Raw genomic sequence first — 144,179 nt, 5'->3', positions numbered from 1 at the left:
CTCCTCTCCCCTCTCTCTCCAAAAAAGGTTAAAATTATGTCTAAGCTCCTGCTCATCTAATATGATTCATGAATACATGTTTAAAATTGGCTCCAAATGAATTCACGTAGCGTGCGGGGGTCGGGGTGGGTAGTCTAATTTGGTTAACCAGGATTTGATTTAAAAAAAGAAAAAAAAAAAGGGGGCAGCACACAGAACTGAGGAGAATCCGATAGAGCAATGAGAGCATTTTCAATAGCTGACAAACCAATGCGCACTCCACCACAACACACCCACAGACAAGAAGAAGGAGAAGAGGAAGACAGCCCTCACCACTCCATCCAATGCTCAGATGGAAGGAGGAGGGGAGGAGGAGAGGGGGGGGGGATTCAATTGCTGTCGAATAACACAGCTTACAAATTGCCTCTCATTCGTTAGCAGATTAACGCTCTTTTCACACCAACACCAACACAATTTCTAATTATTTCAAAGCTAATAAGGGAATCGATTTCTTTTAAAATAAGCAGCAGCAGCAGCAGCACCCAGCCTCCCTCCCTCTCTCCCTCCTCTCTCCCATCCCCTACCTCCACCACCACCACCCCAGGAGAAATCCAACACAACTCCTCCCTGAGGTCCATTTAAGAAAGGAAAGCCAGGGGCAGGGTCCATTCAAATATGAGGGGGGGGGGGGGGAATTAACAAGCATGGAAGCAAATGTTTAATCTGCAGCCGTGCAGCCTCCCCGGACTATTTATCCAGGCGACAGTGAGTGTCAGCTCCGTGAATACCTGTAATTATGTATGCATGTATGGTGGTGGTGCTGCTGCTGCTGCTGCTGCTGGTGGTGACATTCCTCCTCCGAGGCAATGCAACAGCCACCCGGAGCTAGTCAGAGGAGCATGCTGGGAACTGGGAGCTTCTTCCCGACCAAGACTCCACATTATCACCGCAAAACGAAGCTCTTTCCCTCCGGTAGAGGAGAAAAAGTCTGTTCTCACTGCAGCTCAGCCACAAACTCACCTCACACTGCACCAAATCCCAGTTTAGTTGCAAAAAAAAAAAAAAAACAGCAAACACCAGGTGCCCAACTGGCAGTGATTATGAAAAACAAAAGGAAACCTCCATGTTTTTATAGTTAGGAAGCTTTAGGAGAGAAAAAAAAGCGCCAGATATGTCCGCAGTTTGAGTTTAGTGTGGGTGAATCCGGCTGGTTGGTCACACCGGGGCATGCATTCAACACAAGCCTCCGCCACACACACAAACACACACACCTAACCGACTGCTCCGCTTCACCTCCTCCATGCCTCCGTTTTTCCTTCGCCACCGGGTTTGGCTGGAGGCTGAAAGCTCCGAAAACTCGTGTGGGAAGCAAAGACGCCGTAAAGTGGAGTCGAGGAAAAAAAGAGACGGAAGGAGGGATACAAATAAAATAAAAAACACACATAGGCTACACTCAACGAGAAACTCACTACACGGAGCAACGGAAAGGAAAAACAATGTAACCAAAAATATTTCTCAGCCGGCTCCACCGAAAAGAAGCAGAAGAAAAAGAAAAGCCAACAATCTCGCTCCTTCCACGGGAGAGTAAAAAACAAAAAACAAAAAAAGAAAGCGGAGTTTTCTCGGTACTTACAGATTTTTCAAGTGATCCTGAGGCTCGATATCCTCGCCATGGTTTTAAATTCCAAAACTTGGGGACATTTCCACTCTGGTCACGGAGTGGAGGTGCTCTCTCTCCGGCAGCTCCCTGCGTGTGAATGGAGAGAAGAGGAATGCAGCTCCGGCTCTAGGAGGAGGGAGGAGGGAGGAGGAGGCGCTGCTGCTGCTGCTGCTGGACCACACCGAGCCCAGAGAGGGCGCCCAAGCGCTGATTCTTGGTGTCACAGCGACATGAGAAGTCTATGGAGGGAGCCTGTCTTTTTTTTTTTTTTTTTTTTTTTTTACATTACATTACATGTTACTAATACGTAACAAGAGGAATCACTATACTTCTCTATGCCTATATGGTAGGCTACATTCAAAATATTTTGATAATCATCATGAGAGAAATCAGAAAAATAACCAAATGAATGCACAAATAAAGAAAATATGCCAGGGATAGAGATAAATACATAGACTTAACCTATGTCATAGTTTTACTGTTTGTTTAAGTTCAACATTGGACTTTATTTATTATTATATTATTTATTTGTTAAAAACATTAAAGTGAGGTTATGTTTACTGAGGAATGTAAAACTTTACAAGCAATATGATGAGGTTGTTTAGAAAATATTCCCCCTTATGTTTTGTGTGGACCGTTAAAACACAACAATAACATTTTCTCACTCTCAAAGCTAGAGAGGGATCACTATACTTCTCTAGGCGGCAGCCCATATATAAGTAAAGGTAGTCTACATGAAAAATATATTGATAATCATCATCATGAGAGAAATCAGAAAAATAACCAAATGAATGCACAAATAAAGAAAATATGCCAGGGATAGAGATAAATACATGTGTCATAGTTATACTGTTTGTTTGTAAAAGTTCATTGATTCAACATTGGACTTTATTTCTTTGTTAAATACATTAAAGTGAAGTTATGTTTACTGAGGAATGTAAAACTTTACAAGCAATATGATGAGGTTGTTTAGAAAATATTCCCCCTTATGTTTTGTGTGGACCATTAAAACACAGCAATAACATTTTCTCACACTCAAAGCTACAAATTACTATTGTCCAGAACAAATCTACAGACATCTTGCTACAGTTTACACTGATTGAGCCTTTACATTGCAATCACATTTCGAGTAATCACATTGGCCACACTTTTTCATTCATTCAATCTTTATTTTACAAGAAGAGAAAAATACATATTTGTCAAACTAGGAGCAAACGTACCAGATCTCAGTCTGATAACTCTCATTAGCTGTGTCATATTTTATAATAATACTTGACAGGCGAGAGAGAGAGAGGAAAAATACAAGGTCAGGAAAAGTCATTTTGGTCATTGCATATACATAAACAATTTTTCTGCGGTGCCAAATTTTGACACAGACCACCTGATGCTGTTTAAAAGGCCTCCCGGGAGTCTCGCATTCGCTGTAAAAAATACTCCCAGAAGTGATCGTTTAATTTTACTTGGAAAATCTGTCACCAGAGTGTCAACAAACATTAGGGAAGCATAACAGAGTGCAAGTGCACAAGTACAGTTCGGTAAACAGACCGTTTCTTCTAATAGAGTATTCTTTGATGACTCCATTCTGCCTCAGGGCTAAAAGTCAAAAGTGTACACACGAAACAAAGTCAGAGGTCTTGTTAAAGTGTGTTACTACGCTTACAACAACAAGTTATCACAAAACTGATTTTGTTATTGTTATTAAATTACATCTCAAAGCGTTTTTTTTTTTACCCTGGACAGCAGACACGGTTATGTAAGAGGCAGACAACAGCAAAAGAAAAACACAGGCAGTATTGTGTGAAGACAACTAGGCGGTGGTGGTGGGAAAGGTCAAAGGGCAAACAGCAAATATTTTCAGGACAACTGAGTGACATTAATAGTAAGCAGACCGCCTATAGCCTGAACACCTGCAGGCTGCATGTATAGCAGAAAAAGTCCAGGCTAAATTTACAGTGAATTGTGTTTAAAATAGAAAATACCCTGAGAGACAGGTTTGGTTGTGAGCTCAACAAACATAGGCGGGCTCCTAATTAAATGAGGAGGCCCCTGGCCTGCCTGTCGCGTCCCATCAGCTGACACATTCACACCGACTAACTTACACTGACTGACACTCCGATGACAGATTTTGGATACAAGCTGCGCCCGCGAGGCTTTCCAGCCAATTTTAATTCTTACTCGTTTCTTATTATATGCAACCTCAGGACAACAAAAGTGACTTTGAAAGCTGAATTTCAATATTCATCGGCAACAGTCAGTGAATATCAAAGGCTTGTGCAAAGTGAGTTTTGGGCACTGTTCCATGATGTCTCTGCAGCGAGGAAGCTTTTGGGATAACTGAGTTATTCAAACAGGCAGCTCAGGTTACCAATTGCACTCAGGAGAGCAGAGAGCAAGATCTGGCACTAACCACACCACCTGGCCCCATGCGCTCTGTGTGTAAGAGGGAGTGTGTGTGTGTGTGTTTTTCATAAAGGTAGGGAGTTATAGTGTGTGTTTTTGATTGAGAAAGATAAAGACATTTGTGTGTGTGTGTGTTCTATGAATAAAAGAGCAGCTGAATTTCAGCGCTCGCCGGAAAATTTCCCCCGAGTCTATCACACCACCCAGCTTTCAATGGTTTGTAAAAGCCCACTGTCTGCCATTAGAAATGGTTGGTTTGGCCATAGTAATACTAAGAGATTAGCCTCACTTACCATGTGAAAGGCCTCTGGACAAAGCCATTCTCTATCTCACACTTAAACACTGGCACATTGATTAGCTCTGAGCTGGTGTCCAACCAGTTTCATTTCAGACCTTTTACTGTAAGTTCTCCTGGGAACATTTTCATGTCGTACGAAACACTTTAGACCAAACACCACAACCAAGCAAACCACAACCAGCAGCACACCACATACCTGCACAGTCTTGAACAACAATACAGTTGAAGTAAGGATACTGCACCGTATAGATGCTTAAACAAAAACACTTCTCTCTTTCTATACTCCTACCTGCAGTGTGCAGCGAACTGTTGTTTTGCATACAATGCTCAGTGATGTTTTTTTTTTAATGATCCAGATTAATCTTTGCTGTCATGATGTGACTAGACAGTGCACAGGGCCGAGCAGCTTGGGCTGAAAGCACAGAGAATATTAATAAATTTAGCACGGCTGTTTGGTGGTTTGCTGCTGTTTTGCTCTGTATTTGCTTTTTTTCTTTCTTTCTTTCTTTTTCTTTTTTTTTTAATTCATGCACTATTAATGGACCTGTGTTTGGCAAGAAGAACAAACATTTTAAGTGAGCAGAGAGATACGAGAACTGACTGATCATGGAGAGAAAAGAGTCCCAGTTGCCCTTGAAAAAACACACAGAAAGAATACACGAACCTGCATTCGTGCAGACTCACACACATACTGTACATACAGTTCTGTGCAAACACACCGAAACAACTCAGCAAGGATGTGTGCATTATTACTGCGCAAGGCAAACAGACCCACTCACAGATTCTGCAGCTTTTCTATCTACACTGTCTGGATGACTGTACTCACAGAGCTCAGTATAAATGATCACAAACATCTCTAATGTGTGAATCCAGACAAAATAAAACAAAAAAAAACAGCAACTAATACTAATGAGCTCTCAAAACAAACCAACAACGTGATGTTTTAATCCTCCAAAGCTGAAAGATGATCAGATCAGTGTTTGTTCCTCACCAGTAGTAAATAGTATCTCTGTCACAGCCCATGAAACTGTATCCTTCAAACTTAAAAGCAAAAAGGAAAAAAAAAACATCTGATCTGTGCCAATTAGGTGAAACTAATCAGATTTTGAGTCAGCGGGTGAAGTGCAGGCTCGGTGGCCTTGTAACCTGAGGTGGCTCAGCTCCGTCTAAACAGGTAATGAGCCATTAATTGGCTAACAACAAGATGGCTGACTGTTAGGTAGCACGGTCACAGGATATCATCTGGCTAAACCTGTCTGATCTGTTTGTACGGTCGCACCGATCTCATCTCAGCTCTCAGGATCCTCGGTCATTATGGAACCACGCCATCTGTGCACACCACCACCAGATAAAGAACAGACACAAACTTCTTCAAATACCCGTTTGAAACTGGAGCCCAGTCAAAAATACTCTCGCTTTTTTAAAGCGGAAACCGTGATAAGACATTTGAAGTGTTGGTGTGTGAAATAAATACAAGCTAATTTCTTGATTGCGATCTAAATGTGGCTGGGATGTGCACACAGCTATCTCTGCATGGGCTGAAAATGTAACGTGAATCCCATTGTTGTGTAGTAATCAAAACTTTCCCTTGATTCTTTGCTCCATTGGATTTTGAAAAATTTGGAGTATTGATTATCCAACCTAACTTCATGATCAAATGTGTTTCCGATAAAGGTATGATGGTGTTTTTCGTGTCTTAGGCCAGCACCACCTTATTTTAGATGTCAATGATGATATAATATGACATTATACATATATCAAATAGAATAGGTTACACTGTCAAAGAGGAACATAAGCAATGTATACACTACAGTATATGCATGCTCATAGCTCATTCTTGATAGAGGAAGACACATCTACACTCTTCCACTTGGTTAAATTATTCCTTTTTGCAATGACTGCACAGTATCATGCAACATCTGTCTGTTTTATTGGTGATTATATGTATAAATCTTCTTTACATCTGCATTTTATGACACATATTTGCATTAACATGATGATTTCTACCATCCAGTTCACATTGCACGCACTCAATACTCATTGTTGTGGTATTCTTGTGTCTTTCAATATGAACAAACAACTTCCCATGGTGTACGTTAAAAATTCAAAAGCTTCCATGAGCAGCCTGTACTGCAGGTTAAATATGTATGGCATAGGCTGGTGGCTCAGCGAATCGAATCAGACATCTATTTATGTGCAACATGTTGCAGAGAATTAGTGTTAACTATGTAGAAAACATTACATTTAAGTGAATCACAGAATGGTATCCCATCTCAACACATGGGCTCATTAGGAAAGGCACCGATCAAACAGTAACATAAGGAGAACTCAAGTCATTAGAGAATCGAGCAACCGGGAGTTGGCGGAGGTTAAAAACGTTTATGCACTTGAAAGTTATGCATACGTTACATGTTTGAAAGTGTAACGTCTTAAGGAAGGCAATATGAGTTCAGAATATTTCCACCTTAATTATTCATTCAGAGTGGATTTCAGTTGTGGGAAAAACCTTAAGAGACTCTGGAGACTTGTTCTTTAAATTGCTGCAACCTTATAGGCAGGCTCGTTGGCTATGATTTAATGTGCATCTTTTCATAGACCTCAATTATCAATTAACTGTAAGTGTACACCACTGGGAATATTCTCAGTCATGTCCGCCACATTAACATCCATTAGAAGTGAATCACCTGTCTGCACTGGAGCTCCTCAGCTGCTGAATGTTTTCCTCTGGGCTGCGATCTGTCACACTGGGAGGAAAACGACTGGTGAGATGACAATTTAGCAAATGCTTACAAATCTCCTCAAGGTGCTCACAAGCCTCAGGTTTAAAGGCTTTTGATCACCCTTAAATAGGTGAAAACTGATTTCTGTTCTATCTATATCCATCTATCCTCCAGACACATTCAATCGAGGTCTAGAGTAAGATTTTTAAAACGCCTCAGATCTTTGCAGTCTAAAAACTTTGTTGTATTAATTGCTGTGGAAATCAGAAGTTCACCGATCCATGCAGCTTTTCTGAGTCAATTAGCGACATATGTTCTGCGCTGTATATAATTGCTAGTATGACTTTGATATTGCACGAAGAGCACAATGTGATTAGACGCATGTTGTGTAGCCAGGAAGCACCTTGTGAGGCGTTGCACTTCAAAGGCAATGCTATTAATTTTCCAGGTGCACACATGTGTTGAGTCAGGCTAACAGGAAGCTACTTTTGTGCTAAGCTAGCTGGCAGCTTAGTTTTCCCTCCCCTTGTCCAACTTTTTTTTTAAGGAGCTTGAAAGAACCTAGCAAGGTATTTGTGGAAATTTTTTGAAGCCCCCTATCATAATTAAAATCTAGGTGAGGCGAACAGAACCTAATTAGTTACAAACAGCCTCTTTGTGTCGTCTCTCCGCCGCCATCAAACACTTAATGTGGCCTTTCTTTGCCGGCTCTGATGTGTGCGCCTTGGGGATGTGCATGGTGGGGAGACTGGCAAGCACCAGCCTTTTGATTGAACGTGACACATTTCATTATGATCAAAAATTACAGGAACTTGTGTCGTGACTTTCTTTTGATACGGGCAATTTTTTTCTCCCTTCGCTTCACGGACGTGAGATCTGGAGGACGACCAAAAGGGACGGGGAAAGAGAGGGGGGAAGAGCTTTGATGATCCTAACTGTACAACTCATTGGGGTTTTTGTAGATGTCCTTTAAGAGTTTAGCTCTATTTAAACAGAAACGCTGCCATTCTGCTCAGTGTGTGGGCTCGACACAATATTACAGCGCATGGCTTAAAACACGATCAGAGAGCAAGCCTCCTCCACATGTCACAATGTATTTATGCTGCAAAACGTTTCTGTTAATGGTGCAAGATGTCAGCTTGAAATGTTTATGTCCTGTTTTATTTTTAAGTTCCCAGTTTCCTGTGATTACCTCATGTGTCTCACCTGTGTTTGACTGCCCCACCTGTGTCTAGTTTCCCCCTCATATACCTCAGTGTTTTCCCAATGCCCTTCATTACTGCTCAGTGTTGCCTTTGTGTTCCCTGTGAATACATAATTTCCTTATTTCATCATACCTGTCGGTGTCTGCATTTGGGTCCAGTTCCTCCACCATTATAGCTGCCACAGCTGACAAGAATTAAGCAGCAGAATTGAAGACAATTTTTATGTTTTATGAGACAGCTCAACAACTGTTGGGAAGTTTTCTGTGGCTGTTCAGACAAGGCCCCCAGAGGATGAAACTTAACTGACTTCAGTGATCCCATGACTTTTCGTCAAACACCACTAGCGGGCAGACATTTTGGGTCTTAGTAAAGCCTCAGCCTCAGCCACAATTTGTGCTCAGCCCCAATAAGTAAATGTTAGTAGCCTATGATGGGGATGGAAATTTAAAGCTTCATCCATCCCCTTTTCAAGCCAGGTATTTTCTAACTGTGCTGTTACTGTATTGATATCTTAGTGTTTATTGTGTGTTTTGTCTGGTTGTTCTTGTTCTGTTGAATTGTGTCTATTGTGGTCTGGTTTTAAATAAACTAAACAAAAAAAAAATGTTTGCATGATAACATCCATGAATCAAAATGGAAAACATGACAAATGTGATGTGTAACATCAGTGAAGGCATTGTCTCTATGAGCGTTAGGATGCACATGTAAGCAAAAAGCGCTGTGTCATTGATAGTGAGCCCAACTCAGTGCTCCTGTGCTGTGTTTTTCTGAAGTATAATTTAAATATGAAAATTAACATAATTTGACAATTTTAGAGTAGGATATAATTGCCCTTGAATCCTGGCTTTGACCCCTTTCTTTGTGCCTTCAGGCACGTACGAACAATTTCATCATCAGTGCTGAGCTTAGATCAGCTCAGCCTCTTACGTCACCGAGACAGTTACGATACCGTCTCACCGATTTCCAAAATCAGCACTCACTACACTACAACAGACTTGATACATTTTGGTCCCGACTTTTTTCCTGGGTACCCGTGGGAGACAACGTGTCAAAACATCTACTTCTGACTGCCTACTTTGTCTAGCTCATTTTAAACCGGGGGCCTTATGCCAAGCCGGAGCCCATGCCAGGTTTTAGGTCTCGGTGACAGTAACAGTTTTAGTCATATCTTGGCAGGTATGCTTATGCCGAGGGTTTTACTTAGCAGGAAGTTTGGGGTTTTGGCTGGTGTTATATTAACAGGATCTGTCATCTCAGCTGGGCCCAGAGCTGAAATCAGATCTCACACAACTCTCTGCCTAACAGTGATGGATCATATTGCCCCTTGACCGCTGAGAAGTTGCAGAACAATGCCAAAACCCAAGACACACATTCCAGTTCATCGCTGAAATGCTGCACCTGTGTCTAACGAGTCATTTTTCAGATGCCATCGCCATTTTGGAGCTGCTTTTGCAATGATTAAGCACCGAGTTGAGTTCTTAGTGGAAAAAAACAAAAAACAGAGCCTGTTTTCACAATGATTTTCCTCCAAATTACCTGCAGTTTCATCATCTCCCCAGCAGCTGAAGCTTTTGTCATTGACAGTGTCACCGTACACTCTGTGTGTTTCTGGGTCTTCCAGCTTCCCTCCAGCGCGACAAAGCTCGGCCCCTTCTTGCCCCTGACAGAGGAGCTTGTCACCCTCACACAGTAATTATACCAGAGCTGATGTCTCCTCTTTCCATTGAATTATTGAGAAGGTGGAGGGGGGACAAAAGATCCCATGTAGAGAGAGACAGCGCTGTTCACATCCCTCTGGCCTCGGGGTAAAAACTCCGAAACAGGCCACCAAGAGATGATCCTGTTGAGACTTTCTTTTCCGGCAGCAGCAGCCAACACACCGTACACAGGTCACCTGCAGAGATATTAATCAGTGTTTAAACAGCTCAGTTTTGTATCTACAATAGATAGCATTTTCTGAAAACATGTTTTTTTCATGTTACATTTTAAATTACTCCACATCTGGCAGAGGGAAAGAAGAAAAAAAACATAAAACCTTGGAAACATGGACAGGAGATTTCAATTATGCACACAAGCCTCTTTGTATGTACGCAAGACTTCCAGGACAGAGTGCCAGCTTATGCAGGATGTGCTTTACACCCCTTTGGCAACTTACAACTACAGAGGCAAAAGTGATTTCTAATCTGTGTTGCCAAGAGAAATAGTGGGCCCCTTGAAAACAGCTCAACAACAGCTGTAACACAATAAATATCAGCCACGGTGAAACGAGATGAGCATAGGATTGATAATACGAATGTCAGCACGGCAGCCAGACCTCCTTTAAAACTGGAGTCATTACACAGGAAATCCTGGCTGCGCGTCTGTAAAAACACAGGCGGTGCATGTGCAGAGTCTGCAGCAAAAGCCGACAGTGCGTATGCATGTAATGCATTTAAAGAAATGCGCAGTAACCGACCACAGCTGCTCGTGAGGCAGCAAGCACTGATTGTCGTTTCACAGGAGGCTTGTTTCAGGATATAAATTAGACGTATTTCATTGTAAGAGAAGTCAGTGTGCTGGTTTTGTGAAAAGCTGATGTCCCATTTACTGCTGTGATTTCTTTCCTGTAGCTCTGGCATTTGGCTCTTGATGCATAAATCAGTCTCTCCTTTTTTTTTCAACCTCTCCATTGAACAGTCCAAGGTCAGAGAATTACTGTAGAAATGTGCTCCGTTGCTTATGGGTGGATTTTCCTCTCAGGTAACCTAAGCTGGCTTGGATTCCTGGGGAAAGGCTTAAAGGAAAAACAACAGTGATGTGAGTGAACTCCCCCAGCAAAGAACAGTTTCATATTAAATGTGCCCACAGAATAATGTTTCAATATCAGCTACAGACACAAAACAAACCGCCACCTTTTCACAACTCCACCTCTACGTGTCTTCGTTGCCATGGCATCGTGAAGGTTGTAGTTCACCCACAGGTCTCCTCCATCCTGCCTCGTCTCTTTCTATGTGGTTTATTTCTCATTTTAAGTGAGAGCTGCACTTGTGAATCTGCAGAGTGGAGAGAAATTAAATCACTCATAGATGCTCTGGACATATAAACAAGCGTTGATGCGCTCAGTGAGAGACCGCACGAGCATAACTTCTGTCTGACAAGAGCACAAGAGAAGTGACTTTTGAGTTAATGAATATAAAACACGATGAGCTTTTTGTGTCGTATTCAAAGCAATAAAAGAAAAACCGAAATGTCTGAAACAGTCGCTCATCATTTGTGCAGCTTTTTCTCACAGCCAGCTACTCAAGCTTTAAATGACACATTTTATGAAAACATTTTATGGTTGGGAGGATCTTGTTTTCCTTCGACTGAGGGGGGTCACACAGTGTCACACTCAATGTTTCTTATGTAATCCACACAAGGGAGCTTACATAATCATTTCAATGGTAAGACCTTGATGTGTCTGTAGGATTGTGCTCGAGGGCCTGATGTAACATGTTTACCTGAGGATTTTTCAGTATTTCTGTGGACACACACATAAGCATACATATAGGGTAAAAAAAAAATCCTACCTTTTTTTTTCTCCTTTTCAGTCCAAGCTGTCTTCCACACAGGGAACCTATTACAGAGAGAAAAGGTGACATGTAGGAGTAGTGCAGGATGGCTGGCCTCAGTTCAGTGCTTCAGTCTCCAGCCTCCTGACAGAGCAGCGAGTGGCCCTCACTCACAGCTGTCCTGGACTCAGTCAGCCAAGCACAGCTCAAACCTGGAAAACAACACGATATGCTAGGATGCTAAGACGCCGCCTGGCAGTGCAATTTTTATTTTTTTATTTTATTTTTTTTGCTCCTGGAGGAGGTGGAGGGACAGGGAGTTATTTAAATGCTAAACAATGCGACCTGTCGCTGTAAGGCCCAGACAGCTTCCTGATGACTTCCTGGTTGAATTGGTCGTACAGGATGTGATGCGTGAGGCCAGAATGATAAAAATGGGGGAAATCCTCTGAGGCTGATGGACTACACAGGGTCATCTTACTGATTTAGTGCATGTAACCAAACATAATTTATATACTACAAATTGGTCCGCAATAAAAAAAAGTTGCATTGAAAACAATGGACCAGGTGAGGAAGATACAAGCAAATAGAGTCAAAATGAAACACTGCAATATTGCTAAGACCAGTCTATATGTGACTGGTGTGGGATGTTTGATGTTAACTAATATAGAAGCAGTCGAGCTACATGAGCTATAACTTCGGCAGCGCGAGCAAGGTGATGATCATTAGATCTAACAGCCATTCTGCAATATAACACAGAGCACAATTAATGCTGTCTCTGCACAACTTCATCAAATATGACATACAGTACAGCTCGGTGCCATATGGAGGAGAGAGAAAAAAAAAAGATGTACATGCAGTAAAAATAGGAAGTTTAATCAAAGTTCATTAGCTGATGTGACAGCTAATGAAAGGAGAAGAATGTGTCTGTGGATGGATGACGACTCAGAGCACTTTCTGTCATTTGAGTTTTAAAGCTTTATCCTCTCTGACAGCTGCGTAACACCATGAATGTAATGTCTTAACACATATTTAGAGTATACCTACACGTAACTCCAATTACCATTTACATTTTACAAAACGGTATACTTTCTTATATTTTTTCTAAAATTCAAAACTTCATTAAAACGTTTTTACAGGAAAATGAATCACATGAAAGTGAATGAAGCCACAGAGAATCATCACACTTTTTGCATCTTTCAGCTCATTGTTTTGGTTTCAGAGCATGCAACTGTTTTGATTCAATCTCAAACTCATCTGCATTATTTACGGCAACAGACAGCAAAAGTTTCAGATAAACCCACACTACACCGCCAGTCCAGCATCATAATGCAGTCAGGGGAAGTTATCAACGAACATAACAAAGCATTTATCAGCTAAAAAGCCAAATATTTCCACAGGAAATGTTCAGAGACGACACTGTTCAAACTGACACTTCAGAGCTGACTGGAAATATTTACAGATGCTACATCAAAATCTTATTCTTTTCCATTTGCTCTCTGATTTTTTCCCTCCAAGTGTTACCATGACCATTTTATCCGGGGCCCTGCTCCGTATTTGCAGCCAACATGTCTCAGCTTGAGGCGATAGCCAGCAATAACTGCACCCATAATCCACCTTCACCTCCTTCTCCCCTACCAGTGGCCCTCCAGGTTTCATGTGACGAGTTTTACTTTGAGATACGAAATCTGATCAACTATCCGAAACTGGCAGCAGTGAAATTTGGAAAATTAAACCGGGAGGCTCCAGCCACCCTCCTGCAGCTCTGCCCTCCCCTCGTGGGCATATGCATGTAAGCACTTTATACATGCATGCAACATAAGCAATGCTGTAGTAGTCATGAGTCTTTGGTTACGGTTAGGAGAAGGTCAGACTGTTAACATCACCTGCCTTCATGACAACCAACCACTACTTAGATATTACAGAGACAGGAAGTTTATTTTCTAAAACACTTCACACGTATCCATCTGAGGGACGTGCAGCCAATAGGGACGCTCTGAAAAGAAAGTCTTTGATTGGCCAAAGTCGTCCGTCTCTTTCTAAACCATAAAATCAGACACGGTGCCAGGGGCGGGGCTTCAGGGGGGGACTGGGTGGGCGTTACTCCTCCGGCCCGAGGTCCACTGGGACCCGTTACTAGTCTGTGTCAAGGCCCAAATGCACTGATTCGGGCCGGCTTCAGGCACGAAGCCTGGACTATGCACGGAGCCCTGGCTTTTATGCCTTTATTTTGACAGGACAGCCGGAGAGAGAGACAGGAAATGGGGAGAGTCAGAGGGGGAATGACACGCTAGATGAAATCAAACCGGGTCCGATGCCTGTTAATGGGCTCTACCAAGTGAGCTATATAACTCGTTGCAAAGAGGACTGTTTGAGGAAGCCATCCCCACACTGATATCAAGCCAACCTGGCCCGAACCAGCATGACTCAAACTGGGTTAAATGGGCCGATGCACGCTGAAAGGTGATTTCTGAATTTTTACCCACTGACCCCCAAAGGATTTCTGCCTCTCTCAGCTTTAAATGGAGTAAAACATGAGGTTGAAAACTGATCAAATGAACAATGCATGAGGCTGGTATTATTTATGCATAAAGGATGTGTGGATTTTCCCCAAGACAAACATACGTAGAAATGAGCCCACCTGGAACATCTCCCAACCAAAGCAGCAGCATCCTCTCCCTCTTACGGTAAGAACACCAGAGCTCACAGAGCTCAGTTACAGAGCTGTTTTTCACCATCGCACGGTTGTTTTTCAATCTAAAACAGAAAATAAAAGACATCATTCTGTCATTCATTTTCTTGAGCAAGCGTCCTGTGACAGCCGAGAGAAGGGGAATGAAAAGCAGTGGGTGTGTTGAAAGGTGTGCGCACAAAGCCAATAGAGCTTTCTCTAACTGCATTTACTCACCGTGTGAAACAGAATGATGATGATGGCAAAATTGCTTTTCGATTCATTTCTCTAAACTGAATTCAACTGCAATGAGTGTGACAAGCTGCAAATTGTGCAATCCCAAATGTTATTAAGCAATGCAGACAGGTAATCAAGACGAAGGGGGCTACACTGAGCTCTATTGTTAAATGCTTCTATCTCATACTTCCCTTTGTCTTTGCACACACACCTGTACACACATTCAGACACATGTGCAGGAAGCTCCGGCGCTACGGACGTACTTATCTAATGACCTTGTACACGTAGTGAAGATATCCCCATTTGACACGGCTAATTGGTCGACATGTCAGAGGATGTTTAGCGGCTTAGGAAATCACATCTGCCCATTGATTTCTCCCCACTACACCTCCTCCATCAGACATTGTATTGCTTAATCCAGTCTACAACTCTATTGTTGTGAATCCTCAATGGATCCTCAGACAGAGGAGGAGACGGGGAGAGAGGGAGAGAAGCGAGAGGGAGGGAGAAGAAGAGAGAGAAAGCGAGAGAACGAGCGATTAAGAGGCACTTGGGATGCGGAAGGTAAATTAGAGACTGCAGGTTAGTGCGGTGAGAACGAGAATCAAACAACACAGTAGATGCAATCAGAGCAATCAGGATGCAGCAGAGAGGGCAGAATGGAGTTTACAGCCACGCTCCTCCTTAGTGCTGAAGCATATTTAATAGCAGCAGGTTGTCATGCGGCAGTGTGCCTTCACATGCTACTGTGTCATGCTACTTGTGTTTGTGCTGAGCTGCTGTGCCAGCTGAAGCGTGTGAGGTTGTGCCGTGGCATCTGCTCTCGGCTTTAAGCTTGTCTTCCCTCTGGTTAATCAGGAGGGTTTCTCTGTCTTTCTGTCTCTCTAGTGCATCCTCTGATGCTTTTAAACCCACTATAAAGGGGGTCACAGCACACACACACACACACACACACACACACACAAACATGCACACACACAGATGTAGCTACACACAAAAAAGATGAGATGATGATGAGAAGATGAGATTTTTTGTCTGTGCTTTTTGAAATGAGGTATAGAGCTGCTTCTTTGGTAATAATTTGATTCCAGCCGACATTAAATTACGTGTCAGAGTAAAAACACATTCGTTACACCAATGTTTTATCATTTCTGCTTTTATACGAGGTGTTTCTGTCAGCTATTACAGCCATCTCTTTAACTTTGATGGCAAAGTTATGCATTTAAACTTTGGTCACTTACTTGACATCAATGGAGCATCTGATCATTTCTCTTCTGTGACTTCTGCCTATGTTGAAAGTTTTGGTTTTGAAGCAAAAGCCCAGAAATGTTTCAAAACTTTACTCAAATCATTTTTCAATTTGAGTTTCAGCAGTGTCCTTCCATGTCCAAACAGCACTGCTAAAATGATCTTGTCAGTTTTTTTCTTTTGCTTACATTGTATAGAGTCACAGTACACCGCACACACACACTGTGCCTTTAAGCTGCCAGTGTGGTTGCTATGGAAACAAAATTTGGTCCAGTTCATATACAAATAAAGCCTAACATTTTGTGTGTGTGTGACTGTGTGTGTGTGTGTGACCTTGTCCTGGTGGTCAAACTTGTCAGTCTTCTTCACACTCACAGCCCCCCCGCCTCCTGCTGCTGCTTCCTGGTCTCCAGCAAACTGAGAACATGCAATCGATAAAACACACAAGAGATTTGTTATGTCATCATCATATATATCAAGATAAATGCTGTCCTATATTCATGTTTTTATGCAGCAATGTTTTTTTTAATAGAGTTGCAAATAAACACAAAATCAACTAATCTCATAAACTGCTGGGGAAACTCATATCTTCATTATATTAGTTAAAGAGATTGGGCAAATTGGCCCATTGCCATAAGTTCGTTACCTTTAATTGTTGGTGCAAGCTATTTTTAGAACGGCGGAGCGTAGCGGCGAGCTGCTCAGAGCTATGCTATGGAGGCTCATGGGATTTCTTGGTTTCTCTCATCAAACTCATAAAATACACAATTCAACAACTCCAAAACGCTCTGGTGGACAAGTTGTGACCTGCACATTCACCACGCTATGAGATAATAACGGAACGTTACCAGACAGAGTTGTTTTAGAGGCAAATTGATGCAAAACCTGATGCACGTTCCCGTTGCAAGCAGTCTCTGCATTTGCCTCGAAAACAATTTGGTCTCGTAACATTACGTCATTATTTCATAGCGTGGTGAATGTGCAGGTCACAACTTGTCCACCAGAGCGTTTTGGAGTTGTTGGATTGTGTATTTGATGAGTTTGATGAGGGAAACCAAGAATTCCCATGAGCCTCCATAGCGTAGCTCTGAGCAGCTCGCCGCTCTGCTCCACCGTTCTAAAAATAGCTTGCAATGACAATTAAAGGTAACAAACCTACTGCTATGACTATAGGGATTATGGCAATGGACCAATTTGCCAAAAATGTTGAACTATCCCTTTAATGAATACAGATTTAACCCCAACACAACTGGTTTCAGGATCTTACACTTTTTATGAATGTGAAGTCTGTTATAACATGATGACTACGTTTCATCATGAGGGGCAAGATTGGTGGAGGAAAATAGCAAGTTGTAAAATCATGTTGATCGTCTAACGAAGTGTTTTTGAAACTGATGCTGTGGCTGAATGACTGTTTACCCTGCGGCTGGATGACACGTTCGACTTCAAAGCGAGACACAATAATAAAATAAAATATTTCATGTGAAAATGCAGATTTTCACCAATGATTCACTGCCGCTCTACAGACAGAGGCCAGTAAAACTAACTACACAAAAGCATCCGAGCATTTTGTGATCTTTATCTGGAGAGGCTGTTATTTTTTTTCTCTTTCTCTCTCTCTATTAAATTTATGACCTGATAAACTGGTCCTGAAAAGTTGAGATCTTCATGACAGTTACAATGATCTCCAGTGATGACCTCGCTTCGTAGGAAAAGCATCAAAACATCCACTGAAACTTTTCAAATCACTCCTGCAGGAGAATTCACCTCCGCCTCGTCCATTCACATCCTCTGTATGTTTACAACCGTGTCATTGTCAAAACTCATCTATTCGCTGGATTGTAGTTATTGTAAGATCAAAGATCAAAGAGGAAACACAATATGTTTTAAACTAATGCCTGACATTTGCCCTGGATTACAGTGGTTAAAGATAAGATCAAGATCATTCCAGTGGTGTGTAAAAGCATGTTATAATTACCCCAGAGCGTGTATGTTATTTTCTTTTGAGTATCAAATTCCTTGTCCCCGAAAACCTTGACAGGCGATTCTAAATATTTGGCACTCGCTCTATGGTGAACAAAGCTGCTTAGCTCAGATTCATTAGAGCGAGAATGGTTTTAAATGGACGTAACGAAAACAAACTGAAGCTTTTAAAACCAGTATCTAACATTTAGCGAGCCGGCTAAAGTGTCAAGGAAACACATCCTGGACCTGGACCAGTCTTTCTACTGATCGCACGCTGAGACAAAATGATAAAAGCTGCTCTCACCTGAGGAGCATAGTGAACAAGGTGACCCCTCCTAGACTGATGAGGTACTGGAGTGTCCAAGGAATTAGTAAATGCACTGTAATTATGGTCTTTTATGTCATTTCTTATGCTGCTGTTAAAACAAGAATCATTTTTATTGAAGTACCTACTGCCAAACAAAATATGGATGAATAGTTTATCCTCTTTAATTTTCCATAAATGATGCAAACATAATTTTTTCACATTCACAAGATGCATATGGAAAAGGACCAGACTCTCTCTCTATATAGCTCTCAATGGAAACCACTATTGAGAATAACAGCATAAGGTGTTACGGTACAGAGTGTGTGAGGGTTGGTGTGTTTGTTTGTGTGTGTGTGTGACGGGGGGAGAAAGTTAGAGAGAGACAAACGGCAGTCGTACATCTGGGTCATGTGCAGCGTGAGTCAAGGTTAAAGGCGCTGCCAATGGCGAGGCTGCCCCCTCGCAGGTATTCTGCCTAGAAACAAGGTGTCTGTGCATGTTTGTGTGAGCCTGGTGCAGAACTGCTCAGACAGATTCCCGAGCTGCCTGTCGGTGAGAGAGGCGTGAAGTCACGGCGCATCAATCAGCAACCTGCCGCCGCCGTCTGAGGTGCCGGAGCCTCCATTGTACCTGCAGCATTGGAAACAGCTGAGACTGCACTTCATTCCTGGTTAAACACTGTCTCCCCAACCCTGAAAAACTCACTTCACAGATGCAGTTGGGGAAAAAAAACTAAACAAAACAAAAAAAAACACAAGCCCGGCTCAGTGGCTTTCCACTAACTTTACTTAGCCCAGAGACCCTTGCTGCTCCCATTCATTTGCTCTGTTTTTCCTAATAAAAGTGGAAATAGTTCAGAGCGAGAGGCGAATCATTTGACTCTGCATGTGTCCTTTGAGATAACGTGTCATGCTTATACCAGAAATTTCTTGTCTTTAGAAGAGAGAGAGAGCGAGACAGCGAGTGAGGAGAAATAACAAGCTCTCTGAAGTATACAGCGAACAGTTTCACATGTCTAATTTCAGGGTCAGAGGACAGATTGCAGAAAATGCTTTTGTTCACACTTCTCTCTCCTTGTCATGTACATACACAGCGATCCTACAACACAACACAACAGTGCATGCACATGCAGCTAAAATACGGCGTTGTTTGTGCCCCTGCCTTTGTGTATGTGTAAATCTACCCCCTGCATCTTGAAAAAAAGACTTTGCCTTTGATGACCTTTTCCTTTTGATCTTTGTTCTGCAATATTTTTTTCCCTGTACAACAAAAAGCCACAGACATGATTGATAATGCATGCATGCTCCGCTGGCTGCTGGCATACCGCTTTGATCTCCGTCAAAACTGAACGAGAGGAACTGATAAAATGTAGGGCAACCCTCGTTCTGCTGGGTTAAAGGGAGCTTTAATAAATGGTGAGACCTAACTGCCGTATTACTAACACACTAACACAAACACAAACATGCACACGCGTGCAAGTCTTGGATATCGAAGCTCTCCAAACCCAACTGAGCTCACGTTCTTGGATCATTCTCCCAAGGGCTGCGTCTTTCAAACCTGTGGGAATTGCACCGACAACCTCTAGCTCCCATCTGAGCTGCAGGACTATAGCAGAAGAGCGGGATCTGACGTGAGCCTGTCAAATGCAGACTTGGATCTAAAGTTCTGTGACATCCTCGGCTTTTCCATCAGGGGCTTCAAGACCAAACAGTCCTTGGCTCCCACATGCACAAACACACACCAGCATCTCTTTGTCTCTCCCTCTTTTTTTTTCTCTCTCTCTCCCCCTCTGTCTACCAGCGCTGCGAGAACATGCATGTATTATTCATTTAGCAACTAGCAGGATGTGGGGCCTTGTCAAGAACTGAACCCACCGCAGCGGCGAGCAGAGCAAAGCAGAGCGCAGCGGAGGGGGATGGGAAGGAGGGAGAGAGAGGAGAGAGGAGAAGAGAGTGACAGAGGGAAGGAAAGATGGGGAGATGTTTAATCTGATGAGTCAGTATCTGTGGGTCTAGATACAGTAAACAGCTGACATTACAGCAATGCGTCGTTGCAGGATAAACCTCATATGTCATGCGTTGGAGTTCTCCCCTGAGGAGAAGCAACTCTTCTTTCCAACTGGGAGTCGCAGCGCCAAATTTCCTCTGCCCTGGAAGAAAATTGCTATTGAAGTTGAGGGTATAGCCTCTCGTCTTGCAGCGCTGTCACCAGAGCTAAATCTAGGTGGAATATTTAAACTCTCAGCCAGCAGTGATTGGCTCCTCAGTCTCCCCTGGCCAATCTTAAACAGCAATCTAACTGGCATTTTCTCCTCTCGCGGGCTGTCACTCAAGAGACATTTGTGGTTGAAAGAGTCGTAACACTCGGTCAGAATGAGCCATTACTCCGGAGATGGGCTTGGAGGCTCCCTGCAGGAGAGAGGGCGGGGGGAGATAACAGAAAAGGGGAAAAGAAAGTGAAAAGAAGGACGAAGGGAAAAGATGGGAAAGCGGATGTGGGACGGAGGAAGGGAAAGGTATCAAAGGGTCAGGTGGAGGAAGGTGAGGAGAGAGAATGATAAAGGAGAGGTTATGGAGGACGACCAACTCCTATATATGTGGATGGAAGTGATGAAAAACGGAGCCCCAGGGGGAAAAGGAAAATTAAAGATGGACTTTACACACACACAGGTTTATATGCGAGGCCGCTGGAGGATGTGTTTGTGCTGCAAGCGTCTGAGCAATAGGTGCAATGTGTGTACAGAGGCTGTCGGAGGCATGAGGTCACATCATGTGTTTGACATTGTGTTTGAGCTGAGAGCTGAAGCCTTGTTGCTGCGGTCAAGACATAACAAAACTAATTTGAAGGAGTTTTTTGCTGTGGTTTGATATTGCATCACCATACATACATGGCCTGTAGTAAAAAAAAATTCTTGCATTCACACAAAAAACACCAGAAAATAATCGGTAGTTCCCCAAAGCTCTGCAGAACAGTTTTTCCATCACCTTGCCTTTACCTCACACCAGCCCTCATCAAATTACCCAAATTATCCCTTTACTGTAGGTTTTTGATTTAAGATCACAGTTGGTGTTTTTAAAGGGATAGTTCAATTGGCCCATTGCCATAATCCCTATAGCCTACAGAAGTTTTAGGAGTAGGTTCGTTACCTTTAATTGTCCGTGCAAGCTATTTTTAGAACGGCGGAGCAGAGCCACGAGCTGCTCAGAGCTACGCTATGGAGGCTAATGGGATTTCTTGGTTTCCCTCATCAAACTCATCAAATACACAATCCAGCAACTCCAAAACGCTCTGGTGGACAAGTTGTGACCTGCACATTCACCACGCTATGAGATAATAGCGGAGCATTACGAGACGAGTTACAAGAGTTGTTTTAGAGGTAAATTCATGCAAAACCGCCGATGCGTGTTCCTGTCGTGGCCCGTGGGCAGTTTTTCGGCAAGCAGTCTCTGCATTTGCCTCGAAAACAACTCTGTCATGGGCCAATTTGACAAAATGTTGAACTATCCCTTTAATGAAGACAAGTTATGCTAATGCACAACACCGCAATTGCTGGTGAAGACAACAGAGTTAAAGAGTTTGGTGGAGACCAGATCAAAGCTGAAAAAGATAGTGAATGGGCAAAATGTAGAGAGACTAGAAACACTGTCCAACCTCCAAAAGGCTCCATATCTGCTGGACACGTTTAACATTAGTCATATTTAGCCAAAACAACAATTCTTCTCAAACCTGAAGTTTGGTCGACTTATTATAAACAATGTATTTACAGGTGGTGTCACGTCCTCCATATGTTCTTGCTTTATTCTGAAAATCCCCTCCATCTTTTTCCTGCCCTCTTGTGTTTCCCCACCTGCACCAACACCTAATGTGTTGCACCTGTGTCCTTTTGACCTTTTGTATTTTTTATGTTTGGATGAGTATAGAACTCTTTTGAAGTTTTTGTCTTTTCTCCCCCAATAAATTACTTTGAACTTGCTTCCCTGTGTTTGTCTTCTGCATTTGGGTCCTGTGTTTTCTCTCCAAAACGTGACAGATGGGAGGAAATATTTGGAGTAGTGAAACATTTCTGACTCTGAGACCCCCCAGTAGTAGTTTGAAGAAGAAGGGGGAAAAAAGACTGTTGCAGACACCTATTCATGCTGTTAACCACTGTCATTACATGGATTCAGTGTGTGGACGCTGCACATACTCAGCACCAACCTTCACCAGGATTCTGCAATTTTCCCAGCAACAGATTGACATAATCACATCACAGCTTTAAGGTGGCAGGACACATGAATGAATCACTATTTCCTGTTGCTCTGTTACATCGCAGCTAATAACATACAGACAAGAGGAAAAGAGAAGGGAAGAGTAGCAGCGCTTAAACCAGGAGTCGTCACTTCTGATCAGCCCGGCTCCCCCTGACAGACGACATTTGAACAAACAAAGGCCAGCACTGCTGTGAGTAAAAACAGGGCCCAGGGGAGGGGCAGACCCCAAACCATGTGGCCCACCCTGACCCGCCGCCACCGAGAGAGCGAGAGCACGTCAGCGCAATCACATTATGCTAGATAAATGCCCAGCCTGCACTGAAATATGTGTGGCTTTTTTATAACAGAAGGCTACCACATGGCCCAATTTAGAAAAACACTAACTTGTGACTCTGAAGATAACACTGTGTGCATGGGGGTATGTGAGTGTGTGTGTGTGTGTGGCACCAACACATGGTTATTATGCCCTCGAGCAAAGATGAAGACAGCTGCACAGTTGTGAAGACAGTAGAGCGCAGAAAGGCCCCACTGAACGTGATTTCTCTATACTGCACGCTCATGAAACGCTGCCTTGTGGCCTGAGAAATCCTTTAACTATTCCATCAACAGATACATTGTGTGTCACTACAAATTAATAACCGTTAGTGCCTTTTTCCCTCCTTTATTTAAAGCTAAATCATAAAGAGTTTCCTCTAGTGACATTTATCACTGTATAGCAATGTAGCAGCAGCGACATATATGTGTATCTGTGTGTGTGTGTGTGTGTGTGTGTGTGTGTGTGTGTGTGTGTGTGTGGTTCACATTGCTGTGCGAGGGCTGAAAGGCCTTTACATGTGTGTGCGTGTTGTGTGATAAACTGCAGGTGAGTTGAGGTGGAAAGCGTTACAAACCCTCCAAAGCCTGTTCAATCTGTTTTTCCCTTCAGAACAAACTGTTTTGCTTTCAACTGTTAATCTTGCCCTGAGAGTAAGTGAGAGTTGTTGGCATGTTGGCAGGTGTCATTACCCAAAAGCCCACGGGGGGCGAGGGATTCGCAAACAGGAAGTGATGATATTACACTTCTTCCCCCCAGGCGGCGGATTCCTGTCAGGTCTGCGGGAACGCCGTTATTATCATTACAAAAGCGCTAGTTTGTTCGTCGGCTCCGGCAGCCGCAGCTATTACTTTACACGGGCGAAGATTAAAACAAGAATCACCAACATTTTTCATAATCCTCCTTCTAATGTAATAACCTCTCTCCTGAATCACCGCAGAATCTTATACGTGTAATTTTATTTTTTTTGAGTAGATTTTGGGAAGATTAATATTTTGGATGAAGTGAGGAGAGGCGAGAAGTGATTTCCCCCGAGGTGGAGCTCCAGGCTGCGGGGGGAAAAGGAAGGAGTGCTGCTGGTTGATTGCCCCAGCTAGAGTGAGCTCTGTGTGGGGAGGCGAACAGAGGAGAGTCCCCCCTCTTCATTCCCAGGTCCCGGTCCCCTGGGCTCTGAGGAAGAGATCCATTCGCTGGGAATAATTTAATCCCATAATGACTTCCGAAGATGGCAGAGTCGGATCGGCTTTCGTAGCTCGGATAAGAAAGAGAAGGTGAGAGAGAGAGAAGGAGGGTGAAGGAAGGAAGGAGGGATGGGCTTGAGAAAAAGGAGGAGGAGGGGGGTTGGATAGCTCTTCTCCACCCTGGGGCAGTGTAATTATATCTGAGGATGAGATAAATGTCCTTTTAAACACACTCTCTTGCATACACACACACCAATACACACCTACACACACACTACACACACAGGATCACAGGTAACATATAGATGTTCCAGACCTTGGGCATTTCTCCACAACTCCCCGACTGAGTGAGTGATTTCTCTAAACTGCACCCTTGGGCCAGCGTACAACCATAAGCCAGCCTGTCAGGAAAGCGGGACGCACATTTGGTTAACTTCCCAGCACAGAAAAACACACACACACACACACATACACATACACATACACACACACACACAAGCAATCTGGGGAGCGTGGGCCAGCAACAGTGTGAGAGGGAAATGGGTGATAAAATCCTCATTTTCCTTCATTGCCGGGTCGTTTGTCTTCGTCGTGCAGGCGGCTCGCCAGTCATGGAAATGCTGGCCGGCAACTGAGAGCTGAGTCACGTCAGGCGTTCATCGATCATTTGACTGTTTACTGTTACTCTCACTTGCTCTTTCGTTCTTTCTTTCTTTCCCTCCCTCCCTCCCTTCCTCTGTCCGATTCATCCCTCGCCTTGCCTCTGTCTCTCTCTCAGTCGCCGGACGTAAAGTGAGCACGTTTGACCCCACACAACCTCTCTATGATTTCTCTCTCCTCCATGCCCTGTCATCCTTCCCTTTTGTAAATGGATGAAAACATTCATAGTGTGGAAGGGGGATTATTGATAGATGTTTGTCGGATGAGTTCACGCCAACCGTCCAGTGTGCACAACCCAAGACTAACACTGTAAAGTACCTGCTCCGTCAGTCGAGGAAACAAGTGCTTTTCTCAGTGTATGGGGGGGAAATTGGCAGCATTTGTCAAGACTGAAAGCAGGAGAACGTCAGAAATAAACTCCCTCTGAGATATCGGCTACAGAAGCAGAAGGGAAGCAGTGGAACAACCTGCCTGCATGGCAAACAACCTCCTAAAAAAAACACATTAATACAACTGACCGCATGCTAACCTCTGCGCTCATTGCATTACAGTAAGAGTGATACTGGCTGTTTCTTTAGCCTATGAAAAGCCCCCCAAAAAAGGAGCCAAACAAACAAAGAAAGGTCATTCTGTGTCAGTGATGGGATGGTGATCTGGACAGGCACACACCTGTCTGCAGAAGGTCTCACACCTGACAATGTGGATCAGGACAAATATCAGGCCACGAGCAGGAGGGAGCCGCCTGCAGAGACAAGACTGAGTCGAGGAAACAATCCGAGGAAGGCACCGGAGAGATTTTCTGCTGGTCCTCCGTGGTTCTTTAACGGACAAAGTTTGGAACAACGAGGACTCGACCGAGAACTGGCCGCCCACTCCACCAATCTGGGCTTCATGGCACAGCGGCCATGCTGAAGCTTCTCCTCCTCAGTGAAAGTTTGCAGGAAAAAAAAAAATGACTCTCCGACTGTGAAAAACAAGATTCTCTGGTCTGATGAAGGCGAGACTGAACCGTTTGGCCTCATTTTCAAGTGTTGTGTTTGGAGGAAACCAGACAAGGAGATGGATGGAAGATGGATGGATGGATGGAAGTTTCTCCCGTCTCTGCAGGATCTCTGCAGCTCAGCCAGAGTGACCATCAGGCTCTTCCCTCTCCACAGTTTGATTCTCTGAGTAGAGTCCCGATTGATATAAACTTTCTCCATTAAAGAAATGTGGAGCCGCTCTGTTGTAGCAGAAATAAGTTTTGTTGCTTTGCCTCAACACAGTCCTGTCTGAGCTCTGCAGGAAGCTCCTTCCACCTCATGGTTGGTTTGGTTTTTACTCTGATACATGTGGCCAGTGGACTCCAATCAAATCTCAAAGATCATCAGTAGAAATAGGACCAAAACATGTCTGAATGTGATATTGCATTTTGTTGTTTATGACAGATTTGCAATAACATCTCAAATCCCATTTTCACTTTGTCTCTGTGGTGTATTATTGTACATTACACTGTGAATGTGCTGTGTCTTTAGTGAGGGGTCACGACTCTGCTCAGCAGCTGGAAATGTTTAACCTTTGGCCAGAGGCTTGTTCTTCCGGCATGTTTAAAGGTCCAGTGTGTAAAATGAGGGGAAAACAGTGACATCTAGCATCCGATTCTATTATTTATCTATTAAACAATTCTATTGTTCATTTACTGTATGAACATAAATCTCTTGAAACGTGCTCTCTGGTTGGCTGGATTTTCCATTCCGTACAAACATGGCAGCGCAAGATGACAACACTCTCTAAGCAAGACCCTTGCTACAGCATATGTATATATTTAAAGAAGAATTATAGTGATTATACACTTATACAAATATATTCATTGGTAGTATGTTCAGATTTTGCCAATAAACCTTGACAAATATTGCACACTGTCCCTTTAAAAGTTTAAACGTGAAACCAGCCACCGACACAACTGCAAAACTAATTTTAGTGAGAAAAATGTGACGCTGTTCCTTTAACAGAAGCAGAAGTCAAATATGCAGTATTATAACCTGCAGAAAAAGAATGAAAAAAAAACATGGGCTGCTGCCATATAAAACAAACCAGTCATAAAATGACTGCAGGATGAGGAGGTGGGTTGTAACTGATGGGAAAACCACAGCGCAGTGATTGGTCTTTCACCACGGCGATCCATTACTGCATGACACATTTCAAACTCGGTGTTAGTGTAATCAGGTAATGTGGACTAAAGAGGCTGACTGATAGGCTGCAGAGAGGATCTGTCAATGGTTTGGGTCTCATGCTGCTCATTCAATGAGCCGCACAGGTGACGGAGAGCCGGAGGTTGACTGCAGCAGGCAGCTACGTGCAAAATCATTCCTCTCTCCGTGCACACACACACACACACACACACACACACACACACACACACACACACACACACACACGCTGAGCCGTGCACACGCCTACACAGTAAAACTCCCACTGGAACCCAGCAAATCAGAGGCTCCTGAGTAAGAGCAGGTGAGTGTATTTGCCATCCAGCTGCCATGCTATAGGGAGAGAAGACCGAGGACTCACTGTACTGGTCAGCTCGGCTCCTACAGGATGACTCAGCGGCATTCAGCCCCCACGGGAACACAGGCTGCCTGTTAGCACTCGGCTAATAAGACGCCCGCTGGAGCTGATTCGTCACCATCCCACCTGAACACTGCAGAGAGAGAGAGGAGAGAGGAGAGAGAGGAGAGATGCAGATTTAGATATTAGAGAGAGGGAAGTGTCTTGAAGATGAGTGCACCTGTCTCCAAGCACAAGCTGCTGCTCTCTTCACTCGTGAGTGCACACGACACATACAGAGATGTTCACCACCGCTCATATGCCATATATTGTGCTTTACATTTAGTACGGGAACAGTACAGGAAGGAAAGGAGAGAAGTGGGGAAGTGCTTGTAGAGAAGACGAGCACAGTCTGTGGTTATGTATCGAGAAAGATCTACTCATCCCCGGGGAGACAGCAAACGCCTGTGTGATCAGAGAAATAACCTCAGAAGATAGGAAGCTGAAAGCCTATATAACGGAGTGCCAAGGTCATATATAGCATGAGTTGAGGTGGATGGGAACAGAACAGCATGCACTAAACAGTCAAAGCAAAAGTGCACAGGCATATATCTAGAGCAAGTTTCACTGCTACCAGTGGCATTTCGAGGCAGAACCCAATAAACCTGCACTACTCGATTTATTGCAAGTAAAATCACAAAGTTTATGGACTTTTTAACATTTAAACAATGAGGTAAAATGCACAGAGCAGCACCGAGACTCTTGGTCTGTGTGATATGTCATATAAACTGACAAGGATAAAGATACAGATCACGTGTTAACACCAGGTGTAAATGAGGTCTCCTGGTCTTGTTACGTATAGAGAGGACGCGTAAATCTAAGGTCTTAAAAAGTGTCTTAAATTCAGATTGGATGGATCTCACATCCTATTTTAGACACATAACCATGAGAATTTCTGGTATGTCCGTGTATTCAGATCAGACAATGAGGCTGAACAGCCAACATCGTTACAGTCTGACCTCCGAGCGATTTGTGGCTCCACGGCATCGCTCAGGGTTTAGATGATTTGGGTGCTGGGGAACGGTGACACAGTGGCACTCACAAGTTTTAAATGGCAACACTGAAGGTGCATTCAAAACCGTCTTTCAGGGTTTGTACAAAAGACAAGACCAGATACAATGCTAAAATTTGGATTTAAAATAAAGCGCGTTGCAATGCAGCATGTTTGTAATCAGGTGACAGGTCCTTGAATGACATGTCGAAACACAAATAACTGTAAATGTTCAGTCAAAAATTAGAATTAGAGCATTTCAAAGTCAGTTTTCTATCAATTGATCTTTTCATCAATTTACCTCAGCAGCAGTAGGAACTAACCAAATTCCCATATATTGTAATTTTCAGGTACATTTCATCTTATGCTACTTTAAAACTCCAGTCTTCTACATTTCATAAGAAAATATTCCTCATGAATATGATGAAAAATGGATGGACAATATAATAAAGTTTTTAAATACAAGGAGATTGAAGATTAAACCAGTGTTTCCAGCATCTCAACAAAATCACAGATTAGAAATAAAAGTCCAAAAACAAAAAAAACAAAAACATATTTGTCTATCACAACTTTGTTTTTTCCCCTCTTTCCTTTCTCATTAATCATTTAAGATTTATCTGGTGTCCCTGTCAAACCGGCTCCATCTCCAGCAGCGTCAACAGTAACATGCTGCTTACACACTGACGCCACAGTATTAATCATCTAATGATGCCAAATATAATAATGTATCAGTCTGAGGCACCAAACCAGCACCGTAACACTAACAATACTAAGCCAGTACTTTTGAATCAGGCGGCAGTTTTCATGCAGGACTTTGACTTTTACGCTGCAAAAAATCTGAATCCTTCCACCAACACTAACGCCTTGAAAACATCACAGAGAAAAGAGTTGTCAGTTTGCAGGTTTGGTACCAAACCTTTTGAATTAAACTTGTTTATATCCATAAACACCGCGTTTTAGCACAGCAGCTAACAAAATACCTGGCTGAGTCATTAACACAACACCTACGTTCTGGCATCGAACATGAGTGATCAGACAGTCACCTCGGTGTTACCATATTGTACTTGTCACAATGCCCAGACCGCACAGAAAAGCTAAATGCAACCATTATAATTACAGCTGCGCAAAACTGAATCCACAGCATCGTTTCCACATTTTTACAGAGATTATGATTTCATATCTGCTGCTTGTTCACAGTGTGTGTGTCTGTGTGTGTGTGCGATCATCTGACTAGACATGTCCAGCATGTTCATGAGGAAGCTGAAGAAAATGTTAAAACTTTAAGCTCCAAGTTATTAAAAGAAACATTAAAAGAAAAAGGAAAAACATGAACTCGCTCACAGCACATACTCATGTCACGCCTGGCTCCTTCCAACGCACCCACACACAGACACACAAACTCTTAGACAGGCAGGCTGACAGACACACGCAGGACTCACACAACACACAACACACAAACACACACACACAGACAGACACATGCCGTTTCCTTCAGCCCGCCGGCGATGTCTAGCACTTTCCTGCATGGACTCTGTGTCCAGATGAACTGACCGGACCGTGTTTTCAGTTCAACTCCCGTGTGTGTGTGTTTTTATAGTGTGTAGCCTATGTGCGTGAAGAACACACAATAATGTGTGGGGTCACTTGAGGTCAGATTGGAGATGACTATTCATAGCACAGACGTTATCCAGCTCTCCAAGCATCTCGTCCGGCGAGGGACGAGCTCAGATCATCTGCTCACACTGGCCTCGTTCTCACTGCGGGGGAAGGAAAAAGAGTGTATTTTCAGTGCAGCTGTGGAGCAATTAAACTTTTTTGGACGCTGGATTTCGCAATTTAAAACCTCAGATTCCTAAACCCAGTGGGAACGCCGACAATGATGCAAACAAGTTTTTTCTAAAAACAGAAGAGTCTGTGAGAATCTGATCTGGGCTTTTCCTTACGCAGATGTGTCACAGGGAGAATTATGCATTATATCCATATTTCCTTCACAAAATAACACACCCTGTGAGGCAAACACACACACACACACACACACACACACACACAGAGCTACATCACTCTGTAACTCAGGCTCCTTCCCGCAGACAGTACAACATTCCTGTTTCTCACACAGTCTGTAAAGAAAACACAGACAGTGCAGGGAAAGGAGGAGAAGCACAGAGCGGCCAAATGAACAGAAATCCTCTAAAATTGTTTCTGTCACTGCTGACACGTTATATGTTTGTGTTCCTGTCCTGCTGAAAACCTCACATACCAGTACTGGCTTCTACATGTGAGGCTCCGTCGATACTGAAAGAAATTCTGATTATTTTTGCACCCATTTTGGCTCAGATCTGATATTCTCATGACATCGAGCCGCAATAACACGGCGTCTAACTTTTCCCACGAACAGATCAGGTTCGCTGCAAAGGTGGAACAAAAACCTCAGGCTCTCAGGTCTTCAGTAAAGCTAGCTTTAGCTTGTGTTTGATGTGGATAAAATACACAAACTCCAGCATACGTAGTAATCTGGGATCCTTTCGGCTACACGTTTGTATATGTTGGATACCTGCAGCTGCTGCACAGTAAATGTTCTCTTGCTTTTGTCAAATTGGACACCTGGACATCGTTTACTGTCTGAGTTTGTTGGTTTTCATTAAAAAAAAAATTCTAACAGAGATGAATATGTCAATAAGACTAATTTACAACTACAATGTTGAGTATGCTAATGATTATCTGGTCTTAGGTTCTCGATGTTAAAGGGATAGTTCAACATTTTTGCAAATTGACCCACTGCCATAATCCCTATAATCATAGCAGTAGGTTCGTTACCTTTAATTGTCGGTGCAAGTTATTTTTAGAACGGCGAAGCCGAGCCATGCTATGGAGGCTCATAGGATTTCTTGGTTTCTCTCATCAAACTCATCAAATACACAATCCAACAACTCCAAAATGCTCTGGTGGACAAGTTGTGACCTGCACATTCACCACGCTATGAGATAATAACGAAACGTTACCAGACGGAGTTGTTTTAGAGGTAAATTCATGCAAACCGCCACTACGCATTCCCGTCGGGAGCAGTTTTTTGGCTAGCAGTCTCTGCATTTGCCTCGAAAACAACTCTGTCTCATAATGTTACACTATTATCTCATAGCGTGGTGAATGTGCAGGTCATAACTTGTCCACAAGAGTGTTTTGTAGTTGTTGGATTGTGTATTTGATGAATTTGATGAGGAAAACCAAGAAATCCTATGAGCCTCCGTAGCGTAGCACTGAGCAGCTTGTGGCTGTGCTCCACTGTTCTAAAAATAGCTTGCACTGACATAAAGGTAACAAACCTACTGCTATGACTATAGAGATTATGGCAATGGGCCAAATTGCAAAAATGTTTAACTATCCCTTTAACTGCATGCTAACATTTGTATACTAGCACTAAGCATGTGGTAAAGACGAACCAAAGAACTGGGCATCAGATCATTGTGACCCGGTGATGACACAAAGAACCTCAAAGTCACAACACTTCAACCTGCAGGGGACACGTTCTCACAAATCCAGCCTGTAGATGTCAAAACATTTCACTCAAAACCACATGATTGTGCCAGAAAAACATTATCTGAGCACTATGAATGTAAGACTGCACAGTAAACCATCAAATAATAGAGGAATCATGTTGCCAGTGTGGCTAAAAGGTGAGCTCTCCATGTGATTGTATCAATTGGGTGTGATTCAATCAATATTATTATAACCTTCATTTAATCTTGAAGACCATAAAAGTCCAACAATTGCTCAACAATTAGAGCAAGAAGAACAGAACAAAGGTTTACATAAGAAAATATTAAGAAACAAGTAAGAAAAGTTAACAATATAAGGAAATGTCCTGGAGAAGCAGGTATAGGCCTACATCATAATTACACCTGGTCAAAGGGTTTTTACAGTCTTTTCCACAGATACAACTGGAGACTGAGTCTTTCACATCACTAACAGAGCAGCTCGTCTGATTATGTAGCTCGTGTGGTGAAGAAAACAATCTGCAGCAGTAACACAGGAAGGCTGCAGGGCCGTCTTTGTAGCTGTGACTATGAACTGTGAGATGAAGAGAGCAAAAATCTCTCTGCTGGGTCGACAAGCACCAAATGTTATATAGTATGCTGTGTGTGTGTGTGTGCAGGCCACTAACATCCACCTCATGAATTATAATGTAAGCTGTCAGAGTGAGTGTGTCTTCGGGACGGTAAGTGGCCAGTTCATGTCAGGACAGGACAGCTTGGTGCATGATTACAACCCTGCCTGTGAGCTGGTGCACACACACACACACAGTCACACACACACATACAGTCACACACTCTATGACAATGACCACCCACTAGAGATCAGGGTGGGGCGGTTCCTACCGAGCCTCCAACTCACTACGTCCTTTCGAATTACATCAGATCACCGACGATGTGTTGGGAGGAGAAGTGGCATCCCAAAATACATTCTGCAACACCTCTGGACGACACTGTAACTTTACTGTGAACGCCACTAAACTGATAATAACACATGTGACTGCACCCTCCATCCTCCAATCCTCCTCCTGTCCTAGATATTCGCTCTCTGAACCTGTGTGCATTGTCTATATTTGTCATCGGGGTGCATGCTTGAGCATGTGTATATGAATTTGTGTGAGGCTTACTCATGCCCGGCTGCATCACGCGTTGCGAGGTAGCTGTGTGCGTACGTGTTTTCTTCGAATAGCAAGTGACAGTAGGTACCAGGCCAGAGCAGGGAGAGCCCCAAACAGGAAGCATGGTGGGGGGGATGTGAGAGAGAGAGAGAGAGAGAACACCTCGGGGGCTTTCCATGGTGCTGGGCAAGATGTGAAGGTCATGTCGCTAAGCATCAGATCAGCTGGGCCGCTGGCCTGGGCGGGGAGCGCTTGTGTGTTTCTCAAAGAACGCCGGTATCATGAAATGCTCTCGAGGCATCCCTGTGTTTCTTTGTTTGTTCATCGTGTTGGAGTCACTTGTTTGTTTTTGCTTCTTTCAGCTCATCGTTTTGGTTTTACAGCTGCAACTTTCAGTTCACGTCTTCTACCTGTCATTTCTAGTCAAAGCTCCACACGGCCCCTAAAATGTTAGTGAGGTAGTGATGGTGAACACAGAGGAGCGTTTTCTGTGTAAAGAGACAGATATTTCCCTCAGGAGTTGGTGAAGACCAAACTTAGACTCTTAAACTAATATGCTAATACTAATATTGCTCTGTAATTGTTGATGTATACTAAAGGGATAGCATTTTGGCAAATTGGCCCATTGCCATAATCCCTATAGTAATAGCAGTAGGTTCTTTACCTTTATTTGTCGGTGCAAGCTGTTTTTAGAACGGCGGAGCAGAGCCGCGAGCTGCTCAGAGCTACGCTACGGAGGCTAATGTTGTTGTTGTTCTAAAGGGAACAACTACTGCTATGACTGTAGGGATTATGGCAATGGGCCAATTTGCCAAAATGTTGAACTATCCCTTTAAAATAAATAAATAAATAAAATGACTGAACACTGATGTTGGGTAAAAAAAACTGTCTCATGATATGTTTCATGTAGGATGAGAGACTTTAGTCTGATAATCAGACCGAACTGTCGTTTCATTATCACTTCATTATTCGCTGAAAAATTTGGAGATGTGGCTGAAGATTCAGACCTGCGGTACAAAGCCGATATAATTGGTCTTCTGTAGCTCTGAGACATTTTCCGCCCCTCTGCTTTCAAAACCCCAGCGGACACAAACTCAAATAATGTATTTCATGTATTCATCTCCTGAAGAGCGATGCAATGTTTTTTTTTATCTGACAGCAACAAAATGAAGTTAAATCAAAGAAAGGTGGTGAAATTTTATTACAGAGACCTGAGAAACGGTTATAGTGACGAGATGGGATCATATTGTACCTGCAGAGAGCTCCAGTGTGAGTCAGAGAGTGGGAAGAGAGAGAAACAGAGGAGAAAAAACAAGGATGGGTGTGGGGGGGGGGGGAGGAAAGAAGATGCTCTTGACTGCAAAGCAAAAAATAAAATAAAATAAAAAAGATCCCTGCCACATTTGACAGCTGAAGTTTCCTTGATTCTTCAACTTCTTTTCATAAAAGTTCCCTCAGAGCGCAAGAAGAACATTTATATTTGTGTGTGTGCGCGCATCTGTAGGTGTGTGTGAGTGAACCTGTCAGTGAATCATCAAGTCTCCTCTCTAGCAGTTCAATAAATAACCATTCCCAAAAATGCCCGCTTTACTCACAGGTCAATTTCCCCGGCAGTCTGACAGAGAGGACTCCCCGGGGAGAACCGAATGAGTCAAGGCGCTCCGGCTGCCTTCCAATATCAAGAGAGGATCTACAGACAAAAAAGAAAAAACAACAAACACACATATCGGTCCTACAGTATATGACTCACAATTCACGCAAATATTTCTCCACCTTACCTAAGACCTGACTCCTGCTGCGACCTTCTGCTTGAAACATGTCTCGTCTGGCGAGGTCCTTATTTTTAGGTGAGTCTGAAACACACACTCACTCAGAAAAAATCATTAATCAAGCAAAAATGTCACAGGTTCCAGTCACAACTCTGCACATCGTAACACATATCAAGTGCCAATAAAAACTTGCTTTTCAGTTGTGCAGTGGTATCAACTTGTGAATATTTTATTGATACATGATGCATAGGATGTAATTACACTGTACACAGCAGGCTGATTTATAGAGCTGAAGGTTTTTGGGCTTTCAGAAAAAACTAATCATTTAACGTTAGACATTATTCTCATTTTCATCATTAAACATAACATAAATGATAACTGTTGGAGTCCAAAATGAAAATAATTGATGCATTTATAATCATACTTTTCTGGTATATGTTAATGACATATTTTTCTCTATACGTATACATAAAAGCTGAATCCTGAAGGAAACAGCACTGAAAAACCTCTCAAATAAAAACCTAGTGTACAGTGAGGGTACAGTGTGTTCTAGCTGAGAGATGCAGCCACTGATCAAATACAAAAACAGAGGCGATTCAGGGTCTTATTATCTGTTCTATATGGTACGTACGTAGTCGTATATGTTGTTGGTGAGGAAGGTCAAAGAGTGAATGAGAACACGGCCTGTGCTGCAGAGCGTCATACTATCTAATGGGTGATGACAGGTGTAGGTGCTTGCAGGCTGAGGGCAGTAAAACAGAGCTGAGGTCACGCTGGGGTCGAGGTCGAGGTCCTAACTCTCTCACGGTGATCAGTGCCTGACCAACCACTACTCTTCCCCTCCACACACACACACAGTCGATAGAGAGCAGATGATGAGGACTCACCCTCCTGCTGTGAGAGCTGCACTCTTATATTTCAGCGTTGCTAAAATAGCTCAGCATATTGTTAAATGTGTTTACACAAACACAAACACACACACACATACACTTTCTTATTTCAGCTCTGCAAATAACAAGTGAAAATCTAAAGGTAATTTTGAACCATGTCAGCCAGGCAGGAGCAGTGAATCAGAAAATAAAGGAAATAATAACGACTCACGAAGGCGGAGAATGCAATCTTTCTATTCATCATCTGATCGATCAATATGTTTTCAATGTCATTCTATCAGTTTGCATCAATATAATTTAAATATAGTCTCCAAAGACGTCACTGGTGGTAAAATGTGCGTCAAAGGAGCCGACACCTAACTAGATGTGTTCATTCAGTCCTTCATTGCCTCTCTTTTCTGAACCTTCTGAACCTTAGTATAAGGTCTAACACTGACCATGACACCCCTAAATTAAATCCAAGTTTGTGCATCTGCAAACGACATGTAGCACAAAAGGAACTGGTGCTGCAATCCAACACAACATCCAGTAAAAGCCAGTGTGGAGTTTGTGTCTTTGTGGCCTCGTCCGAGCAGAAGCTGCTTCATCTGCCTCTCAGGTCTGAGCACACAGGCCGATGTTCACACATTAGTGTGTGACCTCCGCTGGTTGACAATGTGAGATCGAGCCACGGGCTGCAGGGAAAAACGTGTTGCATTTGGATGTCCAGCGTGGATGGAGCTCTGACACAAAGGCACACACACATACACACGCGCGCACACAAAACACATGCACATTTTAGATCCTGAGAAACACAGATGTGCACTCTTGCGTGCACCAAAATGTCCACACGAACATTTTCAACACCTGCTTTCAAAGCCCCTAAAAATCACACTCGTCCACGGACTCACATAAGCGCACACAGCAAAAACACACACAGATAATGTGTCTTGATAACATTATGGATGGATGAGTGAGCAGCTCCATAGAACAGTGATTACTGGCTGCTGTGTGTGAAAGGAAATAGATTAGTCACTGTCTCAGCTCTCTCCCTTTTAATAACACAACATATAAACACTCCTTCATGCTGTCTGAGTGGAAAAAATAAACTCAAAATTCAATGTTCGGCTCCAAGGAAACCGCTTTCTAATAGAGGGCGCAGCACAAAGTGAAAATAATATGAATTACTGAGATATCCTCTTCATCATCATGAATGTGACTGCTTTAGTTTATTAAACAAATTTGAAAGCCATGCTTAAAAGAAAAAAAAAAACAAGTCTACACAACTCTGGAAATCACCAAGGCCATTATTATAGTCGCAGTTATTTCAACTGTTCTTTTCGTGCTTTATGCTCAAAGTGTCTCGAACTCATGTTTTTTAAAGAAAATCTACTGCAGTACCGACCTCACCGAGGTCCTTGAGAGATTTAAACCTCTATGAGAGGAGGGAGCGAATGTCAAAAAAGCCGCCTCCCTTTGTGCTGTTCAGGTGTTAGCAACACACAAATGCATTCTGGGACAGATGGGAGATGAACGCTGCCCTTGGACAATTCTTATGTAATGTTATTTTTGCTGGACAGACAAAAAAAAAGCAGTTTTCCCCGCGATCACCTTCATAAACTGCACTGTTTTTCAATCCTTAAATCCATTTTTACACAATCTGAGAACAATCAGATTTACTGATTTGTTGATGGAGGGAGTCATAATCTCTAAATGGGTGATGGTGAAGTTGGTAATGAGTTTGACGTTATTTTCCACCGCTGTCGACACGACAGCATGATGCCGATGAGCATGACGCCTCACCTAATCCCACAAGTTGAGGACAAGGTGTCTGACACACACACATGCAGAGAGGTGTTAGAGAGAAAGCAGCAACAAAGGGCCTTGTTTATTAACGGAGCTCGTGAGGCGACAAATGAAGCATGAAATGAGTATCTCGCGCACAACACAGACATACCAGGTTACTGTATGGCGAGGCCACGGAGGGAAAGAGGGAGAGCAACCTGTGTCACGCAGCGAAAACGCTCACAAACATACAGATAAAAGGAATCAATTTCATGGGTTGTGATGGTAAACAGTATGTAGAGGCATCTGTACAACTGATTGTGTGACCCAGTTTTCGCAGGGGGTTGTGGCGTGTGGCGATGGCGTGTGCACCAGTCCCTCAAAAGGCCTCTGGTCTGAACCTTGCACACACATTTTGGGGATTAAGCTCATTTGCTTTCCTGCTGAGAAGAAGATGAGATGATCAATACCACTCCTCCTGTGTCTAGATGGAACATATAGGTGGAAGCCAGCAGCTGGTTAGCTTAGCTTAGCAATAGACACTGGAAACGGAGGGAAACAGCTACTGTAGCCTAGCTTTGTCCGTAGATAACAAAATGTCTCGCAGGCACCTCTGCAGCGTTATGTCACGTTATGTCTGGTTTGTTTAATCTGCACAAACCAAACTGTGAAAATGTCACGGCGACAGAAGAGGTCATCTGCGGCAGCATTTCTTTTTCAGACACAGTGGTGTGTGACTGTATCCGAGAAATCGTCTAGCTAGCGCACACATTATTCAATTCATGATACAAATAATGAAAAAAAAAAAAACTATTGGTCTTTTGCAAAATGATTCTGACAAACCCAACATGTTTCAGCTGCTTTAGTGCAGTAACTCTTGTTTTCACATCTATATCTGATGGTAACACATATTTAATCGATTATTGAGGATATGAATAAAATGCATAATAAAAACTGATTAACTCTGAACTATTTAGCCTACAGGTAGCAGTTGCGGTATTTCTGCATTTATTAGCTATGGCTGGTGGGTATATAAGTGGTAGTGGGTCAGTGTGGAGCTGCCCTGTAGTCTGGGGGTGGTTTCTGGTTTCTGGTTGTGGTGGTGGTGGTGGTGTAGAGGGATGGATGTTTTTGGACTGACTAAAGGAGAAATCACTCCTCTTGTAAAGAGCTCTATAAATAGAATAGCTGATTTAACACTGCATTTCAATAGAGGGTTTATGCGGTAGCTTTTCATGTGTTTTTAATGAAACCAAGTTAAACTCAAAGTCACAATATGACCCCGTGTCCTCAACAGCTCTGTAACAGCAGGTACCGGTCGGTCGGTCGGTCGGTGGCCTGCCTGAGCGTCCTTGAGCAACAAACTCCTCACAGTTCTGGGTCGCCACAGTTTGTGTTGATCTCCAACTGAAGTGGGAAAAAAAATAAAAAATCTTCCTTCCTTCTGGGATCAACAGTGTCACAGAGAAAGTCTTTGCTGTGCTGCAATGAAAACGGTTGTGTTATAGGAGGAGGGTGTGACACCGGGACGCGGGAGTGTACTGCTGCCATCTATAGGCGGAGCAAGGCTTCACTGATCATCACACACTCTCTGTCATACATGTGTCAAAATCTTGTCTCTTGCCTCCACCGCAACCTTGTCAACCTGGTCCCCGCATGACTTCTAATGTGCCGTTACACACACACATAGCTCATTAAAAACAATAAAGAGTCCACGCTAGAGTTTATCATCCGCCTCTCCTAACAAAAGTTGATCACTCGTGACCTCCGGGCCACTGCTGATTGGCATTCAGTTGCCCTGTTGGCACTGGCCAGCTTCTCACCTGGCAGACTCCCTGCCAGCAGGTAAAGAGGTAGAGGGCGTCATTCAGAGGTCCCTCACCCTGTCACTTATCCACTACTGCACAAACACACACACACACACACACACACATATACAGAGGCACATACACACTCTTTTTTGCCTTCAGGGTGTGAGCGCACACACAGAATCCACAAACTCAGGCGCACTCACAGACATCACGTCTCATGAAAGCACAAGAAAGCAGCTAAATATTAATTTCCCTTTGCTGTCATAACTAGCTAGGTTTGATGGATACAGCCCACATGCCTATCATCAGAGTTAAATTGATCACAGTGTGGCTGATGCACATCATGTGGCGGCGAGAGAAAGCCTTTCTGGAGAGTGACTGATAGCTAAAGTGAAGGCGGCTAATTGGAAATTTAAGGTAAAATCACAGTCAGTGGGGGGAAGGAAATTGGCTGCGTTTAATTTATGCTCTTGAGATGATTCCCAGCTGAAGTTACGAGATGAGAGTCGGCACATATGGAGTTTTAAAGAAAAAAAAAGCTTTTAATCACAAACAAAGAGCAGGAAAACAAAGCAGCAGGGTTGAAAGGAAAATTGAAAACAATTTGATGTATTAAAATCAAATACACTTTTTAGAGCTTCCACGCTGTGCCGGTCTGTATCACATAATTTGACTGCTGCAACTTGCAGTGTGGCATCTTACAATAGAAATTCACCATGTAGCCTTGCTTTTGTCCGAGTGATACAAAGGCTAGTGCCTGTCCCCAGTTAATCAAAGCTTGTGTTGACACAGGAAGTCTAAGGGAGGGAGCCATGATAGAGGGGCTTGCAGTGTGTGTGTGCATGTGTGTGTATATGTGATCCAGTTGTACTCGTGCAGCCTCTCTTCTCTTTGTGTGACAGTCAGAGCTGATAGCACCCGTCTATCTGGGAAGATAGGATCATTAAACAAACAGCACCCCGCCATTATTGACATCACGTTTGTGTGTGAGTTCATGAGTGACAGGAAGAGAGGGTGAGTATTAAGAGGAAAAAAGTGAGTGAGTGTGTGTTTTATAAATGTGTCAAATACTAAGTGTAGCTGCTGCTGCCGGACCACGGCGCTCTTAGGGTGACAGTATACGCTTCAAGCAGCAGCCACCGTGAAAAGCTTTGAGTCGACCGTTTGAGAGCCTGTGACGTTATCTGCATTTGTATGACTCAAAGCTACATCCACTTTTTACTTTAGATGTGGCCGGACGGCGCTTTATGCAACACCTGGATTTCACAGCTGCTTTTTTGCATCTGAAGAAAAGTCCATTCTCCATCATCACTGGAGCCAACATGCTGTTCACTTAGAGGAGCTGGACCTAAAAAAAAGAAGACAAAATGGCACCACACAGGCCTTAATATGAAGCCAGAAATAAAAGACCACATAATTTCTCCAAACTCCAGCTCTCAATAACTAGGAACTGTACGAACTGAAAGAAAGAAATCAAGCTTTTTGTGGCAGAAAGCTTAAGCAGCAGGCAGAAATTAGATGTTGATAACAGAATGGCACATGGGGAAAGAAGATATATCCGGGGCCGTTCAGTGCGCTGGTGATTTCCTACCATTTTTGCAAGGCAACAATAACTTAAGAAAGTTAGTCCGAGGAGTAAAAAAATAAAGAATAAAAGTTCAACTTGTGTACTGTAAAAACACAATAGTCTCTGTGCGATCAAAGTAACTCCCTGATTTTCAATAATGTACAGTATATTAGTTGTGTTTTGTTGGTCCATGCTGTATTAAAAAACTAGCGAGCTTGTCAAGACAGTTTTTCTGGTTGCGCTGCACATTTTACACCAATAAATCTCTTTATTCCTGATGAGACACTTTGCTGTCGTCGGTTGGTTTGATTTCTAAATTTCAACACACTTGTACTCAAAAGACGCCGTTAACGCAGCAATAACTGCTTTTTTTTTAAGCCAGTGGGTGCATTGTAATGAGCTGTAAACACAACATTGACATACTGTATCGCCTTGTGATTTCCACCTGGGGATCATAAACTCAATATTCACTCCCCTTTGGCTCCGTTTTGCTCTTCACCACCTCCTGAGAGCAATATCTGGCTATTCAGCAGCTAAATTCTCCACCACGTTCACCGGCTAATTGCTAATTTTATGTCTGCTATTTGGTGCTGAGCATGCAGCACACAGTGGGTTTGTTAACCGCTGTTTTTTTTTCTGTTTTTACTGAGGTGGAAAAGTGTTGACGTTAAAACAAAATGGTAAGGTTGAGCTAAGAGATGCTATAACATACACATTTGTGACTTGCAGCTAGACGTTGAATTTTTAAGGTGTTTATCAACTGACTGCAATGAAACACATGAAAAAGTTAGGATTAATTTACTCCACCATATTCTAAGACCTGTTGCTACATTCCCGAGGGTCGGTGTAGCAACACTTCCTGGCATAATATCACAATATCACACCGTGCCAGGAGCCGGCTGCATGATTGTCGATGGCAGCAAAATCCGTCTTCTTGCAAAAAAAAAAAAAAAAAGCTGCTCTCAAATACTGTGCACAACCTGGCAATAAAGAGCTGAAGAAATGTAGAATCCATGTTTTCCCCCTACTGCCGGCGCAAGAGAAGATTTCAGGCCCTAAATACAGAATAATGAGGCATTAAAGTCTGGGGCAGAGGAGGGTAATAATAAGAATGGGAGCAGGAGGGGGCTGTGGAGAGGGTATAACGGGAAAAGGGACAATAGTTTCCCGAGGAAAGAAAGAGTGAGGGGATGGAAAGAAGGGGGGGGGGTTGGAGGAAAGATAAGACTGGTGGCTTATCCTAGTTACTGGGGAAGGATTAAGTGATGTGCCACTTTGGTTTGGTGAATGTGTGCGCACCCGTACACACAAACAGGCCGCGCTCAGTGTTTCACATGTGCACAGCTTTTCTCTCATTCAATCACCCTCTGAGAGATGCACACACATCCAGGCATGTGCTGAGAGGGGTTAAGGAGCTGCGTTGCCCTCTGAGCCAGTCTTACTGGGCTGTAATGACTTTAGAGGATGTCAGATTCTTTTTATCCACCAGTGTAATATAATAAAGCAGAAAGGAGGGAGCTATCGTCTTTAAGCTGCCTCTGTGGACTATCTCTCCTTCTCCTTCTCTTTTCTCTACCTTCCCAACTTCACCAATCCCCGTCTCTCTGTGTCTCTGTCCCCTTGCTCCCACATGAAACACTTTGTCCGCGATAACCTTGACCTCTTTCCCTTGTTCCCTTCCCCTAACTCTCCGTATTGGGTTTGTTCAGCCTTCTGCTTTTCTTTTTGTTTCCTTTCTTCTTCCTCCTCCTCCTCCTCCTCCACTGGTGTCAGCCATGACAGTGTTCAGTTCTTGAACCGCTCCACCCTCGGATCACGTGCTCTGACAGCCCGAGTTTCACTGCAGACACTTGGGTCAGGTCCCCCGCTGCTTCAGGGCCCCCTGGTTATCTCTCTTAAGTCCTACCACCCTTTGTATTCTTTCTCTCTCCGTCTGTCTTTGTCTGTTGATGCTGGATGAAACAGAAAGTGGCTCTCCCCTGGGGGTCAAACGGAGACAGAATACCCAGCGCAGCTAACAGCGAGGATTAACTGATAGGGACTCGTTGTCACTTCATATAATCAAAGAAAGAGACTCGACGCAAAAAAACCCAACATTTTAAGACTTCAAATTACTGCAGATACACCAGATCAACGTTGTGGTTCGGCGACAGTTCACTCTTAATAGATGAGTAGAAAGAGCCGGATATTCGTGGTGCAGGTGTTTAGTATCTGTCCTGCAGGGTGAGAAGAAGACAGAGCCACAAGACACTGCGTCATGAGAAAGACGTGTTTAGCTTTGTGTCACATTGAGTCTCTTTTACATCCACCAGCCTCTCTCTTTGTCAGGTGCAGCAAGTGGAGCAACAGGTTTCCTCTTCTACCTTCCTTCAGCCGTCAAGACAAAACACCTATGGTGATGGGCTGACTTCACTGAGCGAGGGGTGTGGCCGGAAAATTAAAACAGTACTGCATTGACAGAGGGGAAACTGGGGCAAAGCATGTGTGTGTGTGTGTGGTAGTAGATAGAATTGACTGGAAGGCAAACAACTGACCCACATGTGATCCAGTGCTGATGAAATCAACAAGATAACTGTGTCAGCCACTCGGTGAACAAGAAGAAGGGGTCGGTTCACTAAAATCATCCCAACACAAACATACACGACCATAAAAAATAAAAAAAAACATTTATTTTTCCCACAATTATGACTGTTATGTAAGCATGTGAGTGGTTTTAACCTGATTTGCCCCCAGTGTGCAGACATTAGCATCTGAGAACTCACCTCGGCTTGCTGTGAAGTGCTCTGCCGTCTGCTTCTTGTCACCTGTAGATCAGTGGACTGGTGTGAAACCATTGGTAGGAATGTGAATCGTGTCGCCTCCACATGTGCATTGCAAACAAACAAGGGACTCACTCAGAAAAAAAAAAAAAAAAAAGCTGTGTAGAGCTACTACACTGGTTAAAAGCAGCGATTCAGCAGCTCACACCTTTAATTCTTTAACACAGATCTTCTGAACCAATCTTCAAAAACACTCACCTGTCACTTTCCTGTTTACTCCTCCTTCTTCTTCCCTCCCTCCTTCCACGCCGAGGCTCCATCCAGCCCACTGAGCTGGGTGTGTTTATGTGTATGTTTGGTGGTGACTGTAGTGGGGGGTCTAATTCAATTCACCAGCAGCCAGTTCCAGTTCACATTAACACAGTTTAATAAAAGACTATTCAATTAGCTTGGAGAGCTCCACGCGAGTGTGTGTGGTTGTGTGTGTGCACTGCGTACAGAAACAGAATGGAGACTGTCAATGATGGAGCCACACACTCCAATTAGGCTCACTGTCGACTTCTCACACATACATTGGCAAGTTGGCTGAGGGAGGAAAGAGAGAGACAGAGAGAGGGGGGAAAGAGTGGGAGAAGGAGAAAGTGCAGGGTGGAGACTCCAGGAAGAAGCAGGTGCAGGTGTGTTTGCATCTCTGAGCATTTTACCTGACTCTGACTGCATGTGAACAATTCTACAAGTGTCTAGCTTTACTTGAATTGATCCCCATTAAGTCTTCACAAAGGGCAGCAGTTTGTCAAAGTCCAACGCCGCCTCTCATTTACTGACACCTCTTCAGCTGGATGAGAAAGAGCAAGCAGACTAGAGCCGAACAAAGGAGACGATGCGGCGCTGCTTTAAAAATATAAAGTCAGGTTTGGGCTCCATCCGTAGTTGATAGTCTAAGTTTGTCTCCAGTTTGTGCTACAGGATGACTGAGGGGTTAAAGCTCTGGCATCGGCTCAAGGAATCGTTTTTCAGACAAACACCAATACTTAAATGGGTGGAAAAAAAAGCAAGACAATTACCGTATGTTGGCTGCAGAGTGAACATTACGGAAACACCCCACTTAACAACACACATACACACACACGTATGCACGAACACACAAGCGCGTGCGTTATGCGCATTTTCTGCGAGCCGCTGTAGTCAACCGGGCCCCGTAATTGTCAAGGACTGGAAATCAATAGTGGCGCATTGAAAGGCGTGAGCAGCCATCTTCTAACCTCGCTCCATGCAGCTGTCTCCCCCAATCAAAGCTGGGCCAGTTACCATGGCAACCTCAATCCCATGCCTTTCACAGTAATAAGGTGGGAAAAGAAAAGCATGGCACTGAAGGTGCAGGGTTGACATGGAGCCGGAGGAGAAGGAGGGAGTGAGTGAGAAATAAATCAACTTCTTAGAAGATGCTATAAAAAAAAAAGAAAAAAGAGTTTCAGCTGTGGCCCATCGTCATGATGAGAATCAGTCAACTCGAACAAACCACGGCTTCCTTAAATAAAATAGAATAAAAACAACCAACATCACTTCTCCATCAAGATTGTGTTTATCTCATTTTGTCACCAAACCACATTGAAAACATCTCATAAAGCCCAGTCTTCCAGTTTTTTCACCCATTGTGCTCTCTTATCCGATGTATTGGTGAAATATCCCTGATATTTCTGTAATTCAGCCATTTTAATTAAAGGGGGTGGGTTTCTAATAAAAGCCAAATGGCAGATAGCAGTGCCTGGGCTTTTCAGGAGCTTGTTTAATCAGAGAATTGCTAAATGGGAGAAGGCAATAACAGAGTGAATAGAGGCTGGTATTTGTAAAGAAATGTCACGGAGAGAGGAGGGATATGAGAGTCACTGGCTAAAACCTCTAATACAGGCCTGGCTTTAATATAGGTAATATGTGCATCATGTCTGTCGGGCTGGAGCTGCCTAATCCCTGGAGGAGGAGAGTTTGTAGTAGGTGGTGTTCACAGACTCGCACACAAAACTGGACTGGCAGAAAAACACACACACATTCACATTCACAGACTCCTAAATCAATTTCTTTATCATTTCATTGGTCTCTGTCTTTCACTTTAGTGGATTTCTATAATAGAGCATATATTGTATAGATTTGGTCAATGGCACTGTGCATGTTACGTGCTGATCGATGCCGTGGTGGCAAGTGGGAGTGAAACCGTGATCAATAGATCACTGCTCGCAGCTATCATTAACGAATACACTCTACTACATTCACATTGACTGCCACTTGTGTGAATGTGGATTTATATCCAGGCGGGGTGAGTATGTGGGCATATTATAAGGCCATTAATATTCTCGCTGTGTCTGCTGTGCGATTGTGTGTGTGCGTGTGCGCAATATGTGTGTATGCATGCATGTGTGTCTGTGTGTTTATGCGATAACAAGCCTCCGTCGTTCCGAGGGTGGCCAACCATGTCCATATATAAGTGGAAATGCGTCTTCACTGTGAGTTCCTCTCTTTCTCTCTCTCACACACACACATATATATACACAGTGAGAGGGTTAAGTGTGTGTGTGTATGTGTGTGTGCAGAGAAGTGCTGTGAGCTGTAGCTCTGTGTGCTGACCTTCAGGGTTATCTGGAAGGCTCCTCCACACCTTGCTGCTAGCACCAACCCCTGCTGTCACCATGGAAACACCGCTAGCAGGGACAATATGTGGCCTGTCCAGTGTGTTGCTCATACGCACGCATTCACGCAAGCACCTTTAACGTGACGACACGCGGGTACACGGGTTCGCTATAGAGAGAGAGACACACACACACATACACATATGTATAAATAAATGCACACTTCACTATTCATCTGTCGTCCACTTCATTTATCCCTCATTTCCTTCACTTTCTTTCCCCTTCCCTCTCTCTTTCTCTCTTAATGAAACCATGAGCACGACACACAATCAAGCCCCTGGGCCTGCACAGCATTGTCAGAAGGGTGCACACGACCCCATTTCCAGTAGTGGAAGCATTATTAGCGTGCCGTGACAAGAGACAGTCATCCACCACCACTGCAACACACACACATACACACACAAAGACACACAACCTGCAGTCTCATCACCACCAGATCACTGGGATTTATTTCAGCAGCGGTAGGGGTGTGCCGGCGCAACTTGACAATAAATCAACACATCATACACTCTGGAGTGACAAGTCAAGATAATACACTCAAAAAACCAAGGAGGATCGTGAGTGCGAAAGAGGAGGTGGTTATTCAGCAATGGTGGCTAAATAAATGGATGGACGGATGGATAGGAGAAGGACAGGAGGCGAGAAATGAATGGGTGTGACGACGTGTTCTTCGCTTCTTCACTTCTTCCGCCCCCGACGTTCTTCGGGATCCTCAGCCGTGATTCGTATGTAAGCTCTGAAAAAGGCAGGAGAGACAGAGACAGAGAAGGAGAAAGTGTCAAATTATGAATTTACATTATTAGAGCCCAAGGGGAAAGTCAGAAAAGTCAGGCTTCAGTCTCTCACAGAAAAACACAGCAGCAGAGTACCACCTCTAAACATCTAAATATCACTGAGAGAAAACTAAGCACTTGTCCTGTTTTCCTGAAACTTCATCTAGACTCATGTCAGCAGCAAAGATTTGAGGTTAGATGCTGACTGTACAGCTAGCTAAGTCGTTCTCTGAGCAGAATTGGAGGAAATGTTTGGAGCAGATATTTTAAATGAATTTCTTTCATATACTTTCACTGACTTAAATTGCAATTACGTAACTGAGTACATGCCCAGGGAGACAAGGAGCAAACTTTATTTTTGGTGAAAAACATGCTCAAAGGGCAGCAGGGTTGCAAAGCAGATAACTCCAGTTCTTCTAGCTCCTTAGACCTGAAGCACAGCCCCAGGTTTTAGCGAGACGATCCTCACTTACTTAAGAGACAGGACTCATCTGTCAGGAACTTCCTTTGGAGAACAGGAACCAATTTAATTTGAAATGACAAGGTTTTTGATGTGGGCTGACTCTTGCTCTTGCATTTAATCAACTAACTGGACAACATTTTCATTGATCCGTGAGTGTAAGACACAGAAACATGATGTAAACACTCTGAGGCTCGTTGAAGAACTGCAGCCTGTTAGACGTGTCGAGTGCCGGTCTCTTGTTATAGAAAGTCTGCCCTCTGCCCTGGAAGTGTTTGGCCTGGAGCTAATACAACTGGTGTTTAACTGCATGTGGCAACACAGGAAAAACTAAAAACTAAAAAAAGAAAGAAAAAAAAAGGCAACTGCTAAAGGCCACAACACACACACACACTATAATCCAGTGAATCACAGTAGCTGCAGGGTAGGTGTGAAGTGGTTTATTGGTACAATAGACCTACACTTGAGATATTTTGACCACACTCATAAACTGACCAGAGTGATTTTTTGTGAAATTGATGTGCAACAGCAACGACTGCAACAGACCAAGTGACAATTTAAACAAAAACAACCTTTGAGCAAGGCACTTTAACGACAATGACTTAAACTCAGAGAGCTTGTAAGAGCCCTATACTTGCTTATCAGTGGTGTAGCAGTTGTGGAGGATGAAGGTAAAGAGCAGAGAGAGCCTTATGTAATTTATAAGTCGATGCATAATATGGAAGGGGTGGAGGGGGCTGAGGTGGTGTGTGTCGACTGTGGAGTGTGTGCATGTGCTCCTCATCCAGCCAGACAATCATCTGCAGAGCCCCTCTTTCATTATTACACACTATGCGTATGTATGTGATTGATTACTGAAGATTTTAGAGGATATTTTACTGCATTTGTTGTATTGCCTATATGGTAATGGATGAAAGCATTAGAAGAATCGGAGGATGGTAACAGAGAGGCTGCTCTGCATCAGTTAATTTGGACTGCAACCATCTTTTTTTAATGATTTTTTAAAAATGTTCTCCATCAGGAATTTGCTTACACATACCAAAAAACAGTGATTTACAAATAAGTCAACAGTGAAACTACAGAGCTGAAAAAAATGTTGCTTCATAGTTAATGAATAGGACCTGACTGTTAATGTGAGGCTATTCCTTGTCACTGGCTGGAAAGCAAAAATGCATTAATATGCACTGGCATGTGACTGCAGTAGATTGTTGTGACGACTTAACAGATGACTGGTTTCTTACTGGGTTCAAACTTTTGCTATAAGATGAAGGATCTAATTCGGAAACACAACACATTTGTTTAAAACAAACTCCCAACTGTTTACTCTTCTTTGAAAGTTGACAGAAAAATTTGAGCTTTTAAGATAAACCCACATTCTATTATATTTACGTTTGGATAGATTACACAAACAGCTCCTGTAGAGCAGCCTCGCACATTTGATGTTTGTGTTTCAAAACGCTTCTGAAGTGACTTGGTAAGGTTTAACAATGAGATTATTAAGGATGTTTTTACGTGTGTTTATGTTTTAGAAAGCCAGTCTACTATAAGGCGCATCAATGCACACACACATTCAGACAGTCAAAACACACAGTCACAGAGAGACACACAGGGCAACCCAGGGTTAGTGAAGCATTAGCTTGTGGCTGCTGGGTGGGCTAGTTGGCATGCTAACTACCCCGGCGCTCGGCTGGCAGGCAGATATGCTGGCGGGCAGGTTAGCTGTTCACTTGCCAAGTGCATCCGAGGGCATCGCAGCTTGTGCCACTGAATTGGAGATGAGCGGCAAATGTGACAAGGGGATTTCGCTTTGCTGTTCCACTCACGTCCCGAGATATAAAAGGGGGACAATGTGTGTCTGCGTACGCGCATGCAGAAAAAGAAAACGCACTATTTGTGTGAGTGTGGCTATGGTTGTTTGTGTGTATGTGTGTGCGGGGAGCTTATGCCGACCCTGTGTGTGTATATGATTGCATGTCTGAGTGTGTGTGTGACGCACTCATATACAGCAGTGTGATGGGACATTATGCCTCATGCATAGTGTATGAACGAGTTCCTGAATTTCAAACTGACCCCTCGCACCTCCCACAGTACACACAGTTCAATTTGGTGCCCCAGGCCCAAATTTGGACTGCCGCCATCCACACTTGGATAATTCAAAGACGGGAAAAGCTCTTTATGCACGTCACCTTGGGCTAGGAGGGCAGCCAAATACTCCGGCTCTAGGTCTGCACTGAATTTAAGACTTTTGCCAGTTTATTAGGTACACTAAGTTAAAGCTAATGCAATTTAATCCATGTGCTCTGCAGTAAATCCTACCCTTCTGAAGGTTATAATCTTTGGCTACTACTCTATTTCATTTGTCGGAGCCAGACGTTACGTAGCAGTAAATGTATTGCGAGGTGAAAAATAGCCACAACGTGATTGGCTGTCCTCCATTATTTCCGCTTTCTCAATCTTACCGACATTAGCTGGAACTTATTTTTACTCTCTGCCGGTGCAAAAAGTGCAAAGTTGAACCAACAACTGCACTTCATTATCACCGACTCCGGCTGAGATGGAAAAGTGTCTGTGGAGAGATTAGATTTGAAACACACAAAAACACTGATTCGCACACACAAATACAGACACACAAACACATGTTTTCTTCCACCTGTCAGCTTCCATCCAATTAGAGAGCAGTGTGAGGAGCAGATAGCAGATAGAGCAGCAGTGTACAGTACACTCATTGGGGGTGGGGGGGCGTTGTTCACCCCCATGGTCATAAGCTAATGGGCAACATACAGGCAGCAGCCCAACATGTAAACCCACATCTGCACCACATATAATAAGACGCTCACTCACGCACATGCACACACGAACACACTAGACTCGCTCACTTGCCTTTTCTCTGTGAAAAACAAAAATAATAGACAAGTAGAAAATCAATAACTGTCTTCTCTGCTCAGCGCTAACAGCACTCAGTTCTCTCCCTCTCTCTGGAGGGACGGAGACAGTTGCCAGGCAGGACTGTCAATCAGACGCTCGCAGAGTGGCCGCGGCTACGGCTGCTTTATAAACACACAACCATCCACTGATTACACAGTCAGTGAGACAGCCAGACAGTCAATTAGTCAGCCAGTTGAGGAAGACTCGCAGTCACACAGTTAGTGGCTTGGTTTTGTGCACAGACTGGATCTGAACTGTTCAGTCAGTCAGTCAGTGTGTTTGTTGGTCAGTCAGTCAGTCAGTCAGTACACCTCACTAACCAAACAACCGACTGAGTATTGATTTAGTCCGAGAGCTGTTTAGTTAGTTAAGTTGCTAAATAGAAGAATGAGGTTGTAACACGTCAACTCAACAGTTCATTTAAAGAGTCATTGATTTAACGTGAGCCACTGATGTGATTTGATGGAAACATTTATGAAAACATGTCGTTAAGGGTGAGACGATAATTAAAGGGCAGAATATCTCGATGGCAAACACGTACGTATTGTACAGTGCAAATGACTTCATCACCTTCGTCTGTCAGTCCGACACTTCTGACCTGACTGAAGCATCGTGACATCTATTAGATGGATGACCAAGAAATGTTGTGCAGCATTTCACCCAGAGGATGATGCTGATGAGTCTGGTCAGCTCCTGAATTTCTGCCTCGACCTTAACAGTAATATCTGATACTGACTGACTGAGTGTGAAAGTTACACCACTGGTCAGCTAGTGGTGTTAAAGAGTTTCCCCACTGGTCATTGCTCCTTCAAAATAGCCAAACTGGTCATCAGGAGGGAGTGTTAGTGAGAGGAGAGCCACATGAGGCTGGACCTTCCTTCTACAGATACACCTCTATACCTCTCCATATACAGCGTATGTACACAATGATCCTGAAGATCCAACACGTTTTCAGCAAATTCTCTGAAATATTCATGCTCAGTGTTCAAACTACTGAATTTCCACTGAATAAGGTAAAAACACTGGAGCTACTGTGCACAGAGAAGGAGGAAGATTATAAAGTATTTAGACAATAGCGGGCAAGTATTCGAAACTCAACAGATTTTGAGGCTGAGCATCATTTCAACATCCAATATGAACCATCCCAGGCCTCCCACGTGCCCTTCAGGTGAGGACCTTTGATGCAGGTCGCCCCCCTCATGCACTCCACATGTCTGTCATTTCCACTGGCAGCCTTTGAATAAAAGAAATTCAACCACGTGGAACATGTGCTTTGATTTAATTCCACATGTAATGTAATGTAATGTAATTCAGTGAGTCATGTTGTCTTTGCTGTTGTGAACATTACTAGAGTTTACATTTCAGTGTCATTATCAGTGATTCCTGTATGTACTTGCTTACTACTTACTGTACATAATCACAATGACACTGTCTCGCTCTGGATAAGCAGGAGAAATAATAATGCTCCTTAAAAATGAGAACAATTGGAACCATTCCTTTAACACAAATCTTAACATCACTGTACATGTAACGTGCAGACCAGATGAGCTCACATTAAACAGACTGAGCAGCAGCTACCGTATCTAACAAAATGATCATTAAGATGTGAATGTTAACAGAGTAAAACAGCACCTCAGTTGTCACCTAAGCGGATCCCTTTGTCACACTTTACCCCAACGCCTTATCTGCAGCCAAATTAAGTGAGACTCATGGCCGCTCAAAGCCGACAGGAGAGAAGTGATCACATCCTGTCTGACAGAGAAAGTCTGCAGCGCGGAGGAGATGTTCGGCCAGGTGCTGATGGAGTGCTGTATAGATTTGAAAAGCCAGAGAAAGAACAAGTGTTGGAGGATGGAGGTGTGTGTGTGTGTGTGTGGGGGGGGGGGGGGCAAGAGAGAACAGCTAATCTTTATATGGCCTCTGCCTTCACACGATGGTCGCCTTGGAAATGATGGATGTGAGGCAGATCAGGGATGGAAGGAGGGAAAGAGAGAGATGTGAAGAGACAAAAATATGTGAGCTTGTATGTGGTGAGTGTGTGCGCGCGCCGTATATATGAGTGCCGTCTAACATGATATCCTGTCACACATGTTTTGTTTTTTTCACCTTACCAAAGCACACTACTGGTATGAAATGAGAACAAAAAGCAAATCTAATAACAGTGATTTATAGAATGAAAATGGCAGCGAGAAATTATGGACATCGGGTTTGTATTAGTACAATTTTACAGTGAGCAGCCACCACACATAAGCTGTAATCAGGGTGGTAGGAGTAGTGGCGCGTATTCTGTAAAGGCGATATTAATGACAGGGATATTACAATATACACAACTGTCTGGGTGTGTATATATGGTAGTGTGTGTCCGTGTGTGTGGATGTGTGTGTGTGTGTGTGTGTGTCTGTTGAAGGGCCAGATTGCTGCTGAATAGAGTGGTTCTGTTATCAGATTAGAGTTAGCAGGCAGGCCAAGGCTCACAGTGGGGCTCACCACCTGCTACTACTGATAGCCACACACACACACACACACACACACACACACACACACACACACACACACACACACAAATACGCACACGTTTTCTTTCTACTCACCAACCCCTAAAATCTGACTTTTTTTTGTCTCACTCTTTTCTTTCTCTCCCACAGTAATGATTGACAGCTTCTACTCCTCTCTCCTCTTCCTTCAATACTTCCTGCCATCCCTTCATCCCTCCCACTGACAGAACCTCTCCACTTCTCTCCATTCATCCTCTCTACATTTCCTCCATCATCCACTCATTCCTACTGTATCTCTCTCTTACAGTTTTCTATTAACCCTTCCTCACTGACAGGACCCTCCTAAGCCTCTTTCTCCCTCCGTTTCCACTCTTTCATCATCACTCTCCATCCATTCCCCCACTGACAGGCACCTTCTATTCTTCTTACATCCCTGTTTTTTTCCCTCTCTCTCTTCATGGCTGGAAATGGTAGAATTCCTCCTCTTTCTATATCAATCAACTTCTTCACCTGGACGAACTCAACAGGTTTGAATAAGATGACTTGACATTTTTTTTTAGGGATGTTCGATACCATTTTTTTCAGGCCGAGTATGAGTAAGAGTACTCATCAATACCGAGGACTTATACTTATTTATATGTATGTAAATAATAAATATATATATATATAATGTACATAGCAGAAACCCTGGTATTTGTATAAAGATTGATTTTTCTCCCCTAGAGAACTGGCGGCTGGTATCGGCAGCCTTTACGAGTACCGGTACTTTGAAATAAGGCCGGTATCTGCCTGATACCGATACCTGGCTGCATCGGTACTCGCCCATCCCTAATTTATAAAACTTTTTTTTTTATGGTATTTGCTTTGTTCAGAGGACACAAGGAAATAGCAGAGTGTTTTTCATGGGTGACGGTCTTAGCATTTTGTCAGGACTGGATGTTGTCTGAGAGGTGCGTGTGACGCTCCTGGCACCACATTTAGAAAAGGATGGCTGCCTGCTTACGTGGGTGACTTTGTGCTTATAAGTGGTTTGTGTGGAAAATGTCAACTAAAATGTTTTGAAGAGGCTGAATAGCTTTATGTGGATACACACGCTGCTAAGATACTGACAGACATGTTTGTGCACATACACACATAGCCGTGCAACACACACACAATCACACACACACACACACACGGCACAACTGATGGAGGTGACATTAAGAGAGAGGAAAAAAAGCCCACAGCACTTTAACATGGGAGGATCTATCTGTGAACCCACACACTCCAGACTCTTCACTCCAAACACACGCTCATGCAAAACCAGCATTATTTTCTCTTTTTAAATCTGTTTCTTTGTACTCTGTAATAGAAGCTCTAAGGGCTTTTAAAGAAACTCAAGGTGAGTCTCTGTAGACACACTTTACACTCTTGACCATTACTGATGCATAATACCATCTCTCTCTGAATTCTAATGCTGACCACAAAGACTGCACTGAGCTTGACGTTTACTGAGGTTGAGCAACTAAAACTAAGTTCACTGTTCATGAATTAATCTTTAACTATAAGATTAGGAGATAAAAGAAGGTAAAGTTACACATCAAACCTGAAAGAAAAATCAATGTGGCTTGAATTAAAAGCCAACAGAGAGGTATCTGTAATATAGGTGACCTATATATTAATGAGAACTGCACATAACGTAACATCCCCCTTTTTTCTTTTTAACAGATATTTACAAATTAAAGACTATGTACGGGAGCATATGACTAATTTTGAAATCTTGGATGAGAGTGAGTCCCTGGAGGCAATAAATAAATTTGATCCTGTTACTCGCAGGACGCTCTCCCTTTTTTCTTTATTTTTAAATCAGATCTTACATAAAAGAACTCAGCGGGACTTAAACAGGCGTGGGCGGTCTCTGTGAATGTGGAACTAAAAGATGAGGTCTGGGATGACCGTTTAAAGAGTATAAATAATTGTTCGGTCAACGCCAGACATACCTAAACAGTTTAAAACACTGCAGAGACTCTAGTTTCACCTGTTTGAAATGTAATCACGCCTGTGATCGGTAATTTTACACACATTTCTTTCTAGTGGTGCAGTAAACTTTACATTACACATATTGGAGCAGCACATTTCATTGGGAACCTGATCCGCTCATACTCATAGTGATCATTGGATACAACCAGGTCTGAATAAAAGTATCTGATAAAAATAAAATAAAAAAAATAATCTGTTTGGTTTGGAAATGGTGACTGCGAGAAAGTTGTTAGTGTGAAAACTGGACTTTGTATGATGATTGTCTTTGTGAGAAATGGCAAACACACTATATCTATAAAGACTGAAATTTTATAATGAAGATAGAGGAGGTGTGTTTGATAAGATCTTAGTGAATCTTTGTCAGAGAAAGGAGAAATGTGTTATGTCCAATTTGCAAAGAAAAAATTGCTTTGTAGTTTGCACTCAACTAAATTATAAGTGTGGGGCTATTATTATAGTATTTAGGATGTACTGTGTTTGAGTTTTTTCTTCTTTATATTCATGCTATGCTCTTAAAAAAACATACATGTATACAGTCCACATATTGACTGTCAATCATCAAATGGATTAATTGAGTAATCACCCCTGCACTAGGACAAACCTTTACCTTGACCAAGCCTCTGTTTCCACTTAAATCCAGCCCTGGCCATCATAATACAATACATAATACATGAAAAACAAAATGAGCAGAGGCCAAAATGTCCCGACTCTGGCAGTGTGAAATGCAAATTGGATAAAAGCCTGAGAACACAAACACACGCTCTCCAGTGTCCCCCTCACTGCAGCATTATCTCCTCAACAGTAACTATTTCCAGGGTCACTGTGTTGTTAATGTAACCTTGAAACTAGCCAAAAGCGTACTACTGTATATATATACTCTTCCAAATAGTTTTAGGATATCTTTCTCTTTGTTAATCTCATTGTCTAATGGCAGGCTCATGAACACATGCTTATCCCACCAGCTGTATTTACATCCTGACAGGACATTTCTAAGCGCTGCTGTGTACAAACAGTAGGGTTTTTAATTGCTCTGTGCAAACACAGGTTTTCACTTCACCACATCATAGGTTGTTCCAGCTGTGATTGTAAATCCTCGGTGCCTTCGACCGAGACAGACAACAACTTTTTTTAGTGGGGTTTGTGCTGCTCTAACCTTCCTACACATTCATACTTGTCTCTGGCTTGTTTTGGGCAAAGTTTTCTACTTCTTCCTGCTCATTACCTGTACACTTTTGTTTACAATCATCACCATCTGCTATTCTATGTAGGCCTCCCACCTTTCCACACTGTCCAGCTCGTAGGCTCAGAGTGTGTGGATCGAAAAAAAGATGTGAAATGAAAAGATTTCCTGTGGGATGGTAAAGAAATGAAACATCCCTTTTCAATACAGTGGAGCAGGTCGGGCCTTTTAATGCCAAATAGGGTAATCATTAACATGCAAGGCTTGTTGTACTCTCAAAATCTATTGGTCAATATCCACATCAACCAGCGGTGCAGCCACTGTTTCATCGTGGCGTTGATTTAATCTGTGTTCATTTTTTAGGGCCATTGTTTTTCTGTCCTCATTTGCATACTATCAGCCCCCTATCAAGGCAAGTCTGTTTCACCTGGTGGAAATACAGATGCTGATTTCCAAAGCGCGCTGCACTCGTTAAAAGCTGTAATTGAGACAGATTTCTGATTACCTTTAAAAATAGCACCATGAATCCATGTACAAATGCACCTGTTCCACGTACTTTGTTGTTATAGCAATGCTCCATATATGTAGTGTGGGCAATCAAGGGAGAAACAGAGTGGCACTTAACCAAGCATCTCAGAGGCCAACACATGCTCACACACACTCTCACATCAGGGGAGACAAATGCTGCAGTCAGGAGACCAGTGGGTTAAAGTGGGTTAAGTATTTGGGATACAGTGGGAAGTGTTGCTCTGAAGCCATTGGCCCCGGCTGATGGTATTAAATGGCACAGCACTAGCATTAGCATTCTGCAAATGGTGGGCGCTGGAGGCCTGGTATAGTGGAGGAAGGGGATGTGCTTTCTTACAGCAAGTGGTGGCTTGAGAAACGTTTGTTATTGAGTGTGACTTTGAGGTTGGTTGTGTCTTTTTCTCACTGAAGAGGAGGGTAAGGGAGAAGACAGATGATCACAGGTAAAGAGAGCAAATACACACACACACAGACAGACACACAGAGTATAAAAGCTTCCAATGACAATGACCATATAGTGGTAATATATAAGATACGGCCTAACGTCACACCAAAGAGAGACAAAACCCACAAAGCTTCATGATAACACAGGGGCCTTGGTGAGCTGACATTTAGCCTGCATCCCTCACACACACACACGTGCACACGCACACACTTAAGGTCCCATATGCATGACAATAGCCCATGACCAGAGATACTGACAGGAGAGGGACAGGGGAGTGATAGCAGAGAGGGGGTGCAAGGCCATCTCCAAAAGAAACTGCCTTTAATGGATGGCTGGGGGAAAATGTGTGAAAAATGTGCTAAAGTATATGTGTCTGTACTCGTGTGTGTGTGTGTATGCCTGAATCAACATAAAAACATAAAAGAACTTTTGAGTGACATATAAGGAAGGCTGTGCGAGTGGAGATAGTGAGTTGGATGGACTTCAAGCGGCAGAGAGAGAAAGTAAGATAGATACTCCAGTGATGTTCAGATCAGGACACTGGCTGAAAACAGACAGATAAGCGGCGCAGTTGGTTTCATTGGCAAGATTGATTGACAAACACAGACAAGCCGATGGAACACAACAGATATATATAGTAGAGTTTACATAAATAAACTCTTGGAAAGCCATAAGTCAATGGCAGCCGAGTGGAAGGGACAGACCCCAGATGAGACGGTATGGGTCTGCTGCTGTGCCATTCATGCACACAAACTTTAACTTAAGCTTAAAATTGATATCCTGTGTGTACATGTGTTACTGTGTTGAAACAGTCGACTGAAATTTGACCAGAGGATATGGAAAATACAAGAAAACTGAGCTAAAGAGTTTCAGAGCTTCAGACAAATAGATGGTATTTGATAGACGTCAAGCTTCATGTACAGAAAAAGACTAAAGGAAGACAGATAAATTTATATTCAAGAAAAGCGTGAACTATATAGCTATCAACTTCAGACAAAGATTAATTTTAGGGGGGGAAAATACAGCATTCTCCCTTTAATCACAGAGAAGAATGCGTCTGCTTTAGAAAATCCTTACAAGCACATACAGATAACAAAAGAACAGAGCTTTTAAGCTGTCGGGAGGTTTTCACCAGGCTAAAAGCTTTTTCTGTTTAGTAGTCATGTTATTGTTGCACAAAGCTGAAAAATGTTGTGCGTCTTTTCTAACTCGCTCACTATTTTATCTGCCCATGCACAGACAGGCTATTCAGGTTGTTAGTTTAAACTAAATTGACCTCTTTCCCTCTGTAAAGTGCATCTTAAAAAATTTGTTGTTGGTGTATGTCAGTGATGGAATTCAAAAACTTTTGTTCCTATGTAAGATACCATAATTAGAAAACTGTTGTTGCCTTAAAGCATTTAGTTGTTACATTTCCTGGTCAGTTGTTTTTCAGATATTTCCTCGCAGTAACAAATCAAAACATGTGACATTCAGTGTGCAATACATACCACAGATGAGCTCATGTTAGATGAATGTAATTGCCTCTTTGACATAAATGATCAAACCTTCTGTTCCACTTTTGGAACAAGCACAGAGGCAAGCGTGTTCAGTGAAAGGTAAAACCTCCATTATTAAACCTTCTCAACGTCTCAACCTTAACAAAATGTTTCCTCCGGGGTCTACAGAACATTATGCTTCATAATGAAATATGATCCACTGCTCTCTTTTCATGACTAAATCTGCAGTGCGTATTGCTCCCTGTTGACCCTTAACCACCTGCAGCAATGCCGAAACTTTTCCTAGTTAAACTCGCGTCCAAGTGCTCTTCTCTGCCAAGCTGCTGGCTCTGTCAGATCCATTTATAGACAGGCAGACTGGACAGCTGCCTGTGTGTCCAGAGGGGTCTAGGGACTGCCCACTCATTTCTTTTCATTAAGTCTGACTGATTGGGAGCCTCCGGTGGCACCGTTACTCGTCTCCCCCATCTCTTTCTGACCCAGTCTCATTTGGGTTGCATGCGAAGGTGTTATTTGAATATCAACAAATGTACTCCGCATTAGTAAATACTTCCATAAAAACTAATAAAATCTAAAGTTTTGTTGCTAATAGACAGAAGACTTCAAGCTTTTTTCCCTACTGTCTGATTTTTATATGTTTTATATGTATATCATTCCATGTGTATATGCTCCTCTACTTTCACTGACCCCATCTGCCTGCACTCGACCCTGTCCAATCCTTGCCGCTGGCGTTAAAGATACTCTAAATGAAGCATGAGACCGTGGTTTAATGCGGATGCAAGTTATTACAGCAACAAGAGTTTTAAAGTAAACTCTGACAGAACCACAGGGATAGAGGTTTCAGCTCTAAGGCCATGCACAAATGTAGTCGGGTATTTAAAAAAGGAATATTTTCCCCCCACAGTTTTCAATAACAACATTGTAAACACCTGATCGTTATCATAAACATCTTCATCTACATGAACCTGGATGCAAACACTGTCGAGGGTATTTATTCGTTTATCTTTTGAGTGAACGTTGGAGTAAAACAAGTGACCTCGGAGCACCCCTTCTCCTTTGCTCCTCAACGTAATAGAGCAGTTGTGTTTGCAAGTGCAAACAAGCAAAAAACATTTGGACCAACATTAATAAGAGCACTGTTTGGACAGCATCCATAATCTCATCATAGATGTAAGATCTCACGGTAAACAAAGGTCGCACACCTGACGTCAGTGTTTTTCTGTTGCATACAGTGATGTTCGGGAACTAAAAAACTCTGTTTTCCCGTGTATCCAACACCAACAGGAGACAGGAGTTTTTAGAAATAATCATTTTTAGTGACCTAAATCTGACTTTCCGTGTGGATGAAAGGCGAAAACGCATTAAAAGATATCTGTTTTTTTCAGAAACCCAGCTGTGTACATGGCCTAAAACTATCATAATATTACAGTTCACTAACTGTAGAGGGCTTTTCTGTGAATATATGCATCTTCTTGCCAAACCTAGCAAAGACCTCACAGAGCTCTGTGGCCAGAAGTGCAGATCAGAGCCAATGCACTGGTTAATGCCAGTGGTAGAGGTTTAATATGGGAAGACGGATGCGTGGAGGATGGGAACTGGAGGAGAACGAGATGGATCAACAGTGACAGCAACATGAAAGAGCCATGGGTGAGCAGATAATACGCACGATAGCCTGGATGAGTCAGAGAGAAAGGGTTAAAGAAGAGGTGATATTTGATGGATGTAGTTGAATAAAACACTAAAATATGACGTCTTTTATTTTCACACATTTATATCTTAAATCTAGGAACATTAATGTGCCTCTTTAAGTTTGAGCTTGGGACATAGCTCTTCAAAAGTCTTAAAGGTCAACCTGAAAATCCCACCCTCTTCAAAAGAGTAGTGCAGGTCACTCTTGAAAAGCCAGATTTAATCTCGGTTAGATTATCCCAAGAAAGAAAGGTTAGACGGAGAAGATTTTGGCGATAAAATGCTTCAGATCACGACTTTCCTTCTCCAATGTTATCAAATAAAAAAGACAAAACTTTTAGAAATGTGGGAATTCCAGGCAGAAAAACTATTTTTAACAAATAATATAGTTCAAAAACAGTTGGGTGTACAGTACCATGAGTTGGACGGTGGTTTTTATTCTCTCTCCACTTTACAATTTCTCTTCAGAAGACAGTGTAGGATCAAAGTCTTTCCAAGTTTTCAGCCTGCAACACTCATGGTGATTGATACAATGTCTTATACTTTTTAATTTATTTGCCCTTTTACTCAGTCTGTATTCAGTGTCTCTCCTTTTCTTTCTGTGTCTGACTCTCATTCACACTCACTCTGTCAAGGATATGCCTGATTGAATCTGAATTAAACAAGTGCCTCTCTTTTTATAAAGAGAAAAACAGCTTGCCTCTTCTCTGCATTACAACCTATTCTTGAAAACATAAACACTCACAATCTGAAATTGTATAGCACATGCTCACAAAACACTGACAGCTTCACAAACACATATACACTGTTTTTCCCCCCTAAAGGGCACCGTCCCTCTCGCAAATGGATCTTTTGAACCAGTTTAAAAAGAGCGATTGCTTTTATTGTGAGCGCTTGCCTTGCCTTTTATCGACTGTTTAAACTGCCAAATTCACCAATTGTTGTTTTGTCTTTTATCTAGTTTGGAGCCATATCAGTGTATTTTGTCGCGATAATAATGTGCAAATTGCTCCATTCATTATTGTTTTTTGATGGAGAAATTGGGTAAAATAAGCACTTTGTAGATAAGCGTAGGGTCTGAACGCTATTTGCGAAAGCATCAGCAGAAAGCAGAAGGCATTTCAAAGCGCCGAATGCTAAAACTGATTTTAATACACTAATAACGGTGTAATCATCCTATCAGAAAGTTCCAAAACACAGTGTATGCCTGGTGACTTATAAATCCACTCAATACGCATGTCTCATTGATTTGGCTTCCTATTTGAAGTGTCAAAGTAGCCAACATGCACATAGTTTTCTCAGAAGTTTACTGATTTGGTATAAGGACTGAAAGGATTATTCATCTCTTCACCTTTTTGTTCCACTGTCACACTCACAGTCGAGCTTCTTCCAGGTCTGACTAATTAAGTGTTATCCTTCTATGAGCTTTAAAAAAAAGAGTGCAAGCAAATTAAAAACATGTATCTTAAAAGTGTATCGCTCAAAGGGAATGAGCGAGGAGTGATAATGGAAGGGGTAAAAACAAAGGAAGTAGGGAAGTGATTGAAAGTAAGTCAGTGTTACCTGGCTGTCACACAAACATTAACACAGATAGTTTTCCCAACAGGTTGAGATTTTAGTTGTGGTGGTGGGTGGCGCAGCGTGTGACCGATGTGCACGCAGAGACCGATGCAGTTTACAGGGGATAGTCTGACCAAGTTATTTTCTGTAGCTACAGGTTACTGATCTTCCCTCACACATAGATTATTGGTAGATGCTAGCTGGACAGCTGTGCACAGAGAAGCCTCACTCTGCTACTGCAGCACAGGCAGCTCTGTTATGTGTGTGGCCAAAAAATTCATTTGTAGAGTGAAATAAAGTGTTGCAATGGAAGATTTTGCCAAATTGAATGAGAAAGTGTGTGATTTTATCAACCAGTTAAGGTTTTAATCAGAGCGTATATAATGGAAACACTGATACCTATTACAGCAGCCTAACACTGCTACAAAACCAAGGAGTTATATGAGCATCGTGCTCAAAAAACAATATATTCTTTATTCTCTGATGCACACACAGTGCAGAGTAAGTTGCCCCTTGCCTACCTTCTTAGCTTGCTGGACACAGGTCATGTACTGTCTGGCCAGGCTGGAGCAGTGCAGGGTCTGCTGTGGATTTTCTCTGTAGCATTGGAGCACCTTAGTCTGCAGTTCAGCGCACACAGACATAGCCTGCCGGGGCCTAGAAACACAGGAAAGAGAGGTGGGGTCAGTGTGATTATAACACATAGTACCAGCTGAAAACACTTGTTCTGGGCTGCAATCATCCTGTTGTTCCTTTGTGACAGCTCAGTGGATTGCCTGTTTCAACAGAGCCTCCTGTTTTGAAAATCAAAGCGGTAGTTTTGCACCAGGTGTTATTACCCGGTATTCAGTATTGACAGCAAATGTCAACAGAACGACTGACTAATTAGGATTCAACGCTGCCCATTCATTATCAGATATTAAGCCATGCTTCCTTTAAGGGCATTGTAAAGCTGTTAAGTGTAACTAGCACTTTGCTTTCTCAAGATAACATTTGCTCATGTTCGGCTGCAGTTACTACAGGATAAACCGACAGTTTTATTCTGTCAATGATGAAAACGGCACAATGTCAGTCTTTGCTGCCTTTGAAACCATACATCAAATAATCATGACTACAAAGAGGATCACTGGCCCAACAGAAATTTCAACAACAAAAAGGTTTGTATCTGAAAAAGAGAAGAAAATAGTCCAGAACTACGGTAGCTCCACTAAATCAAGACAAAAGGTACAGGTGAATAAACCTCACTGACTCCGTGAAGTTCAACTGAGTAGATTGTGGCAACAGCAGCACCAACAATTTCTGGTTTGTGTCATTAAAGCCTATGATGAGCAAAAGAAAATAAAACACTTGAGATTGTTTGAGGTTTGTTTTAGCTGCAGTTGGAGTAGCTAAGATAGTTTCCAAGGCTTCAAGGTGCAGCCTGTGGAGACACATGAATTATGCATACACAAAGCAGCTTAGGAGTCAAAGTCAAACTTTCCCTTTTCTTTTTATCTTACTCACACAAACAGTACATGTGTGTAGACAAAAGCACACAATCACATCCACACCCACAAAAAAACACTCAGACATATACACATACACACAACACAGACACACACAGACATACACGAACAGGTAGTGAATGCTAATCCTACACGAGGGTAATCCTTGAGTGCTCTGTTGCTTGTGGTAATTTACCTGCTGTTGTGACAGAACTCGTAACTGGGAGGATTGGAATATGGATATGTACACACACATGGTAATACATACACACAGAGACAGAGAGACATAACTTATCATTCACCGTGCGGCATCCGGTACAAGATCTCACACACACACGTAGCCGACTAGCAACAGAAAAGAACACGACAGATTAAATGGATAAATAAGATAGAATAGAATAGAATAGAATACGGTGGAATATAATAGAAAAAACAATCACATCATATGACCGTCATCCACATTTTGCCCAGTTGTCATGTGATTAGAGATGTTCAAATCAGATTTTTTTTTTCAGAGCCCCCAAAGCTGCTCTCATTCCTTCAAATCTCAAGAATGATGGTTTAACCTCAGATTGGAGGAAACGTGATTAAAAAGTTGAATAGAATAGAATAGAATAGAATAGAATAGAATAGAATAGGAGATATAGAATAGAAGATCCTGTACCTCTGTCTCCTCCCTATGCGTGACTTTATGATATGAAATATTTTGCACAGACAGCAGGAGGTGGCGACATGTCAGTTCCTTCTTTCTATAAATGTAATGTAATGTAAATGTATAATGAACATGATGTTGTGATGCGGCTGTGATATTTCAGGCCATGTACCAAGACCGTGCTGTGGAAAGAGCCAGAGACACAGAGACAGGAAAACAAAATTAGTGTTAATTTTGATGAGGAATGAGATGCATGACTTCATTTGACATGATGGGACATGCCTTTTTATTTTGGGAGGCTGACCACCTGAGATTCACTCACACAAACCCCACACACACACATGCTGGCTTTGAGTGTGTGTGTGTGTGTGTGTGTGTGTGTGCACAAGATAAACTGTACACATGGAAAACTGTGTGAGAATTTCCTCTACACTGGTGTGTGTATTGTGTCGTCTCGGTCTGTGTGCCTATGTGTGCCTGCGTGTGCAGTGGAGGGTAGAGCGACAGGATTAAATAAATCACTGACGGAGAGAATATTCATGAAAAGGGAAGTGAATGCAACCAGGGAAGGAGAGAGAGGGAGGGAGGAGGAGGAGAGGGGTGGGGGGGCAGAGAGAGAGAGAGAGACAGCGAGACTGAGAAAAGGGGAGAACATGACAGTGCAGTGACATATTAAATGACAAATAACCCTTGCAGCTCTCACGGACAAACAGTAACCCATTGTACCTCTGCAGCATCATGTGGTCTTTGTGGAATGTTTTGCTAACTGTCATTCAGATCGACCACTGATAAGGTCTATACATTGCACACATGTTAACACGAGTGGACAAGCTGGGTACACTCAGAGTCTGGCTTGAATTATTATTAAAACACTTCATAATGTTATGATATGGGATATACAGTAGGATTTGATGCTGAATGTCTCTCATTCAAAGTAAGAGAACGTTATAAACATGTGGGATTGAAAGGAGGGGATTTGAGATTTAAGGTCAGACCTTTAAAATACAGAAAATGAAAATGTTGTTGTTGTGTGTGTTGTTTAAAATCTATTGGGAAGAGTTTCAATCGCACGATTAAACTTGTGCGACTGGTTGATGTTCGACTTTTCACTCTTGACAGCTGGTCGGCATTCTGAATTACTCCCTTAGAGAAGGAGATAACAGCAACAATAGCCCCAAGGTATTAATCCAAGCTCAAGTTAAAAAAAAGAGAGAGAAAAAAAACTCATTCTTTTCTCAATTCAACAAGAGAAACTTTCTGATAGCAGGAGTGTTTTAATAATGGAATCTGAAGCAGAAAATTGCCTCTGCTAATCTGCACCAACTGCCTCGTTTGACTGAAATTAAAGGTGAGCTCTTATTAGAAAAACATTAGCCGCCCCAGCTAGTTTGATAGCTAACTTTCACAGGGAGAAGAAGCAAAACAACATTTCAACTGCTTTCTGCCTGTGTGACATTTTGCATAAATACGTGCAGAGTTGGTGGAGAATGATTTAGGCTGAAATCGTTAAAGTTTCTCATTATTTTTTTGTCTCACCTTGGCAGTGTGTGGTTTTTATGAAGAGAGCTCAAGTTCTGCGCTACTGCAAAGCGTGACATTGGGGAATAAAGCAATAAGAAGAAAAGGGAAAGATTGTAAAGGCGTAGCATTTTATTATTCTCTGTGTCTAAGTTGGTGTTGTTTGTGTTGGTGTGTGTACGTCTATGTGTGTGTGTGTGTGTGTGTGTGTGTGAATGGTTATTAATGTTTGATGACAAGGATTTGGGTTCCTTTAAAGCAGCAGCCATGGCATTGTACTTTTGGTTTTTAATATTACGCTGAGTGGAGGGGAAGAGAAGAGAGGATCAAAGATGTCATGGCTCGGGTGAGATCAAAAGGAATGACAGCGCATGCATCTACGTATTGTTAGAGGCTTTGTAAAGCTTTTATGATACTGCCGTAAGGATAACATCCACAACATTATATTTCGGCAGGCGGAAGTCTTACTTTTAGAAACATATGAAATCAGAACTACAGATTTAGTTCATAAAGCCTGTCAGGGACTGTCATAACTCAGCGACTGTGATTATTCTGGTAGTCATAATAATCACTTATCCCACCTTTGCTAAGTGATGCAGCACTTCTTAAATCCTAAACTCACATGTCACAATATGACAAGACCCCAAAAACCTTCACCAAGTTTAATCTCAACCCCGATGTGACGCTTACAAAGTCTCTGTCCTCAAATGGGAATAGTAATCAAAAACAACTACAAGTTATGGACTGAAGACAGACAGAACTCCGTCCGTATCTTCATACGCTGACAGCTGAAGTACTGAGGGGAGATAGGAATGTAGGAGAACAATTCGCACTCTGTTAGCCCGGCTGATTGATCCCCACCAAACTCACTTTGTGGGAATATATAGAGAGAGAGATGGGAGGGGATAAGGAGAGTGTTTCATTAAAACAGGTGACATGCGGGAACAAGATAAGGTGCACATGTGCATGTGTGTTTGTGTGTGACATCTCATCGCTGATAACTTTTCAATCAGTGGAACTTGCGGTTGGATGACTCACTCGTGCTGTGGGTGACGTGGGGTGAGACATGCTCTTTGGAGCGTTTCGCTGCTATCACTCCCCATCGCTAGCCTTTTTATCATCTACAATTTCAATTCCAGTTTTCGTGTGTGATCTAATTTGAAAGGTCCTTTTCTTTCAACAACTTCACTTTTCTTTTGAGAAAGTGTCGCTTTCAAACTTATAAAGCACAGCGAGTGTAGTGAATTATGTTAGCACATTATTTTTGCACGATAAAATGCTCTGTTATCACATTAATCTCCTACTTCGCCTGGAGGTTATTGTATTACATATGGTCTGCTGCATGTTGCACTGCTCGGCTGAATATATACAGTGTGCCAGGTAGACTGCTGCAATTTAATGTCGCCTGCCGCTCGTCACTGTTTGAAGTCTTGAAGTATTGGTACAATACACAACATTATACATATTTTCCTGTAATAGCTAGGATTCCCTCTGTGATCAGAGAAGATATGAGGCACCATCAAGAATTATTTCACCCAGCTTCAGGAATTTCAGATATGGATACATGAATTGGTATCAGGGCAGATACTGACCATCTCAAGTCTGATCCACAATCAGATACAGTAACACTCTCAATGTAATAATAAAACTGAGTCATTCAGTTCATGTGGGCTGCTTAGTCAGTATTTACCACCACAGCAGTTCCCGACCTTACTTCACATAGAAATTAGCCCCACACAGTGTAGTATACAGAATTTAAATTTGGGATAAAAGGAACACTGGTATTGGATTGGGAATCAGTATTGGCAGATTCCCCAGAGTTGAAGAATCAGAGTCAATATCGAGGGAGAAAATCTCCAATCAGACCACCGCTGTATCCCTTCTTTTTTTATTTTTTTTTACTGTTGCGGCAAATAGACTAAATCTGAGTCTACTTACATCAACAAAATAAAAAACAATGGCTTGATGAAAAGCCGCTAGTAAATGCAGCAATAAAAATCCATGTAACCCATTAGCAAGTACTGTCCTATTGGGAAATATGTGTCTGTCTAACTGCAAAGAGCGGTAAACCAGACCTACCCGGGATTGTGAACTTTTACAGGAGTGTGTGTGAGCGTATGTTTCTTTATCCTTTTACAGACAGTCAAAGAGCTCGAGTCAGTGTGTAAGTGACTGCAGCTTTCTGTCTTAATGGTAAGTCTTTGTTGGACCACAGTGCAGACAGGCCCTGTCTCTAGTAATGACTTGCAGTCTGCTACTTTTCATGGGGGGGGCAAAGAGATCCTCACAGTGAGCTACCTGTCTGTTTCACTAATTGGACATGCTACCCACATACACACAAGAATAGACACCCATATAGAAGAAAGTAGAAATAACAAACCCACATGAAAGCAAGCTTTTAACCACAAACTGTCAGCATTTACTTCATAGTGAATCCTCACACAGACATCCACCTGAGGTTCACTTAGTTTCTGTCTTTGCTAACACTTTGAGGGTAGCAAGGTTTTTTTTTTAAGAGGATTAATGGATTTTAACATCTTAAGGTAAGCTCAGCTGCAATGTTGTGGGTCTCTTGGGTGAGGTATTTTGGGGGGAATATGGGTAGTCTCACACCCCAAGGCAAGGTTAATGGATGAACTCCTCTAAAATGCCCCCATGTTGTTGGGCAAGGCAAGTAGCAAATGGCACTAGATAATGTTTCACCACTCACTATGCCTCCACTTGAGGATAATGTTTTGGAGAGTGTGATCTCTCCAGTGTACGAAAAAAAGAGAGACAATGTCACAGGGAGCGTCCATATTGTTACGTTGTTATCGACAAAATAACCTCCTCCGGCTTGAGAGTCAGCTTTTTAGCTTTAACTTTTGCAAACTGTGTGGGGCTGCGCCTGAAATCACAGGTAGGTAATAGCAGCCAAAGTGAGGGTACAGTCAATGTCAATAAATAAGTGGAAATGACTAAGAGGAATTTGGAGAGGTGAAGTCCTCTATAACTTATCCATACCGCTGCGCCTGATTTCCATTTCCCCAAATAGGCTTATGGGGTGATATGTTTTTTCTATGGTGCTTCCAGCAGTCAGTGCAAGAATACGACTATTACAGCACAACAGAAACTATCCAGAAGACGAAGAGGAATGAAACCAAGAGGCAAAAGTGCCACATGATTTTACTTTACTTTAAATTGCTTTTTCTCATCTGATCTTTTAAGCTCAATTAATTTATTTTTCTTTCTCGTGCTCACTGAGAGCAAAAAATTCAGAAGATAGAACAAAGGCTGAGGACAATAAATAAAGAAACGTGCAGTTAAATAATGGAATTGTTTGAGAACGAGATAAATGAGACAGTAAGAGAACACAACTGGAGACAAGACACAAAATCAGAAGACATAGTGTAGCGTCATAGCGTGTTGGGCTGTGCTGTAGCCCCCCCCCCTACCTCCCTTTAACAGTGGGTAAATAGAATAATTACTGGGTGGTCAGTGTAGTGTGAAATGACAGTGTGACCACAGCACAATGAAACACTGCCCAAATGCTGACAGAACATGACGAGCACATGACTGCCTGAATACAAAGTGTGCCTGTATGTGTGGCAGAGATAGAAAGTGAAAAGGGAGTGGAAGTTGTGTGCACGCATATGTGTGTGTCTGTGCACGCAACTGAAAAAAGAATAATGAGCGACACATTATGGCAGGACAAAATGCTATTCCTCTGGCAAACTCGTGCTGAATTGATCTTCTAACCTCTTCCTTGCAGCTGTGGACAACAGCAAATCCTTGCTAATGTAACCGTTTGGACAAAATTTTGGACTTGAATTAGATGCTGCTGAATTCAATGGGCCAGGTGCGTGAGGACAGCAGTGCCGAGGATGAGGTCACTACCCATTAGTGCAAAACAGGCACAACAACCATTTATTTACTTTTTCCTCTCGCTGTTTTTTTGAGATGCACTAAAACACCTACATCACAATAATGCCCTTCATACAGCACTATATGGAGGAGAAGAGCATGCAATGAAGATTTGAAGGTTATCTTTACATGGTCTAGTAGCTCAACTTGCTGAACCTAATGATGCTGATCAATAACTAAACTGGTGCAACAATGCGGAAACGGACGCCAGTTATGATTTCGAATCATTTCCTACCTTACTTTGTATGGACGTTATAGCGGTGATGTAGAGTTTGCTTGGAATTCAATCATAGCTCCAATAAACAAATCATTTAATGAACGAAGCAACTAATTTACTCTACCTTCATTTTACAATAGAGAACACATGTTTCTAACAGGTAGACAAAGAAAAAAGCCAGTAATTAATCACGATTTGTCTTTTCGGGTAGTTATTAAAATGTATTTATCAAACTTATATCAGACCAATGAGTAATTACTTCTCTGCAGGGAAATTTCTCAATTTTTGGTTTTATTTGTTGTTTTTCAGGTGGCTCAAATGGGGCTGTAACTGAAATGTTAATTTAATGATGATGATGGCAGTGCAGGGACAAAGGTGCCTATATTGTGCTATTTACAGGTTTTGTGTTGGAGATATTTAAATCAAACTTGAGTCCTGGTTGAAGTGGTGTAAAGTAGGACACGTGAGAGAGGATAGAAAAGCAAAGGATTTATATGTTAATGAAAATCAAAAGGTGACGCATGAGCATATGAGGGGAAAAAAAAAAAAAAAAAGGGATCTGGATTAATTAGCCATCTTTCATCAGTTTTGCAATAATCATTGCCATGCACATGGGAAAAGGGAAAATGAATGGCTTCCTGACTAAATTGGATTTACTGAGCTCTTTGGCTTTGTCTCCTTCCAAAAAGGGGTGAGAATAGGTGTTATAAAGGGGCGTAAATTGGCAGGGCCCACACACTGCCAGTGCGGAGGTGATTCAGTGTTGAATCAAACTGACATGCTTTTTGACAGCAGGTGAGGTCTGAACTCTGTAATCCCACAGGAGCACCTCTGCTTCTGGCAAAATCCTGCTGTTTCTGTTTATCTAACAGCAGAATGGGGCCAAGTTAAAAGGCCAAGTCGGTAGAGGCTACAAGACAAATGATAATATAGAGGTGTATCCTTATTTTGAAAAAAGAAAAGAGGGGATGTTGATGTCAAAATCATAATCCACCCTGGCCAGAATGATGAGTCCCAATATGCCACGTGAATACATCCATTTTTATACAAATTCATACATGAAATCTAGCACCCATTCACAGCAGAGAATGTTAATCGGCTTTAGACAATTCAAGTTGTCTCTCTAAGCACTGGAAAGAACAAAGAGGGGTAAACACAGAGACAATAACACTGGTGTATTTTGCAATTTTCATTTTCTCTTTGCCATATCTAATTTTTAGATAAAAGGAGGAAGAAAGGCAGTGAACTTGAACAGAAACTAGAGGTAAATAGAGACAAAATAAGCACTGAGTGAGATCTATTGGGCTATTTTAGTGAAATGCTCCCAGAATTAATGAAATGAAACTTAAACATTGGGCCAAAATACACTACACTTAGTAGAAAATTTGACAGCCCCTCTAAGAGTAGCAATATAGATGAAAGAAGAACTAGAATCATTATTGTATCAGTATCTCTTGTTTTCTTACGATTTGCCTGTTATTACAAAAATTGCTTGATAAAAGCTCAAACTATATTCTTCAATTTCTATACATCACATCTTAAAATGGACTGGTTTATCCAAAGTCATATAACCATTTGTTTGTCATAATTGCTGTGAGAATAAAGGTTTATTCTCTCATACTGATCATTCATCTGGAGAGGAAAACGATAAACTCTGACAAGTTAATTTGATAATTTTGTCACAATACTATTATTATGGGACATATGAGGTGATAACAGTAAATTATCGCCTAGCCTCACCACTACGTGTGAAAAACAATGTTTTTACTGGCAGATGTAGGAGGTGTGGCATGCACATTAACAGCATGCAAACATCACAATCTGGTCTCTGCTCACATCTGTATTCTAACAACTGTTGTCTGGACTTCCTGCTTGCTCTGTTTCCCAAAGTGGTGAGGCTTTCCCCGAACTACCAGATAATTTCCAGGAGTATTCATAAAACTTTTTTTTTTGACTGTTAAACACAACAGTACTGAGGCAGTGCGGGAACAACAACGTAATGACTGTATTCAATGGTTCTTTCCACAGAAAATAGTGGTGCAAAACTCATTCAAAGTATTTACCGGATGTGCGTCTCAGCTTTGGTAACTGCCTGGTTGTACTGTTCAGCCGTCTCCTTGTAGTTGTCAAAGTTCTGCAGGCAAAGAGACACAGAAAGGTGTAAATCAATTCAGGGATATTTTTCAGCTCTGCAAAAGTTCCTCTTCACTTTATACTTTGAATATAAAGTAGGCTGCTGAGATGTATGCAGCTTGTAATGATATGTGAACTTGTTTCCAGACTTGAGCACTATTCAATTTTCAGCTCACATCATTGTCAGAGTACTCAAATGAAGTTCCACGAATAAGGGCCTGACAACACGCATAATATCTACATAATGTTACCAGAATTACAACATTTTTAGCGTCAGTTTGAGCTCTAATAAACCAGCAATGATAACTAAAATGTAAATACAAGCACCTGAAATGTCACAATTGTTATATTGGCAACCTAATGGACTGTTGTTAGTACGCAGCAGCATTTAAACAGCAAGTACTACTTAAGTGGTGTTCATTCATTCCTAGCAGGCAAGGTCATATACACACATACGTATATAAACCTTAACTTGAGCAATAAATGGTCACACTGTGTCATGATCTGAGCTGCTTACAAGGTGATGTACAGGCGAGGAGAAAGTCAACGGTATAAGTAGTTTTGGAAAATGTACACGTTGTGCAGCATTTTAAAGGAAACCATAGCACCAAGAATGTGTTAAACCATCAGCTCTGTGAGATGAATGATCAGCTTACAGGCTTGGTGTCAAAACAAAGGAAATGCAGTTTGTCTTGAGTGCCCCAAACACAGGGAAAATCTCCATCACCACTCTCTCACACACACACATTCTCTTCACAGTAAATCACCATTTTAAACCAATAATGGTGGCGCACATGCTTTTACTTAATTATTCCTCATATTCCCAATAGATGGGGTGATAGGAGAGAAAGATAAAGTGAAGTGACTGAGTAGGGAAAGAGATGGGATCAAACACAAACCTCCTCCACAATCCCTAGCTCTCTACTCCCCCAGTGCCCCCTAGTCATTTCATATCTTATTATTTCACGTTGATCCACAGACATGCTTTCCCTGATCTGGATGTCTGGTGTCTGGTAAAACTCAAGCAATGTCATAGGCATGTTTTTTCCCTAATCCTTTCTGCCGGTGTCCCCTACAATGTAATAATCTGCCCCTTCATCGTTCCCTCTGCTGTTCTTTAAAGAAAGAATTGTAAAATAGAAAGTATATTATCTGCCCCTTCAATGCCAGTTTCTTATCAATATGATAAGAAACTGCTGCAGTTAATTGTCTGTTATTATTTCTGTTCATAACATTGTCTACCTCATCTACTTATTGCCATCCCTGGTAAAGATTTTTCAGGCTTTGGCACAGGAGAGGATGACATCCTCGTTCCTAAATCTGCCAACAAAGCTCTGACTGGCACACAGCTGAAAGAGAAACTGGAAAATGTCTGGAAACAAGCTAAAGACAATGTACATCAGAGGAGAAATTAATAGCGCAACCATCTCCTGTTTACCTTTCGTTATCTGAGTTTGTGTTCCTTTTGACTGTCACGGTAATTCAGAATGTGGAAATGCCAAACATCCCTAGGTGTAAGGCTTTATCCCTGCCAGTTATGTCTTCTGGCTGTGTTACATTGGATTATCTAGGGAAAGGAGTCAGGATTAGACTCCTGTTGCCACTAAGTCTCCCCAATGCCAATGTGTGGACTAGGCTTAAATACCACACCTCGGCAAGGGGGTAACGTATGCAGCGCCAAAGACTGGAGGTCAAGTATGCTTCATCCCAGTATCATGAACCTTGAGAGTAAAAGACAGTTCAAGAGCTCAGGGCGTTTGCTCAGATGTTTCATTAATGTTCTGAGAACTAAACATTACCATTTAATGCTTCAATGGGAAAGTGTAAGAAATCAAATCCTGGATTTCTGGACATTAAAGAGACAGTAAGTATCACTTCTTGTTGGAGAAGAGTAAGCTAATACTTAGCCTAGCTCTAGGGGAATATGTGGCAGGAAGTTAGCCACATGTTAGCAACTTAGCCTTCAGCCTCAGGTCAAGGGCTCAGTGGGAACACTCAGAGGATAGCTGAGCTGAAACTTGAAAGTCTGTGGTGGTTGCCTTGTGGGACATCCAGTGTTTGAGCCAAGATTTTTTTTTTTTTTAAATACGGACTCCACAGGGGTATAAACCCAATGGTGCCTCTGATTATGCAGGACAGAGAGAGTATGGCATCAGCAAGGTAAAGTGAACTTTTCTCAATTGGTTTATTTCAGACTCTAGCTTGAAGGTTTGGAACGGTCCAGATCCACTTCCACTTAGAAAAGGATTAACAAATGCCTTCTCTTCCCCTTTTCCCTGTTTGCACTCTACCAAGACCATAAGAGTTAGCAAGAGCAGGGAATGTAGTAAATACGAAACTGGATGATTGAAAAATGGGACATGTGAAAACACATCCATCAGCAAAACCTCCATTTCCAATTTCAATCTCCCATCTAAGGAAAAAACTGACTGCTAAAGCTACCTGTCTGGCTTTAAAGCTAACAAGAGATTTTAATATTAGATAGTAACCTGGGCAACTGATGCTCTACTACATACTGAAGGGCTGCAACATTCATAAAAAACAAAACAAAACATGAGATTCATGTAATTTGACAGTATGAATTGACAACAAATGCCAAATCTGTTAAATTGGCACTACTGCTTTAAAATATTGCTTTGTGAATACACATTTTTGCCAGTGTTGCCAAGTCACACACATTCCCTCTTCCATGAGTCCAACATAAATCAGAAACTTGTAAATAATGTGCTTTGGAGAGATTACTGTGAATCTCACTTTTTGGAGCTTCTTCTAAACGGGAACCAATTCGCATTTTCCCGTTCTGGCCAAAGCATCTCTTCTGTCTCAGAGAAAACACACAAATGCAAACTAGCAGTAACAACACTCTGTGTATTTCATGCATGGAGAGAGAAAAACATGGGTAATTTGATGGTTATGGGAGGGACCTCGTACAAGTACTACTATCACGACTCTGCTCTTGCGAATAAAACTGGGGAATACGGGGACAATGAGGATAATGGAGGTGTGAAAGTAGTGTTTGGACTGGCAGGTTCAGCTTATCCTGTTAATTTTTTTAGAGGGTTGGGGGACTGCAAGCTTGTGTGTTGTTTTTGTGTGTATCAACATGTTTTTGTGTCTATTGACAGACCAGACCCTGAGCAACAGCCCCAGCTCAGCTCTCATGACACCAGAGAAGTGGCAGCACTATCACTGGCATACATACTCTGAGCTCTTCCCAGCCATTTGCACCCATGGGGACAAAAGCCCAATGTGGAGAGACAGAGAGGGGGAGGATGATAACTCTCAATGGGGGAAAGCAAGGTTTTGGGGGTGCTGGAAAGGCTCATGGAGGGGATTAGTGTGGTTTGCACGTGTGCCGCATGTGTGTGCGTGTGTGTAAGCTTGCATACGTGCAGGTGTGTGACTAAATCTGTGTTTGTATTTGAATGCTTGTGCTCAAATGATCCTTGCACGCACACTCGTCTGAACACCCTCCAGGAGCCGTGGATTGAGATGGGCTGATGTCAGGATTTTGAGGGAGGGGTTGCTTCACGCTCTACACTTGGACGAAGGCGGATTAATTTTTTTTTTTTTTCAGAGGCAGCAGTCAACAAAGGGGAGAAGAGGGGATTAAAAGAGGTGAATTTTAAACTGAGACTTGTTTACAGAGTCACAGGGTATGTTGCCACATGAAGACAGATATACTCCACCTGTACACTGCGCAGAGATTAGAGGGGCTTCCACAAATAAACCAGAGAGAGAGAGGGAGGGAGGGAGAGAGAGGAGGAGGAGGAGGAGGAGAGGAGACATGGAAGATGTAGTGGGATGTTTGGGCTTGTTTCACTTGGGATGTCTTCTGTTGTGAGGAAGAGGGGAATTGCTAACTTGTGCAGCGCCTGGTCACTCCATCACAATTACTTTTGAAGTGACAGGAAGTGCACAAACCTGTCTCAATGACCACACACACACACACACACACACACACACACTGCAAGCTGCTTTCTGATTTGTGCCAGTCGTGGGACTCGGACAGCATCCGCAGCCTGTACACAAACACACTACAAGTCTGTTATCATCATTCATCCCTTCGGCAAACTGGCCACCACAGAGAGTGTTTGTGTGTGTTTTCATACAGGTAATCAGTCACATACACAAACACGCACATGGTTACACACACACAATTATTAGCCTATTAGAAAGGGCTGCTGCTAAGCCAGAGTAAATTGTTGATTCAGAGGAAGATCACACACCAATTACCAGTGGATTCTCCCTCTAATCTGGCTGCTCTTACATTTGATTTAAATCTCTGCTTGTGATCATCAAGACACCAAAACTAAACTGCATGAACATGAGCGCTCGTGAGTCTATTTCTTTACTGCACAAAATGGTATGGCACTGTTTATATTTAATATATATTTAGACAATTTCATTCATCACCTTGAAATCTCTGCTGCAATGCACTAATACAGCAGGATCTGACACCATATGGGATAAACAGCGAGGGAAGCACAGATGGAGCAATGTAAAGCTTTCATTATTTATGTGAAAAGTGAGACATATTACTGTGTGAATTTGTGTTTTGCACTTATGTTTATGCTATGTGTCAGCCACAATTCAACTTTTAAGTGGCCATTTATTTTGACCCAACTGGAATTTGCCACAGGTATGAGAGAGTGAAAGAAGGAAAGATAAGCAGGGGAAAGGAGAGATGCATGAAAGGAGGCCTGGATGAATGGAAGGCTAGATGGGGGAAATGAGGGAAGAGAAGAAGGGAGATGGACGCCGGCTCAGGATAAACCGTCTGTTTAATGCTCAGTCCATATAGCCTCTTTATCTCTTGCTCTCAGTCCTCCTCTTTCTCACTCCCTCATCCAAATGCAGGTCAGCTGCAAGCAAGTGAGGGGTGAAAAAAGTGATAGAAAAAGGGACTGCGGCGGCGAACGGAGGAAGATAGAGCATCCTCCGCTCTTCTGCCAATCAGTCTCTTCCGTCAAGCATTGCAGTGTGTGCTGCTTGCTGTATGGTGTGCAAGGGGCTCCTCCATTTAACTTGGCTATGTAAAAGGTTTTCTCAGAGGCCTAAAGGAGGCGAGTGCCAGGGACTAGATAAGGTCCTCAGTCTGCCTGATGGGCCCCGCCGGAGGGAAGGAGAGAGACGGGGAAAGGGGAGGTGGGGGAGTCAAGTCCCAAGGAGTGTCTCCTGAATACTGTAGGGAGAATTGAGGGTGTGAGAAAAATGGGGTGAGGTGGGGAGGGTGTCTGGAGTGCATATGTGTGTCTATCTGTGCCTTTTCACCATTATTATGATATTGTTTTCAATAACATTTTTCATTTTTCCTTCACGTATTCTTTGTTCATCCAGCAGATTCTACCTTCAGTGTGCTTGTCATCTACATTTTCCTCAGTTTCATTCCTTTATTTCCTTAACTTGCAACCTGCATTTTTACTTTCATGTCTGGTTTGTCCTTTAATTCTGCTTATAATTAAGAGCTTAATGTAGTGTTTTTTCCCTCCCCTACAATTACACACCAGCACCAACCTTGCTTCTCACAAATCTTTGCACAAACACAAGTTTACTCATTATAAAGCAAGCAAACAACAGTGCTAGTGGCTTTTAAAGGGTGCAAAATATCAACTGTGCATTAGTGTTCAGGTGGAGGGAACACAGGTCATAATTTCTTAAAAGCACCCAACAAACTGCTCTTATTCTTTCTTTTTTTATATATATATTTTGTGAAAAAGACTGAGTTGCAAAAGGACATAGTGATGAGAAAAGCACAGTACATTTGATTAGGCAAGTGAAGCTCTCTGAGAGGCCGCGCTGTGAAAACTCTCTTGAGTGCTGGTCCATCAACAGAGAGTCGTGACTCTCATCCGTCTGCTGAAACTTTCAATTCATTTACATTTACATTTAGACACCAGTATGTGGGCTTGACATTTCCAAGATAGGAAAGAGTGTCTTCTGTCTCAACAAGATTTTACTCTCCAAGGAGCCTGAGTAATATGTCACCTTAAGACTTGTTTTGCTATTCCTGATGTGTTAAGACTTCTTTTTAGTGAAAGCCTACAAGATGTTTTTATCTCATTAGTGAGGTCTCCAGTTATACATGTCAAAAATTTTAAGTGCTAGTATCTTGCTTTCTAAACCGCCACAAAAAATCTCAAAGAAAATGATGAAAAGGAAGATGGCCAGACTCACTGATTTACATAAACTAATGTCAGCTCCTCTATGATTTCATAGAGCAGGTCTCACTTTTCAAAACTACTTTCTTTTTAATTGAACATCCTGGGATGCAATTAATGTACACATTGAAGGACACATGTTTATATGAGCGCCATTCCTTTTCATGGTATGCCTGTTTATACGATGGAAAACCACTCCTTACCTTTTTCTCTAGTATTTCTAGTTGATCCTTATAGAAGCTGGAGATGCTGGCCAGTTCTTTCTCTTTGTTATCCAGTCGTTTGGCCTGAAGAACAAGGAGAGGAAGATGAAACATAAGAGTTAAAAAAAAGAATATACAGTAAGGAAGTAATTTCATTATTTACACCTGACAACTTACTAAACGAATATAAACCTGTATAGGTCTGTATAAATACTTAATTTTGACTGGCTGGGAAATTAGGAGAAGGAAATCATTTTGTGGTCCATTTAATAAATACGAATTTTCATTTTACCATGTTTAAGTTGACATAGTCACTAAGTGAGTAAAATAATGCTAAGGGTAATGGGATATAGCAGCACATTCAATTTCATACAGTGGACACCAGTGACAGGTAAATGTTGGGGAAAGAAGGAATAAGGCAACTTTCACTGTTCAACAGACAACACACAACAATTACAGTGGAAAGACAAAACTAAAGGACAAAACAACTATGGTATCAAATATCAGTCAACTCTATTTCATATTCCAGTAACAAAAAACATATTAAAGTCATATCATATAATATTATTATGTTTGACAACCTACAAAACACAGCTTCAGAGTGTTTACTGGAACCATTTTCAGTCCTGTGTGAACATGATGTAACTGACCTACAGTATCAGCTAAAGCATTGCTAACTTATGTTGGGATACAACTTTTCTGCAAAACATTGAAAAGTTTTCATCTAACAACAAACTTATGTCCACAACAATTTTGGAAACCAATGTAGAAGTTATCTATACCCTCCTGAAGTGTGCGGCTATAGCGACAAATGGCAAGTTTTTGTTTTTGATGTATATTATTATTGCAATAACTTAAGATGTGTTTCTTCATCCATGCACTTCTTCATGGGTACATTATGATATCGTTATGAATATATGATGCTTGATGGAAAATCAAAGATACCATTCATGGAAAGGAAAGGACATCACATCTAAACTTCATGGAAAACACAACAAAATGGCTTTTTAAATAGGGAGTCTACAGTATCTAACAGAACTTACAAAACTACTGTGGTGGCATGTAGCTGGCACAGTGGCAGCAAGGGTGGACATGGCGTTGCTGGCATTATGATGAGGTGAAACACTTTAATAAGCCCGCTGAGCCAAGCTTTGACAGGCAGCAGATTGGCTGAAGGCTGAAGACCCATAGTTTGGGCCAATGGCGGAGCATCATGCAAGCAGAAGAAGATAGGAGGCAGACGTCAGAAAGAAACGCTGTGAAAACAAGTTGCCAGTGGAGCTTGAGGTTGTAACTGCACATGCACTAGGGATTTTAAATAAAACATTCACTTTGAGGAAAGATTCACCAGAAGATGCAGTATGACTTTCACGATGGAGCCACTTTGTTTTAGCAGGATATGGCTTCACAGTGTGGCAGAATTATAACACAGTAGCATAGAATGGAATGAGAAGATTAAATGTATGATAAATATTAACTGTAATATAATAATAAAGAATAATGAGGACCTATGGAAAAAAAAGGAAATTAGAGAGAGGGATAATCAATAGATATGTGAACATTTGAAATTGAAGATAATAGCAGTTTAGCTGCACAGCAAGCACACTAACCTACCTTGATCCTTCACCATGCCAACAGCATCACTGACCAATGTCATTTGAGTTAATCCAATCATAATATTACAGTGCAGATTTACATTTTTTAACTTTTTTGCACACACACTGACAGTGATTTGTTTACCTATATAGATGAGAGGGTTGCCCGCACACTCTTGCAGGAGGTCACAGTGATTTATTCAGCACAAACGTTTTCGACCATGTGTGGTCTTCATCAGGTGCCAGGCACTGCACCTCAATAGCCTACAGCATGATGTGCGTATAAAAACCTCCTTTTACCTATATAGATCACATGAAGTTTCTTGATATGAAACAAAATATTAAATCTATGTTTTCATGATTCATATAACATAGAAAATTGGCAGATTTGAACCCACTAAACCCAATATGAAGGGCAGTGAGCTGGATAAAAAACTTGCAGCTTGGTGTAGGATCTTAGTGCCTGAACGCATCTGTCAGAAGTTTGGTCATGCTGTGGAGAGTGTGCAATAGATAAAGAAGGACCTGAACATTAAACAGCTGCACAATCTGAATCACACATAATGGCTGAAATGCATAAAAGGAAAGATAACGTGCACATGGTGAACACAGACTGGTGGACGTCTCTTTGGAATCAACACATTCCCTTAGAAGTTTAAATTAGATCCAAAGTACAAGAATTAAATACACAAATCAATCAGTACTAGGGCTTATGAGCACACACTGTTTCTAACCCATAAGGATAATGAGGGAGGTTGTACAACAGCACTGTGAACATAATATGGTGTATGAACACAGTGAAGCTGAACGGGGTAAAGTAGCAAAAGGCAGCAATGGGGTGTGGATTTATGTAGCATTTAAAAATGTAATTATTTTGTATTACAACATACAACCAGGCACACACAGACACACATTTTGTGTGATCGTGTAATGGCGACGGATTGTTGTACCCAAGTTGTGCATTAGAGAATGTGATAGAGATCTGATGGAGCAACGGCATCTTCTCAGGCTGATCTACTGATCCTCTCTGCTCTCAACTGATATTCTTAATACAGGTGTACATACACATGCCGGCACACACACACACACACACACACATCGACATTACATGTATTAAATCCAATCTAATCTTATCCTCACTTAAAAGGCCCATGCATCCCCAAAGAGCACATCGGCAAATCCCTATACTGCGCTTACTGCACTTTTTACTTTCTACAGCAGATGTTTGATGTTTAAGAGCTGTGTGAGTACGGTGCATCCAGAAAGTATTCTCACTTTTTGTCATCTTGTAGCTCGAAATTATTTAAATTCAATTCATTTTACGCTCATCAATCTACATACGATACTCTGTGAATATGTAAAAAAAAAAAAAAAAGTAATTTAGAAAAAGAAAAACTACAATTTTAATTTTAAAGAAATATTCATACCCTTTGCTGTGATTTGTGGAATTAATCTAAGCTCCCATTTTTCTTGATTATCTTTGAGATGCTGCTCTATAATGTCAATATCAGAGCAAAGGCCAAGCGGCAAAGTGAAGGGGAACTACCAGCACAGGACAGGGACAAGATTGCGACAAGAAACAGATCCTGGGAAGGAGTATGGAACAACAACACACCTGAGCAAATTTAGTAATAATAAGAGAAAGACCCTAATAAGAGAGATGATCAGTGGTCACTCTAGCTGGGAGTGACGGTGACCATCCAGAGATCCAGTGACTAGAGAAACTTCCAGGGGGACGACTTTCACTGCAGCACTCCACCAACCTGAGCTTGGTAGTCAGACGGAGCATGGTGGTGGCCGTGTCATGCTGTGGTGATGTTCTTGAGTGGTAGGGACAATTAAAAAGGTTAAGATTTGACAGAAAGCTGAACAGAGGAACGCACAGAAATATCCTCTATGAAAACCTGGTTCAGTGCACGCAGGACCTCAGACTGGGCTGAAGGTTACCTGTCCATCAGGATAATGACACTAAGATCACACCGAAGAGCGGATGAAGGACAACTCTGTGAACGTTGTTGAGTCTTCCAGCCACACTATTCTGACTTGAACCCAAACGAACATCCCTGGAGAAACCTGGAAGTGGCTGTCAGCTGACAGTACCCAACCTGACAGATCCTGAGAGGAACTGCAGAGAAGAATGGCAGAAAATCTCCAAACCCAGGTGTGCACAGCTTGTCGTGTCATACTCATGATGACGGCTGTAATCACTGCCAAAGGTGCTTCAGTTAAGTACTGAGGAGAGGGTCTGAAAAGTGATCTTTCAATTTCTCCTTTTTAATAAAGTTGCAAGTATGTCTAAAATTATGTTTTTGCTTTGTAATTATGGGGTATTGAGTGGAGATTGATGAGGGAAAAAAATGAATTAAAATGACTTCAGCATAAGGCTGCGACATAACAAAATGTGAAAAAAAAGTGAAGGGGTCTGAATACTTTGCGAATGCACTGTTTGTGTGTGTGTAAAATCACCTCTGCCAGCAGCACAGATGATGTGTAATTTTCTAGCTGAATACCTCCCAAAGTGTTGTTGTGTGGAATGGTGGCGGCAGCACACTCACGGCCTCGCTTTAATGCACAATGAAAACATGACATTTGAATAGAGAAGTGAGAGAGTGAGAGAGGGAAAGGAAGAGGTAGAGAGGTAGACAGAGAGGGAGAGAGAGAGCAACAACAAAAAGCTTAAAAAAAATAGGAGAAAGCAGCAATGGCAGTGTTGCTTACCCAAACATCCAAATCTGCTGGCTAGGAGAGAGCAAGGGGACAGTGGTTAGCAAGGCAGCAGAAGGCACAAGGAAGGCACAAGAAGGGATGATGATAGAGTCGGAGAGGAGGAGGATAAAAGATGAGCATAATGAGGGAAAGAAAAGGGGAGATGAAGTAAAGATGAATAAAGAAACAGCTGATATAGAGGGGGGGGCGAGAGTGCAAGCAGAGATAACAATGAAAGAAATAATTGCAAAAGGGGGGTAACAAAGAGGGCACAAGGTTAGTAGAACTGTAATCAAAACCATCACATACAAGTTGAATGTTAGGCTGAGGACTAATTGTTAGTTACAAAAAAAACTAATTTGCCAAATGTTGAGTTGCAAATGTTGCATGGAATACATTTGTAATCTCCATCATCAGTCACATAATGAATTGAGCGTGTCAGGACATGCAGTCTGGGACCAGATAACTTACTGGTTTGCAAAGAGGATGAAACAACACGACGTGCTATTCTTCTGAGTAATCTCTCTACATTGGGTCAAACTGGTGGCACAGGCAATTGTTTCCATATAGCCTTGTATCCACACCCATACAACTGTCTTGGTCAGAAAACGCTACTTGTAAAAACATCTTTGTGCTTGTATGCCACATGGTGCGTCTTTGCACAAAGCCTACTAACAAATGAATTTTGCTTTGTTAAGTATATCTTAAGTACACAATAAAAATCCAAACACAAACGTTTTAAAAACAAACTATGTATTTTTATTTCAAAGTTCAGTTTTACTACTGGTATAAGCGTTCATTTTTAGCCTTGCACATTAATATTTAAAAGGCAGTTATGCGGGTGTGTGTTTATTGCCTGTTTTACAGCAGCTCTTAGCAGGACTTGGAAGACTACAGCTTACTATGTGTTCTTCACATAATAATTTACAGACTTGTAAATGTGTGAGTCTTGAACGCAGCCATAAAACGTTATACGACTGAAAAGTTGAAAGTACAATATGTAACAATACATCTCTCACCACCATATCAAATATCATTGAGATGAAGTATTACAACACACAGACACACACAGGGGCAGCAGCATATTTGGGTGTGTCTAGCTTTGCCCACTCAAACCAAGTGCTCCCAGTCCGGCTTTAGACACAAAACAGAAAGGGATAGATTAGAGCAGTGGGTGGCTCTAATGTTGCCATGCCTCATAAAGACACCATTCAGTTAAATGAGGTGAGCTCACAAAGCCAGTTGCTCCAGAGTGTCTGTGTGTTGAGTAATCTGTGTAACGGATACAGCCGATGCCATCTGTTTAACCTTCCCGCTCTTCAGTGGCTGGCCCTATACTGAGTCTGTGGCTGAGTCTGCCTCTGTGTGTGTGTGTGTGTGTGTGTCTATGGCCTCCCACAGCGTGTTCACAGGAGTGTGGAGGTCCCATTTCCATAGACGATAGACTTTAGAGGAGAGGTGTGGGGGCTTGTTGTGATACAGATACAGACAAACACACACACACCCAAGTAGTTTCGGTGCAGTCCATGGGCCGTAGCGGACAATGGCCTTCCAGGTACATCCACTCATTGTTTTGGTGCTCTCCGGAGACCGGCAGTCAGCAACCGCAGTCTGAACATTACGAGTCTGAATCAACTGAGCTAGCAAAAACACAGCCGGTGAAATATTCCAAACAGACTAAAGGCTGAAACATTCACCGAGATTATATTATGACCATAACCCTCCTAATGTGTTATTAATCAAGTTAACTATACTTGGGTAAACATAATTAACATCAGTGAATCACAGGCAAGTGAAAATAAAAATCACATAACAAAATCCCTTCAAAGTAATTCAGGTTTAAGCACATCTCTAAAAACGGTGCGTGTGGATAATATGTCAAACTGTAGGTAACCATAGCAACAACACCCATCTCTCACTCGTTGCCGCTGCCGGTAAAATTATGAGTGAAATTTATCAAATCATGAACAGTGGACCGAGCAGAGTATTATCGACAAATTATGCTAACAATAATTACCACCTACCCATCCAAAAAAAATGACCCTTCATTTTTCTCACTTCATTGTCTAAAGATGTACAACAAGATGTACTTCCCTCCCTCTAAACCCCCACCCACCCACTCACTCACTCACCCCCCTAAAGCCTTTTTCTGACATAGTCCAACAGTTTCTGTAGCGTTCAATAACAAACGATCTGACATTCACACCCATGCGTCTTGTCTTTTGTACATTCTTGACAAATCAGTCAAGTCTAAAATCTTGTGCAGTTATCCCCGTATTCAAACAGTATTACATCTCCGCCCCCGCTCTGTGACCTCTGAGTGCAGCTGTTCAGAACAAGTACAACCACTTCTGATTTCTAAAATGGTCAAACCAACAACTTCTGTCAAACATAAACCATAATCAGCTTCATCCTGGTCCAAAAATCTATTTAGGGGCACAATAATAAAGAGCAAGTCACATGATGTCAGGATGACAAATGGGAGCTAAGGTTTGTGATCAGTGCACGCTGCCAGAACCAGAACATCTGCAAATCTGCACAGGTGAAAAGGGGAAAATATTTTACTAACATGGTGAAATTAATGATGTCACTTCGAGATAAATACACAGATTTTATGGATTGCAATGATGAATATGATTAGCTATGCTTTGCTGAATTATGTTTGCTGTGGTCGTACCATGAGGGTCACCAGATGCACCAGCTCGGCAACGCTTCATGCTTGATTTAAACTTGAAACCTCAATGGTCTGGCAAGACTGTGTGTGTGTGTGTGTGTCTGTGTGTGTGTGTGTGAGTGTTTCTCTGTGGGAGTGAAGCAGAAAAACAGAGGCAGAAAAATGTGCCATTAAGAATGTGTGTGTGTGCGTGTGTGTTTGTGCGCGGCACACGCATCCATGTGCACATGCACGTGTGTGTTTATGTGACAGGATGAGACCTTTTGGTCTACAACACCACCTCACATGGTGAGAAACGCTTCCTTGGAAATCAATTATGTAAATACTGAGTTATGCAAATGGTAAATTTGAATAAATCTATGTGTTTGGGGAGAAAAGATTTTGGTGTGGTTTTCCACTTGGAGTCAGGAGAGGAGGGAGAAAGACGGAGATGAGGAAAGAGGGCTAAAATGAGGATTAGGCTGGAGAATGTCACTGGCAGACACAGTTTGTGCAGTCAAACTCCTGATTTGGCTTTTTAATTAGGGAGGAAGAGATGGAGAGAAAGAGAGGAAGACAGAAAGACAGACAGAGGGGGAGAAAATCGGAGCTAATTCAGTGACAGCTTTCTTCCTGTCCTCCATATCTCTGTGGGAATAAGTACGGTAAGCACATTCATCATGTGTGCCAGTAATAAATGCCACGGGTACAGCTGAGTGCTTTCACCCCGGCTCTTGTTTGGTCGATGCTGATGCTTGGCTGAGACTCCAGAGTGTTTGTGTGGATTTGCCCTCAAAGGCAAACTGAACGATCCACAGCAAGGTATATACACACAGACACAAACACACACACGTATATATATGTACACACCTGCAATGGCATTCAGTCGTCTCTTGCAGGTAACTATTACTGTTAAAAACTGAAAAACTTTGATAATGTATAAGAAAGTCTTACTGAGACACTAAAATCACAGAGTTGTTTCCCAGTATAACTTGCACGTTGTTTATATCTCAGTGGCAAATCTGTGTTCACATTTATATCACCTAACATTTTGTGTTAATTGTCTCATCTCAACATGCAGCACTGCCTGCTCTTTCATACACACACATACAGACAAAAGAACAAACACCAAGTAAAGGGCAACACATACTGGAGGTGCATGACGCAACATTTGCACCCACTGCTTTCTACATAAGCCCACGCACTGGCACTGCCAGTGCACATCATCACAGGTGGGTGTGCATCCATGTGTCATATGCCACAGTCCCATTTCCCAGCATAGGCTCACATCAACTCCCTAGGGAGGCAGTTATTTATTACATTTTTGCTTGCAGAGCATCCAGGCGACTATACTACACCTTTACTATGTGTTCAGGCATATGGCAGTGTAGCTGTCAGATGACAGGTGTCAAATAAAGTGCGCATCCCCTTGAATGACATGTGACTGTCATCTTTTTAATTAAAAAAAAAGAATCGAAGTAGAAATCGAATGTGGGTTAAATCTAATGTTACAGGTGTATTAACACATAGCCTCCGAAGTCACAGCTTCAATCAAGAAAACACCTCAAATCCATATGCATGAATCATCACACTAACACCTGTGGGTAATGCACACACACCTGCATGCACCTTCTAAAACACACACTGCACACACACTTAAGTATTCGCACACAGTACAGTAAAAACACCAGAGGCATGAATTGGTTAGTCTAGCTGTTTGCTCATTAAATGTGTGTTCTCCTCACATAGCTGGGGGAGGTTAAATGAATTAACACTTCATCATCAGGCTGTTCCCACCACAGACAGAGAAGAAGACAGACACTAAGGGGAGGATGGAGAGAGGAGGTTGGAGAAGGATGGAGAAAGAGAGGTGTCATGTCATTTGAACGGGAGGAACAGGTTTTGTTGAGAAGAGAATAAAGGGTGAGATGAATGAATAAAAAGGTAGTAGCTAGAGAGAGAGAGAGGGAGGGAGATAGGGGGAGAGGGGAGCAACAAACACCACAGGCATTTTCTGCCTTTTCCACTCATTTGCTCCAATTTCTTCCAATTAAGCCGAAAATAGTGACGTTCTGCAAAGTTTTTACTTTTTAAGTCCAGGGACCAAACTTCTCCACTCATCAGTTTCAAAACGCTCTCAGTGCCCTGGAGAAATCTTATCAACTACAGACAGGAACAGTTTGGTCACAGTGGATTCTTCTGAATATATATCTAGCTATTTAAACCCACCAACAGGAAGGAGCGTGTCAAGAAAAGCCGTCTCACTTTGACCACCTGTGCAGTTCCACCTGGTTTGTCTTTAATCAACTGGTCCGAACTGAACGCACAGTTTGGTTTTTGCTTGAAATCTCACCATCGACCTTCCAATAAAACAATATTCAGGAAGAATCCAGGGCTCATTAGTGAATGCATCGTTTCCTTAGGATGAACCGATACAATATTACATACAGCGAGTAGAAACATCGACGCCCACTGTTTGTCTACTGCTTGTATTTGACAGCGATGAATGCAACTTAAACAGACTCACAATTTGCTGCGAAAATGAGAAATCTCACAAGATCGCAAATCTTTGACCCCACACTTTGATTGTCTCGGCAGTCGGCATAAATCATTATTCTCCTCTATGAGAATGAGCATCAGGGAAACATTACTTTTCCTCTGGATAATAAGTCTTGTCCAGCTGTCTCATTACATCACATCTGCTCTCTGATGGGAGAGGTATTCCACTCCTACACACTTGTCCTTTGAACCAACAGGATTTGTGCCCCCCCCCAACACACACACACAGACACACACACAGACACAGCTCTGCACCGATCAAAATCTCCTCAGCCGGTGAACGCTCTGCTCGTCAGCAATTACCATCGCTTGAGAAGATGGGGGAGTACTGTACGTGTATGTGTGTGTGTGAGTGAGTGCGAGCGTGCACAAAGGGCTAAGCTGCTTTAACATGCAGAAAAGATGTCAAGTCTGTGATTACACCAGCTGATAACAAGTGGTTTAGCCGTGTGTGAATGTGCGTCTGAGCTGCCGTTTCTTTCTTTTTTCTTTTTTTTTTTAAACATTGTCAGTGTCTTTGAGAGAGAAAGTGAGCGTTTCCATCTGTGTGTGTCCGTCCATATGTGCACCTTCACACTTATGTCACACGAGCAGACTCAAATGCCGTGGCCATGCAGTTCACCCACTCATCCGACTGTACCAATTCATTTTTCTTCCCCATCTTTCTGCTCTCTGCTTCTCCTCTGGATTTTTAAAACCCATTGTCCTCCTCTCCCACCCTCTGTCTTTGGCTAACAAGCAGAGTTGACTATCTAGCTCGCTGGCAGTCCGAGTCAGACATCTGAATCTATTACCACACCACACCACGCTCCAAGTCTCCTCTCTCCCACAGCCCATCCCTGACCATCTTTCTCTTTCTCCAAGCTCTCTGGCTTCCATGTGCTTGCTTGCCCACTATCATAGACTCAGCCCTCCCTAACAGGTGGATGAAGAAAAAAAAATACGAGTACAGACAAAGGAAAAATATGTGTTAAATTCATGTACACGTGAACATTTTAAATGCCAGGCTGATATATATGGTGCTTCTGCTGTGGTTTTCTTTTCAATCTATATCCTTGTGTGCACCTGGTGCCAACTATGCCAATTAACACTGAATGAATACATAATGTTACAGGATGATCCTTTCCTTGTATTCTTCCCAACAATTATGTGCAATGATCTGCTTCGAAACAGCAGATCCATGGCTCTTATTTTAGATGAACACTGTCATCTTGGGTCAAGTGAAAAAAAAAACCTCCTAGAGATTATTACAGGATTGACTGAGGAGAACTGAACCAACATGCCCATCTGCTGCTGGAAAGCAAACTCTCAGAGCAGCTGAAGTGATCTGAATTGACAGAGTGCTGTAACCACAGGTTAGTTGAGTGTGGGGGGGGATGAGATGTTGAGGTAATATTTGCTTTCAAATCACACAGATTTGATGTGTGATGAAGTCTTCAAACACACCTCAGATGAAATATCTACGTAACACTGTGTGACCAGGAGATAAGGAAATGTTCGATTAAAAAAACATAATAGTGGGGGGAAAAATCAATATATGTAAGGGAATGTGCAAAAACAACAGTAGAAAAATCCTGAGCAGAGAATAATGTTCAGCGATCGTTGACAAAATGTCTATCAGACGTAGACAGCAGGGGGGCCTGCTGGTTAGTGAGAACATCTTGCAACTGAATGGCTGCATATTCAGTGCAAAACACAACATCTCTACCCTCAAGTGCTTGGTGCTAGTGTTTCTACACAGCGTCAGGGCAGTACTGTTAACATGTGTGGCAACATCCGCTGTGGTCGAGTGTTTGTCATTTCAGGTCTGACTTAAATGAATGCTGGGCTTTTCACCCTGGTTTTCATCATCTTTCTTTTGGACAGTGTCAAATGCTTCGCTCTGAATCATCACTCACTCTCGCACACACGCACACACACATACACACACACACACACACAGAGGAAGGGCAGGGACTGCAGGGTTGAAAAGAGAAAGATAAAAAGATGAGAGACAGAGGAGAAGGAATAAATGCTGGGAGAACATGTTGCCCAGGAGCACATGTTGCTGTGCAGATCCACACATCCATCCTGCTTTTTAATTCCCAGGTAAACCAAACATGCTTCAACAATGCCATCTAGTGGTCATTTATGGTATTGCTTCACCAACACTGTTTAGCCAAATACTAGATATACCAACCAATAACCCAACCAACCTATGAGATATCTGACTTTGTTTTTTAAAAAAGATGCACAGCCTGACACTGTCATTTATCAGGATACACAACATAACTGGACTGTCTGATTTGCTGCTTACACAACAATCAGGCTGGGGTGTTAAAGAAAAGAGGAGGTGTGAGAAACCAGGGACATCAGGAGTGACCAAATGGGCACAACACCTCTCATCACACATTCAATCTCATATAACTGATAAGATTAACACAGCAGACTTCATTATTTCTGGTTCATTAAAGATGTCGAATTCTTTTTACAAAACTCTGCTTTCTTTACAACAAAATCTTTTGGCTTAATTTGCATTGTGATATTTTAATCAGGGTGAAAACACGGATTGCAGGAAAGTATCGGCTTGATTAATATGTTAAAAGCTTGTAACATTAGTGATAAGTTTGTGTGTCAAAGAGCAAAGCAGCATGGTGCATAAAGAGTGACCTATTTTCTGCACTGAAATTGATGTGAAAATTGCCTGTAGGGTTTCTAAACTTCTGGATGGAGTATCCAAATATACATGTAACACTACAACATGCATATTTCATAAAAATGCAGTACAAACTCTCAATAGCAATTGTTGGGTTTGTAACGATGCTTAAAGTCCTTGCCTCAGCGCAAATATGCAAATGGGAAACAAGCAACTTGTGTTTTTACTTTATGACATGTTTATATGCACAAGCATGTTTTTAATGTTTTCAATTTAAGGATTCTGTTGTTTTTGTCATTTAAATGTATATACATTAATGCATACAGCAGACCTATCCTTTCAGCTAAACAGATCTAAAATTAAAACTGCACTCTCATGCTGTTGTTGTGGATAACCTTTTTTTTGGAGTCAGCAGATAAAAGGGAGCTTTTAATCTACAAAACTATACAAGTAAACAAACTGGCAGGTTACAAACAATGACCCACGACCTCCACACAGGCAGTAAAGTCGACTCTTCTCACCCCCATCCAGGAAGCTTCTGGAATTGAATAGTTTAAAGCAGATGCTTGTTTTTGTCTCTCTCATTGTGCTGTGTGTGTGTGTGTGTGTGTGTGTGTGTGTGTGTGTGTGTGTGTGTGTGTGTGTGTGTGTGTGTGTGTGTGTGTGTGTGTGTGTGTGTGTGTGTGTGAAAGTTGCTCAGAACTGAATGCCTGTGCATACTAATAGCATTTTATTTGCAGCATGAATGTCACCACTGAGGTAGAGATGAGTCGGGGGAAGAAAAACAAACACAGGAGGTGCTAATGAGAGAAAGGATAGGAGGAGAGACTAGGTGTTAATGTAACATGTCATCTCCTCCGTGTCTTCACTCAATGTGTAACTGTTAGGACCTAAATATAGTCTCCCAACAAGGTAGGATGACAGGCTGGAAAAAACTAAATTGTAAGCGTACCTTGGCAGAGAGGGAGAGAAGTTGACAGGGCAGGAGGACAGGGGGAAGGAACTAAAGTGCAGAAGCAATAGTTAGCAAAAAAAAAGAATAAACAAGGTACAGAAACTACAATATTGTAGAGCACACAGGTTGCCACATTTCCTGGACTGGGTTTAATATAGATACACAGCTGTACAAACTTAAAGTCCCCCTCCGTTAAAAAAAAGAAGTGTTTTGCTTATTGTTATTTCACTTGAATGTTTGACCTTAACTGCTCAAATTTGACACTAGACAGCTGTTTCACATCCATCTGCTGATGGAGGAGGATTTCTCTGGGCCCACCTAAAGATAAATCAGACTAAATCTACAACTTACATTGATGTGTTATGATAAGATGAAACCTCCAGTGAGACAGTCCAGCAATTAAACTTTGAATAATATCTGATGATGTCTGGAGGGAACCTTTAGAGGATTAATGTGCAGAATTCAGAGCATACTATTGGCAGAAATGATATATAATATTCATAATTACATTTTCATCAGTGTGTAATTTAGGAAACATTGTGTTTCTCTTAGTTTAGAATGAGCCACTTATATCTACATAGGGAGTGGTCACCCTTTGGTACCGTCATGTTTCTTCAGTAGCCAAGAACGGACATCCAAACACTGGCTTTAGATTGGTCCTCTTATGTCTTTAGGTGACCAGTAGGAAAAGTAAGGGTGAAATTAGGGGATTATCAATTGATTGCAATCTGCAACTTCACCACAAGATGCCACTAAATCCCACACACAGGTCCAACAGTTGACATTTGGCTGAAGGTGACATGGGTGCGGCAACTATGAGTGCTACTCTGTCATGACCAGATTCGGATTTCTGCAACTCTAGCACTAAAGCGCTATTAAAAATAAAATATATGCTAGGAGAAGATTGTCTTGACTGATGGAAACTGGACTCAACAATTAATCAATATATTTTGGGGTGTTCTTTGTTTGTTTTTTGATAATAAATGAGGCAGTGTAGTATTAAAGACGCCCTGCCATATAAATGATATTCTCCAGACAAAAAGGGAACATGCCATTTTGGTATAAGGCCCGAAACAACATTACATTTCTAAGTGAAAATGAAATGCAAAAAAAAAATTCAACTGGAACCTGTGACTCATAAACCAGGTGCAATATCTGCCAAAAAATAAAAATTGAACTTTTTTTCATATTGTTCAGCCAAGATGTAAGTGGACACAGCGTTGGTTTAATTGACAGGTATGCACATGCACATATACATATAGACACAGTTATATACATACACACAAGTAGTCCCGGTGGTGGAGGTAAGAGCAGAGACAGGAGTAAATGGCTAATGTGAGTGTTTGTGACAGGCAGCCTGAGGCAGTGCGGGGAGCAGCTCAGCTCTCTTGACAGGTGTTGCCTCCCCAACTCCCTCAACTCCTCGTCACCTCACACTAACACACGCTGAGGAGCCAAGGGTGCATGTGGGGGAATAGGCTGGGGGTTTGCTTAGCTATATATATTTGTGTATTGTGATAGTGTCACATCAGTTTGTGTGCACGTGTGAATGTATACCTGTGTGTGTGTATTTGTCTTCTCCTCTGGGAAATAAGGCAGCTCCCAAACTACTCAAAGTTGAGCGTTTTATGGTGGAATGGGAAAAGAGATGGAGGTGGTGAGATTTTTTTTTTTTTTTTTTTTGGAAGTCTCCAGCTGTGTTGTTGCCGGTGGAAGCAAGGTTGATGGAAAATACGAGGAAAGAGGAAAGACCACCTGCTAAGCACACAGATTTGATGGTGGGACTCTTGAATCAGACTCACTGGTCCTTTCAATCTACTTTAAAGTTGAAGCAAATAATACAGAAACAAAGCCTATCTTTCCATTTAATCATGGAAGAATATTCTGTCAGGTTTCAGCTTCCTTTTGGTTAGGTTTGTGAAGCATGTGTGACATTTTAGACAGTAGTCAAGTCAAGCTGTGGAACAATGAAGGTGTCAAGACAGACAGGTGAGAAAGAGGAAAATGTGGAAGAGAGAGACGATGGTAAGATTTAGAGTTGTTATGCTCTCTAGAGTTCTCACACACACTCATACATGTACTTCAAATCTATCATCACCTGAATGCAAGCAAAAACACCACCCTTTACTTCACTTAAAAGAACAGATAAAAATTCTGCTTTGCACCTTTACACCAAGCTTCCTTTAATCTAAAGATAAAAGAAGCTCAAACCTGTCAAACTTACCCGTCATCAATGACAGAGTCTGGTCAACAATTATTTTCTACACTGTACAACCACAGATAGAATACTTTTTTGTCATCTTTGTCTTGTCATCCTACTTCTACACACACACACACTGATACACTTCACTAGCTTTTCATGTCACGCAAAAACACACACAGGAATGTGTCCCACTCTTGTGTCAAACTTAGTGAAACAGTGACGCCTTCATTTTCCATCAAAGTCCAAAACAACTCTCTGATTATCACCTCCTTTCTCTCCCACACACTGACATGTTATCAGTTTGAATTCTGGATCTGACGATATTGTGCAAGCACATTTGAAATGAGAAAGCAGAGCTGTCACCATTTCTACATGGAGACAACAATCAATATATTCAGTTCACATACAAGCTACGAGTTCATCAGAGTTTAGAAACACATGAAACACCTGTGGCTTTTATTGTAATAAGTGCAAAATGTATTGCTCATGTCCCTTAAATCAAAGTTCATAAAACAGATGATCATATTTACATCCCAGTTTATAAGTATTACCAATGATTTTCTAACTAAATAAAATGCACATAAATATACATAAAACAAAATACACATACTGTTTATCTCCACCATGACATGTACTGTATGTTATCCAACTGATTCATTGAGTGTAGAGCATAGTTGTAAAGTGAAAATCACAACATTGAATCAATAGTTTTGTGAGATATTGAGCACAGTAAAGTCTAGCTCAATAGGCCTACAAGTGTAAAACAAAGGTTTGACCCTTATCGAAGGCTCAAAATATTTTACTCACCAGCAACTTAGCCTTTTCTTGTTCTTCATGGACCTTCCCTCTCTCAATGATGAGCGCGGGCGCCAGCTCCTCCAGGCCTGCAGTCCCAACAGTCTCTTTCTCCCTCTGGGCTAATCTGGCCAACTGCTCCTGCACCAGGGCCTGCTGCCGCTCAAAGCTAAAGCAGAGAAGAAGAAGCAGTAGTAGTGCTGCTTTTAATTGCCCCTAGGGGACAAACAAAGTTCTTGATTGATTGATTGATTGATTGATTGATTGATTGATTGATTGATTGATTGATTGATTGATTGATTGATTGATTGATTGATTGATTGATTGATTGATTGATTGATTGATTGATTGATTGATTGATTGATTGATGAACTGTTTTCATCTAAGCCACTTTGTGTATCATGTTAACATCTGTTTGGTAGGGTTTGAAGCAACAACCAATATCTATATTTTTAGGATTAAAACAAAAAACGTTGCTTCAGTAATGTGGTATTCATTAATCATTTTGTGAAATTCAAGTATTGCAAAAAAAAAAATCTAAAAGGTTAGGGTTTATCATGAACAAACTAGTGTAGTTTTAAGTCAGAAGGACTGAACATATAACATATCAGCATTGCCAGCTTTACAGATATAATGTATATAAAATAGCAGTAGTATTTATAGGTTGTTTTATATGCTTCTTCTACTCAGTATCAACTAAGATATTTCCTATCTAAACTGGCATATGGTTCATATATGTTTACACCACTGTCATCTTGGCTATGAGGCTATTTCTCTAATTTGTTAATGACAAACACCCACGTCACTGGGAACACATTATATTACTGGTATTTGCCACAAGAAATACCAATCAGGATAAAATATGCTGTATAATACGCTGTATATTATGTCTAACTAGTTTCCAGGAAACAGCGTTACGGTGAGAGCAGAGTAGACCTGCCAACATGTTAATCTACAGACACTCAGTATGGTATATGAGCATTCCAGCAGCATAGCAGCATGCCCGTTATATAGAGAGTGTAAATCAGGACAGGCAAGTGTTTACAGGTCACTCAGCAAGTGTGTGTTCCCTGTAAACATTACACGTTAGTATCATGTGTCTGCTATGTTATACATCTGTCACCTCCTGTGATAGAGGCTGACTCTGTCAACACAGAGGGCTCAACCCTAAATATATGAGTGTATACATTAGGATCAGATTCAGTGCACGATCTTTTATTTACAAGGAATGATTTTGGAGTTATTAAGTGATTATTTAATTATTAAATTCCAAGTTGGTCATTATTAATGCACAATTATCATATGGTAAATATACAATACACAATAAATTGTTAATTGACTCATAAATGAATAATTAAAGCCATGAGGGTTAGGGTTAACCCTTATTGTTATTGTTAACCCAACCCTAACCCTGCAAATTTCATGGCAGGTGGTTAACCTTGATAGTGAACACCTACTCTTTGCGCAGTTCTTCCTGTATTTCTTTACTGGAGGGTCCCGTTGGTTTTGGACCTGAAATTCAAATGGGTTTAATGTTAGTTATAAGCAATAAGAAGATGCATCATGTTCTAGCTCAGATGGAACAAACCGGTACATAAGGGGTTAAGTTCTGGCCAATTATAATCTCTATGGGCATGACATCAGACTTAAAAAAATATCTGTGTTAAGTTGACTAAAAATAGGTTCGCCTTTTAAACTATTATCCATCAGAAACAGCTAAATGTAGCTTTATTATTTACAAACTTTAATTACCAAATGACATATTTGAGCAACCCAGTAAGGTAGCTGTATTCTCAGACTCTAAGATCTTGTGTAAATATTGAGATGAAAGTGCAAATGTGACTCAGTCAATGTCAATTGTTTCTATAATGAACAATCTAAATTAAGTCTCACAGCTGGAAAATTTACCTTTATCCTACTGTACAGTCACATCAGTTAGTGTAAGTGGACAATCACTCAGTTGGCAGTATGCCTATAGCTAAACCTAGCCATTGGTGATTAATTAAATAGTAAATACATTCATGAAAGTTTCAAAGTACAGTTTTTGTTGAAACTGTGTAAAGAAGCATTAATTCAAGTGAATGATCATTTTGGAGCATGTAGTCAGGTATAGAATAAGCAAGTGTTCCTATTATTTTGCCCATCCGAAATCAGTGGGCTGAACAAAACAACGGCAGCACCACAAGCTGCAGCCACCAAAATGATTACAGCTGAAGTGGCACCTCTATAACAAAGTTTCAACAGAATGGGCCAACCAATGGGAGCTCAGTGACAAGGACGGGTCTGTAACTGGGACGTACGTGGTGGTGGTGGTTTGTGACTGTCCTGCAAAGATGATGGTGACTTTGAGCTGTCAGACTTCTGAGCGTCCCTCATCCGGCGGAGCACATCCTCTGAGAGCTGGAGCGTGGGAATAAACACAAGCACATAAACATCAGGGCAGGATGTGTTGCATGGTAAGGAGAAGTGTTGTAACCATTCATCTATCTATATCAGTGATGAACAAGTCAACAACACTATGAATCCAAATTTAAAGTATGATCAGACATTGATACATAACATCAAAGATGCGCCTTTAATTCCCCTGGCAGTTCTGAGGATGATGCAATTTCATATTTAATTTACAGATAAATTAGTTTTCCTAATTCCTAAATTCTAAAATTATTTTGTTTGAGACTATAAATAGGAGTCAGTTTTCCACAGAGTCCCTGCTTTAATGTAAATAAATTTTAATGATTTAATGATCTTTCAGTTTTCTTTTATTGAATGTGGACATTATAAAGCTCAATAAATGACAATATGGTACTTTATAGTGAATAGGAGGCCTGTTTTCATGAAACAAATTGATTGTTTTTACCATTTATATGTCTGGTTGAGCTCAGAAATAAAAATGCCAAATTTTATTTTAGTAGCTTTTTGTGATCTGATATGAACTGAGGTTATTGTGTTAAATCAGCAGATATCATCTCATATCAATCAATGGTCCCTCAATCGAAACTTTATGATATTGGCAAACATCGAATAGTTTCCATTTAAACCATTATATTACTTGCACACCCTGAGTAAGAAGCAGATTATAAAGTGACTGAATCTACCGTCCTGCCTAGTGCCTACAGATGTGCCTTTGAGCAAGTCACTTACTTAGGTCCAGATGTGTTTGTTTCTGTACAGCTGTGCCTGACCTCTCTGACCTTACTAAATAGGCATGTGTATTCACATTATAAACACAATATTCAATTTACTCTCCCACTCTCCAGTGACACTGTGCAGGTTCACAGGTGGGAAACAAGTGAATTGTGTTGGTAATGAAAATGAAACTGCTGTCTTTTGTGCCCTCAGCTACAGTAACACAACTCCTAGTTGACACAGGACACCTAACTAGCTAAAAAATACAAGTCACGTTGTGGAAATATTTCGCTAATATATATATTACAACGTCACTGCATCATGTCTGAGTATATGTGCTGCTTTATTGGCCATTTTTTACTATCAACACGTCGTTAGTGAAGCCGCTTTAAGAGTAGCCTACTAACCTTTACATGGCCGTAACGGTCACTGGGAATAGAGAGGGACAGACAGATAGAGGGGGGGGTCCCATGACCGGGTTCATCCCAGGACATGGGACCTGTCAACCGGCCAGCGCACCTTGCTTTGCCCGATAGATAAACCACCACCGCAAAAACAAGCTAATCGTTCATTAGCTCAAACGGTTGCAACTGAAAACAAATTGAAACCCTCTGGCTAGTGCGTGATAAGTTACGTTACGTTACGTTATATCTACCTTCACTCCTTCAATTACTGTGACCTTCTCGTCTTCGTCCAGTCCGAATGACACTTTTCTGGCCGTGCTTCCATTTCCTCCCATTTTCACCGGCTGTCAGTTCCCACCTGCTTTAGAGAAGGGGTTGGGGGGTGAATAAATAACTGCAGTAGCCCTGTCAGTCGTTGTGACAGCGGCTCAGAGTCATGAGAGAACAGCACAGAGTCGCCGCCACAGCGACTGTTGGTCAAAATACTCCAATAAAGGTCACTCTGGCTCTGCAGTATCCTCGAATCTCATTGGCTGGATGGATTAATTCGGAGCCAATGAGTAACGGCCGTGCAGCTGTGTGGCCAAGGGGTAGATGGGAGTTGTAGTTTTCACGAGCAACTAGCTTTTTAGTGACAAATACGACATAAGGAGGGATTGGGACAGATAATATGATTTCTGTTTGGTGGTGTTTAGGCTAAAACAGTTGTGTCATAAACACACAAGGGGAAATATACCTTTAAAATTAAGAAAAGAAAACCCAAGAGTGTAGTTTCCACAAGAAACCACACAGTGGAGTCCTATCCCAAAACTTCAACACACTATATATCCCAAATATTCAACATCTCACCCTTAAAACAACCAAATCAAAGTCCATGGTTTATTCTGTAGTTCATGGAATGCTCACCACATTGCATTAATACAGGCTGGATATTATACAATCAATGCACTTAAATAAAAAAGAAAAAGGCAATTTACACATCATTTGCAAAAAATGATTTCGCCAAAACACATTTTGTGTATGCAAAGAGCGCACTTCAGTTGCATCACAATGCACCTTGTGAACTCGTGTTATCAAACATCAAGCTGATTTCCCAATCACTATTCTAACTCCAAGTGATACAGCAGAGTTCACCAGCACTCAACTATGTATATAAATTATTTTTGAGATTTGGACAAATACTGTACTTCCTGGGAAACAACTCAATTCTTTACTGTTTTGTTACTTTACAATGGTGAAAAAATAAATGTAAGCCTATATTTTCTGCATATAGGTCTGCACTATTGATGAATACTGCTTTCTTAAACAGAGTAATCCATTCCTATGAAACATATAGTATTTTTAGGGGACAACCTGCATCCATTTTATCTCCTTGGTAGGCATAAGTAAATGTGAGATGGTTCAAAAGAATCAAATATGCTATTGGAGTAATACTATGCATGGCAAGTATGATTTTATGAGTTAAGCAAAAGCAAACAACTCAAGTCTGAAATAAATCAAAATGGATTTTTTTTTCTCTCTCTCTGCAGCATGATATTGTCTCAAAATTTCATTCCACTTACATAACTTCCAGAGCGTGTCTTGCACAGACGGAATCAAAGTCATTATCTTTATAATGTGGCTGTATCAATGCCGACATTTGATACTATATAAGTGAGCAATATTTTTTGGTCAGATTTTGCCACTTGTAATAACATTTATGAAAACTCTCAACACAGGAAACAGATTAGCAGCAAAACACTCAAAACCCAACTTTTCAGCAGCGACCCTTTTATAGCAAGCAGAGCTGAGCTAGATGTGCTGATATGAAATGAGCGTAAGTCTGAATTGGAATAAACAAAGAAGATTTCTGCTCATTTGTTGTTCAGGTCACACAAATGGTGCATTTGCTCAATGACTCTGAAGCCAACAAATGTGCTTTCAAGAGCAGGAATGGCTAATGCGCAGTACAAAAAGAAAATCAAAGTACAAGAAGAAAATCAAAGCAAATGCAGGAAATAAATAGAAGAGGAAAGAAAGAAATGAAAAGAGGAGCACTTATGCCTGAGATGCTGTTTGAATTGTTCAAGAACTGATCGCGTGTCTCGGCCGGTAGCAAAGAGTCTTACAGGTGGTTTTTTATCTGTAGGGTTAATGCAGTGCCTGTATTTAGGGGTTACTGGTTTCCTTATTATATTGCAGTGACAGACATCACGCTTACACCATTCACTTATTGACGGGACAGACAGCACCTATCTCAGAAGACAAAAGTACACCTATGAAAATGAAACAGCACAAGTCCTTGCCTTGTATAAAGAGGCACAGCGACAGTGGAGTCAGAAATCTAGTACAAGGCAGCAGATAAAGTCAGTAGAGCTGCTGATGCTGTTACCCAAAGGCTGTAGTGGGAATGTACTGTACAGACAGATGTTGGGTTGTCATCAGAAGAATATTAGATCGATTTTTTTAAGACTTGGGTTTTTTAAAATGGGGCTAAAACTTCATCACTGAGGGTTGAGCAGTTGATGCTGGAATGACAGAAAAATGTGCTGAGACGAGTCGGTAAAAGCCCCCCACACTGAAGAGCCCGCAAAACAGAATTCAATATGGAGTCTGCCTGCCGAGGCCAGAATGAGGGACAGGACTCCTGACGTGGAGCTACAGCAGCAGTGCACTCTGGCAACAGTGTTACAAAAAGCAGTCGCTAAATTCACAGTCTTTCCAGATAATCGGCCAGCAAAAGTCTCTCCTTAGGTGTCCGCCTGTTTGTTTGTTTATCGTGGCCTTGAAAGAAAGACCAAGATTACCCTTCCTTGAAGTCCTGCTACCTGGTCACCACCATCCTGCCTGACACACTACACATGCACAACACTGAAGCCCAGCTGGATAACCATCTCTCCTCGTCACGTTTTCACGCATTCACAGGCCGCCAGCGTTCGGCTTCAATGCTGTTGATGCTGCTGGATCCATAGGGTCCAGAGGCCACATCATCCAGGTATGCTCCCACCATGCGAGAGCTGCTGGGGCCAGAGCCATCAATCTGGGTGGAGGAGTAAAACAGGCCCTGGTCAGTCAGCTCCTTGCGTCCAAGTGTCGTAGCAACAGTGGGGGGAAGGTGGACATCACTCTCATCCGGCTCATCCACCTGTGACTTGTAGGAGAACAGGATCTTGGGCTCTGAACTGTGGAAGAGAAGAAAGAAATAAAATAAAATGAAGAAAGTAGCTCAAGTGTATTATAAGTGCATATATAAGGTATTCTGTATATTTTGTGATATTCTTTCTATACAAACCCAAAGAAGCCTTTGAGGAATGTGACGTAGATGAGCGGTGCAAATGCGGAGAAATACAGGAAGGTGGTGACATCCACACAGCTGGATCACAGAAAACAAAATGAAGACAGTGCAAAATTAATTAGTCCCCTCAGAAATCAACACAACACAACACAAGAGCCCAATCAACTGGTTGCTGCTGTAAAAATGTCCTTATACTCTCACCTAAACCTAATCACCTAATCTCTACCACAATAACAGACCAATTCCACAACAGCGTGTCCAACATAAACGTTAATGTTTAAAAACCAGAACTGCTCTTAATCCAAAAACGTCACTCCACTCATATTTCTCTTTAAAAATTTAACACAGAAATAGCCATAGTTATGTGGTAACAATTGATTGATTAAATAAACCGCACACAGGGTTCATGAGACATCATAATACTGACCAGAGTCCCTCTATGACTCCAGCACAGAGCAGAGCGCTGCCCAGCCCCTGGACAAGGTTCAGCAAAGACAGGATCGCAGCGTACACATAGAAACTCCGCTTCGCTAAACAGGGTAAGTAAAACAAACATTAATGAACTACAGAGAGCAGGTGCTGTCATTTATATGGCATCATGCAGTGATAAGAAAGACGTTAGCAGAAGTGCAAAGTTTCCATTGATCAGTTACATGACATACAGTATAATACTCATCTTTTAACTCATCAAATCTAATTTCTGTTCTTAATTGCACTCGAATCTGTAACTTACATGGCAGAGATATCCTCTCCCTCAGTGGAGTTTTAGGCAAAATCACAATCAAAGAGTACACCTGCAAAATAGGGGTCAAAATGATCACCATTAACAATATCACAGAAAAGTCAATTTCCAGTAGTTCAACCCCAACCAAGTATTGAGTGAAAAAAAAAGACAGTTGGGATTCATAATGTGTCTCATAACAGTATACTGTGCGTCACGTTCTCGTTATTGGCCTCAGACGTGTCTCGGACTTCCAGAGCAGCTACAGCAGCGTTGTGACCTCAACCATGGTTGGTGAGAGCAGAAATGTTGTTGTAGGCCTGTGCATATTCTCATTTGTCCAGGTCATAGTATTTCAAAGGAGGTTAAATCGAAAGCAACTGGACTTATACTGAGTCTCCACACCAGTTAGTTGGACCAGTCTCAGCCTGGTCAGATGCTACATGAACTGATGAAGCCTCTTGGATGAGAAGTGAAACGTCTTCCTAGACAACTAACTAAGTCCAGTTGAACCTCCTTTGAAAAAAGAAAAAAAAGTTGTTGGCGGGCTCGTGAATTTTTTTTTTTGACACGTGTCAAAAGGAGCGATAAATCGCGTATCTCGCGTTTGGTCGCGCGTCACAACTCGAGCGAAAAAAAAGCGTTCCTCGATGAAAAGGACGAAGACGCGAAGGTCCCGTCGCCCAAAAAGAATCGCGTGTATTGCGTCGCAAAAAAAAAAAAGTCGCGTATACCGCGTCTCGCGCCTAATCGCGTCTTTGCGTCACGGCCTTTTACACCGCGGACGTAACGAATAAACGGTGACGGTGTGAACGAACAACATAGAACAGGACCAGACGTGGCGTTGTTTCCTCTTTTCACCTACAGCTCCACTCTCCCTTACTTACACTCCTACTGTTATTGTTGAGGCCAGATAATTGTGGGATTTGTAGTTTTTGACCAATCGCAGGTTGTGCTCTTTCTTTTTGTGATTTTCCTGGTTCACAAATGTATTTTTTTTTTTTTTTTTTTTAGGGGCAAATGCGAGTGAAATGCTCACCCATGGTGGGCATAAGAAAATTTAAGACCTGTCTAAAATTATTTAAGACTTGAACACAATATTTCAACAAATTTAAGACATTTTAAGGCCTAAAATTTAGATTTTCAAATTTTAGACTTTTTAAGACTAAGATACTGGAGATACTGAATTTTAGGTCTTCACTGATGTTAGTCATAATTATTACTATTAAAATAAACTGAATAAATAAAAGACATGGGATGTCACTCGGCTGGCCTGGGAACGCCTTGGGGTCCCCCCGGAAGAGCTGGAGGAAGTTTCCGGGGAGAGGGAAGTCTGGGGATCCCTGCTCCGACTGCTGCCCCCGCGACCCGATTCCGGATAAGCGGCGGACAATGGATGGATGGATGGATGGATGTTTCATTCAGTGTATGGACATATAGGTCTATATAATGTGTTAGTTTCACTTTAATTGAACACATCCTACATCGCGGAGGCGACGTCTCTCCTTCACCTCTGAAACGGAGCAGAGCTCCGTGGGAGACACCTGCCTGACACAGCAACGGACATGCACGGGGGGGGAAACGGCGGCGCCGTCGCACCGACTGCACGCGGATACGCGCCGCTTTGGGTAACGAGCGCCCACGTCGCGTCTACATTGGAGGTGAATAGGAAGGCTGTTACCAGTATAATCAGAGACCATGAATGAGTTAGCCTCAGTTTCACGTGATTGTCACTGTCAGCCTGTTAGAAAAACATTTTACTGACCCCAGCTGAGACGCTGAGACCCCCCCCAACTCAAAAACAAAAACTCTTCGGATCTGAACGATTCACACAAGTCACCTAATTGGTCATGAAAAAAGCGAGTTTCGCTTTTCGGCGCGCTGTTTGCATCCCTGATCTTAAGAGTTTTATCCTTTTGCTCTTATTGCTATTGCTGCAGAGCTACAGGTTACTGACCAGGAAGAAGAAGCAGGAACTGGCCAACCAGAAGTGTCGTCCTCCATGGCCGTAGATGTTGAAGTCCTCCGCAGAGAGGTGACTGTCTGGATAAAGGATCTCTAGTGTGCCCTAAAACAATTTATTATCCGTTTTAATCGAATAAACTGCATAATGTCAACTTCCCAGAAATGTTCTGCAGTGCAATGTTGTCATCTCATATCTAATAAAAGTGTAACTCCCGTCATCTGCCATTACCTGTGTGATGGAGTAGCCCAGAGCCAGCACAGCAGTGATAGCCAGCACACGCTTGATACTGGACTTGCTCTCAAGGTGACCTGTAAAATAAGGAAAGAGATATGACTGAAAAAAACAAAAACAGCACAGACTGCAGTTATATAAATATACAGTGGGTAACGTGCTGAACATACTGTAACAGGCATGTGATGTAAAAACGGGAAAACACACTACATGGATTGTTTTATAAACGAGAACTGAAACCAGCACCGCAAACTAACCGAAAGCCAGTCCCAGGATGATAACGCTGAGCTCGATAGCCAACAAGAAGAAACGGGTGATCTCCCACAGCACCTAAAGAGACAAAAAACATCATGAGGTTCTACTGTGACCAGATGTGTTGCTTACACATACTGAAACAAAACATATACACAACTTTACAAGTCATGTGACACAGACTCCACAGTGTTATGCAATCAATTTCTGTCTTTTCTACATTACAACCATGACAGTGAGTGTACCATGGGAACAGTAGGAGCATCTCTGTGAACTCCATAGGGATCTGTCTGGTATGTGAGGAATGTCAGCCAGGCTTTCACTTTAAGACATGAAAGCTTTGCAAAGTCATGCTGCAGTCTCTAACACGCCCTCTGGGTAAAGAGATTTGCCCTGTGACAAAATGTGGTGACTGCTACTTTAGTATGAGTGAAATATTTATTCTGCAAAGATGCAATCATATCAAAAACTACATGAATATTAAAGATTTTATACCATTAAACTCCAGGAAATACATTCCTAGACCATTCAAACTGGTATGCCACAGTGAAAACCAATTTTCCCCTAAATTATCTGTTCCTCCAAATGAAAAGCTGTGCACTTTTCTCTGTTGTTTACAGTAGACATGAACATCTTGTGATGAGCACAGCTGATGTTTCCAGTGACAGAAAGAGAAAAGTATACACAGTTCCTCCACGGTTTAAAAATAGATGCATTTATAAATAAACAGTGAAAATACAAAGTGTTGTTCACATTTGAATCAACAGATGAACAACCCAAAAAAAAGCATTATTGAAGCACTTTCTTACTTTGTCTATGATGGTGGCAGCACTGGATGCACTGACAGTCATGGACACTATTGCCCGGGTGATTCCAACTGCTGCAACAACAAAAACCTAAGAAATACAAGTGCAGAATTAGTTAACACGAGTGACACATAATGAACAGAGTTTCTTTATTGCCTGGTGAGGCACTGCAGAGCTAGAGTTTTTCTTGTCAGATTACCATCACTGGAACGATAACACAAATAGAGAGGAGATGCAGTAAATTTTGGAAACAAAGAGTAAGCACCTGCCACTGAGCGGGAACAGATTATAAGGCAGAACAGTAAACAAGAAACAACCTTATCAGCAAGACATTCAACAAGGTCACTTGTCTTTGGCGTTTGAGAAAAGAAAGTGAGAGCTAAAGGCTTTAACAGGTGCATCGTCCAAACTGATTTTATGCGGATCACTGACACAGTAAAATGTGCAGATGCTCAAGTTTTTATTCTGATCAAGATAAACACAAGTGCTACCATATCTACTGAGTGTGCAGCATGATGTCAAGCTACAGTACTGTATGTTGTGGTCTCTGTAACGTGTGTCGTACCAGCAAGTAAAAGGTGACGAAGATGGGGCTGGAGGTGAGTCGGATCTTTGCCCTGGCCGAGGGCAGCTTCCACATCAGGAATACAAAGAAGGCCACATTAGGAACTAGTAGTAAAATGTCCCAGAACCGGACCCTAAGACAGAGAAATGACAGTTAGGGCAACAATGCAGAACTTTCTGAGACATGAAAATACATTTTGCATTGCACAGTTATTTCCACTTCGCATTTCTGCATGAACTGAAACGGTTTCCTCTGCAGTATCCTGCTGATTACCTGGACTCTCCAATGTCGTCATACAGAACTTGCAGACATTTGTGAGGCCTGGTGATGTTGGCTCCAGAGTCAGGTTTCCAGGTTGGGAATGCTGATGTGTTCTCCAGAGGTGATGGTGAAATACTGCCATTGTACTGAGTAAACCTAACCACAGCAGTCACTGTGGCTAGCATGGTGTCAGAGCCTGAGGAAAAAAAAAACAAGAACCTGATTAAGTCTGTTATTAATTAAACTGGTTCTTTATTGACCCAAGGCAGACATCTTACTTCTCATTTAAAAGAAGTACGGTATGGAGTAGTGTGCTGGAGACCGGACTTGAGACCATATTTTCAAGGTCTTGGTCTTACATTTTTACTTGTCTCGGTCCCAGTCAAGCAGGATTTTTTCTCAAGACCACAGCTGCCACAGTGACATCTTCTTCTTTTTCTAACCACAAATGTCTCTCTCTGTCACTCGCTCACTTTGCTTTATGAAATTCAATAACTTTAAGATACGGTAATTAAAATGTGTTCTACAAAAGAGTATACAATAAGTATAACCATCTATCCACCATGAAAAACTGGGAAAGACTTTAGCAGCTTGTGTGCTTCTGCTGTGTTATTGTGTTCAAACCAAACTTTGTTTCCATTAAATATGGTATAGCCTTTATATGAAGTTATATTTTCTTTTCAGCCAAGGAATAATGTAAATATCAACCCACATGATTATTATGAGCACTGTTACTGAATACAATAATGGTCTTGAAAATGGTCTCGCATTGCTTTGGTCTTGGTCTTATCTTAGATGGTCTTGAGACAACACTAGTATGGAGTTTCTAATTTACACGGAAGTTTCGTTTATGAATGGTGGACTGGAGAAAGGGAGCAATTCTAGTGTAACTTTAACTCAGTCGTGATATAACAAAGCACAACAAAACACCTGTGCTGCTGCCCCAACCAGGAATTTAAAAAGGAGAGAAAACATATGGAGTTGTTTAATAATTGTTGGGGCCAGGCCAGGGCCGCTGTCTGCCCTCAGCTTTCTCCACTTTAAGACAAACATTATGTAACGAGAGCGGCTGCGATACGAGCCATGTGTGGTGTGAAGTTAAAGTTTACCATCGTTAAAACTATCCTAATCCTATTAGCATTTACTTAACGCCTCCTCAACAATTAGAAAGCTGCCAAGACATAATATATTACTATAATACTACAGTGGCAAAATGGTTTTCAATAAAATAATCATAACTTATCTTTAAAAAACATTATTTCATAAGGTTTAACGAAACACTTCCAGTTTAGTCCGTAAAGGGGAATTACAGGCGTTAGCTAACGCTGCTAACGTACTTCAAACCTGCTAGCGCTCGTCGGGAGAAGATAATATAAATGTGAATTAAAAATGATACTCTTCGTCTATTTCCACTCAAAACAAACGCGGTGATGGTGGCAGTGCTGACGATAAACATGTCCTGCTGATAAAACTGGAGGCAAGCCGACTATGCTCAGGTTTAGCATCAAAACAAACGTGATCTAGTGCAAGTGCAACGACGCTGACCCGAGCTACAAATTATCCACAAAAAAATGATATCTTACCGATTCAGAAGACTCGGTTCCGAAGGTGCAACTCGTTGTAAATTGTTTTTTAGAAACAATATAAGTCCAGCACCTGCGATACACGCTGTTATACACACTGTAATCGATCAACAAATCGATCACTAATACGGGACATGGCTGTACTGAACTAGATAGTTTCGTTAAGAAATTTCCCCCATACGGTCAGCTGACACTCGCCAAACAAGCGGAGCAACTCTCGCGAGATGACACGAGATCATGACGTAACCGTGACGTATGTTAGTGTTGCTGTTTTCTCATGCTGTATGTAAAAATGATAGATAGATAGATAGATAGATAGATAGATAGATAGATAGATAGATAGATAGATAGATAGATAGATAGATAGATAGATAGATAGATAGATAGATAGATAGATAGATAGAAAAAACTTGACAGGGAAGAAGTTAAGGGCTAATGCACCAGTTTTTAAGATTTATTTAAAATACACATTATGACAGTCCAATGTACATTCATTGTCAACTAGACGTCAACATTTTATGAAGCTTGCAATACATGGAATTTTGTGAGTATCTTTATTTGTTTGATGGAGGCAGAAAAACATTCTAAACATAACATTTTTCAATATTGTGCTCTTTGGTTTGTTTGAAGCTTTACACCAAGACAAAGTAATGACATGTGGATATTATGCTGACCACTGTATTTGAGTATTATGTTCAATGCACACTGGAATTGTGTCAAGGTAGGAGGAAATTAGAGCCTATCTCAACTTTGTTATTAGATTATGAATAAATAATGAAGCGTGCCTTTGGGTCCCCTGACATCATCCTGTATGCCAGGTGCACTGGTTCGGTCAGGTTGGCTTTGAACGTGTACACGTGAGTCTTCCCGCTGACGGGGCTGATGTTGTAGAAGCTCAGCCTGTGGGTCTTGAAGCTCAGTTTGATCTCCAGCCTCCGTGACACTGTGGTCCTCTTCAGCGGCACATTGTGACTCTGCTCGAAGGCTGTCAGCAGGTTGTTGTGCCACATCAGACACCAGGAGCTCCGGCTGCTTTCCAACGCAGACGGCAGCCCGCTACGTTCCAGCTTCCTACTATAACACACACCGATGATCCACGGAGAGCCCTCCATCTCCACCTCCCAGCTGTGGTCACCCTCGGAGAAGCTCTGGTTGCTGAGGACCTGGAAGAAGCTGGTGAATCTCCGAGGAGAGGCCGGATAGGGCTGTTTCTTAGCACTGAAAGTCACTGTTTTCAAGTCCTCTGAGAGAATGAGGTTGGGATGGGCTGTTTCTGGGTCAAAGGTCACCTCCGAGGGGTTGAGTGTGTTCCGAAGGCAGCGCTGAGCTTCTCCGAGTCTTTCCCTCATCTCTGCGTTCATGATCTCCAGCTTGGGACAGACTCGTGCGGGGCAGATTTTTGTTTCAACGTGGTTCTCCTCTTCTTCTCCCACTGGTTTTGCCATCAGCTCCTCAATGTCCGGCTGTAGACTCTGGAGCTCGTTGCTGAACGCAGTCTCATCTTCCTCAGTCAACAGGGACTCGGCTCTCAGCATGGCCTGCCTCAGCTGCTTCGTCAGCTCCGAGGCTCGACTGACTCGGCTGACCACAGCGGCCTCGCCTGGACCTAACTCTTCCTCAATCATCTGCCTCACCTGCTCACTGTAGCTCTGTGCCAAATCCTTTATCTGCTCTAACAGTGTGGTTGCTTTCTCCCTCAGCTGTGCATTAGCAGTGGCCACCTCTGACTCCTGCTCCTTCTCTTTCTTCAGAACTCCCTCTGCCATCTCCAACTTCAGGTTCAACTCTGTGACTTGAGATGCCAGTCTGAATTTAGGTTCATCCATTTCCAGTTTGCTTTTGCCACTGCTTTGGTATGTTCCTAAGTCCTGGTGGCATTTTGTGTTTGATTTTTCTGTAACAGAGCCATCATGACTCTTGACTGCTACATGGCCGACACCAGAGGGGTCTGCAGTGGGGCTGATTTTCCCGGCTGTGGCTTTATATGTCTCCAGTAGGCTGCACAGTTTGAGGCTCTTCACAAGGTCTGTGGGCCCCTGATAGACTGCCTGGCACTCAGGGCAACTGTGTTGGTCAAGGCCTTCGCCCATGGTCTGAAGGCAGGCGAAGCAGTACGTATGACCACAAGGAGGAGAAACTGGCTCGGAGTAGATCTGCAAGCAGATCGGACAGGTCAGCTCCAGAACCAGAGCTTCTGCATGACCGATTCCTTCAGTCCCACTCAGTGACATGGTGGCAGGTGCTGGAAAACACACACAATTCAGAGTCAAACTTAAATATAAATAATATACAAGTATTATAACATTTTGGAATTTACTATATTTATTATTTTATTATTTAGTGTCATAATTTTCTGTTAATTTCACAACAAAATTGGCTTAATGTTGTTTTAAAATCTTTATTATGCAGTACGGAGTGAGACAATGTAATTCCCTCGTTGCCTCAGGAAACACCAGGAAGTTACTAACGCTACTATACAGGAAATACTGCACGTGTATCAAACAAAATACAGTATGCCTCGTGTAAATGTACAGGGCAGGCTACTTTTACATGAAATGTTGCCTGTTTTGGATGAGGAACTTTAGTAGAAGCAAAAATGTTTCTGGAGGATAGGAGAGGCGGAGAAACCAAAACAAGGTCAAACATATTCCTGCGTCGCCAAATGTTGGTGCGTCTGTTTACTTAAGTTTCGATTTCCAGGGAACAGGAGCTGCACGCGCCAGCTTCCAGTGTAATGAACCAGACTCTGCTTCTGGGTATACAGTAGATTTGATTTCAGTTATTATGACTTTGCCTTTTTGATAATAATCAGTGTTACATTATCATGCATTAGCGAGTGCGCATCATTTCCTTCCCCCGCGCGCAAAGACGCAGAAGCATAATTGTTTACACATGACAAAATAAGTTGAGCTGTTTAGTTTTTTCATTAAAAACACAGAATAAGACGTGCGAGAAGTCTCTGACACTTACCTTGTACTCTTGTGTGGACTCTTCCTGTTCAGGTGGAAGCCAATAAATATGCACTGACGCAGGGACGAGCGATCAGATTAGTCAACGCCTCTCCCTTCATAAACAAACCAGTCTCTCAGAAATGTTGTCATGTTTCAGGCTGCGGCTTCATCTAAGTGTCTATAAAACACTGCCCACTATATTTAATATAGTAGCTAAAAATCATACTATCAGAGCTGCTATATCACCATTGTATTTTACTGGTTATATTTATAATATTTTAACGTTATAATATACATAATACTGTGAGCAATGGGAAAATAAACGTGTGCACTGTAAAAAAAAAAAAAAAAAATATCAACAGCACACAAATTACTTTAAAAATAAAGGACAGAGAAACAGCTTTGATGTTTTAATATCATTTATATTTCTATACAGTACGTTTAGTTTAAAGAGTAAATCCATCTCCACACAGTTGGATGATGAAATATATATGCAAAAATAATAAATATAACAGTGTCATTGAAGGATAAAGGCACAGCGTCGGGCTAAATCACCAATTGTTTACGCATCTGGAGTAAAAGTCACAGTCAGTCTGACCCAGCTCTTCATTCCTGTAGTGTACAAACATTTCTACACTTGGTGATGCAGTACCTCAAAGGAAGACAATGTTAAATGTGCTTTTGTGTAATTCCACAATGATCATCTTACGCTCATATTCACTTGTAATTGCAGGGCCCAATGTACTAGGAAAAAAAATTATATTATACTTTATAACTGCTTTGACTCAGTTATAACATCTAACATTCTTGCGTACCGTCCAGAGTTTTCAGTCTTCAGACTAATCTTATTTTAAAAAACACTCGGCGCTCTACACAGATCAGGGCAAACTCCAGCTGTCTCACACTTATTAGGGTCAAACTCAAATCCAAAGACATTCTCTGCTGTCAATAATCTCCTATTATGAAGGATAATAGGTTTGCCTTGTAGCGGTTTCAGTTGGTCACATCATGGCAACTAAGCAGCAGCAGCAGCGCACTGAAAGATTTCCATGTCATGTCACAGAAAGCAGGCAATGGTAGTTACACAGTTTTGGCATTTGCAGGAGATTAGGCATCACTTAATATTTTTCTAATACAGCTTAATGTCACTATTTCTGTACAAATAAATTTAATTTGGTCCATGCTTTGAGCTGAAATGTGCAACAGTGTTAAGCGCTATCGTACTAATACACTGCTGAAATTCATACTTTGGAATGACTGGTGAGCACAGTAATTAAAAAAACAGACACAGTTTTATGTCTTCTCAGTCCATTTGTTCCCATGTTCACTGTAATCTGTCGGGTGTAGTCAGTGTAAGGACACTGAGATGAATGCATAATGGTTTATGCACTTATGCAGAGTCCATGCATATTATGATTTAACGTGGCTCTGTCTTTGAAAATAAAGGGACACGTGCCTCTTTATGTTCCAGTTTATCCAGCGGGCTCATAACACAGTGCTCTACAGTGGGCAGGTCTATCAAAGGCAATAATCAGGCATGCTGGGAAAAAGAAACATCTGAGATACCTTCTGGGAAATGAAAGAAAGAGAAAGAGAACAAGTATATGACGTTATTCTCTGTCCCTCCCTGCCTTAGGACGTGTGTGTGTGTATGTGTGTATGTGTGTCTACAGTAGTGCATCCAGGTCCAGCTCTGGCAGAGGTGCCTTCCAGTAGGAGAAGCTGCTGTATTCTGGACATTGGAAAGCTGAGGAGGCACCGCCCTCGGCACAGAGCTCTGGGAAGAAATGTTCCACCAGTTCACTGAGGTGGTTGTATCTGAAAAACACAAACACACACACACACACTTAAAATCAGCTGAACTTGTAAATAAAAATGTGAAAATGTGAATATATTCCATCTTTCTCCTCAAACTTACGAAGACTTGTTGCCTCTAGTTTTCTCCTGGATTAGCTCGCCTTTTGGGTTGACAGTAAATATCCTGGTGTCAGGCACTCCCACCTGCTTATAGGCATAAGCATCCTGGAAAAGCCAAGAGCAACTCAGTTACATATTGCAGAGCACGTTGGATACAACCTCTGCAGTATCTATGTACACTGTAAGGATTGTTTGGCTATGACAGCACTTAACATCATAAACCATTAGCCAGTGTTACTTTTATATCAACAAACATCTCTCATACCTGATGAAAACACAAATATGTACCTCTTTACTTTCATTCATTATTTTATTTTTCTACAGACTAAGACCACAACACACCAAACCGTGCAACTTAGTACCAGGAAAAAAACCTTGACTTAAAATAGACTTGCTGCTGCAGCCTTGCTTACATTAGTCCTGTTGCCGAAGGCTGCGTAGAACGGCTGTCGCTGTGGGTTGAACAGGTCCCTGATGTCACTGAGACAGGCGATTTTAAACACCTCCGGCTTCTTCTCAATCACCTCTCTGCACAGGTTAGGATGAACAGTTATTGTCTTAATTAAGCGCAGTAGCTGAGAAGCATCAGTGACTATTAATGAGATATTTGATGGGTGAGAAATCTACACTCTGTTAAAGGTTAAATATGGAGAATGAGCAGAATACCACCATCTATTGATCAAGATAGGACTTGCAACAACAGAAAAAATATTCCAGCAGTTGGTTGCCAGACCGCTGCTAGGGATGCCGCACTGATCAGAGGAGCACAGAGGAGAAGAACTATGCAGGATATTTACCTCATGTTTCATTTTTACCTTCATTAAACAGCTTTGGACTAATTGTGATGTTAGATAGACGAGGAGAGTGGAGGCTCTCTGCCTTCCACATTGTGGCTGAAAACCAAACCTGCGATCAGAGCCTCTGGCCCGGTGTCACAGCTCTCATCTCGGTGGCACCACAAGTCTGCGACACTAACACGCCCCGTAAACCATAATCTCTTGTTTATGACAGATGAGACTACACAAATACACACATGGTAACCTGTATATGACAATCCATCGATCCACTGATTGATTATAAAAGGCTTCATTGTAAACAAATGCACACGACCAGGAGGAGGGTGACGAGCAAAACAACAGAGAAGTGGCGGCTACTGGCTGGTACGATGTAAACAGGAAGTCATTGTCGAACCCGTCAAAATTTCTCAAATTAATTAATTCAGACTACGGTAAATATAATTTTTTATGGAAAAGCAATACTTGTATTCTGCACGCCTTTAAACGCCCCGTGAATTTATCATTTTTGAAAAAATATGGCTTTTAATAAACATTCTCCATATTCAACCTCTAATCATAATCAATTATGTGCATGAAACTGAACATCCCAGAGCATGCACACATCATGCTAGTTGAACACTGGCTGTAAAGCAGATGAGTCGTAGGTGTTTGTTACCTGTGTAGTGCTGAGAAGAGGCTGCTGGGAGCCAACAGGACAGGACCTTTAGGAAGCACGGTGCCTCTGTCATTGACCCACTGCAGGTAGTCCTTAGTGATGGCGGCCATCCCTATGGCCCGCGCTGAACAATACAGGAACTTGTATCCATTTCTGCAGGGAGAGCAATAACCACATTTGCATTTTAGTTCAATGAAATGCAAATGTGTTTTTTCCAGTTTGCTTGTATTTGCGCTGACCTGCAGCATTACTCGTTCAATAACATATATGCGGCGTATCCTGTTCCTCCAGATCCGTGTGACAAAATATTAGCACTTCAATTGGAATTCAATCTTTTTCCAATTAACTGAACAGCTGGACTCGCTCTAAAAGCGCAAACGGGGAAACATGTGGCAGCGCAGATTAGACAGTCAGCTGCAGCTAGGATGACATCAGAATGAAATCAGCAGCAGGAGAGCTGAGATCAGATCTGTTTGTTATGCTGTGAGTAATGAGAGGGAGAGTTCAGCCAAATAAAATGGTAGAGAAGGAAGAATACTAGAGAAGGCAAATTAAACACTATCATGTTGTTTTTTGTTTTTTTCAAAGACGCAATTTCACATACTGGTGGATTTTGTGGTAGAGTTTGGCGATGCCTTTGTGTGTCCAGTCTTTTCCAAACTGAGGTAGAATATGACCCAGAGCATCCGACCTGCAAGAGACGGAACAAAAACATAAAACAATGTCTTACAGTGCCTGTTTTTGCATGAATTGTTGTGTATTGGACTAAACACAGTGCACAGATGGCAAAGAAATGCAGTTGTTGTTTTTACTTGGTAATGGTGCCGTCTATGTCTGATATGATGACTCGGTCGTCCCAGTTCCACAGGTAGATGGCGGCCTCACAGCGACAGGTGCCCTGGTATTGCGTGGTGACACTGAACACCACCTTGTTGGCTCCGTCACGCAGGTTCAAGCGCCCCTAAGAGAGGGACAGGGAGGTGTTAACCTCTAAATACATTTGTTAGCAGAGCAAATGTTGTTTTGTAGTGATCAGGAGAGCATATTTTACAATCTGTTCCGTGGTCAGCCGCAGCGATTTGCGGTACATCTGGCTGATACACTGAGTGGCGTTGAGGGTTTCTGTCGATTGGCTGGAGGGGAGGATGGCTTTTCGTCCAAGACCGGCTGCCTCATCACTCTCGATGTCGTCCAGTGTGGCTCTGGTGAGACAACATACATGATTCACACTTATTTATATCTCCTTTTTAAGAGTCTGATTTATTAATAACTCAGAAACACAGACAACTGTTGCTCTTTAGTGATTTGTACATTTGTAAAAAAAAATATATCTGTAAGCATCATTTACTGACCATCAGGTAACTAAGGCTTTAACTTTGTCAAATGTTGACATGGTTAATCAAAATGTATCATCATTACAATGTGTGAACAGCTGTTTTTAAGTGTTTTCTAAGAATACAGACAGTGTTTATTGGGTAATGTACTGATAGATGAAGCTTTGGCGTACCCTAGAGGCCAAATGCTAAACTACACTGTGATAATGACGTTCAAATTGAAAGAGAAAATATGTCTTTTCATTAAAAACAAACAAAAAATAGTAGCAATATTATAATCATTTCCCTGAAGTTCATTATTTTTAGTGCTTTAGCGTCCATATGAGGTAGCTGTGTAGCTGCATGAAGAATCCATTGAAATAAGTATTTTTCTTTACTTTTACTTTGTCAACAGAGGATCCTTAGTAAAAGAAAAAATCAGTAAATGTTGTTAAAGTAAAAACAAAACTCTACATTTTGGCGAAGCTAATAAAAGTTGGCATGGCCTGTGACATCACCACTAATTCCCAGATGCACATTTTTTCTTTTGTTCCCACTAGTGGTTATATTTAATTCCTTATTTTTGTCATTTGTACATGCAGTACCCCATTTACGGGCATCATAACGACCAAACAAACAAAATACAGATGAAAAAAAAATACACTGGCAGTCTGAGTGTTTCTAGCAGCCAGACTGAATGTACTTCATCACACTGAACCAGCAGAAAGCAGTGACACAGCTGGAGATCAGCAGCACCAGCTGAAAGTAGTTCAACTGAAACAAAAGAGGCATTTTATAAGGTTTATTAACTTGTTTCAGATCGGTGACTTACGTTACTGCGGAGGAAACGTCGGCCAGTGGCTCCTCTTGCTCCTCCTTCGACTGTTTCTGCTGAAAAACAAGAAGTTACATTATCATCAACATTTTTTAAGACCATGCAGAGTCCAGTTGCTTCTGATCTAATCCCTTAATCGCTTCCATCTGTACCAGCCTCAAGAACGGCGCCAACTAACAAGGCCCCTCCTGAAAAACACTGTTAAACTCAATGGAGGGATTATTGTGTGTAATTATCCACGCTGGTGCACCATCACAGTTAATTAATAACCATTACTAGAAATTCCTACTAAAATACCTACCTGGTTATTATCCATGTCTCTTCTCCTCCAGGAGAACCACCAGCCTCCAGACTTCTTGGGCATCTTGTCCTTCACCAGACGCTCTATCGTACTCTATATGACACACACACAGAAAGAAACTAATGATTATATATTAATCCTGTCATCAGTCACCACCTAACGATGACCTTATCTGTCTTATACCTAGGGATAGTTCAACATTTTAGCAAATTGGCCCATTGCCATAATCCCTATAGTCATAGCAGTAGGTTCGTTACCTTTAATTGTCGGTGCAAGCTATTTTTAGAACGGCGGAGCAGAGCCATGAGCTGCTCAGAGCTACGCTATGGAGGCTAATGGGATTTCTTGGTTTCCCTCATCAAACTCATCAAATACACAATCCAAAAACTCCAAAACGCTCTCGTAGACAAGTTGTGACCTGCACATTCACCACGCTATGAGATAATAACAGAACGTTACGAGACAGAGTTGTTTTAGAGGTAAATCCATGAAAAACAGCTGATGCTTGTTCCTGTCGGGACAGTTTTTCAGCAAGCAGTCTCTGAATTTACCTCGAAAACAACTCTGTCTTGTTGAACTATCCCTTTAAGGAAGTCTGATTAGTAATTATTGTGCTCAGGTTTATAAACAGTTAAATACCTTGGGCAGGTTTTTCTGGAAAGTTGTCATTGACAGCACCATGGGAGCAGCAACTGCCCAGTTATAATAGCTGTGAAGCATGAAAGACAGTTGATGAGCAGTCATGGAGAAAAAGTCGTTGAGTTATTATCTAAAGAAAAACAAAAAACACAAATATTTATTTTTATCTTACTTGGAATTGATGCGGATGACTAGACTCGGATCCTCAATGATCCCGGGGTTGCTGACAAAATCCTGGTAGGTCACAATGTGCTCCATAAACTTCTCTGGAGTTTAAACAAAAAAAAAACAATATGCAGAACTGATTTAACTTCAAGCTAAAACTCTTCCTCCACTCCCTCATCTACATGCAAACACAGAAAACCAAGTTTACCTTTGGTGATTTGGCTGGTGTCCCCCTCCTGTCCACAGAGGGACATGCTGACGTCCATGCTGTAGGAGGTGGAATCAGACAGGTACTCTGTGCCGCTGTCCATGGCTCCGCTGCCCACGGACTGAGGCGACTGACTCCCCGAGCCCGAGCCCTGCTCTGCTGCTTGCTGCGATGCTCCGTCCGTCTCACTGCAGGACCACCAAGTCATTTTACTCCAGTTATTCTCCATTATAAAGAAATATTTAATAGAGATTACTGCGCTACTGGGCAGTTTCAATGGAAATCAATCACTATGGACACATTCTGGCAAGTCGTACCATTACTAAATACAGTATATGCCTTTCGATTAATTTGTAATTTTTCAAAAGCCACACAATTTTTATGGATTTATGATTTTATGGTTTTAATAAAGACGAATAAGTTGTTCATAGTAAATGTCGTCTGACCTTTTGGGGAAGTAGAGGGCAGCCACCTCTGGGTCCAGTGAGGTCAGATCATCCAAGTAAATATCCGTTGGTCCAAGATGGTGATTTCGTTTTCCTACGGCAGAAAGACACATTAAAACAATTGTTGAACGGTGACATAAAATGAGTTTGGAAAAATGTTATTAAAGGGATAGTTCAACATTTTGGCAAATTGTCCCATTGCCATAATAATCCCTTTAGTCATAGCAGTAGTAGGTTTGTTACCTTTAATTGTCGGTGCAAGCTATTTTTAGAACGGCGGAGCAGAGCCGGGAGCTGCTCAGAGCTACACTACAGAGGCTCATGGGATTTCTTGGTTTCCCTCAGCAAACTCATCAAATACACAATCCAACAACTCCAAAACGTTCTGGTGGACAAGTTGTGACCTGCACATTCACCACACTATGAGATAATAACAGAACGTTACGGATTGTGTATTTGATGAGTTTGATGAGGGAAACCAAGAAATCCCATGAGCCTCCGTAGCGTAGCTCTGAGTAGCTCATGGCTCTGCTCCGCCGTTCTAAAAATAGCTTACACCAACAAATAAAGGTAACGAACCTACTACTGCTATGACTGTAGCGATTATGGCAATGGGCCAATATGCCAAAATGTTAAACTATCCCTTTAAAAGAAAGAACAGCCACCTTTCTTCTTGCCCTGTTGCTCTCCTTTGGCAGCTGCATCAGAAGAGTCTCCGACTTCAGCTTTTGATGCGCCATCTTCTTCCCCTCCTTCGGCACAGGGGTCTATCCCACTATCGCCCTCGCTGACGGGGGCACTGCCGGTCGAGCCCTGTTCACCCGGATCGGACAACCCTCCCTGCTGCTGTTGATCTGATGATGATTCTGTGCTACCTGCAACTGTGTCATCTGATTTGATTGTACTAACTGTATCAGTCAAAGTGCTAACTTCCTCAACGCCGGCTCTGCTTTCTTTGCTATCAGTGCCGTTAATTAGACTAGTAGAACAAGAAGATGAGACTTTGTTCTCGTTCTCCCCTGATGTGGACTCTGGTGTTTGTGTCAAGTCCACGTCCGCCCTCAGTGATGTTTCACACGACTTGAAGAGGTCGCTGGGGGTCGAATGGGCAATGTGAGAGTTCCTCTCGTGGGATAAAGGAGTGGTTTGGACGGCGTGGCCTCCGAGGTCTAAGGAGTGAGTCCTTGGCTGTGGTCTGACCACTGTGACGCTACCCACTCTGCCACAGCTGATCACGGGTTCCAAGCCCATATCAAAGGAGTCCTGTCTCTCGATGGTGCGGAAATGAGAACTCCCTGAGTGAGAGATGTGCTGTGACTCCACCGGTGTCCTCTCTGATTGACACAGCTGTGAAGGAGGAGCAGAGAGTGTGTCAGCCTGACAAGCTCACAGCTACAGCAGCAAGTGAAGTGTGTGAGTGTCTGTGTGTGTGTGTGTGTGTGTGTTTGCCATACCGTGGGAAAACCTCCCCAGTGCCACTGCATCTGAGGCCCGGAGGACTCCTGGGGTTTAACCATCAGCTCAGAGTCGCTCTTAGGAGAAGACGGCCGACTGTAAAAGACACTGCTGAGAAAGGGAGAGAGACACAGTGTGAGTTCATCCAACTGCGTGCGAATAAAACAGCTCAGAGAGAAATAAATAAAAACCTTCTCTCACCTTTCTGAGGGTGAGTGCTCTCCGTCGGAGTGTGGATGAGAGTCTCTGGTCTGGGGACTCGCCGACTCCTCGTTTGGCTCCTCAGACAGCGAGTAGTACACCGATTTACTTCAACACAAATGAGAAGAAGGTTTTTGTTTTAGCTGCAGTGTTGACGATGCCACCGAGAATCAACATCATCACAGTTTGAAGCTGCTTTATGCTGATTGTTTTGTTCTGGCAGGGGGCTGTCCCTCACAGAGTGAAATGCTGAATTTGCTACGACATATTTATTAAAATATTACAACATCAGCAACAATAAAAATCTATTTAAAGCACGGTGCTTTGAACGCATCGTTGCCACATGCATCTGTGGGATCATGTCTTTACTAACAACATAGAGAATAAGTGACAAATACAGCAGAGGAAAGAAAGAGTTTGAACCGTTTAACTGGTGAGTTGGTAACACTTTATAATAAGTACACACTATTAATTAGCTAAGCATTAATAAATACTGAATTCTTCATTTATAAACACTGTTAAAAATGTTTTACTCATCGTTGATAAGCACTAACTGTATTTATAAACTACATACTAATGACTATTCATGTGTTATAAATGATGAATTAAGTATTTAAAGCTTTTCCTCATGCTTAAAGCAGAAGTAAGCGATCCGGTCGTTTTGGCTAATGATGTGTTCCAGGCAGGCTTTTGAATCCGTAAGTTACGGCTTCAAGTCACGACTTACGACTTTGTAGCGTTCCAGGCAACCCGTAACTCGTGTTTTTCCGACCTGTTGCCTGTGAAAGTGCACTATAACGGCCACTCGTAACTTCCGACCCGTGAACTCGCACCAGATCGAACTGGTACGACTTCACAGGTCGGAAAAACAGTGAACAGTCTTCTTGTCAGCCGATGGAGTTAGCAGCCCCCGCCCTCGTCATGGATCTATTGGTCTTCGTCCCTACGTCACCACATTTACGCGCATCCCTTGGCTGCACACACAGCCCTTTATGCCGTTCTCTCTCCTCATTGGATAAAGGTTGTAGGATACAAGGAAAGTTTTCTCCTCGGCTTACAGCAGAGCAGAGTGACTGACAGACCCGTGTTTCAGACCAAACACTCTATATAAGTGATTGCTGTCGGAAGATATAACTATTTAAGACTTATATTAACACAAAAATTCTGCTTACTTCTGCTTTAATAGTGTGTACTTATTATAAAGTGTTACCAGTGAGTTTAGCCTGGATGTGTCAGTGGTTTCTGAAAGTGAAGTGGATGTGAAGAAGATAAGACAAGAAGACATATGGTATGATTTAGGATTTAGCTAGAGCCAGTTGGAGGAGTCATTGAATACAAGAACAAATCACTGCTGCTTTTCTACAATTTTCTTAGAGAGTGTTTCTTTACCCAGCTCTTAAGCAGAAGTAAATATAAAGAATCGAGCATAATTAAAAAGCAAATTCACTGACCTGACGTGTAACGGAGAGAGAAGCTCATGTTCAGCGGGACTCTCCTGTCCTGTCTGACCGTTTTCTCCTCTCTCACACTCCTTCTCTTTTTCTCGCTCGTCTGACGAAGAGTTGTCGTCTCTCAGGTGATTATCGGAGCGGATACGTTTGCGGCGGCGTTTCTTCCTGCGAGCTCCAGACCCGGCGACAGAGGAGGATCCCTCAAGCGCCTCGTCTATGTCCTCGGTAACCTCGATAGTAATTGGGGAGGTGCAGAGATAGGCCGGTACCTGGGACTGAGCGGGGTGAACAGAAAAAGGAGTTACGAAGGAAATGTCAAATAAATAATGATAATTTATCATTAATTCTGATCAAGTTACCTCCATGTTTTCATTTTCTTCCACAAAAAAAGCTTCTCCATTGTCCCCCAGCTTCATGTGCAGGTCAACCGATTCGCCATTTATCTCAATGTCCACCTACAAGCACAACAGTGAGTGAACATTATGTGTCTCAGAGCGAAACAAACCGTCCAAGAAGCAACAAGAGGAGCTGAAAGAATCGAAGGACTCACGATTTTCTCCTTGGAGCGCAGCACGCCGAGTTTGCCAAAGCGGACGTGGAAGGGAGAACACTGGAACGATCCATCAGGCTGTCGAACCACAATGACATCGATCCCTCCGGTGAGAGTGGCGGGGTTCAGGCCACGGTAAAGCTCCTTCACAGTCACAAACACCGTCTCCGCTAACTGGCCCACAATATTCATGGTTTGGGACTGGGAACAAACAAATAAAAAAAACAAGAAGCGAGAGCAGTGAGGCCCAGCGGTGTGACACAGAGAAAGGAAAAAGTGTCTGCAGTCAGTGTTTCTTCCAAGTCTGCAGTTTGATCCTTCGACTCCTTTCCACAGTGTCAGCAATATTCAATAATAATGCCATTGATTTATAATTAAAAACACAAACTCCTATTTAAGATTTTGAGCGTCTCGTTACAGTGGTTGTCTAATAAACAAATCAAAATCATATTCAAGAAAGAAAACCGAGCAAATACAACATCAAGTCAGTACAAATGCTTGACGTAGCACATTCAGAAACCAGAGGAACTTCAGACTTAACGTGAACTCTCCACAGAACTAGGTTACTTCTAATGTGTTGACTAAACAATATCAACCTTTCGAAATCTGACCTCCAGGCTTGAATAATGGGCGAAAGGTCGGCAGCTGGGGAGGAAGATGAGGCTCAAGTGACAACGAGTTACCTAGAAGTTTGTGTGGAACAACAACTGAAGTCTTGCAACAAGTGGCTTTAGCAAGACAAGAAGTCAAGAAATTTTGCCAAAGGCCGCACACAAAACCCCATTGTGTACAAGTTTCTACCTGCATTGAGATGGACAGATTGTCATTTAGAAACAAGTATGTTGACTTGTAACTTTACAGAAATACGCATAAACCCAGATTCTGCATAAAACAAAGCAGAAACCTACAGTTTTTGGATTTTATGCCTTAAATCTAATACAACATCTACAAAACCAGTGAGGAACCATCTAACACCTGAACTAAACAATGAATGAAACCCATTACATCACCAGTCTCATGTCTTACCCACAGAGAAGGATGCAGATGTCCCTTCCCAACCAGGCTGTGCTCCCTGGACCTTCCCTCTGCCATACGCCAACACTACAACGGCTTCTCCCGCCACAGGAACTCAGGAGCAAGTCTCGAGAAACTTTACCTCCATCATGTCCACCACAGGAACTTCTATTCTCTAATCAACATAATGCCTGACTGGCTGCCTCTCAAGGCTCTACATAGCCTATCCTATCCTATTCTACCCTACCCTACCCTACCCCCCCACATCTGCCCATGGCTGTGAAAGCTATTTTGTTAGCTCTGGTGAAAGAAAACGAGAGGCAGCTCCAAAAGTTCGTACAGTCGATTTATCCTGAGATGAGTGGTTATCAGAGATGACAGCGCTCTCGTCCGCTCTGTCCCTGAGCTAGGATTTGAAATATAGCAATCTATGAGAGAGCCCTAGTATATTCAGCCACACACTAATGCTTCCTCTATCTCACGCTATACATGTATGCAACAGCCTCCCTGTCACACTGAATTCATACTTCCCCACTTGCGCTGCACATGACAGCCAGACCAGCAGTTTCTGAAAGGCTCGGACAGGGCTATTCAAACACGTTGGGCCATGAAAACGCACACACACAAACTGATCGTCCACACTCTTTCTGGGCTTGACCACAGCTCTCTGGGCCATCAGAGATGAAGGGACTCTCCAGCTCTCACGCTCCGTCGCCAACGCTGGAAAATCCTTCATTGGTTGACCTAACTTAGGAGAAGGAGGAAGAGGAAGAGGAGGAAAATAATTTGATGGATATTACTGCCTGGGCTGCCTATGGAAGAGGACACGACAGAAAGGTAGGACTCCATGGGAAAACAAAGATAGATGTTGAGCTAATCAGCCTATAGCTGTTTTGTTTTTGTTTGTTTTTTAAACAACCATCTGGTCTATTACGTAACTGCTCCGAACAAAACAAATGTAAAATAATAGTGTATATAGCTAAAGGCCGGTCAGATGTATACGACCACTTTCTGTGACCGTTCAGGCGTTTATAACCGTTTATGATTTGGAGCGATGCTTCAGTGGAACTACCAGGTCAGCTGTATTTAAAAAGCAGAAGCTCAGAGAAAACAATGGCCGTGAAAATGTAGGGCAGGGAAGGGAGGACAGGAGGGAAAGATGGAGCGAGGGAGGAGAGAGGTCGATGACTGATTTATGGCAGCAGAGTTCCCTGTACAGTTATTAGGCTATATAGTGACAATAATAAACCCCAGCTTCTCTACCTTTTAAATTCACTTCTTACTAGGGAAGTAAAAACTGATATTGTCCACACAAGAGCTGCAACTGGCAAATTTGTTTGTTTTTTTGGATTAATCAATCAATTAAATGTAAAAATGTGACAAGGTTTTGTCCAACCAATCATCCAAAATGGAAAAATATTCAGTTTTACGAAGCTAAAAGCTTTTTTTTAATTTGCTTGATGCAATCCCTAAATGCTTAGTGTCCTCAATTTAACTAAGTAATAATAATATAATAGTATAATACGAATAACACTGATTAACAACCTTTATGTACAATTCTCACTGGAGAAATCAAACTATCGTCTACACAAGGGCTGCAACTGGCAGAGGTTTTCATTATATATCATAGTCTATCATAGAAAAGAAATCACAAGTTGTGAGAGTTTCATGTAGCATTTTCACATGTCTGGTTTTGTTCACCCCACTGTCAAAAACTGGAATAACAGAGGATTAGAAGCAACATTTTTACATTTCTTTGATTAAATAAATAACCTAAATAACTAATCAAGACTTTCACTGCTTTCTTAATAAGTAATCAATTTAGACACCCTGCAGTCTTTCAATCAGTCACATGTTAAGCCAAACGTGCACAGTGTGTAGGCTACATCAGTTTCCACATATTCAGGACCAGCCAAGTGTGTGAGGAGGGTTGACCTTTGCCCTCCAAGGAGACATGGACACACAGAGGTTACTTCACTGTAATGCAATGCCTTCTGTCTGTCAATGTGTCTAGTGTTGTCTCCTATTGAACACTGTTGTAAAGAAACGGTCGATTACCTCAGATTGCATGATGACACAGTATGTGTCACCATCACTAAGTGGGAAAGTCACTCCCTCAGGCTGCAGGCACGAGGAGGGTTTGATACAGAGTAATCTTACATGAGTAATCAAAAACTGACCGAATGACTCGGTTATACTCTTGTACTGATCTTACTTGTTGATATTTATCTATTCAAATAAGAAATGAACTACAAACTCTATCAACTTCCGCGACGGTTTTTTTTTTTTTACACCGACTGTTCACTTATGTCACAATCCTGAGTTAGTTGCAGCTGAAGCTATCGTCACTTTTCACTTAAACTAGCGAACAACACATCTATTCTGTCGCTTTTAAAACCACTAAAATATACACATATTCTTATTTTTGACGCCTTTTACACTCATTATTGATAACATCATTGAGAAACTGATTTGTTATACAAGGAAATCCACTGTGGAAACAATCTGCACGACGATTTAAGTTACAGCGACGAACAAATAATGGTTTAAATCCACTTAACCGTGTTGACTGTGGCTATTTAAAACGCTCAGGTTTGTTAAACACGTCTCGTTGTTGCTGTGTTTGCTGTGTTTAGTAGTGGAGAGAAAGTATAGCCAGAAAGTCTCTTACCTGTCGAGCTCAGCTCCTCAGACTGAGCGAAAACAACCAAGAAGCCTGACGGACGCTTCCTAGTCCACTGCGCATGCGCGACGCGTACGTCAGTCACCGCAACAGCCAATGAGAAGGCAGGAAGAGAACAATGGACCCGCCTGTCAATTTAATTTGTAAACAAAACGTGGAAATTGCATTAAGTCTTCGAGTTTTTGATTTGTCACCGTGGTATAAAATAAAAATAATAATTTAAAATAAAATAGAATAAACAAATATAATAAAATCTGTAGTTTACTGATAGATTTTGGTTATTGGTTGCTACTGTTTCTGAGGAAAGACTAAAATAAAAATAAAAATACTAAAACTAAAAACCAAAATCAAAATCTGTAAAATGCACATCTCATAAAAGCAACAAAACAAATGCAAAACCTCATTTGAACTCAAGCAACTTTAGAATTACATAGTTGATCTCATATTATTATTATTATTATTAATCTTTATTGCAGACACAACAAGCGGTCCATATCAACAGCAACAAACATGATAAAAAGATTTAAGAAGGAGAGAGAGAAAAAGACAGACACACAGATAGAGAATCAACTCTCCACATAATTCATAAGCAGCTATCCCACCAGTGTTTTCTAAGCCTGGATGAATAGGCTACCTATAGCAGCTCCTATCAGGGCTAGTCAAAGCCCCAATAATGCTGTTCCCCGAGTCATCCAGGCTGCACATAAAACGATACATTAAATTTCTTAGAAGTGCTTCACAATTGGGTACATTTACTTTTTTTTTTTTAACAGAGATTAAATGACACAGGGACATTAAAATCTTTATTTACTTTTGTAGCCTACATCCAACTTTTCCTGGTGGAATTAAGCAACATTAAATCCTAATGGACAGTGACATATTTGACTATTGCTGCCAACCAGTGTGAGACTTTTTTTTTTCTGTCTGAGCACATGATGAACTGCATGACCATATATGTGCCTCAAAGCTTCATGTGTATACAGCCTGACGAACAATTTCATAGCTCACTAATGTTATTTTTGAACTCATCATTATGCATTGAAGGGTTTTTGCTGTTTCAGAAATGATAACTAGTTAGGCCCAGTGGAGGGCATCACTGCACCTGCACAGAGATGCCTCCTCTTGATGCCTGAATGCCTCCATTCATATTCTGCATCTAATCTTTTCATAACTAATTTACAATTTAAGAAAGACTCTCCTTTCATCACTCAGAATATGAGCCCACTAAAATATCACTATGCCGCATTTCTCAAATATATGATCCACTGTTGTATGTAATATATATTTTGGACATTCCTACACAATATAAAGAATAACAGATGGAAACACAAACACGTTGAGATGTGATGTAAAAATGCTGGAAGATTTCATTTGAGAGCTTTAACATCATACCCACAGCAACACTAATGTTGTATATTCACTGTAGCTACCACACCCTTATAATGGACATAGGACTACAAACAACAGTAAACATACAATTTAAGATTAAACGACTCCAACTTCAGCATGCATTACACACTGTCCAGTTAAGGAGATGACAATGTTGCATATGAATATATTTAGTAATATATAACCTGGTAGAAAAATTGTCTAGATATTTCCCACAATACTCGAAGTAAAAGAAAAAAACACTTTGTCAAAGTAAGCTGCCAAAACGGAAAATGTTTTTTTAAAGCCTGGTAGCCACTTATCCACTGTGGAGCTTTTTTTTTTTTTTTTTTAAATAAATCATGATGTGGAAAAGTGTCAGCGACCACAAAACAGATGTTGCCTCTTCCATAACACAAACGAAGGTGTTCCCTCCACATCCAGGCCTCAGTGATGGCCAGACACACACACTGCCTATTTAAGGAAACCCATATCTTACAAACAGAAACACTGCCTCTTGTGAACTGCTCTGCGTCTGCTCACAACTCTCTCCCCCATGTTTCCACACTCCACCATACACAGCCTCCTCCAAAATGTTTAGGCCCTTTTCTCTAAATAAGGCAGCCTTATCGTAGTTCCTGTCATTTCTGCCTTTTTCCCAAACATCCCGAGCAGCGTCTGTGGCAGTAGCAAGCCGCAGCTTGTGCATTCTTTTGCCTTGTATGGAGAAATGGCCTGGCCTGGGATGTCTTTGTACGGGACAGGGCGGCCTCTCCATTGGCTAGGTCAGAAGGGGGAGGGAACCACCGGGAGTCTCATTCTTTAAACAAACTTTTCAGTAGGACTGCCTGCTTCCCTTCCTCTCCTGTATCGCAACCCAGACGAGAAGGAGTTTAAAGGACTCCCTGTGTACTTCTACCTGAAGCCAAGGTAAGAAAGAGAGCGTGTAAGACATTTAGAACAAAACAAAACCAAAAATAAAAGCTTCTGTTTTGATGTCTTTTTAGAGGACTGGAAGTATGAGGTCTCTGAGTTCAGTGGTACAATGCTCAGCTGTCAGTGAAAGAGAGGATAGAGTTACAGAGGGCTTGTGAAGTGGATCTCTGATTAACGGTACCAGATAAGCTACAATGGAGCCGTTTCATCTGTTAAACAGAGCCCCAGTAGACGATACCTGAGCATACGTTTTATATAATATGTACAAGTAGACATGCTCTGTATGCTTGTGTGTGTTTACTTCCATCTCATCACTATGGCACATTAGACAGAGGAATTTATGAATGCAGCCGACCCATTTAGATCTGGCTCACTCACATTCTCTTAAACACACACACACACACACACACACACACACACACACACACACACATCATCATCATGTCTTTTTATAGGCGATGAGAGCTTAACGTCCACTCGGGTTCACTCTCTGTTTGTGTCTGAAATTCCTGAACCGTTGGCCTTTTAAGTCCTCACCTCAGTAGTGGTGACCTGCGTGACCTGAAGGATGAGGGATGACAGTACCAAAATGTGTGTGGGATTGGGTGCGTGTGTGTGTGTGTGGGGAACAGAGGAGCTTTGTCGTCCAAAGAGGGATAAGAAGGGGACACTGTGGTGACCAAAAGAACAAATACCATTGTCAGTAACAGGCCAAGCCGAGGCACGTCAGCTGGACGCTTGTGTTGCTCAGATCAGAAATAGTTGTCGTCTGCCTCGTTCTATGAATCACCGTTGATTCACCTTGTGCACAAAGCGGGAGAGTTTAGCTGCAGATTCATCAGGGCTGGGAATCCTAGAAGATATAGATTGTGAACTAATCACTCTAGTCAAATAATCCCTCAAGGAATCAAACGTATTGATTCTGTTCTCTCAGGAGACAATACCCCCACTGTATCGCTGGAGGCAAACCAGATAACTAAATTCCTGTGTCTCAAATTGGACTGTTTACACTGACTGAGGCCACTGCACTGAAGTCCGGATACATCCTCTTACACCAGAACAATCGCGGGATAAATCTCTGCATGATGAAAACGTGGTGTGTTGTTGTGTTGCGTTGTGAGAGTCAGAGGCCTTAATCAGATTGAGGAATTCCTCTGTTCCCGAAAAAAAAAAAAAAACTTGAGTCGGAGCTCTGTGCTGTTTTTGTTTCCAGCTTCCTCAGTGACTGTTAGATGGAGAATGGAAAGGCAGAGAGCCAGCCAACGGCACACACCTTCCAGATTTCTTCATTTTTCTTTCTGGCAAAAAAAAAACAGCCGAAGCCAAAACAGTAGTGAAATTAAAGTAAAGACTGATCCAACATGTGTCTGTGCTGTGAGAAAGGAAGGACAGAAACCACTGCTGACAAATTGTGTGTGGTTGGTTGGTATTACAAGGTAGTTACTGACATGCTTCATTTGACACACAAGTAATTAAGACATGGTACATGAACTCCCTTCACTCCGACGTACAGATCCATGTTTGGGTTTAAGCTCAGGACACTTTGATTATTCATTAACATTATAAACTCTGGACAGAGCCCTGGCTGGTTGCTCTGCTTTGCATTGACCATAAAAATTAAAATGCTGCCTCATTTGTTTTTGAGTTCCCAGGGAGAGAGAAAGTTTATACTGCACACACAGATAATAGATCTTCTAGTTAGATAAACTCAGCTTCTCTGTGAGGCCTCTGTGAATCATACAGGGGACACACAGACTCAAGAAATGTAGGGCTATACGGTTAGTTATGATGACAGACCGTGTCACGGAGACAAGTCCCACCGAGGCACTGGTTTGGTGAATATAGGGCAGCAAAGAGCTATTTATAAAAATTATTGGAGGACACTTCAGTGTAGCCACTGCTCTGATGTGTTTAGAGACGAACAGGTTGGAAAGAACGAAACCTAGTAAATTTGTTACAGCCTGTTAAATGGGAAAATATCCTGTATATTGTCTATTATACATTTAATTGTGTTATCAATGGTAACTATACATACATTAAAAATTGTTATTTACAGATTAAAGTGATGAGGAATTAAGAAAATATATGTCTACATATTGATATTCCTTTTAAAAGTCTTAATTTTCTAATGTACCTGAAGCAGCTATAATAAGAGATTACATGCAGATCATGATGGTTTTTAATTAATCAGCCTTTATTTCAAATATTGAATGTTTTAATCTGGACAAATGCTGCATTTATTTAAGTTTAGTTATTAAATGTTAATATTTGACAGGAAGTCAAGATATAGTTAACATTTCAGAATCATCTCACCTCCCCGGTGTGAAAGACTAAAGATAGTACTTTTTTTTTTATGAACTGAAAACACTGAACTCCCCTGAGATCTAATTATAGTGACAAAACGAAAAAAGTGCACAAAACTTTCCAAAAAACACCTGATAAATGTCAGAGCGGTGGAGTTACAGTTCATCTGGTGCCACGTACAGCGCTCCCATCAGTGCATGATGTCATCATTCTTCTATGTGACTCACCAGCCACATTTACCTGCTCCCTCCTGCCTGTCCAACCTGTCCTTCGCCTGCTATTGCCCACTGGGTGTAACACAATCAAAGAGTCACACACATGCACACGCACACACATGCACACACACATTGAATCACTGCAGTCCTGAATGTGAGTGACAGGTCTAATTCTGGGAGGATCTGAAGTCGGCTGCAGTGTGCGCACTGTGGAGACGCGTCGTTTTCACATCCATCACTACACCTGACATTCAGAGAGGATGTGATTCTCAGGAGAGGGGGAAGAAAGAGAAAAACGATTCTCCCGCTCGGGGCAAATGAAAGACAGAATGAGTAGAAGAGGGGCATAAAAAGAGAGAGACGTAAATGTTGTGCTCCAGTTTTAAATTCCTCTTTTTCAATTTAATGCTGAAATCACTCCTTGTGTCAAACAGTGTTACTAAGGAACAAACCCCATGCCATGTATGTTACCCTCTGCAGTGCAGCACTGCCACAATCTAATCTAACCCATGATGAATCATGCTTTCTGAATGTGCACAGGCCCAGATCCAGCCGCCACCATGTCGAGCAAACGCGCCAAGGGAAAGACCACCAAGAAGCGCCCCCAGAGGGCCACGTCCAACGTGTTCGCCATGTTCGACCAGTCTCAGATCCAGGAATTCAAAGAGGCGTTCAACATGATCGACCAGAACAGGGACGGCTTCATCGATAAGGAGGATCTGCATGACATGCTGGCCTCTCTGGGTAAACAGCTTTGTCCTTATTGCTTAGTTTTCAAGGCTGCAAGTGTAGATCAGAGGTTCAAAACCACCAATATAACACATGATGTTTAGTGAAAAGTCTAACAATAGATGCATTTGAGTTGACAGTCGACTCAACTCAGCAATCACAGTGATAAAAGGCCACAGAGCCCAAAGAAAAATGCAGATACATGCAACAGTGTGGTTTCTCCCACAGGTAAGAACCCCTCTGATGAATACCTGGAGGGGATGATGAGCGAAGCACCTGGGCCGATCAACTTCACCATGTTCCTCACCATGTTCGGAGAGAGGCTCAACGGAACGGACCCCGAGGACGTCATCCGCAACGCCTTCGCCTGCTTTGATGAGGAGGGATCTGGTGAGATCTGGTTAAACACAAACAAAACAGAACAAAACACATCACATCGCATCACACTATAGGGATGTCACGATTACTTGTTTTCACAATTAATCGCGGTATTAAGCACCATAATTAATTAATCGTAAAGGTTCCTAAATACCGTCACTTTCCAAAAAGAGATTATATGTATATGTATGAAGTAGTTGTAGTAAAACCTTGTTGCAATACTGAAATTAATTAATGTAAAAATAATCGTGATAATTGTAATACCGTGATTGGTAATCGTACCAAGAAAAGATATAATCGTGACATCCCTATATCTTTCATTGAGCTCCTTTGTGTTCCTTTGTGTGCAGGTGTGATCCACGAGGATCACCTGAGAGAGCTGCTGACCACCATGGGTGACCGCTTCACGGACGAGGAGGTGGACGAGCTGTTCCGTGAGGCGCCCATCGACAAGAAGGGCAACTTCAACTACGCAGAGTTCACCCGCATCCTCAAACACGGCGCCAAAGAAAAGGATGACGAGTAGAGGGAAGGAAGGAAAACGACTCGGGGCTCGGGCCTCCGCACACACACGACCCACCACACATCGGCCCCCATAATAGTTTCCTACCTTTGTGGAGCTTGTAGATTTGAAAGAAATTGAATAGGAATGCATATTTTAATACTGTATAACAATGTATTTTATAAATGGAGAGTAAAATGTGTTTATTTAGATCTATGTGTTTATCAGTGGTAGAATCTTTGGGCTTCAAATGTTCATCAGTGAAGGTCAAACGGACGAGGAAACAAAGCAACTGCATCTCTTGGATCTTTGTAGGGAACCTGGTTGGACTGTTGAGATGCATTAACATCAAAATGTATGTGTGTGTGTTTATGTGTGTGTGCGGGGGGGTTGCCAGATTCAGTGCTATATACAGTACCAGCCATGTTTACCTCCTCCTCCTGCCTATTCGCCTATTAACACACCTGCACAAGCACTGCAACAAGCCTCCCTCCCTCTCTGTCAGTCGTGTCCCTGTATGTTGGAAAATGGATAAAGAAGTTGATTCTTATGTTTTTGTTTATTATTTTTTGACAATCAAAAGTGGGGAGCGCTTCTTGATGAAATGGTTAAATAGAGTTTTTTGTTTTTTTTTAAGTCTAAACTCATGTCGTCCTCCTCCCAATCAGCTGGTTGTGTGTATTTGTTGAAGGATCGGGTATGATTGTGTCGTTGAAGGAATTCAGTCTTTCAAAATGCTCAGGCAAATAATAAAGTAAGTTTATTCGTGCCGTTGACCGCAAAAACGTGCAAATGTGTCACTGTATCATGTCTGTGCTGCACCACTCAAACACTGTCTGTCAAACACAGTCCGAGTTAGTCGATTTAATTGGTTTAAATCACCAAAAGTTGAAGTTTCATACCTGGACTGCACACCTGCAAAACCACGGCTTAAATGCATTTTTTAAAAACATATTTCCTTTCAGCTGCATCTCACAATGCTAACTAAAACGATTAAATTTTCATTACTGTAAGTTTATTTTTATATTTCACTGACATGAACTGAACTTCAGGTCTGTTTGACATTTTCTTTGTTTAAGAGAACAATAAAAACTCAATGTTTCACAGTAATGTGTGCACAATTTGTGTTAAATGGACTAAAACCTGCACTGACGTCAGTAAGTAAATAACCTATTTTAGCAAAACTAAGTTTTAAATTGTTAAAAATTAAAGGTTTTCTGATCTATTCAGGTACTTTTCTCTATCAGATAATAACAGATAATTTATGGTTAATTTTACACCCCTGAAAACTTGTTTCAAATTTAGGATTTTTTTCACAACCAAAAACAATGTTCATTTAAAGTTTTGCGCTCAAAGCTCAACTGAAAAACCAAGCAGATGTTGTTTTACTGACAGTGGCCAAAACGACACAGCGACTGTCATGAGATTCAAATCCTGAAAATCCAGAGACATGGTCGACAAAGTAGAGGTACTACATAAAACATTAACAATGAATGCTTTAGCAAAGCAGTTCGGTCAGCCATGACAGCGAGCCGGTGTGCACAACACAAACTCAGTGCACATTTTCTCAGTTTACATTTAATGTAAACAGAGAAAATGTGTTGAAGGCCTTTTTGATGATGTAGTCTGATTATTACAACACAACCGTTGCTTCTACATTTGCAAGAAAAAGTAGGTGAACCCTTTGGAATTCCCTAGTTTTCTGCATTAATTGGTCATAAAATGTGATCTGATCAACATCCAAGTCACAATTATAGATAAGTGAACCCTCCGGTTTAAAAAAAAAAAAAAAAAGCCACAGTTAGCAAAGCTGAAGTCTAAACAAAGAAACAAGATTGGGGCCAAGGTGCAAAACCTATAAAAACCATTAAAACATTTTGAGCTTGCTGTTCACAAGAAGCATCTACTCATGTGAACCACGCCCCACAGGAAAGATCTCTGAAGACCTACAGTCAAGAATTGTCTCAAAGACTTGAGGTATTCTCAGTCCACAGTTAGATAAGTTGCCTATACAAATGTGAGACCAAAGAGCACCATGACACTGCACAACTCTACTGGGAAAATGTTTTGTGGACTGAAAACCAGGAAATTCCAAAAGGGTTCACATACTTTTTCTCGCCACTGTATGTATGAAAGAGACTGAAGAGAAGTGGCATTTATGAAAAACTGAACTTTTATTCTTTGAAATGCTTATACAAAACACACATTTAAAGTTTAAGGCATATATTGCACGACTATTGAGAAGTTTTTATATAAAAAAAAGGGACATCATCCCTCAGTCGTAGGTTTAAGGCACAGCAGCCAGTCATACTGCCAACGGTCAGTCATGATTCACAACATGAACTTGGAAAAAACAGTTCTGAATGCATTTGGCTGTGAAGAAACTACACAGTTCGAGATAAAGTTCATGCCAATACATACAAAAAAAAAAAAAAAGGAAAAGAAAACATGAGCTTGAAAATATTTACATACATCAACATGTTGTCGTCTCTGATTGGAGCGTCACTTCCCGTCTATAAAACCCAATACAAACCTCACTACATAAAACCTGCCTGCCTAAATGTTCAGCCAGCCATTTTCCAGTATCACAACTGATTAGGTGTTGTCACAGTGGCATGATGTAGTACGAATGACACAAATATTACTTTAATAATTAATATCATTACCAAGTATTAATAACATATTAACTCATATGACCCAAACCTGACATGACCTGTGAAAATTGAGGTATAAATGCACATCAGTCTAGAAAAAGTACCAGTAACAAAAAAAAAAACCCTCCACTGACATGTACAGAGAATAACCGGCAGTGAGACGATGCACAAAAAAAAAGAAAAAAGAGTCAGCGCTTCGATTTCTGCTATGAAGAAGAAAACAGAGAGACTTCCTACGGATGCTGGGGTCAGTGCACCAGCAGTGTTTTGACCTCACATTACAAGTCAGGCCTGTGCACGCGCGAAATGTAACAGACTGAACCGAGCAGAAAGGCTCAACGACACTGGTAAACATGATCATTGTGCTACAGTATTATACACATGGGAACCCAACTCCTCCTCCGCTCAAATGCTACTGTGTTAATAGATATCCAGCTGGCGTCCGGCCATATATTGTGGTTTTTTATGCTAAGACAGTTTCATAGAAACTACAGCTTTATGAATGACATACAAATTCTACAGAACCCATTTCTAAACACAAGGTGGAAAGTACTGATGAGGAGAGAGAAAGAAAAACAACAGAACAACATTTTGATGCTGTTCCTGGAAAAAAAAAAGAAAAAAAAAGAAGCAAATTACATCTGCTACATTTGCTCCAACGCTATTAAGACATTCAGGTTTGAAATGCATTGACCCAAATCGACAGGGAAATCAACATAATTTATCTATCGATCCTCCAAATAAAAAGAAAAAAGAAGGAATCCAATGTTTAAAGTGTTTTGCACCACAAAAGATGAAAGTGTCTCGGCTCTCTGCAGGTGTAACGTTTCATTTCAGCATGATGTCATCAGATCACCTCGCCACTGAAATTGATTTCTGCAACAGATCCAGTGACCTTCTTTCTCCCCTTCGTCCTACACTCAACAGCAACAACAACAACAACAATCCCTGCAGATCGCACACACACACACACAACCACAGCAAGGTCAAAAGACACAGAAGTAACAGAAATAACGTTTCAGACAGGAAACACAGAGAGAAATACTGATCGCTTTGTTTTAGAAGACAAAAGAAGGACGTGGTGTTTGAGCGCGGGAGCTGAGTGGTTGACATGACGATTCACGAGGGCCAGTGAATCCTCAGAGCTATAAAAAGACGGGAAGATAGTGAGACGGGGGAGTGAGAGGGAGAGAGAGCGATGGAGACGACACATCAAGGTGAGTCAGTCGGGCTCGCTGCAGTACAATCAATCTCTCCTCCGCTCATCGGCACCACAAGTAAAACAAAAAAAAAAAAGAAAAGAAGGGGGGTGTAGTGGAATAAAGAACAGACAACATCTTTAAAAAAAAACATCTGAATTGCACAACTATAAAGACTATGATGTTGTTGCTGTACGCAGGAAAAAAGAAGAAAAAAACACTGTCTGGATAACTAATGGGAATGGATGACATGACAGGCAGCCTAGCTATTGATGTCAGTGCCTTTTGTACATTCAACAGAGTCCAGAACTGCTACTGAAGCTGCTGGTGCTCGACATTTTTACACCAACTGAAATTTTGTACAATTACGGGATAATTTTTCTTTCTTTTTTTTTTTATCTCTTTCCCTTCCTCGTTCTTGAACTGTATTGGGAAAGTGTTGAAAAACGGCATCAGAAAAAACTTTTTAACGATACATTTTTACTCTGCACTGAAGAAGAAGAAGACGAAGAAGAAGAATTGCTCTCTCTCTGAGGAACGGCGCCACAGTTTTTCTCAACAGCGTCCATCGAGGAAAAGCGTAATTATTATGAAACGATAAAAGTTGCTGGAAATAGCACGTTGTTACTTCACTTGCACATCTAATTCATTGCCAGGCACGGGCTTGAATGTCAAAGAAGGACTGGTGATGAAGATACATTCTCCTATTTACAGTGTTGTCCAGCCTAAAAAAAAGGAACGTCTGGTCTCTCTCCTCCACAGATATATTTATAAAAAAACAAAAAAACAAAATAGTCGCCCCAGTTCCAGCTCCTTAGTTCACAGTTTCACTCACTGTGTGCAGGCTGTGCTGTGGACCCCACACTGTGGTAATGGGGGTCTTCACCACTTGAAGAGAGCTGGGTTGCCTGGTGTCGGCGTGCACCATGCTCCACACACTTGGCACTACTGCTGAATTCCTCTGGGAGCTACTACTACTACTAATGCTGCTGGTGGAGGAAGGCTGCTGAGGAGGAGGAGGAAGAAGAGGAGCGAGGTGGGAGGTGATGCCTGTTAGAGGTGTGATGGTTGGAGTAGACGTGGATGTCGGAGCTGAAGCCAGGACAGGAAGCGACGCTTGGGCAGAGACGGGGAGAGAGGAGCCGGGAGCCGGAGACAACACCGACGTGGAAACAGGTGATGAACATGGAACCGAGACGGGGATTAAAGGGGCTTTGTGGAACGGCAGGTAAAGCGGGACTCCTATCGGGGGGGTGAGAGAGGTGATGGAGGAGGAGGAGGCGGCGGCGGCGGCTGGAAGAAGCGCTACAGTTGCGGGTGAAGCCAGGCTCAGACTCGAGGTGGCGGCAGAGGTTGTAGCTGGAACAAGGACTGGTGGTGGCACTGAGAGCGGACTCGCTGGAGCCAGGATCGAGACCGGAGCTGATGATGAAGAAGGAAGAAGAGGAGGAAGAGGAGGAGGAGCAGCAGCGGCGGTGGTGGCTGGTTTCTGAGGAGCCGGCTGTCCGAAGACCGAAGCCGACAGTGGCACTAAGGTTGGCAGGTGGGCCGGGAGCAGCTGAGGCTGGCCGGGGCTGGAGGATCGGACCGCTGCGTCCTTCTCCAGGGGGCTCCAGATGACTTTGTTCATCGGGAGAGGAGACAGCCTGGGAGCCGAGACCAGCATGGGAAGTACGGAAGCTGCTGAGGAGGAGGACTGAGGCGCCGCAGCCTTCACTGTCGTCGGAGCAGCCATGGCCTTCTCCATCAGGCTCTGCACCCGGGAGGCGTCCATGACCTGCTGGCTGTCTTCTGGCGGCGGAGTGGGGCCCATGTCGCTGCACTGCTCCTCCACCGGTTCCGTCTTTACGGCCTCTGCTGCTGCCGGTTTGCTCTGGTTCTCCTGGAGCCTCTTCAGGTTCTCCTGCTCCGCCGCCCGCTGCAGAGCCGCGTCCACCAGCAGCCTCAGGTCGCTGAAGTCCTGGGTGGGGAACAGCTCGGGGGGAGTCGGGGGAGGCGTGTTGAAGAGGCCGCCGGTGGGACTGGCCGCCATCGTTGTGCCGGTGAGACACGCCGTGTTGGCCCCTTGCTCCTCCGCTTCCCTCAGCAGGCTCTGCGTGTCCAGCCTCATCAGCGCCTGGACCGACCGCTCTCTGTCCGGGTAGCCCGCTCCGGTCAGGATGGCCGTCGCCGTGCTCCCGAGGAGACTGAGGTCCAACGTGGGCGCGGAGCGGATGACAGACGGGCGCTGCTGAGACGAGCCGGAGGAGGAGGAGGAGGAGGAACTTCTTTCCGGAGAGCTGGCTCCGCCTCCGTTAGACGAGTGGCCTTCGCCTTTGCCGCCGACCTTGCGGGAGATGGTGAACTTGGTCGGGTCTTTGCCGTCCTTGCGTAGCAGGTCGGGGAGGAGGCGGCGGCGTGCGTTGATGAACCAGTTGCATATCTGTGGACAGAGTGGGCAATTGGAGCGTGAGCAGAGCTGACAGGGACAACTTACAACAGAGAAAAGGTAGTAATGGAAAGAAAAAGTCAGAAAACTAAGGACGCACTGTTGAGATTACTGATGAAGGATTCGTTTGTGACCTGAGAACTTCAAATTTCTCATTTAGCTGGATCCAAAACTAAACCTTTGCAACACATTTCAAAGACTAAAAAACAACTCGATCTGAGCTCTGTGATTTCAGGAACCACCTACACCTTCTTCTTCATCATCGTCGTCATCTCCATCTGCAGACGAAGCCTTACTCACCCCCTCTAGCGGCGCTGCCTCCCACACGCGGAAGCGAGTGCGAGACAGACGGAGATGAGAGCTCTTAGAAAAGCTGGCAATGATGAAGGTCTGAGCTCAAATATGCTGAGCCACAGAGGAGGAGGCAGCCAAAGGCATGCCAGTGAACTGACTGCATAACAAGAAACTCTGCTGCTGCCTCATGCTGATCTGTAACGTCTTATCTAACGCAGCCCGCCTGTTTGTGTGGGTCTGTGTGCGAAGTGGGAAAGAGGAAACGTCTACCACTGATGCAACAAAGTGAAAAGAGAAGGCTGGAAGTGTCCTACAGCAGCACGGCACGGTGAAACCATCTGATCGTTGCTTTGCTTTCACTTGTTGATTAAAAAGTAAGTGAGAAAAACTAAAATTCAATCAGAGTTGCAAAAGAAAAAACTTGTATTTGTGTGTTTTTTCCACCATAGAAAATCCAAATCATGCAGATACATTCCTACTTAAAAAAAAACAATTCTCCAAAATGCAGAAACAGTGAGGACCGCAAATGTCATTTCCTGTGGTAAGTACCGAATGCCTGGGAAAAACAAAAGAAAAACCAATACATAGATAAAAAAATAAAAAAAATAATAAAATGAATGAAATGTCACTCCTCACCTGCAGCACGGAGAGGTTGGTCTGCCCCGACAGACTGAGCTTCTCCTGCTCCGACGGGTAGGCGTTGAAGCGGTGCTCGTACAGCCAGCTCCGCAGAATCTGCACCGCCTCCTTGGGCAGGTTGCCGCGGCGACGGCGCTTCCCAAACAGCCCTCTTCCCGACAGGTCGAGCGGGGAGCCGTCATCGCTGTCCGACACAGCCGAGGAGTGCTCCTGCTCCGGGCGATGCTCTTCCTCCAGAGCTGAAAGAGGAGGAAGGAGGAAAGAGGAGGAAGAAGAAGAAGGTTTTCAGTCACGTTGGCTCTGTCTGTCATTTACCAAAACACATTTTAAATCACATCTGCTAGTCATCAGCTGCTCGTTGTACAGGAGGTGGCTCAAAATCCTCCATGTTGGATCTCTATGTGTGCAAACATTTTGCCACATATGAGGCGTGGAGATGGGAGAAGATGATAACTGTTTATGGACGGCTGTTTGCTCACCTGGCCGGCTTCTTCTAACAGGCAGATGTTTGCTGTGATCCACTCACATATATAATAGTCACATTTTTCCACAGTGGGAGAAGCTATGTGTGTGTGTGTGTGTGTGTGTGAAAGAGCTCAGACTGGTCAAATAAACAATAACAAATGTCTAACACTTGCGAACAAGTGCAATAAATCTAGTTGTCAGTTACTTTTAACCTGCACTTCCAACCCAGCGTGGAGTGAGATGGACTCCCGACTTCCTGGGCTGAACATGTTTAAACAATGGCTCAGTGGTTTGAACTTTGTTGTGTGTTTCTTTCTCTCTCTCTCTCTTTTTTTTTTTTTTTTTTTTTTGCTACCCATGCTCGGCCACTGGAGGGAATCGCCCCCCTTCAAAATGGAGCATGCCTGATCCCAGGGGTGGGCCACAGAATGCAGTAAATGTCTTTCTCTCTGGGGCTGGGGTGAAACCTGACCCCCAGGGCAGCGCCTGTCTTCACAAAGGAGATTGTGTGCATATCAACATCACAGTAGCCACCGGCCCAGGAATCTATTGACCATGCAAAGGAGGGCCGTTTTCACCTCACGCCAGTCAGTCAGTCAGTCAGTCGCAGCTCAAGACCGCTGCAGCAGTTTTTACGAATCTTTTCAAATCTGCATTCCTCTACAAACGAGGGATGTACCGGACCAAGTTAGAAAAGTGGAGGTGGTGGTGGGGGGTCTAAAAACATACAAATGCTAATTCTAACTCAATGCATTTCCCTCCCTTTAGTTCCTGTAAATGAGCTAAATTCCACTGGTGACTTAACTTACCCATGTCAGACTGAGTGAGGCCCAGCTATCAGAAATTAAAAACACAAAACATCCACTTAAACTTAAATTTCTGTACATTTTCCTATGTTACTGCTGCACTTTTCAAAATCCTGTTGTGATTTTGCAGACTGAGCTCAGTCACAGCAACAGTGAAGTAAAAAAAAAAATCTCAACAGTTTCTGACTTTCAGTTTAATTTTGCTCAGTGTGGATGCAACACATGAGTGCCTCCCATTAATTAGCCACAGTTGAGTGTGACAGAGGCTCCAGTTATTCTAACTTCTAATAACAGTCTGTGGGAGAGACATGATGGAGGCCACAACAAAGCTGCACTACTCCCACCACACCAACACCCCCTACCCCCCCACCCCTCTCAGATCCTCTGGCTCCACTGTACTGACATTTAAACGTCGGTCACAAGGCATCAACAGTCCACATTCACTGTGGGGGAACGAATCCAGTCAGATGAAATAAAAAATTTTTTTAAAAGCCACCCAGACAGATGTGAAGGCAGATGTTGGTTTTGGTACAATATGTCACAGCAGCGTGGCACAGGGCTGTCAAACATGGACAACTTTATGTGTGTTTACAAAATGTCCCCAATCTGCACAGCAGCACACAGCCGCTCAATCTGTGGCCTGTTGGTTTGGTTTTTACATTTATTTTAAAATTTATATAGAAAAAAAGTTTTAAAAAAAGCTCAACAGTGCTCTAAACTCTGACCACATTTTGAATCTTTAACACCAGTCCAGTGAACATCAAACAAGTTTTCACACGCCATGTGTGATTCGACACTATCAAATTAAAAAAAAAGGTCCAAACTGCACAAATGTTGGGTCCAAACTGTTCAAACCCGAGGAGCCACTTTGGCTAAATTAGCCATCTGGAGCGCACAAAGGACGCACAGCCTCCCGCATGTCGCTCCGCCAGATGGACACCATGCCTGCCTCCACAGATAACTAGCTGGGTTAGCTGTCCCTCCAAATTTAAACACAAACACACGCTGCATTTGCTCGCAACAAAAAACCCCGCATACCAGGCAAAACCAACAGCGGAGGAGCCAAGCAGGGCTCTCTCTCTCCCTCTTTCTCTCTCGGGCGGACACTTTTTTTTTGCGGGTGATAAACGTGCGTGGCAGTGATTAAATAAAACACACGACGCGGCGGCGGTGGTGGTGGGCGCCTTGCTCACCTCGTTTGAACGCTTTCATTCTTTGTTGATGGGCTCGCCTGAAAACACGCAGCTGTCCAAGTTGCTCCGTACAAAGCGTGCAGCCCGGGAGCCAAACGATGGTTGACACACACAGAGAGAGAGACACACACACAACGGGCACTTTCTTCCAAGACGCCGAAGGTGTTGCGCTTTTTCCTGCTTTATTTTCTCGTCTCTGACTCAAAGACGTCGCTGCTGGGGCTTCACCGCACGTCGAGGCTCGGCCGGACGGTCCGTTTCCATCGCTCTGCTCCGCTTTCCGCCAGGACAAATGTTTTCTGTTTTGTGTCGCTTGTTCCTTTTTTTTTTTTTTTTTTTTTTTTTACCTGCACACAGCAGCAGCAGCCAGCGCCAGCTCTTTGCCAATCTTGACAGTCTCGGCGGAGATGAGCCCGCCTCCTTTGCGGCTGTGGGCCAATCAGAACGCTCCGCCCCGCCCCCTCGAATGGCGCCGGCCAATCAGCGCGCTCCGCCAGGCAGCAGACAGGCTCCCCCGTCTCGTTGTGACTGACGGGAAGAACATTTCATTCAAAATATAGTGCAGTCATTGAAACAATGTTATTTTCTCGACGCGGTTAAAACCCCGCGGTTACACTGACTCGGGTTTGTTTATTTGAAGCAGCTCGGTGATGTTTTGAACCACGGCGCTCAGTAATGTGTCACCGTGTGCAAGAGACAGACACAGTTGTGCGGAGGCTTTACGTAACATTGAGCAAAATGTTCTTGTTACATAAATCATAAACGTCCAAAGCGTCGACTGGTGACCACATTTGACTCGTGCATTGGATAAAACACCAAAAATACACTAATCCCTGCTCTCATATTATCATATACTCAGTCTAATCCTGCAAATTTGACTCTGTGTCTTTTTTTAATGATAGTAACACAACATGTGTCTCAGAGGTTCCTCTCTGAAAAAAAAAGAGGAGGGGGATTTTGCTTTGAATCCTCAGTCTGAGGGAGATGGGAGATTCCCCCTTGGACAAATGAGCGGGAGTTCAGATTTCAAAAAGGAGGATGACACAATTTAAATCAATCCTCATCGACCTGTGAATTCATAATAAATAAAATATAAACAAATCAAAAATAAACCACAAACATTGATTTTAAGTCGTGAATAATATACCAGAATGCATTGCTGCAAAAAAAAAAAAAAAAAAAAAAAAATCACCATGGACCTGTTGAGATAAATAAAATATAAACAAATCAAAAATTAAACACAGATTTAAGGGTTGTGAATAATTTATCAGAATGCATTGCTGCAACAAAAAAACACAAAAATCACCATCTCATTGAAAAATCAGCAAAAAAAAAAAGTAAACAAGTGACATTTTTGAGAAAGTACTGTGTGCATTTTATTGAATCTTTACGTCTCTCTGTTATACATCTGAACAACCTTGAAACAGTATAAATAGATCTAGAGCATCGATTGTAAAAGATGAAGATTTTTCAGTCCGTTTTTTTGTTCTTATTTACAGAAGACAACTTTAAAGAAGCACAGGAAGAAGGACGGAGTGAGGGAGGAAGGGAGGGAGGGGGGTAAGGGGGCAAAAGCAAGGTTATTAGTTTCATCTTAATATCAAAGAACCCTTTTTACTCAGTATTGCACATATAGTTTTAAATGTTACCAGAGTATAGTGACATGAATCTAGGTAAATCTCATTTTATGAACAACACACACTCCCACACTCACAACTCTTGTCTCAGACGGTAAAACCCTTTTATACTAAACAACCCCACAGACCCCGACACACACACACACACACACGCAGCCTATAGAGTATTATACTGAACAGAACCTACTTTTTTAAAATATGTGCTTGCTTCATAAAATATTTGTTCTAGTATTTTCTTCTTTTTTTTTACAGACAACTTTTTGCTACATCATATCTCATGTGGCAAGAGCATAAGTTCTGCACCTCAACCCCAGTGTTTTCCCCCAGCGCTCGATGATGCCCGACCCAGTGGAACAAAGCAGAGATGCGAATGAGCTTGTTTTTGTTGTTTTGTTGGGTTTTTTTTGCAAGCAGGCCTTTGGACGACTGTATGGGAGTGGATTCACTGGTGTCCCAGCTGAGGTAAACTCTCTTCCTGGGATTAACCCGTTTCTCTTTAGTCTCAAGTGACTTTTTACATTTTTTTTTTATTTATCTCCGTCCTGGAATGTAGAAAAAGTGGCAAACGCATAATCCAACCTTGAAGGGTAGCTAAACTTTATATAGCATGTTATAAACCTATTTTTTTCTTTGTAGAGTAGAAAATGAAGGTACATTGGTGTTACAGAATAGATGGTACAGCCACAATGTAAGTAAGTAACACATTTCTTTCCTTGTTTAACACAGACTATTGCTTTTCCCCCCCACACACATTTATGATTTATGACAACATGACGCAATTTAAGTACGGTTTATTATGGCTGCAAAATTAAACCTTGACCAAAAAAAAAAAAAATGCTTTTCATACCACACACATTGGCCACCTCCATCAAACCTATACTGGACCATTATCACCCCAAAAATCAATGGCTTTGCAGCAGACCCACCCACCCACTGTGCAGCTGGATCACAGATAACCCTACCCAGGAAATAGACCTAGGTGTGTCCAGGTGATATGTGTGTATTGGGTAGAAGTACTGTTAAAATGCATGGAATGAGCTCTTTTCTCTCTTTAAGTGGCCTCTTTAAAGCCACTGACATGTCTGACATGTGTTGTTTTTTTTACACATCCAACCCTTTCACTCTCTGATGGTTCGGTCGTAGGCTACAACAGCTTTCCCGCTGCTCCAGATGCCACATTTGTGTTTTGATGTGCGTTGCTGACAGGCCTGAAAAACAATCTGCACTCAATGGGGGGAAAAAAACAAATGAAAATGATATGGTTTGATATTGAACAATGCGTTAAAACTATTCTTAAAAACACGAAGGTGAGTGCATTTAAAATGTAGAAACATATGGACACCAAGCTAACCTGTTAACTCACACTAGAGACAAATGTGTTGCCTCCCCTTGGCTTGTTTTTTTTTTAGGGAAACAACTTGTCACATACACACAAGCTTTTCCTGGCAGTCAGAAATTGAATCAAATCAAGCCCACGGCTGAGTCACACACACACAAAAGGCCTTCAGGTGCTAACGATGCTGTCCACCTCAGTCAAATGGAAGGGGGCATTGACAGCAACCGGGGAACTGGCTATTGACACCCCTGGGCCGTTTTCCTCGCTGAGAGTCATCCCCAGCAGGCAAACACA

At 42.2% G+C, this 144,179-nt stretch overlaps 6 protein-coding genes across 6 annotated transcripts; 1 reads left to right on the top strand and 5 right to left on the bottom strand.

Moving 5' to 3' along the window:
- Positions 1–46,510: 46,510 nt before the first annotated feature.
- Positions 46,511–98,062, bottom strand: chchd6b (coiled-coil-helix-coiled-coil-helix domain containing 6b). Its single transcript, XM_083972801.1, has 8 exons — positions 97,814–98,062; positions 96,333–96,432; positions 95,490–95,544; positions 94,045–94,201; positions 77,932–78,015; positions 71,498–71,568; positions 62,182–62,317; positions 46,511–46,823 (listed from the first exon to the last, which is right to left on the bottom strand). Exons 1-8 carry the CDS (start codon positions 97,895–97,897, stop codon positions 46,800–46,802), a joined length of 711 nt encoding a protein of 236 aa, XP_083828927.1. The 5' UTR covers positions 97,898–98,062; the 3' UTR covers positions 46,511–46,799.
- A 365-nt stretch (positions 98,063–98,427) lies between these two features.
- On the bottom strand, positions 98,428–107,395 carry tpra1 (transmembrane protein, adipocyte asscociated 1). Its single transcript, XM_083971115.1, has 11 exons — positions 107,222–107,395; positions 105,651–105,834; positions 105,378–105,510; positions 104,816–104,902; positions 104,012–104,084; positions 103,752–103,831; positions 103,515–103,625; positions 101,570–101,630; positions 101,264–101,366; positions 100,834–100,914; positions 98,428–100,723 (listed from the first exon to the last, which is right to left on the bottom strand). The coding sequence occupies exons 2-11, from the start codon at positions 105,821–105,823 to the stop codon at positions 100,453–100,455; spliced, it is 1,173 nt and encodes a 390-aa protein (XP_083827241.1). The 5' UTR covers positions 105,824–105,834; positions 107,222–107,395; the 3' UTR covers positions 98,428–100,452.
- A 368-nt stretch (positions 107,396–107,763) lies between these two features.
- trim107 (tripartite motif containing 107) lies at positions 107,764–110,280 on the bottom strand. Its single transcript, XM_083972442.1, has 2 exons — positions 110,192–110,280; positions 107,764–109,463 (listed from the first exon to the last, which is right to left on the bottom strand). The coding sequence occupies exon 2, from the start codon at positions 109,450–109,452 to the stop codon at positions 107,983–107,985; it is 1,470 nt and encodes a 489-aa protein (XP_083828568.1). The 5' UTR covers positions 109,453–109,463; positions 110,192–110,280; the 3' UTR covers positions 107,764–107,982.
- A 347-nt stretch (positions 110,281–110,627) lies between these two features.
- Positions 110,628–124,840, bottom strand: LOC310986508 (phosphatidate phosphatase LPIN2). Its single transcript, XM_083972441.1, has 20 exons — positions 124,791–124,840; positions 121,106–121,306; positions 120,915–121,010; positions 120,556–120,830; positions 119,105–119,212; positions 118,903–119,014; positions 118,114–118,795; positions 117,449–117,542; positions 117,003–117,190; positions 116,802–116,895; positions 116,630–116,699; positions 115,991–116,083; positions 115,687–115,745; positions 114,593–114,743; positions 114,354–114,502; positions 114,146–114,232; positions 113,542–113,694; positions 112,503–112,617; positions 112,091–112,194; positions 110,628–111,990 (listed from the first exon to the last, which is right to left on the bottom strand). Exons 2-20 carry the CDS (start codon positions 121,295–121,297, stop codon positions 111,840–111,842), a joined length of 2,973 nt encoding a protein of 990 aa, XP_083828567.1. The 5' UTR covers positions 121,298–121,306; positions 124,791–124,840; the 3' UTR covers positions 110,628–111,839.
- Positions 124,841–126,977: 2,137 nt separating this feature from the next.
- Positions 126,978–132,303, top strand: myl9b (myosin, light chain 9b, regulatory). The gene is made up of 4 exons (XM_083971770.1): positions 126,978–127,100; positions 130,166–130,369; positions 130,583–130,744; positions 131,083–132,303. The coding sequence occupies exons 2-4, from the start codon at positions 130,186–130,188 to the stop codon at positions 131,256–131,258; spliced, it is 522 nt and encodes a 173-aa protein (XP_083827896.1). The 5' UTR covers positions 126,978–127,100; positions 130,166–130,185; the 3' UTR covers positions 131,259–132,303.
- Positions 132,304–135,007: 2,704 nt separating this feature from the next.
- On the bottom strand, positions 135,008–139,726 carry tgif2 (TGFB-induced factor homeobox 2; the record flags this gene model as incomplete). Its single annotated transcript, XM_083971248.1, has 4 exons — positions 135,008–135,033; positions 136,138–137,509; positions 138,446–138,687; positions 139,723–139,726. The coding sequence occupies 4 exons, from the start codon at positions 139,724–139,726 to the stop codon at positions 135,008–135,010; spliced, it is 1,644 nt and encodes a 547-aa protein (XP_083827374.1).
- Positions 139,727–144,179: the final 4,453 nt, after the last annotated feature.

Source organism: Trachurus trachurus (assembly GCF_905171665.1).
Source record: "Trachurus trachurus genome assembly, chromosome: 5".
NCBI classification, from domain to species: Eukaryota; Metazoa; Chordata; class Actinopteri; order Carangiformes; family Carangidae; genus Trachurus; species Trachurus trachurus.
The sequence above is the reverse complement of the archived record's forward strand: the minus strand, read 5'-3'. Positions and strand labels throughout refer to the sequence as shown.

Bases quoted from the DNA above. Each gene is read 5' to 3' on its own strand.
- tpra1 (XM_083971115.1), bottom strand. From the start codon at position 105,823: ATGCTAGCCACAGTGACTGCTGTGGTTAGGTTTACTCAGTACAATGGC. The intron at 105,511-105,650 runs GTAATCAGCAGG...TCTCTGTCTTAG, and splicing joins GACGACATTGGAGAGTCCAG to GGTCCGGTTCTGGGACATTT. The intron at 103,832-104,011 runs GTTAGTTTGCGG...CTTATTTTACAG, and splicing joins CATCCTGGGACTGGCTTTCG to GTCACCTTGAGAGCAAGTCC.
- LOC310986508 (XM_083972441.1), bottom strand. From the start codon at position 121,297: ATGAATATTGTGGGCCAGTTAGCGGAGACGGTGTTTGTGACTGTGAAG. The intron at 119,015-119,104 runs GTGAGAGAAGGT...TCCCTTTCTCAG, and splicing joins GAGCACTCACCCTCAGAAAG to CAGTGTCTTTTACAGTCGGC. The intron at 116,084-116,629 runs GTATTTAACTGT...TGTGTCATATAG, and splicing joins TCCAGAAAAACCTGCCCAAG to AGTACGATAGAGCGTCTGGT.
- chchd6b (XM_083972801.1), bottom strand. From the start codon at position 97,897: ATGGGAGGAAATGGAAGCACGGCCAGAAAAGTGTCATTCGGACTGGAC. The intron at 78,016-94,044 runs GTGAGTAAAATA...CTTGTTCTTCAG, and splicing joins AAGAAAAGGCTAAGTTGCTG to GCCAAACGACTGGATAACAA. The intron at 71,569-77,931 runs GTAAGGAGTGGT...CTTTGCCTGCAG, and splicing joins TAGAAATACTAGAGAAAAAG to AACTTTGACAACTACAAGGA.
- trim107 (XM_083972442.1), bottom strand. From the start codon at position 109,452: ATGTCACTGAGTGGGACTGAAGGAATCGGTCATGCAGAAGCTCTGGTT.
- myl9b (XM_083971770.1), top strand. From the start codon at position 130,186: ATGTCGAGCAAACGCGCCAAGGGAAAGACCACCAAGAAGCGCCCCCAG. The intron at 130,370-130,582 runs GTAAACAGCTTT...TTTCTCCCACAG, and splicing joins TGACATGCTGGCCTCTCTGG to GTAAGAACCCCTCTGATGAA. The intron at 130,745-131,082 runs GTGAGATCTGGT...CTTTGTGTGCAG, and splicing joins CTTTGATGAGGAGGGATCTG to GTGTGATCCACGAGGATCAC.